Source organism: Cimex lectularius, unplaced genomic scaffold (assembly GCF_000648675.2).
Source record: "Cimex lectularius strain Harlan isolate CLEC.00 unplaced genomic scaffold, Clec_2.1 scaffold130, whole genome shotgun sequence".
Lineage (NCBI taxonomy): Eukaryota > Metazoa > Arthropoda > Insecta > Hemiptera > Cimicidae > Cimex > Cimex lectularius.
This window is the reverse complement of record NW_019392755.1, coordinates 168,155-312,333: the sequence shown is the minus strand read 5'-3', so window position 1 is coordinate 312,333 and position 144,179 is coordinate 168,155. Positions and strand designations below refer to the sequence as shown.

The 144,179-nt window shown below is 33.9% G+C and overlaps 1 protein-coding gene across 1 annotated transcript; it reads left to right on the top strand.

The window, feature by feature from the left end:
• The first annotated feature begins 40,974 nt into the window (after positions 1-40,974).
• LOC106672538 (leucine-rich repeat-containing protein 4) lies at positions 40,975-112,202 on the top strand. Its single transcript, XM_014404061.2, has 2 exons — positions 40,975-43,073; positions 111,290-112,202. The coding sequence occupies exon 1, from the start codon at positions 41,281-41,283 to the stop codon at positions 43,057-43,059; it is 1,779 nt and encodes a 592-aa protein (XP_014259547.1). The 5' UTR covers positions 40,975-41,280; the 3' UTR covers positions 43,060-43,073; positions 111,290-112,202.
• The last annotated feature ends 31,977 nt before the right edge of the window (positions 112,203-144,179 follow it).

The following is a 144,179-nucleotide window of genomic DNA, read 5'->3' as shown; positions in this document are numbered from 1 at the left end:
AACGAGGTTGCAAATTTAGTTTTTTTAAATTTTAGTTTTGAATGTTTAGTATTTGTTTTTTCCAAAAATTAAATTGAAAGTTCTGAAAGAGTGCCTTCTTAAAGGAAATTTAATGCTCTTTTCAACAATTTTTTTGGATTTCTCGTGTTCATAACCTACGTGTATATTTATGACAAAAACTGTTGATAGAAAAAAAAAACGTTTAAAATCTGTCAAAGGGTTGAGAATGGAACCATAGTTCATACAAACTATTTGGTTGGATTTGAGATGTAGTAGCACCTGATGAAATTTGTCGTACGAGTACTGTATCAGCCTATATATTATAATAATCGTTACTAATTAAATATTGCTTGTCTACGTACGAAGTGAAGTGTGATTACATTACTGTCATTACTAAAATAAAGTGTTATACTATAGAATCGAATATTGATTTACTCACGAATATTCTGGATCTCGGAATGGTTTGACTTCCCTGAAGAAAGAGCCTGGATCGGAAAAAGAATAAAGGTTTCTACAAACTAAAATATAAAATGATGATTGTAACGTAAGATCAATAGATGGATTTATGAAGGCCTTATGTATTTTAGAAAGAAGCTCTTTTTGAAAACGAGAAGGTACTTGGTTGCAATGGTGTACAGTCCTTGGGAATGTTGGGATTGAGTGTATGTTCAAAGAAATTTGGAAACATTTATTAAAAACGTATGTCAATTTGTGGACATCTTTAACATTATTTTATGTTTTATAAATAATTGTATTTATTGCTGAATTAACTATACTAAACGAAACACGTTGATTATTTGCAATATGGGTATAACTGATATTTTCTAAATCACCAAACCAATTAAATGTGTACGACCAGCTCGCAGCCCTGTAGCAACAACATTTGGCTATTCATAATTTATAATTAATATAAGCACTGGTAATGACCTTAAAATAGATCCAAATCGTGGTAAATAACAATAGAATTTTTTTTCCATCCAGACTATACCGACATCCAGATTATTCGTTACAAAAATAAACACAGTAAAAGAAGAAACTTTACGCTTTGTTAGGAAAAGTAGAGGTGATTTATTACATTCTACAACAGGAAAAAAATATATTTATTAAAAAAAGAGATTGCAAATAAAAAAGAAATGTAAAAAATAAAACAGTGCTCTTATCGGCACACAGTTCCGGTTGCTCACGCCCGATTAGTCTTGTTTTGTGGTTTTATTGTCTTTGGGGGGAAGGTAGGAATGGGGCGAATGTGTTGGTATTTGTTCAATCGTTTTCCCAGGTAGGAGTGCCTTGGGCGTGAAAATTCTTTTTCTTCCAGTTAAAATCGCTAACGTGACACTTGCAAAAGCAACGGGGCTTACCGTCTCTTCCTTTCCATTGTCCACCCTACCGAAGCCACTTAGAATGCGTTCTGAAAGAAAACAATTTATCACTCCCTTTCTTTGGAAAGGAAATTTACGTTTTCCGCGCCTTTGGCCAACAGAGTTCGATTCAATAGAACTCAATTCTTAAACGAGTACGGTTTTAAATTGATTCGGATTTAACGTTGTTTCACAGTTTGCGCAAGTGGTTCTGTATTGTTGCTTATATATTTGCATCTCTCTATACTGTTTGATCATATTTGATTCTGATAACATAGAGTTCGGTTACATTCCATCTCTGTTTATACACTGAAATAATAATAACGTAAAGAGACCAAAATACTACCAATAATGGTATGTTAGAGATAACTTTAAAAGGTATTAAAATTGTACCTAATGCCTATTCGTAACACTTGGTTGGATTTGGATTGAAGGGCAACCTCAGATATCTACAATGTTAAAAAGGACGAAATATCACCTTTTCTCATTCAACGGTCTCCCTCCCTCTCTCTCTCTCTCTCTCTCTCTCTCTCTCTCTCTCTCTCTCTCTCTCCCTCTCTCGCTCTCTGTTTTCTATCTAACTCATATATGCATTTTGGAGTTATGCCCCTCATCAGGCCTTGTAGAATTCAAACCTTACTGATCTCTCTCTCTTTCGCTCTCGTTGTTCTAACTCTCTATCTCTATATCTTTCGATTTCTCTCATTTGTTACTTACTCGATCCCAAACTTTTATACTTTATTTTCTGTTCCCTTTCTTCTTTCTCTCTTTTTTACTTTATGTTCTTAAATTAAAAAAAAACTATGAAAGAGGTCGATCTAAATTTCTATCTATCTTTCTTATGTTTCTTCTAGAAAAGTCCGAGATACTTACAGTAGTAATTAAATAAGGCAATCTCTCTCTCTCACCTTTTCTCATTCAACGGTCTCCCTCCCTCCCTCTCACTCTCTCTCTCTTTCTCTCTTTCTCTCTCTACCTATCTATTTATCTATTTATCTATTTATCTCATTCACTCCTTAAAAAATTCACAAATGAGTACATATATCTATCGTTGTAACTCTTCCTCTGGTGCTTCCCTCTTTCATTCTGTTCAATGTGTGGTGTCTAGTGACCGTTAGTTAGTTATTATTTGGAGATCATGAGATCGTTTGGTGTGACGTAGGTTTTAGAAAAATTCTGAATCGTCGCACCCAGATTTCCCAATCGAAAATCTTTCTAAAAATAATAAACGCTCCGTTCTACATATCTAACACACAATCCACAATGATCTTAAGATTTCCTTTTTGAACGATGTTATAAATCCCGATACAAAAATTCCACAACTTCCATCCTTCATTGCACGTCAATCCCTTAATTTTAAACCTGACATCAGGTTTACCCCTTACAAGTTTTTGTCTTAAAAAATTAAAAACCTGACACCCTGAACTGTCCCAAGTAATCCCTCAAGGAGTTTGAAGCGGCAGCGGCCTCGCGACCAGGTGGGCAGCGAGTCATAGGAGGTATATCCCATATACAAATTTCACGACTGAGTGATTCTTCACACCCTACTGTCAAATAGTCCCAGATTTTGTTTTAGTTTATTTTCAAATTTGTACATTTCAACAATTTTATCTGAAGTACAAATATAAATACTGTTGTAAAAAAAATGTAAACGTGGTCATTTACGACCTAAGTTTGCGAGATTTTTTAAATAATATGATACTCAATTATTCTCTTCAATTGCCTATTGTAAATGTCTGAATTTCTCTCTCTTCTCATATCATAAACAATTTTTTTTAATTTTGCGACACTGTGGGAATTCGACTAATTAATATTTTAAGAAAGGCCTGGGTTTTATTGTCTCTCTGTCGAGACAGAATAAAATTATAAGATACTAGTTCCCATAATGCTATTCTCTGAGAAAAATTCTTATTAGCCGTTATCGGAACCGGAAACAATAAAAAAAGGTGAAAATGAGGAGTCGGCAACAAACGTTTATCGCTAAAGAGTAAACCGGAAACGGGCACGTCGGACACGAGGCAATATTTCAAATAAAACCTTTCCAACTCCCAACACATCGCTCACAAGCAAATTAAAAACGGTCCTACCCCTGAATAAACCGCACGGGGAGTTGTACACCAACTTTTATTAATTTCTGGCGTAATTTCAATGTTGTTTTTTTATTTGCCAGCAATGGGCTCGGAATTTGCCATTTTAGTCCAATTCAACTTGTGTTTTGGACACGATTTCACACAAAGTGCGGAGAGAATCCAGTAATATCATACGCGAAGCATTATCGTTCAAATTCTTACAATCTCCTTTTATTCTATTATTTTTAATTAACAGATTTGTTTTTAATTTGTTAACGTATACTATTGTCTAACTAACAAAATTCGTTAAGTTAATGTTTTGCAAATATCTGTATAAATCAAATTTAAATTTGTGGCGTGGTTGCGTGTAAAATACAGTAATTAAAAAAATATTGAATTGTCAAGTAACTTATATATTTTTTACATATTATATGTATTACCTTTTTAAATATTTTATTATTTATTTCTAATTATTAACATTAAATACAATTTATTTTTATTTCGGAGCTAATATGCCCCCCTCTGATAGTCTCCTTATTACTTTGGATCTTAACGTAAGCCTTTTATCGCATCTTGCTTTCTGCTTAATATCAATTAATTAACCCGACAGATAGTTGATCAAAAAGTGCATGTTTTTTTCGTAGTAGTTCAACTTAGGGTCATAAATAGCACAACTAATTTTATGATTTATCAATGATCCATGTATAAACTTAACGCGACCATTAGGAAATAGTGTGCTACGATCAGTCAGGTATTTGTGATTATTTTCTAAGAGCGAAGACTCGGAATAATTATCGGTTAAGATGTCACTACTTTATAAATTTACAAACAGTACATTTAAATAAAAATACCAAAAACAAAACTGATATTTTCCTTTCACTTTCGCGTTTGGCCGTCAAGGGACTTTCACTCACCACAATTCTTATTTAAACGGCTATCGTATTTTTCATTGCTCACTCTTCTCTAAATCCAAAATGACCTTTCACGTATGCCTTTTAGCCAGAGAGATTTCATGTTGTGACTGAACTTGATCAGCAACATCCTAACTAATATCTTGTCCAAATTCTTGATCGTTTTTAAGTACACTTTTTTACAGTTTATCCTTCTTGAACAATCCTTTTTCTTGTCTTCCAGTTAGATAACACCACAATTGTTCTTATTTGAAATCTTGATACAACAGACTTCACGACTGAAGATGTCTGGACTCGGCTATTGCCGTAAATAAACATTGAATTGTCTGAATCTATTGCACTAATTTAAACCTAAAAATATCTTTTGCCTTTCAGTGTTCACAGGAGTAGTTAGTTTCCGGGTTTGAACGGATAAAATACAATCAATGTAGCCAATTTTCGCGGTTCAATCATCATTTTCTATCCGGATCAGAACCAAAATTTGTAATTTAATCGTTAGATATTCTTCGAACCGAACAATATAAAAATGAATTTCCAAAATGCAAGACGGGTTGAATTTGAAGCACATATTGGAACGCAGTTCCAAATTGCTCTCGAAAAGAAGCCAGTTTATTTATTCTTAAATCAAATAAGTGTCAAATTTGATGTTTTTATGTTTATTAAACATGAAAATATTAATAATACAGATTTAAATTCGGGATGCTGACTGCTTAATACTTTCCTCACTGATATTCGTTCGCTTCTATTTTCTGCTACATTAATTTTAATGTCTTTTTGTCTACTTTAACTTCCCTCTCTTTATATTACGGTTCCTCATATTTAAAATTTTGGATATCAAGAACTCTGGAGCCGAATTCTAAAATGAAATGTTTGAAAATAGATGGAACAGAACGTCCATCTTGGAAAAGAATGATATCCAATGGTGCAAAGTACACGACTCCAACATGCGGAGCGAAATCTGTATAACTGCCAGTGCGCCAGTGGAAACTGTCAGCTGTTTTGTGCTGCGTCGAGTCTTCGACGTGCATTGATCCATTCATTTCCTTGTGTAATACTCAGTCCAATTTTTAAAACTGTTCAAACATTGGTAGCTCAACGGTTTGATTGAAACTGGCTGAAATAATTGCAGGCTTGAAATATGCAAATTGACGCTTTTGGCTGATGGGAATGCCGTCGCTCTTCGAAACGATATTCAACGGGAAGTCGCGTTCATTTCTACCGTTCTGGAGCCATCCGGGACATAACCGGTATCCCGTGGGATACGCCAGCTTCTTCCTGGATGAAAACACTTTGTTTGATTAATTATCGGTAGAATGATGCATAACACTTATAAGACATGGGCCGTTGGAGGAGGGAAGGGTAGTTTTCACTGGACCGACATGCTTAATTATAAAAATTGCTTTATTTTAATGACAGGCCCTTTTATTAATTTTCCGAAATGGGTGTAAAATGCTCACAATTAACACTTTATAATTAGTATAAACCGAACATCAAGGCAGTCTTTCTCAGGGGATTTCTCACGAATGCAAAATTTCCGCACTCTTTAGAATGGTCCTATTCAATCTAGTTTAATAATTTTGGAACTAATTTTTTTAATATGAAATTTTCTTAATGATTGAATTATTATTATAATTGTTTTGGAAATTGCCGTCGAGAAAAGTGATTAAATACATTGCAGCTGAAAGAAAAGTAAGAAGAGATCAAGATATATAGTTTCACTTGCCATTGTATTTAAACAATTAATATCTTAAATCAACATTGTTGGTTAATTATTTGAACTAAACACACGATTTATTGTTATGCAATACATTTCAGTTGCTAACGCATTTCGAGCCACGTCCTTGGTCCCTCTTCAGAGCTACAATATAATATTATAATAAATAAAAACTTCTTTTTATCAATAACAGTAAGAAATCTTTTTTTATGTACATACCTCCCTATTTGGTTAAATTGAACCCATAGAATAGCAAGATTACAAAGGTTCCAAAAACAAAGAAGTCTCGATTGAGACGTGACTCGAATTATACAAATCTTTGTTGCAAAATAAATTTTAACTTGTTAAGAAGCATTTATAGCCATGTATACTTTTAATCACAGTTAGGTATATAAAATAAATACTTTGAATATATAGTTACTGTAAATAAAAACAATAAATACTTAATACTTTATAAACTGCAAGAATAGTAAATAAAAATAATATCAATAATTCTAAAAATATCAATAAAAATACATAAGTAAAAATAATTAATAAAAGTAACAATATTATTTTTGCTCAATTCAAATCATATTCCACTTACTGTCTAAGTTAGTTTTATAAATATTCAAAAAAAATGTTATATTGGTAATTCATTTTCTATGTGCCAGTTTTTCTATTCACAATGTTATCAGTTAATGTGTATAGTTAATAATAAATTTAATTGATTTTCTTTTTTTCTTTTATAAGAATTTCATTATTTTGAAGTTCATATTTATCTTTTGATTTAAAAACATATTGAGTTAATCCTGTGGTTGTTTGGTGATTTATGACACATTTTTCGTGTTGTTTTATTTTGTTTGTAAGAAATTGTATTGTTTTTGCAACATAAGTATTTATACAAACACACATTAATGAGTAAACAATTTTATTTATTCCATTAAATTTATTTTGTCTCTAGTTGTTCCACTGACAGTACTTATTTTTTAATTCAAGTAGTTATAAAACTATGTATATAAAACTTTGTAAAAATCTTTACAAATATCTTTTTTTATTACTTTAAATATTTTTTTCGTTAAACCAGTAATGAATATAAAACCAATATACAGTTTTTTTTATCCCTATTGCTGTTATTATAAAATTTATTCTTTTCATTTTTTATAGCTTGATTTATTAGTTTTTAGAGCAATTATTTTTATAGAATAAATTTTTTAAATTATGTAAACTTTTTATCATAACAAAAATCGTTCTTATCATTAGTAAATTTAGAAATTTTAGTTTTATTATGTTCTAACTCAAGTGTGAATTTAACTTTTGTGTGGACTTTATTTAATGTATAAAGGAAATCTTTAACAATTTATTAATATTTGTTCATATTTATCAGTTCAATTTGTACTTATAAAGCACGTAAATAAATAAATACGCATAGTTCATATTCGCAGCAACTTCTGGATAAATGTCTGGTCTTAAAGGGACCCGAAACCTCTTTAGGGCTTGTTAGTATAGCTTATCGGTTTTTTTCATGTTCACGTTGGCTAGGAGTAAGCCATAGAACGTAAGAGCCTTGAGCATAAGCAAAGATTTTCAATAGGGTCCCTTTTAGCCTTTTTTGGGGGTCGTCGACAAACCTAAGTAGTAGTGATCTCGTAAACTGGACCCCGCACGCATCGATACGTATCTCCACAACTTTTAAAACGTGAGAACCGGACAACTGACTGAACTGACTGAATCCACTGAATTATTCACTCTTTTTATACATTATTGTGATTGATCAACGCAAATTATTTAAAAAGCATTTGGATTTACCATCATGTGCTAAATCTCTTAGCTACAAACAATTGCGAATGGACAAAATTTGTTCTTTCAGCATGATACGTCATCAGAGATAAATTAATCCCAGTGTTAATGCCTACCTATTCAATAATTTTGGTAACTTTCAACAATTATTTTCTGCGGAATAATCGTGGAGACATGAAAGTTCACGATGAAAATGAAGAACAACATGAATTATTCACAGTTGATTTGGTAATCTTACGTTACCCATCACTGTCATTGTAATGCTTGGCACATGTGGGAAGGTTTTCTGACCAACTTCATAATTTAATTATATACATTTATTTATGAAACAAGAAACATCACTTTTCTAAAATAATTTGGTCTGTTCCAACCAAAATATTAATTGTCGGATGTACCAAGGATATAATAAGCTGTTGGTTGAGTCTTCTGCTCGAGTACCTTCACTGTATTCAAGAAAAATTGGATTTGGAAGAGGTATGTAACAGAGAGATAATTTTATTTTTCGGTAATGTTTATGTTGTTTTTTTTTTGTTAGGACGAGTTTATTACATATCATCTAACATTAGATAGAGATGTAATATTCCGTTTTATTGTTCTTGTTTTATGGTATATTTGGGTGTTCATAGCTTGCCCCGTGATTGCCGTGTAGGACGAATCAGTAAAAGTTTATTAAACTAGTTTTGTGTCCATATCTAAGGGGGGAAGCTTTTCTTATTATAGAGAGTTTGAATCTACTTGACCGGTGTTCCCAATTTACATGGGATATTTTATTTGCCTTAGACTTCCCTATAAAAATTGTTTATGGGAAGGTCCATCGTTGAGAAAGGACTGAATTATTGGTACTATTTGTCGTGGACTCTTTCCCTAATTTATGCCAGGCTCGATCAAAAGTCTTTTAGGTATCAAAAAAGAGACGTTGACTGATTTATCTTTTTTCGATACAGCCAATACTTCGTCGACGACGGTGTAATTGTTGTGAACAGGAGTTCATGCGGCGAAAGGCCGACTGAAATTTGAAAGTAACAGTCGAACTACGGTGACAGTTTAGGTAGTTATGTATATTTTGTTAAATTCAGAAAATTTTATTACACCCTAACAATAAAAAATTAATATTATTTTATTCCAAATATAGATTACCTTTAATAAGATAATAAAAACAAAGTATAATTACTATAAAGGCAAAATTGAATCAAATAGCTTTAATAAGAGAAAATTCGGGAATTAATTATTGACAAAAGAAATCCAAAGAGCAGACTATTAATATTAATTATTAATTAATAATTATTAAGCTTATTAATAAATATTAATCTAATTAATAAGCAATTATAATAGAAGAAATAAAATAGGATACTACTTTAATATTTTTTTTACAGTATTGATCATACAATGTAGCATTTTTTCTAAATTGAATTATCTAAAATCAAATATTTTGAACGATAGCTATCTTGTTCTATATCTGCTATATTACATTTTTCTTAGTTAAAACCAACCATAAAGAACTTCTACGAATATAAACTCGTTTAAAAGATGAAAACAACTTATTTGAGCATAATTGATCAACTTTTCCTAAAAAACTTTTCTTCCTCTAAATGATATATATAATTTATCTTTTAAACTTGGACATTTCCCTACCCAATTTAAGAAATGTATAGTTATCTTAGTATAAATCAAGCTCAAAAATTGATGCTAATTATTACGAGCCTATTCCCCTTACACTATCACTTAGTCAAATTTCGGAAAAACGTTTTCAAAAAGAATTGATTTTATTTCTAATAATAATATAATTGCCAACGACCAATTTCGATATCAATCAGTTAAATTAGCAGAAGGTGCACATTTTGTGGCATATCTGAATTTATATCAATATATCTTGACAATAAAAGTAAACTTAAAGAAAGATAGTTCCTACTCACAGTAAGTTGTTTTGCAACGATCAGGATTTCGAGATCTTTAGCTCATCATCAGGTTGAAGGACTTCTACAACCACGTCTCTCGACATGAATTACAAAAGTGAACCCGCTGATACCCTCGCCAACGCCACGTTCCAATTAGCAGCTGATTTTTTAATGGTGCTCGATTTTGAACGTGCGAAATTATAACACAAATAAATATTATAATAGTAGTACTGTAAGAAATTAATTATAAATTAGTGATTAAAGATAATCAATTAAAGTTCAAAGAAACAAAACATAATTTCAATTCAAATTTAAATACAACAGTGTTACATAGTTTCAACAAACGGAGAGAGCTACATTGGTTTGAGAAGTTTGAAATTAAAAAATGTAAAATTGAACATGGTGATATATGCATTAATAATATAACGGATTTTGATTCTACCGCCCATTTTAAATATGTATATAAATAATATTCAACTTCCAAATAATTAAATTAATTTAATTGTTATTATTTTTATAATAATTTAATAATGTTAAGGTACCATTCTAATTTTCTATCTTTTATCCTTAATCACTAATTTATAATTAATTTCGTACAGTATTACTATTATAATATTTATTTGTGTTATAATTTCGCACGTTCAAATCAAACGCCATTAAAAAATCAGCTGCTAATTGGAACGTGGCGTTGGCGAGGGCATCAGCGGGTTCACTTTGCAATTCATGTCGAGAGACGTGGTTGTAGAAGTCCTTCAACCTGATGATGAGCTAAAGAGCTCGAAATCCGGATCGTTGCAAAACAACTTACTGTGAGTAGGAACTATCTTTTTAAAAAGGATTGAACACCACATTCACTCCATCATTTGTCATTTCTATTAAGACAAAGAAATGTTCTTGAATATCTCAAAGGCTTTTGATTTTTGTATTATGCAGTTTTACTTGAAAAAACATATCAAATGATAAGTTTATATTTGTCTTTCCATTAGGTAGATTGGGGATGAGGCCAGGAAGATAGAAACCAAATTTATTTTCTTGTTGAGCTTTCGCCAGAATATATCACCTTCGAGTAAGTAATTAAGAAAATTTTTGAAAATTGTTTATTTGAAAATTTATTTATATTAATTTGTTAATACAGACTCCTGATAAAGGCTATCTATTCTGCCGAAATCTCGACAAGAAAATAAATGTTTCTGTCTTCCTGGCCTCATCCCCAATCTACCCAATGAAAAGAAAAATATTTAAACTGAGAAGGCTGATCAATCACCAAAGTAAATATTTGATAAGTTTATAATTTCATAGAATATTCTTTCGTATTTCTTAAATAGGACTCAAAAAAAGAAAATAAAACAAAGTTTTCGCTAATTACGATAAGTGTCAAGTTTGAACAAGAAAAAAAATAGTCAAAGTAATCTTTCATAATCGTTTACAAAGGTTGACTTACATTAGGGAAAAAATGTAATAAAAAATTCGAAACTGCTTTAAATACGATTTAAAACATTTATACATGAGATCTGCCATTCTTCACTGATGTCGTCTTTAGATCGATATTTCCACATCTTCCTGTTGTGGATAGCCTAACGTCGGTGGTACTCATGTACCTCTATGCTGAAAAAAAGAAAAGAGCTCGGAAACAGAACAACAAGGTTGAAATTAACCGAATTTTGTAGTAAAAAGTAAACGAACAGACCGATGAAGCAACAGCTCTTAAGCCATGGGCAAACGTTGTGTTCTAACCGAGTTTGAATTATCGTGTTTGCTGTTTTGAAAAATCCGACCATTTCGCGTTGGTTTGATAAATGGTCGTGCCCTAATTAGAGGGCAGAGGTCGGTTACAAATGCACTGTCAATGGCCCGGGGCCGGCGGGCCGCCCCCATACGTTACAGGGCCGCCAATATCCACAGAACCAAGCAATCAATATAAGTAATTTAACGTTTTGCCGGTCGTCACGTCGTCCGTGGATCCATTTCCCGAGGAAGTGAGTGTGATGAAGTGATTCCACTCAGTCCATCCTTCAGAAGTCACGTAGGTAATTAGTCTTCCCAAGTCCACCAGATGGGGTTTCCATCCTCTCTTAACCAGAAACTCTAAGCCTGTTGACAAATCTCATTTCTCAAAAACACCGCCCTTGTTTTTAATTAAACTTCCATTGTTTGTCTTTGCACTGGCTGACGCCAAATATAATCAAATTTTTTTTTCAAAAATGTTTGCTTTAGGAAAAAGTTACCACCTCCATTAATATTAATTCTTCTTCTTATTTTTTAAAGAATTTAATTATCGTAATTCAATTTGAAGTTTATGTCATTTATATTCTTATAAAATAATAATACCAAAACATCCTCCTCAATGAAAAATTGTCTGGAGTAAAAACAGAATTCAGCATGTTATGATATATTTAAAAACATCATAGTGTTTGTTTTTATTTATGTAATAAGTTTGAAAATAGATTTAACCAAACTTTTTGTCATTGTCGTTGGGATGGCTCATTCACAATGTTATGAATTTGAATTGTTCGTTTGTCAAAATTATCCTTTACGATAAAAAAGTCAGTCTCACAAACGGGATCGAACCCACGACCTTCGGCTAAATACGCCGCTTCTCTACCACTTGAGCTATCGTGACTTCGATCCACTCGGACACAAACTTCCTATTTCAACCTTACCTTTTGAATTTTCCCTCCTTTTTGTCATGTTTCAAATGTCGTGTAATCTATTTGATTCTCGACGACAAATGAAATGGCCATGGAGAGATTTTGTGAAGATATATTTCATTTAAACTTATTAAATTCAGTCCGCTTGACCAAATAATATTTTTCAATTAATCTGTATATATGGTATTGCTTGAGATAAAAAAGTCAGTGTCAGCAGGAAGATTCGAACCCACGACCTTCGGCTAAATACGCCGCTGCTGTACCACTTGAGCTATCGTGACTTCCCATCTCAACCTAACGAAGGAAAAAGTATTGTACAGCTGGTTGACGTTAAGCTCTTCTGTTTATAAAGTAGATAATCCTTCCATCTTTAGTATATTTGGTCTTACATTAGTTGGGATTACCTTGAGCAGCATAGGATGCTGTCTTGTACGTTTTTATAATTACAAGAGCAATACTGAATTATTTTTAATTTATATTCTTCTTGATTGTTTTTATCCAATGGTACTAATATGGCTTAGGTGATACGAGGTAGAATGGTTTCTTCATAAATAACTTGAGATTTTTGCGCATTGCATTTAACTATCTTATGACTTGTTCTTCACAAATGTGATCGTTAGGAGCAATCAATGGACCAAAAATCGTTGAAAACAAACAAGAATTTAAGTGAGATTAAACAAAAAATACTTGATAATAATTATTATTGAATATTAATCAAATCTAAAATTTGACAATTTTTTAAAGAAAATTTTCTGTCAGATTAATAAAGTAACATTAGCAAAAATATTATTATCATTAATTTAACCATTTGTAATCTATGAGATAAAAAAATAAACATTATCAAAATACTATTACGATTAATCTAACCAGTTTTATTATATGCTGTTAGCTTAAAAGATTACATCAAATCGAGGTAAAAACATGTTAGTGTTTGAAAATTATAAAAACTAAATAAAAATCATGTGAATGGGCATTGCTAAAACATTTATAGTTGACTGTACAATTGTACTAATTTTAGGAAAAATATGAACATTTGTATTAGGTTAAAAAAAATTTCCGTTAGAATCATGGATACCATAGGTGAAATGATATGACAGATTGACCTGTCAGAAGCAGTGAAACGTCTTAAGATATAAGCGGAAATAAAAACGAAAAGTTGCCTGTACATTTTGATATGATGAATTTTTGAAAACCCTGTGGGCAGGTAAGTTATGATTTTTGCAAAACGTTGAAGAGAATAACCGCATTTTTCAAGATTATAGTACGAAATGATATTGCACAATCGGCTTATTATTTATTCGTTCTTTAAATTAGGAAAATAATAAAGGGATCAATCTTTTGAGTTTTAAAGGGTGAATATGCTATGTAAAAATTGAGATAATTGAAGTTGATTCCTGGAGAAAAAAAACCGTTTTTTGGTAACAGATCGCGACGAAAGTTTGAAGCTCACGTCCGGAAACGGTACAACCGTGAACTTCTAATTCATAAAATAAGTATAACACGCTTTCCGCTAGAATTAATCCGTTAGCCATTGTTCTTTCCACTCGTTTGACGCTGGCATATTTCCGACGCAACTGTCCGATGCCCTGCGTAAGTAGGGTCCGACAGCAGCGAAGTAGGCCGTCCGAAGTACTCCGTTCCTTGAGAACGGCCGTAGCCTTTCGCCAAAGGAAATAGACCGTGATCTGCCCACTAATCGTTATGCAGTACATCTCCCGAATCTCGACCCTTCGCCTGCTTTTCCTTTTGACTTAATCGGATGGACTTCGAGAAACTTTTCTTTAATTGGATACACGGCGTAGAAAGTTTCCGAGTTTCCGGTCGAGTTTCTTTTTTGGTCGAATACTGCGATTTCTAAGTTTCTCGGATAAATTTCACCGTTTGCTTGCCATCTCTGCACTGACGTTTTGCTTAAATTATGTCAAATAAACCGTTCATTGCTTCCTATAGGTTAACCTCTTCTATTTGTCTGAAATTGCAGTGGGCTCCCTAGAGTCGTTTAAACTGACCGCGATCGGTCGAAACTGATCATCCCTGATCCGTTCTTTCCCTCTCCCAATCAATCCTACCTGTGAATATACACTTTTTGTTTCTAGAAATGAAACACCTGCCCCAGTCGATCACAAAAAGTATCTCTTCAGTTGAAATGAGTTATGAATTTTTGGAAATATTTTTTATTATTTTTCATTTCGTGCATTAATGACAATGCTAATGCTAAACTATGTTTATTAACTTATTAACTTCATATGTTATCTCGAGTTTTATTTAATTAATCGATTTATTAACTTTTATTGTAAGATCATTTATTCAATTATTGTGAAAACCAAATTGCAGATGACTCAAGCGTTAATCATCCGGTGGCGAATGCGTCTGAGACAATTTTTTCCATTCTTCAAGTGCATTCTCACATTAATTCATTAAAGAGAGCAAAAAATACCCCTCCCGGAGTTGTATTTTTCCTCGCCTCCGAGAAAGCCGGAGGACGTCGTGTACCGGATTTGTACGGTTATTAGAAGAGATCTGTCCATTATTTGGGCGGATGGTAAATGGTCGGTACGTGACAGGTAACGGAAGACAAGGGGGGACGAATCCTCAACTTCACGGACGTCAACTCTCTTTTTCTCGAATCTTCGTCGGCCTCCTTACGCCTCTATGGGGCAATAGCCTCCAGCCCTAGTTCGATTTCATTCCGTCTAGTTTTTACCCTATACTTGGAAAAGTTATCTAGCAATTCTCCTCTCGTTTTCAAAATATCAGCGACTCGTTGTTGTTATTCCGCTGGATTAAAACAAGAGAACTGAGAGAGGATAAATCCAATTATGTTTTAATCAGTGTGGAAAATGTGAACGCGGTTCAATATATCTGCCATCCAATAATTTTGACGAGTTCTATTTTTAAACTATATGACAAGCTTTACTCTGGTTCATATAATTTATTCACGCAGAATCTGGCATGTCGCTGTCATTGCAAAGGATTAAACAATCATATTTAATCTGACTACCCTCCTTTTAAGCCTAGGCTGTTTGTATTAGAATTTTCTCCATTTCTTAATTTCCATTAAGAAAGATCGACTCTTCGGCAGAAATAAATACTTATTTTACATTCCAATCGCGCACTTCGAGCGAGTACTCCCTCGGTCTGGACACGGCTATAAAATAGACAGCATACTTTGAAATATCTGTCAGATTATAATGATATACTGGTCAAAATTGGTTTAATTTAACCAATTAAATTGGTTTACAGTATAAAAACCTGGGTAAAGAATGCACGTTACAAACAAATCTTAAGTTTTATGTCAATATGCAATGTTACAATTTTATTCCGGGTCAGAATAACAACCCAAACCAGTATACAGAGTGTCCTTTTTAGATGTCATGACTGCATTTTTCTTGAAGCGATGACGCTATCAAAAAACACGACTTTAGTATTTTTAGTCCATTTTTCAAATTTTTGCCTTTTTTTGGAGAAAAATTATACAGGTTACCAGTTCAACATCACAACTTCAAAAAACTTTAATATGGCCCTCTACATCCTGACATATCATTTTAAAGGATCTTTTACGCTGAAAACAATGGTGAATTTGGATTTTAAATTGGCCAAAAATGTCAAAGTTATGGCAAAAAGTTTGAAATAAAAAAATCGGTCATTTGGTTTGGTATTTATTAATCACATTTCATGCCATTAGAGATGAACTTGGATTCCTCACTCCATAGGATGTATGGAAGAACGTTTTCTTCATCTTCCCAAATCAATATTTGTGCAAGAAACACCAATCATAATCAGAGTCCCGAATTCCCTGGACAAGATAAGAGCGATATGACTTAAAATTGTAAGTCAAGACTGATGAATCCAAGAGCACCTCTAATGGCTTACTAAACCGTTGGCATTTTTGAACTTGGGCAGAGGAAATCTGAGAATTTAGTAGTCTCGTCATCATCAGATGGTTCACATTATCAACGTTTGGTGTGGACATCTCGGAAATAAATTAATTTAGCCTTATTTTTACGAAAATAATTTAAAAGGAGCTCAGTTCCTCAATTTTTTGAGGGATGTTTTACCAACGCTATTAGATGATTTTCCTCTACAACAACGACAAAGAATGATTCTACTGCTTGACGGATGCCTCGCACACAATTCTTTGCAGGTGAGCCGTTATTTAAATCTTCACTTCCGGGATAGGTAGATAGGACCTCATGGCCCAATTCATTGACCTCCTCGGTCACTCGATTTAATTCCACCTTATTATTTTATAAAGGGCCATTTAAAAACAGTTTCTACGCAAATTACAACCCAGTAAGTTGACGAACTGTGGCTAAGCATAGACAAAACAGGCAGTTCGATTGCAACATTGTTTTCAGCGTAACAAATACTTCAAAATGATGTGACAGGATGTAAAATGACGTATTTGATATTATAAGGTTGAACGGGGCCTGGGTTACCCTGTATAACTTTTCTACAAAAAAATATAAAGTTTGAAACTAGTATAAAAAATATTAAACCCGTATTTTTTTGTTTTTTGATAATCGGGCCTTCTAAAAAGGACACCCTGTAAGTACGCACACCACAATAGTAGGTAATGACCAAATTACAGTTTCATCCCTCTGCAAGTTACTGTACGGAAAAATCTCACAGTAATAAAAATTTATTTTTTAACAGAACAGTTACGTACGAGATTTCACCAACCCAGGGAAAATAGGCAGCCCAAAATGATTAAAGACAAACAAACTACAAATGGTTACTAGAAAAATAGTCTCTGTAACTGATTTTATGGTTTGGAAGGAACCATTATTAACAATTTTTTATTTGCTTAAAATAATTCTTTATTACTATAGCAGCAATACCTTAAATCGGTAGTTTGGGAATGTATATCAGTTTACATAGATTTTAGTATTGAAGGGAATACATAATCTTTGATGACTATTCTTTCCTTCCTCAGAGCCCATTCCGCTTGAAACGCTTTCTAGGATATGGAGATCGGATCTTAGAACAAAGGGGAAAGAAAAAATCTAAAGTTTTTACAAACAGCCAGAAGCGTTGGGCTACTCTGATGATCTGTCTATTGAAATCCGTAGCGGCAGATACAGCACAATGAAAGGTGGCCATTCACGATCACTCCAAATGGAACCGCGCCAAGCCGTCCAGCTCCATTTGGAGCCTGAAATTTGAGGGGCATTCACGACCGCTCCACAGCCAGTCGCTCCGAACGTCAACCAGTGAATTACCTTCTCAAAATGGATGACGATATTTACATATTAAAAGCAAAAAATCGAAGAGAAAATGGTGTAAGAAGTGGCTCCTGAACAGAAGCCGTCATACCCACATCAATTTGATGAAAGAACTTTCCCTTGAACCCGCTGATTGGAGGAACTATTTAAGGATGGATGAAACGTCTTATTTATTCATTATATTTAGTGTTCTATTGACCAAATTACTTATTTAAATTATTTAATCTTTTTTGTAAGGTTTTGGTTGAAATGAAAAAGCTAGTGCCACGAGCGGGATCTGAATCCATGGCCCTCGGCTAAATACGCCGCTGCTCTACCACTTGAGCTATCGTGACTTCGATCCTCTCCGACACCAAAAAATGGCAAAAAGAGAGAAAATTCGAAAGTAGGTTGAGATGGGGAGTTGGTGCCCCAGTGGATCGAACTATCGAAGTCAGTATAGCTCAAGTGGTTAGCGCAGCGGCGTATTTAGCCGAATGTCTGGATTCGAATCCCCTCGTGACACTATTTTTTCATTTCAACCAAAGCCTTACAAAAAAAAGAGTAACGTCTTATTTATATTTACTCCAGCTTGTTACCCCCTTGATTAGAAAACAAAAGACAGTCATGAGAGAAATCATCACTACATGAAAGGTTGGCAACCACATTACGATTTCTCGCTACAGGGATGAACTACAAAGAACCTAAGTTTTCTACTACGATTTCTGATCATTGTTAGGGGTTGTCAATACCGCATCTCTCATTGCATTTGTATCCTTTGTTTTGAAAACGTCCGCCAACTGGTTGAGGATCGAATTTCTTCTATTTCTATCGTGGTAATATAATCATTGTCCACCACTTTCATAAACATGGTAAACTTTCATACAATTCAATCACCTCAACAATAAAATCTCGATTGGATGTCATTACCAATAAAGAATAAACGTTTTTGACTTTTTGAGAATGTACGACGGAGATGTTTGCTTAGTGACAGAAAGACGGAGACTACGCCAAAAAAAACGAGGGTTTTCCCATTCACGACCAGGCCACCGCGCCAAAATCCCCACCCTCCACGCCAAGTTTTCCCATTCACGAACGCGCCATGCCGTCGTCGCGCCGTAGATATTTGGAGTGGCGCGATGGAGTTTGGACCGGTCGAATATTCGGCACAGCCGGGCACGCCAGTTCAGTTTTGCCATTGACGTGGTTTTTGGAACGGCGTCGCTCCGTTTGGCCTGCTTGGAGTGGCCACCTTAACTCGACTAACCGTTTAACTACACAGCGAGTTTAACTTATGTCTTCCCACTTATTTTCTTTATTGGGGTGGTTAAAAAAAAAACCCGACACATGTACACTTTCTTTGGTAAGTTTTTATGAACCAAAAATTTTTTATCTATAATTTGTTGATTAATTGTGTTTATCTTTTTACAGCCGGCCAATCACGATCCCTCCAAATGAAACAGCGCCTAGCCGCATCGGGTCATCAGGCGAGCCAAAAATTTGAGGTGGCATTCACGACCGATCGACAGCCTGTCGCTCCGATCCAGCCTTCTAGTGAATTGTTCACTTCCTCTCAAAAATGTATGACGATATCTATTGTTCTATATCAAAAGCAAAAAACCAAAGTCGAAGTAATGTAATTAGCCGCTCCTGAACAGAAGCCTTAAGACAAAATTGAATTTGACGAAAGAACATGATGAGTGCTTGATGCGTAATGTCTTTTTTTTCGATTTAAGTCAGGTTTTACAAGGCCTGCATTCCTGTAACAAGGTTTGTTAGTTGTATGCAGAGTCTGGACCACTGTTCTAATGTAGTGTCAGGTTTAGTGGTCTGGGATTCTTTCATTAAAACAACACCATTTATCCAACACTTAGATGGTTAGATGACGTTTAACAATCATAAACTCACTCAAAAAAGCTTCATAATTGTACTATTTTTGCATCAAGTGAAGTAGAAAATTTTAGAATTTATGTATAAGCTACATTAATCATACTTTGTATATGTTCAGTCATGTAAAACCAATTATCCAAAGCTGCATATCGCTATATTAAAATATAACAATTAATTTTTAAAATTATATTTGTAATTAAGTTAAAGAGGATCTACTGAAGGAGGTCTCCTGAATTAGAAGATTATAGTTATAGCCAAGCTTTCAACGTATACTACGCCATCATCAGGGTTTAGTTTATTATGTAAAACAAAATAATTAAAAAATTATATTAATTTTAAATTAATAACACTTACTTTTAGGCGGTTTAGGATGTAACTCTCCATCTATCAAGGCGAGATTCGAAAAGAGGCTTAATTATTCCAAGTTGCAAGACACTCATCTATATACATTCTTTGAAAGAGGTTAGGACGCTGAATTCAGTGCTGCAAACATTTTTCATTTAGAGTTAAAAAAATATTCGAGCTAAGTTATAGTTTATCAAAGTTATTCGCAAAAATTATTTTCGAATATCGTTTTTCGAAAAAACGAAATCTTCAACAAACCACTTCAACGAGAAAAAAGATTTATTTAGATCTATTTTATTTATATTTATTGATGCTAAATTAATTGCTCATGGCACCGAACGATTTAAAAAATAACCCATTAAATTCAATATCTTGGAGAGTTAGATCAAAACCTTTTGCCTGTGGTTTTTTAAACGCCCCAATTTAAAAAAAAATTAGAGGACAAAAGTTAATCTCACCCTATATCTATACTAAAAACTATAAACTTCTCTGATGATTGAATTATAATCATCATCATCTTAGAACAAAATGTAGTATCTGCTTTTTTACCTTTTATTAAATTGTCATGTAATAAATTGATATAAATTAAAATAGTTCGTTCGTTAATGTATTAATTTAACTTCCTGATGAGTATCCGATGATGTAGAGAGTAGTCATGTAATCCTTTACTTGTTTAATTATTTCACTTATTACAAATCCTGAAAAGACAAATGCAAGAAGCAAAAATATTTAAATTGTTATTATCTTGTGTGAACAGACACGGATAATTCGCGGAATAAGGTGTTTGAGTGATCGGGCAATTTTGGTTTAAATTTTTGTAACGAAATTGGAGAAAGGTCGGTCACGAATGGGATTTTTAAGTCAATATGAATTTTATGGTTAGAGACGTAAAAGGTAGCATTAACTAACTATTGTACGAAGAATTTTAGATTATATGGTTTGTAGTATGTTAAGACTGGAACGCGTACAGTTCCGTACAGTTGAAGACCGTATGTCCACATTGTGGCTATCAGGGCAGTGCATAGCCTTTTTTTGTTTGTAACTGTAAGTTTGGATCGCTTGTGAAGTAGACTTTTTAGCAGTCTGAATGATGTATATAAACTTTTTATGCAAGGTTTTTTGGTTGAAATGAAAACGTTAGGACCACGAGTGGGATTCGAACCCACGACCTTCAGCTAAGTACGCCGCTGCTCTACCACTTGAGCTATAGTGACTGACTTCCATCCACTCGGACACCAACACCCATCCCAACCTACAACCATTCGAATTTTCCTTCCTTTTTCATTTCAACCAAAAACCATACATAAAAAGATTAATTAATTGACGGAAATAATTTGGTCAATAGACCACTAAATATAATGGATGTATATAAATGTTTACGTTTGAGACTCGTATGGGGATTCCAATTGTCGAGGATATATAAAGAAGGAAGAGTTCTTTTGTTAAGAGTGAAAACGTATTTAGATGCAGTTTCATTAACAATTGATTCTCCATTGGCGAAGCCTGGATTCGAGAATATGTAAATGATTTTGAAAATTACTTGGAGCTATAATGGGGTCTTTATCGGAGGTGAGTATAACTTCTTAGACAAATATTACCTGCAACTATTCTGAGATCGTGAGATGAGATCTGGTGTGCCATAGGTTTTAGAAAAACATTTTCTTTATCTTGCCAACGTTTCGATCTTTAACGAGATCGTCTTCAGGGCTTGGGATTTACAAACATTGTTTAAATTTTACAATTACATGTAGTAAAAATTACTAACGGTCACTAATCAACACACATTGTCTGCAACATTTGACATTTAAACATATAGAAAATGAATGGAAATATGTATAAAACCTTTGTTTTGGTAAATCAATCAAAAACAAACGTTTCATTGCTGGGCATATCAATATGGTAAAATAGTACATTTTTTATATTGCCTGCAACATTTGAACATTTAGACATATGAAAAATGAATGAAAATATTTATAAAAACCTTTGTTTTGGTAAATCAATCGAAAACGAACAGTACATTACTGCGCCCGCCATTAAAGTAAAATGGTACATTTTTTGTCATCTAGCAGGACGATTTTATTTATTTACGTTTAAATAAACGTATTGTTAGTAAATAGCCATTGTGCCATAATCATGTACAAAGGAAGTTCCTTATTAACTATAAAATATATGTAATAAGTTTTCTCCAAAAAAGTTCATTATTTAAAATTCTTTAATTTACCTTTGTTTTTAATAAGTATAATACCTAAAATCGTACTTAATTATTTTTCTGATTTTCAAACAAGTCAATCAGCCTAATTTTACCTGAATGTGAATACAGTTTGAAGCATTTTCCGCGACTGAGATAAAAAAAACCTGGCAATAAACCGGAGTCCGTAGGTCCTAAATAGATGTTAAGAGGTGCCGTGTCGTTCTCTACAGCCACAAATTGCAAGGGAATGTGCCCCCAGAGTGGCATTAGGCCTGCTTTGCCGTTTACGCTGCCACGCTCAATGCGGGCTAGTCAAAGATTTTCCCCGGGAAAAATTTATCCCCTCCCAGAAAGGTGTTCTTATCTCAGATGAGCTGAGTTACAAAAAAAAGTGAAAAAACTCTGATGACTGTGAGCATTTCACAGCTTCTTTTCTACTTCCTCTTAGGTTCACTCCTGGTAATGGCCAAAGAGATTTTCAAGAATAGAAATATTGCGAGAAGCAATCCGTTCTTGGCAACAGCCTAAGAACTAGTTATGTTGGTGATAATGTTCTCAATCTATCCATGTTTGTATCCCATTACTCACCTGACTAAATTTCCTATATTGGAATATTTTATATTGGAACATACCTCAAAATTCTAACTATGCTACTAACAAAATACCGACATTTTGAGCAAGGAACCACTATTACGTGTGAAACAAATTATCATTATTAAATATACTTTTTTTTAATTGAGTCAGTTATAATAATACATACGGTGGTCCGAAGTCGTCGAATGTGTGTACAATCTGCTGCAAGTGCCTTTAAAGAAATGACGATAGTTTGTATAAATCATGTTTTCTTTCATCATTCATTCATTAATAATACATACTTATAGTTTCAAATAAACGACAATATACTAGTGACCGGTTTGTTATTTTTGTGTGTATTATGTTATTGCCTTAAAGAGGAATTTAGCTAATGTATTATTCAAGGATTATTGCATTGCGTTATTTTTTCCCGAATTACACACGCGCATGCCCTATGCTCACACATTAAAAAAAATATTTGAATCCTGTACATGAATTATACGCATTACAAATTGTCGTTAATGCTATGATGTCCACACTTACACTATGGCTAGTAGTGCACTCGCAGGACACTTGTTATGAGAAGCCAACCAATGTGGCACTCAGTTGTTAACGGGTTATGGCGAGGAGATCTCGAGGCCATCGTCGTTTGAGGAGACGAGGAAGATTTTGGGATGGTAAATAGTGGAGAGTTAGTTAGAAATAGAGGAGCCAGAATGGTTAGGAAGGGTTGGAAGATTGGAGTGAAACTTGTGGGAGCAGGAACCGGATAGTGAGGTTGGATATATAGTAAGGAGTTTGGAGAATTCATCTGAGTACTTTTGATTGGAATGCTTGAATTCGTTGGATGTTAGATGATGGGCGGTACCCACAGTTCCGCTCCGTATGTTGAATGAGGTTAAAAGGAAGTTTTGTACATAGTTAATTTGTTCTTTACCGTTACGTCTGATTTCGGTCCTATAAGTCTTTGTAGTTGTCCAAATCGTCTACTTAGTTCTCGTCGGTTGAATCTTGCGTTAGGATTCTAGTCTACTGTCTAGGTCCAACCCTATGTATTTTATGGGCGAGACTATTTATTCAAAGTGAACTTAATTTGGGAGCATTTGCCGTCATCCAGTCTCATCATATCGGAGGTGGTTAGGGTGGAATTGGTGTTACGAGATAAAAGTGCTGTATCGCTTCTTACTTTGAAGTGTCGCTCAGATGGGATTTTAGGATTTGTAATAAGAAGTGGACAGGAATTGCTTTAATTTGAAAACAACTCGTGAATGCTGACCCGGTCAAAGCTCGGAAATGTCTATGAAGCAGAAGTCTCTGTCCTCTAAAGCAAAGAAAATAGTGTCAACGACCATGAAACATTGCCGCATCGTGAAAAGGCTAGGGCGGAAACCAAGTTAGTATGAAGGAATGACATTATGCACATCTACAACCCTATCTGCATGACACTAGAAATGGATAGTTGTCGATGACCTGATGAAAACGAAGATCATATCATAACTACATCAGCATTCCTACTGTTCCTCTCAACTCTATGTTCGAATCTTATCAGATAATTTGACTTCGATTCTGCTGTCATCTATCATTTCTTCGTTATATATTATAGTTCAGTCTTCTTCAATCAAACAAAAATTTCTTTAAAAATATTTTCTATTATATAAGCACGTTAATGATAATATTATTTTTTTAAATACTTGATTTCTTTGAAATAATTTATATAAAAATTTGCAGGGTGTCCGTTTTAGATGGCCCAACTGAATTTATCTTCAACTTATGACGCGGTCGTACATATCAATTTGCTCATGATCGTAAAAATGAGCTCTTCGGTACATTTTGAATGGAATAGTGAATGTAACTAATAGGTAATATTGTAAAATTTATTTACTTCCAGGAATTTAGTTTGCTCTCATTATGCCAGTTTGACAAACATTGATAGAAGGCAAATAATATAGGCAATTAATGTTTACTTAAGTGAAGAAGCAAATTATTGGAATTAACAACGAACATAGGAAATGCGTTTTGTCAAACTTTTTTCCATAAATTTGTCATTTTTGGACAGTTTAAAATCCGATTGCACCATTATTCTCAGAGTAAACAGTACTTCAAATGATGTGTCAGAATGTGTAGGACCGTATTCGAAATTAAGTTTGAAGTTGAACCTGATGTACCCTGTATAATTTTTCTCTAAAAAAGATAAAAATTTGAAACTAGACAACAAAATGTTAAAGGCTTTTTTTGGATAGCGTCAATAGTTCAAGAGAAATTCAGACTAGCCATCTAAAAAGGACACCCTGTATATACTTGTAACGGCACGTACCTTCAGTCTCTCATCCTTTATATTGCAGGTGAACCCCCAACGCTATCATGTCTACATCGAATTTTCAGAGAATCATCAGGTTTTCTGAACTGTAAGTTTTTTTTACCGAGGGGCAGGAATATCCCCAAATACACCCAAAATTAATATTACAGAGTATTATTATTATTTAAACAATTTAAAAATATCCGTGAGTAAGCCTTTCCCAGCATTTACAGGCCTTTTGCAAGCTCAGGGCAGGGAGGGAGATCATTTGTAGGCATTTCCTAAAAGAGGAACCTGGAGAGTATATTATTTTCATTCCGCCCAATCCCTTTCTCTGGAGTGCGCCCACTCCTGTTTTCTTTAATTAAGAAAATTTGTTATTTTATAAAACTGTCTTATATACAAAATTAGAAGAAGATTATTTTTGAATTTTATACTTATTGATAACTTCAATGTTGTTTTTTCAGAGAAAATGAATATATTTTGTTACTTTTCATTTTTATATTATGGTGCACCCCTAACACAACGTGAAAAGTGTAAGAAGCCTAGGCAAGGCCTCATTATTTCCACGAGCTTTTCCTCTGCTACTGATACTAAGTCCAAGTGGAACCGTCTGCGTAAACTTTCCTTTTGCAGCTCATCCAAGCCCTTTCCTTTTTCTAAGCGTCACCTAATAAGTAACTTTGTGTTAGCCTCAAAATAGTCCGGTAAAATAATCTTATTACTCTTCTTAGGCGACCTTCATTTGATCTTAATTGCTTCTTTTTCTCAGATATTTAATAGCTGTTGGCTGTGAGGCTGCGAGGTGAAACTGAGGCAGTTGGTTGTGATAGAACTCGAAATTTTCTAAATCATGAACACAAGTTGTTGGAAATCTCTCTATCTTAATCACACTACCATAAATGACTTCCGTCCAATTTCTATCCACTCTAACTTTGCCAACCCTCTTGATAAATTCTTTATTGGGTCTTCTAACACTTCTGAAGTCCCTCAAGGCTCAACTCCGCTTCCTTTTCTTCTTACCATCAACTTGAAGCAGATGACTACCAAATTTACCTTTCCTTCCAACCCATTGGCTTTTACTCTGCGATTATCAAAACTCAGGAGGACATAAACTCAATTAGTTACTGGAGAAAAACTGAAAATAGGCTTAATTTAGAAAATTAGAAAATAGAACTTAGAAAATAGATAAATGCAAATATATTTTGATTCCGTTCTATCTTTCCTTCTTTTTCTCTAATTTTTATCGTTTACAATTATAATTACCATTTTCTTTTATCCCTTGATTGTCCTTGTCCAAATCCTGCATCTTCCAAATATCCGCTGTTTTACCACCCTCCAAGTTCCATAGTGTTAACCCCCTTTTTTGTACGCTTAAAATCATAGTGCCCTCTCTTTTTTTTAACCCTCTCTTTCATTATAGATTTGTTGTTTACACAATACGGAGGAGTTTTTATATTCAACTTTTCAAGGAGGTCTCACGTGAGTGATGTGTACACCGATTTGAAATAGTTATATATATATATATATATATATATATATATATATATATGTTTCCTACCGTAATCAATAGTTTATTGGCTTCTTCTTCTCTGATATGTACATATTAATTTTCCATCAGCAGATCCTCTGTACACTCTCGTCAAATTAGCTCTCACTCTCTACCCGACTGTGTTCAGTTGTTCCTTCCTCATCCTTTAAGTTCTGTCTCTTCAATAACCTCTTGTCCTTACAACTTAGTATCGAATAATTGTAGTTGCCCCCTTTTGAGTCCATTTTCCTTAGTAGGATATATTAATTTTATATGTCAATATTTTTTGGAAATGGACCTCTTTCTTTAGCCTTATCAGACTTGAATCTCTGAAAATATGTGATAATATTAACTAAATGTTCAAGAGGATATTAAGTCCTAGAATAAAGTTTAATTTAATTTTAATTTTCGTAGAGTGAAATTCTAAAATCCTGATGTAGGACAGTCGCTATACTGTATCCAACAAACGTTCCTAAGCTACGTTTATATAAACTATATCATAACTGTATAATTGTGTGTACATCAGCAATACAGTTTTCACTTTAAAAAAATGGATTTTCCAAATATTTTGGTTCTATGTAAATGAATTCTATGAGGGCTGAGCAGATTCATGAAATTTATCAAAATCAACACATATTTTATTCTTCTTCTTGGGTATAGATTTATTCTGTATGTTGAAGGAGCGCCAGTTTCAAAACAATTCATAGGTTCAATCTATAATGCGAATTAGGTGTATTTTTAAAATTAAGGGCTCATTTATTCCTACACGATATGACTTATTTAGATTAATTTTCCAGGAATACCCAATCGTCTGGAGATGAGTGAATATTTAAAATGTGTTTTACCTGAAAGACATTTGTTCTCATTGTGTTTTCAGAGCATGGAATTTACCAATCGGTTTAAGGTTACTTACTGTTAACAGTTTTATTCGAAGTTAATGAGATTTAAAACTTCTGTTTTCCCATAAAGCCCGGGGTTTATTTTATTCCACTAAAAAGAATTCCCAGCTTGATACTATTTTCAAAACCTGGTCTTAACAAACCATCAATTTAAAGAAGATTAAAAACAAACGAAGGTTGCTAATTTGGGCGTCCGAAAACCACCTGGGGACCTGTTAAGCCCTTTCCAGGCAGCTGTGCAATTAAACCGTTGTAAAAAAAACAACAGTGCAAGCAACTTTCGTATTCCTTGTCCATATAATTTATTCAATTTGACATTAAAATTATTCAATCCAAACGATGTATGAATTGGGAGCAATTTTCTTTATTTACGCTATTTTCCCAGTCAGGTAGAACCATTACTCGAGTTCTCATTGAATATTTACAAGATAGCGTTTATTTTTCTAGCCATCTATATTTTTCTTTGGAAATTACGCTTTTTAAATATTTCGCTTCTACAGAAACTGGATAATAGAAAAATTGAAAAAAATGAATCAATTGTTGGACATTAAAATTTTACACAGGATTAGGATTTCGTTTATAGTTATTAAATAAGGACTTGTTTATTTTTTATCTTGAGCGGGGAGAAAGAAGTGAACCGGAAGCTCTGTGGCGATGACTGTCACCTTTCTGATATTTCTCTCCGTCTTAAGCGAAGGATTTGCAAGCGCCACCTTCATCCAAATCCCACATGACGGTGTTTCAATATAAACCCTTTACTCCGCCGAAGGATACCCCGACTGCCTTTTCGACGTGAGAGCCCACTGCTTCTGCATTTTCTTTCCCATCATTTGAACGGGGATCATGAAGTGTACAGAATTCATTTTTCCTCGCATGTGACAATCCGGTCAAAAATCAACTCTACTTTGAGCTGTGAAAACAAAGAAACCAAATGTACAGACCCTGAAGCTTGTTACGGTCAATTTGTGGTACACCAAGTGGTTAATTTGTGTGGAACCCATTTGCTCAGCTTCCACGTGCTCACAAGTCGATGCAAGCTAGAATGGTTTCATCCATTACGTTGAAAACTGGCAGGCCCCTGATTAGAATCTAGTCCGATAGCTTCCTTCAATTCGTACTCTTTAAAGACAGAAGATTTACCAGACCGTGATTCATCTTCAATTCCTTCATTCCCAAAATCAGATGTTTGCTTTTGGGAGTGCGCTTTCAATTGGTTCATCGCCAAATGCAGTGTAAATTTTAAGATCCACGGCCGCCATAGTACGGAGCGATTCATACAATAAATACCTACGCATTGAGATTTTGGAGCCACGAGGAGTTTTTTAAATAATTTACGTGAACTGATCAAGGCAGTTTTCTTTAGGCATTAACCTCTTGGAATTAAGTGATATAATCATCTAATTTTTCTGTGTAAATAGAAATTATTATTTGAAGATCGTGAGGTGCGGTCGGGTGTGACGTAGGCTTTAGAAAAATATTTTCTTTATCGTGCGAACGTTTCGATCTCTATTGAGATCAACTTCAGGGCTCAAAGTGTTTGTTTTCCGCCTAGATGTGTCATTCTTCTATGTCGTGTTGAGACACTCAATCAGGGCTCTCAGAAATTTAGCTAAATATCATTAAAATATAAGATCGATCCAAAGCCAAAAAATTATATTACTATAGTTAGTGTAAGTGAAATTGTATACTTGTTTTTTTAACATAAAGTAATGGACAACAACTTTGTTATATCTAATTCTATTTTAACAGAAACTTTAAGCCTTTATTTAATAAATTATTTTCTTCTTTATTTAGGATCATTGTTATAAACTTTATAATCCTATGGTACATTTAATTGGAGTTGTGTTTTCTTTATGGGTATTTTTATGTATTACGTACTTTATATTGGTATAACATATATGTTATATGGTATGTTGCTTTTTTATCAATAAGGATAAATTAAGCATATTCAATCAATTTATTAAAATTAAAAGCTTTTTATCAATAGGATAAATTTAACTGTCCAGTGCGTACTTTTGTGAGTAGAACTGTCTTTTCCAAAACGTGTACAATTGTTAAAAAACAAAACAATACAGGGTTAGCCAAACTTGTTACCCGTCCATAAATTTTACTCGGACTATATGAAAAAAAAGATAACGAAACAAAAATTTGTGGCTAGAGAATTAACTTGTAAAAAAAATTTAAATCTGCAGCAAGATAAATATAATATTTGTAAACATTATGAGTATATATTGGCTTTATGAGAAGTCTAGTGATTATTGGTCAAAAACATCCATCAAATATAGGCAACTAAAGAATTATTATAAAGGTAGGTGGTCTGGATTTCTTTTGAGGATTGAATAATTTTATTATAAACAAATTACTATAATTTTCATTATAATTAATAAACATTATAATTAGTATTGAAATAAAGAGATCAGAGATGAAGCCATGTAGGTGAAACAAGCCACTTCTTTTTCTGCTTTCGACTAATAAAATTATAATGATAAATCGACAACTTACTTGAAAATTTATTTAAAAAACAATAATCAATTCGGACATGTGGTCCAAATAGAAGGAGCCGGATAACTCACCAGACCACCACGTGAGATAACAACATGTTATCATTCCCACACCACAATGCTGCCAATGGCTTACAAATTGTCCTAAAGTAATTTTCTTTAGTTACAGATATATATTAACGCTAACAATTTCATATAAAACAATTACCATTTATAAATAATAACAATAAATAAGTTACAAATAAACAAATAAATAAATTAAACAATCCAACAAAACAAGTAACAATACTACACTCAACGAGATTATAGTTAGTAAAAATTTAATTTTTAATATTAACAATTACATAAATTTTAGTTTTTAAGGTAGATAATAAAAACAACGGTAGGTAACTATTAAATTAGTCTTTTTGTACATATTTTTGTATACTGAAGAAGAGGCAGTCCTGCTTAGAAATATATTCATTTTTTAAAACAATAAGTGACATATGCATATTCTACATAAAAATAAATCTACTCGATCTTTCAGAAGAAGAAACTTAAAAAATGAATTTTAAAAATAATACTAAATAAAATAAAATCTATACATTTAGTTGCCCCAAAGTAGTACCGAGCCAGTAATTGGTCAGTTTCGGTCTGTCTCCTATTCTAGCATTAAATCTTGTCGTCTTACGTTTTACTATTAGTCGACATTTTTTCTTTTTAAATTTGTGATAAAAGGGGTTATATTTTGTGTATAACGTAATTATGAATGGTATTTGAGTGCCCATAAGACAACATCCGTAACTATCCATGAATTAGGTTTTTTCATGAATTAGTATGCGTTGCGCCATTAATGCATTGTATAAAATGAGTAAAGTAAATAGTTTTGGGTGGTGTTTAGTGACCGTTAGTTAATGATTATGTGGAGATCGTGAGATGCGGTCTGGTGTGACGTAGGTTTTAGAAAATCTTCGGGACTCAAAGTGTTCAAGTGGCACTGAAGATCAATAAAGATGCTCAATAAAGATCGGAACGCTGGCACGATAAAAAATGTTTTTCTAAAACCTACTTCACACCAGACCGCATCTCACGATCTCCACATAATCATTAACTAGAGGTCACTAAACACCACACAAAACTATTTTATTTACACATTTTATACAATACATTAATGACGCAACGCATCAGTAAATAATTTGAATTAAAAAAATTCCTTTGTTCGAGAAGAAAAATAAAACAGCCGTTGATATTTCGGTAAATCTGTTGTAATTAGCCGATAATATTAACCAATTTTTCAGACACCGAAGACATAGGGCAACAGTTGAGGAAAGGAAAAAAGGAGGAACACCGAACAATACCCGAAAGACGACGAGAGTAACAAAACAAGGCCGGGCATTTTCTAAACCTCCAAGGTGAACGAACCTGGGCCGCGGATTCCGCTAATTTGTACGGGAACGATGTCGTACGTTCTTCATTCATACGTTCGCCATGATAACATAGCTTTCCCACAATCTTTTCAAAACCGGCACGAAAATCACCTGAACTGACGTTTCTGATCGAGACCTTTTCGAGACGCTTCAGCGATGTACACGGGCACGTACCCTTAATACAGTGGTGAAGGGAAGTAAAACTGGAAAAACACTTCTACTGTACTGTTTAGTTTCTTAATGTTGACCTAAAAAGATAACTTGGCAGAAATATATTTTAACGAGCTAATTACACATTTTCTGATGACGTCTTTAATAGTGTAATGTAAGCATCCCGAATTTACTTGATGAACCTAAGCGCATAAATATTAGTGACTGCTCCTTAAATGCTTAAATATCGTAAACTTTATCTTCAACTATAAAAAGCACTAATAAGAATATGCTATAATGAGTTTCAGCTTTTTATTTGTTAATGACCAGCAATGGTACTTCGAATAACAAAAATCGAGTCATATTTTTAGACAAACGGCATCAAGACTTTTAACTTTTGTTGGTGTAATTTATGGTAGACCTAACCACAATTCATAACAAGTAACATGTTCAACCTAAGTCATTTAGGCCCACCGTTCAGCTCACACCCCTTAGCTAAAATATCACATTTTCGCCCAAGTTGCTCTCTCGCTTGTTCTTGCGTAAGAATAAATTATGGAAGGGGATTTTTTCCACCTCCCTTTAAGCTCTTATAAAGTTTTATGTTGAGAAATATAGGTCGCCATTAAGGAGGAAAAGAAGGAGGGAGTCTGGCTACCGGTCGAGCCTTTAAAGGAAAACTTGTAAAAAGGTCCCTTTAACAACTTGAGGGAGGATATACTATAATTTAGAAGAATTTTTTGAGGTTTGCAACCACCCCCGAATCTTGCAATTTTTCTAGCGTACAATTATGGCTATTCACTAGTTAAGTTTAACTTAAAATTTCAAAAATATTCAGGTGTACCATAACAGCTAAAAAGCTGTAAGCATAGCAAACGTACAATATAACCCTGAGTAACCTAATTTTCTGAAACAAATGAACAACAAAAAACAATTTTTAAAAATAATATATTTTAGCTTTATTACATCATATTTAGTACAGAAAAATAAATTAAACCGTTAAATATCTGCTAATAAGAGTGAGAAGATTCCATGTGCATTATTATTCCGTTTTGAGGATAACAGTTAATAACAATGTTTCTATTAATTTTTTATTCTTTTACATACCCCCGGTCACTCTTTACATGTATAATACAAAAGAAGGTATCATAACAATATGAAAACAGTATAAATTTTTTTATACAAATGGATAACCCTTTTTTAGGAACGGGTGCTGCTGGGTAAGTAGAAAATACAGTTTATCACGCTCAAACATTGTTATAATTACACCGGGGAATTGATTGCCATACAAAAATGTCTCAGGATAATTGTTCCATCACAGATCTGATTGTATGCAAAGACACCCTGTCAACTCGTATAACTCTAAAACACAAGTTCGTTGTTAATCCTATCATTTAAGATATTGTTACGCCCTCTGCAGGCAGCACATTATAATGTGTATTTTATGTGGATCCCTGGACACCGTTGAATCGCTGGCCGCCAAACAGGCTGTGGTGGCTTGCTCGCTGGTTGCCACGGTGCAACCAGATGATATGGCTGCCATCATAAGCAGGGTAACATAACCATCTTCGCACCAAAACTGGGACAACTCAATAAATAACAAATTGAAAGAGGAAAAAAATAGTATTAAACTATGCATAAAATCTCTTAGGAAATCCAAATTAAAGGAAACTGTTTTAACAAGGTCATACATATTTCACGCATCATTTTTTCCTGGCAAGAGGCCCACTACCAAAGTACCAACATGAGAAGAAGTATTGACCATTAAATGACTATTATATTTTTTAGGTAGGCAGAAGAGCTTATAACCTCCCACACTCAATCGACCAGATGTTAGACAATCATGCAGAGGAAATCGATAGACTGTTTGAATTTTTACTAGCCGAAAACCTAAAAAATAATTCCTGTCATATGCAGCTCCAGTATGGAGCAATGCTCTTAAAAAAATTGAAAAATGTGCAATAGAGGAGCGAACTGCGTTTCATAAAAGTCTATAGACAATATCCTATGCCTATTATCGTCCTCATAATTGTTAAAAATGAACAGATAATAGATGTATTTTATGTGTTAAACGAAAACCTATATCATGCTTTCCCCACTTCCCAGCATAATCAAGTTCCCACTAAATCAATGGCCCCATGCATCAATTGATACATTAGAGACAGAAGGAGACGATGAAATGGCAATTTACCATCAATACATATATATGGATGGGAGTAAGATGGGAAATCAAGTAGGTGCCGTAGTGTGTACAGAGAAGACAATGTACCGACTTACATACTATTAGTTTACGTTAGCTGACTCGTGCTTAATTAACCAAGCCGAGCTTTTCGCCATACCGAAAGCATTGGTGGACGAATGAAGGTGGTGTCATAACATCGGCATGAATAAACACGGATAGCAGGGTAGCCATCGATTGAGGAGCCCATAAATCGAACAGTACATCGAATTCGTAAAAACTTCTGGTTACTGGTAGAACCAAAAATAAAGCTATAACAGTCCTTGAAGGCCTGTTTTTTTTTTTGTTAAATTGTAGGATACCAGAAGTTAATAAAAAAGGAAAATTAATCTACTCTTTCATTCGATATGCTATCTATGCACTCGAAAAGTACTAACAAATGACACGCTTCAATTCGTGCCGACATACCTGACTTGTATCCTAACATCTGACAGCCTACAACTTTACAGGATAGGGGATATACAATTATGAATGAGAGTATAAGGACAGTTCAGAAATTAACAAAAGAAATGTATTGATATGATTTAATTAACGCGGATTTAATAATCAAAATACGTGTAAACAAAAAACAGCTGTTAAATTCATGTCTGCCATGTTGGTTACCTACGCCCTAACGGATAGCAATGTGACTACATTTTCGACCTAACATTTAACTTTCAATTAATTAATCTTTATGTAAGTTATTGGGCGAAATGAAAAAGTAAGTGTCACGAGCGGGTGATACTTTGAGATGGGAAGTTGGTGTCCGAGTGGATCGAAGTCACGATAGCTCAAGTGGTAGATTTGTGCCGTATTTAGCCGAAGGTCATGGGTTCGAATCCCGCTCGTGAACTAACTTTTTAATTTCGACCAATACCTTACATAAAAATTAATTAATAGAAAGAAGTTATTTGGTCAATCGGACCACGAAATATAGTGAATTTAACATCTAACATTTGCCCTGGCTTGTTAGATCGAGCAATGTTAACTAGCCGATTCTTACAAGCCTACGTCATAATTTTTCTCTATCTAACAGGACCCAACAGACTTAATATGGTTAACACAAAGATCGTGAAAACCCCTTCTGTGAGAAAAATATATTAGTTTATATTACATATAAATTTCTATATGTTTACTATCTATTAAGCTGCGTTTTCTGAGTTTTAATACTTAACATTATAGCGATTATATGGCACTGAAAATGGATATTTCTGGAGCAAAAATTTATCTGTTGTGTAAAAGGCAATCATAACATTACTTTTAATTTTTATTTATCAATCACAAGATTTATGACATTATCCTTCGACTTAATAAAAATCTTCATTTATTATAATTTAGATATTAATATTATGTATGGCATGAGGAATTATTATAGATATTAAAATGATTTTTACTCTCCGACAGGATTCTTACATTTGGAGACGAATATAGAATCTTCACATCTTTATAATCAAATAAAGCTGTGATTATGTGGTCAGAGTGCTATCTATATCCTCAATTGCTTTATTTTTAATATGGTTGAATAATGTCGGACCGAAACTTTAAGTCCTTTTCCGTGTTTAGAATGAAAGTGGGAAAGGATGGGTCGGCTCAGGTATACACGGCCCATTCGTGCAGTCGATTAGATACATTTTGTTTTTTACGCATTTTCCTGCAGGTCCCCTGTCTGAAGGAGGGCTAAGTGTGCTTTTTACTAGCCGTCTTCCAGTCATGCGGTTTACGACTTCCGTCAGACTACAAATGATCACGCGACCGACAAAAACCCGACTACTTTTTGTATGGAGAAGCTGAAGAAATGTACTCTCAAGCATAACATTACCAAGGTCGACTACTTCCAACGTCCATTGCTTTCATAGAAATTGGAATTGTACTTCTGTCTTTTTAATTCATCTTTGGAATGTGAGAATGGGCTTCTATGGAAAGACACTGTCTTTTATTTTTTTTTTAAATTTATTATTTTTTGTGTGCGAATAACACAAAATAGTAAGAACATGACCAAATCCAATGAAACTGCGAAATTCAAGCAGACTACTCGTTTAGCTGTTATTAAACGTAACTTTTTATTTCCAAACAATAAGTGTTGTTTTTCTGGCTCATTCGAAAGAGCCCTCCATTCTAAAATCAACATAGGGGTCGTCGCGTAGGTGGCCGCACGAGTGCGGCTGCAAAACAAAAATAAAAATAAATAAAAGGATAACTTATTACTACAAGGCCCCGGGGAAAACACACAAAAGGCGTAATCTATGCATTTTTTAAAACCAAAATTAAAGGCATTTCAAAACATACGTCAAATTGTCTAAAAAATATACTGAACCCTTTCAACCAAACTGACGGCTGTGTCGCTGGCACAAACATACAATTCAAATTTGAAAATATCTTTGCAAAATTTCAAACAATCTCTATGCTGTTAGGAGGTCTCCCAGAGATTGGCGAATTTTACAAAAACTGTGGCATTTAAGAATTTGTCGATTGCCATGTTTAGTAAGATGCGTACATTATTTTTCTCAAAGCAATCAATCAAGTGTAGATTAACCTTCAAAAATATTTTATGAAACATCATGGTTTTAAGATAAGGGGGATTTGTAATTTGTATTATTGATAGACGTGTTGCATTAGATGAAAACTGAATGTTACAGAATTCACTAAAGACTGATTTAAAAGAGAAAACACCTCGAAAATTTGGAAGGAAACTGATTGTTATTTTTGTATCGGGAAAAGAGTTGAATTTTAATAAAATACTGACAGCCCTGCTAATAATACACAAGCAATAGAGAAATGTACCCGCTTCAAACTGAACCAAAATACAAAGGCAAAAATATAGCTATCATGTTAGACAGTCAAGCATCCATCAAAGCACTAATTGTAAATTGTTATTGAATTGAAATTGAAACTAAACTACATGGATTAGGCAAAATAATGTCACTCACTGCGGGGTCCTTCGACTTGTAGGAAGAGAGGGCAACGAGAGAATGGGCCAATGAAGGGGGCTGCCATATCTCTGATACGTCTGAAACCCTTCTATGTCATAGAGATTCACACTACCAATGAGTACCTGTAACAAAATGACACCAATAAAATGGGGAAAACAATGGAATTAACTGTTTTATACAAACAATCCAGTAACCTTCTAGCAAATTTTGGAAGAAAAGAAATAACAAAATGCATCAAACGAAGCAGGAAAAAAGTCGAATCCTGACAAGATTGTTAACAGGATTCTGCTGATAGAATGTACTTCTGAAGATTTGTGTAGCACAACTGGGCATGTGCGAATTCTGCAAAGAAGCAGAAGAGACACCAACACACTGTGGCGCCACATTTGCCCGCAGGAGGAAGTGGTTTGAGATGTACAATTTAACCGCAGAAGAAATTCAACTACTGAAACCGGGCCTACTAATAAAGTTTATTGATGTACTATGACTCGCCCGTGTGCTGTTGTACAAGTACAAAACTGGAGATACAATACCCCTTCTTAAAGGGCGCAGTATATTACCAACTCCAAACGTTACATTTACTTCTTCTAAACTAAAAGTTTATAATGTATAAATTGAATGCAGCCGAAAATCAGCGAGAATTGTTAATTTTTGTTGCGTTTTGTGACAGTAAAAGATGTGAGGAAACCGCTAGACAACCCGTGAGCAATATAATGCACTTGGAGAACTTGCTACTGTAGAGTCGAGGTTTCTATCTAACACAGTTCTCGTAAAAAGAAAGTACCGATCTTACCAAGTATATCACTCGAAAGCATATTAATAAACCCAATTTTGTTAAAATCGTAGATCTTTCGGAATTATCATAAATGTGTGGTGTTTAGTGACCGTTAGCCAATGATGATTTGGAGATCGTGAGATGCGGTTTGGTGTGACGTAGGTTTTTAGAAAATCATTTTCTTTATCGTGTCAACGTTTCGATCTTTATTGAGATCAACTTCAGGGCCTGGGATTTATAAACATTGTTTAAATTTTACAAATTTATAAATGTTTATAAATTTATTTTTCCACTTCTCTAGCATTGTATAAATTCATTTTTTTTCTTTCTTTTCCACATCCTCCATGTATTGGTAAAATTTATCTCCAAATTTATTTCTATTATTTATTTTTCATTTATCACTGTTATTCCAACTATTTGGAAACTTGATCTACAAACAATCATTATCATCAATGTACAGTAAATTTTTAAAATTATTCAAAAATCTTCCAGTGTCTATAATTTATGGGTTGGTGCCATTGAAAAGTCTACCAGTTTGAAAATTTAACGTATTTCCTAAACATGACCTCAATGTTTATTAAAATTGCATAGGTAATTGAGAAAACAGATTTTTTATGTCGCAAATCCGTTCTGCCTGAAAAAATCTTAAAAATACATCTTCTCGACGCATTGAGTTAGTAAACCACTTATGCGTCATTCAACACCATTTGCAAGCTAATGTACGCCTTCGGTGAACAACAACATTCGAATTGATGCTTGATGTGCATGAACGCTTCAAAATGATATTTGAAACCAATCAGTTTGGTATCTCCTGTAGCGTTTGATGCAACTGACCCAAATGTATTACATTATTCGATTAATCGATTAAGTGAATATTACACTCTTGAACATGTATGTAAATTTGAGTAAATCTAAAATCATTGTTTTCATGCGGGGTTTCAAGTGAGATAGATAAACATTCCAAAGATGAAATTTGGAAATTAAATGGAAAGGAAATCGAAGTGCCGATAGAATATAAGTACATAGGAGTTACTCTGATCCCTCAACTGTCCATTAGTAAACATTTTAAAGGGAAAGTAGCATCGGCTTTAGATTAGATATAGGAAAACCGCTCTTTTTAAAGATCGGATCAAAACCTTCGGCCAGTGAAATGAATCAGTTTTTTTCATGACCATTCATGCTCCCGCTTACCAATTTATCTTACCCATAATTGCGCGGAAAACATTGGCTCGTTTTTGAATTTCGGCGTACCAGCGCCAGGGCCAATTTTAAAGGTTGATTGTCTGAATTACTGAATAGTTATATGAAAGAAATGCCGAGTTGTTAATACTTGGCGGTTATTTTATTTTATTTTTTATTATTGCCAATAATAAATTTTAATAAGAAACAAGAAACATCTAACGAAAAGTTTGGGTTGTTTGGCGACCGGTTGATCAATAATTTGTTGAAGTAGTGAGGGGCGGTATTTTAGAAAAACACCTTTTTCATTCTTTTTTTCGACTTTTCGACCTTTATTCCAGTAATTTTCAGGGATTGGTTGAATTACAAAATTTATGTTGATTGGAAATAATAATTATACAATACATATGCAAATAATATAAATTTTGAAACGGGCATTTTATACTCATATAAAGTGTGGTGCTATTCTTCTGGTCTCATGTTCATTCGTGTGAAATTGTAAAACGTGAATTTGTATTCTGCTGTTTTTATGATTGTGACAGGGTTGGGAACGATTTTATCTTGGAATTTTTTTTTCTTATCATAGTCGATTTTATTTGACTAAAAGGAAATCGAGAATAGGGATTATCGGATTGGATTTGCGATTCTGGGTTTATTCAATGGGCACTATACTATGATATTTCCAAGATTTTCTCACTTTTACGATAAAGTTTAAATTTGAAGGAGGCTATAAAACCTCCCTTATAATAATCTATAAATATTAAAATTCATTATTCTTCCGAGAGTAATTTTAGGACAAATTATTATATAAAAAAAGAAAAAAGATTCTAGGAGAACCAGACAGTTTTATCTCCGATTTCAAGTTAAAGGAACAAAAAACCGAGCGCCTTTGGATTCTTAGGCTTGAACTAATTTATCTCTTTTTGGTGATTACATTATAATTAAAAGAATCGACGGGTTGAAAAACCTTTGCGCTCGAGAATTCTCACTGATTGGGTCAAATTAATGTCATTAGGATTAAAGCATAATGGATATCATTTTTTTTTTTTTTTTTTTTTTTGAGTGAGTCTTTTTAAACGAAACAAAATTGACACCTAATAGGATTCAAGGACTCATTTGACGCAGAACAAAAAATGTCTTTTTTTATAATTTAAAGAACGCTAGCTCGATCCAGATGTCGCGGATGCTGAGATAACCTAATCTATAGACAGAAATTTTTGACGCCAAAAAATAAATTCGAATAAAAATGTAATCTTCCAAAAATATTTCTAAGTAGAAATGTGTGCAATAATATAAGTACTAAAAGCCATTGGTCATTATCAGTTATGAAGGTAATAAACAATTGTTATTAATTATTATTCATTAATAAAAAAATTCATTACATATACAATACGTGTACGCGAGCTTGCTAAAACTAGTACGTTAAAAATTAAAATTCATAGATATTAACACGGTTGTAAAGTAAACTAAGCAAACTTAATTTAATATTTTTTGTGGAATGTATGTATTGTAATGTTTTTAAAATAGCAAGAAGAATTTTTAAATTTTTTATATTTAAAGTTTGGAACTTATAAGCATAAAGTATGCGCTAATACGATCAGGTCCCTATGATTACAGCTGAGGCATTCGAAGGATGATTGATAGGCCATACAAACTTCCCAAGTTGTGGAATCTAGCATTAAACTTGAATGTCGAGACGATGGTTTTTGGGGAAAAGTAGTAAAATTGACTTAATTATCAGTTGGTTAATGGTGGAAGGAAGTATTGCACGTACGGAAAGACAGACAAAAACTGTTTCAATACCTCATTTAGGTGCCCTATTTTCGGAGTAGGTAAACACATCAAATTGGCTCTTGTTTGCATCTATAATATGTTCAAGCAACATTCGATTTATTCATTACCTTGTCATTTAAAAAAACCAAAAAACATATTGGTATGTTATGCACAAATAGTGAGAATATGAATAGCACCTGTATTTGAAAGTAATCGTGCAGTTAATAATTTTAGTTTTAAAAAGGAACCATGTTTTTCTTACGTCAATATTGATGAGCAGGAGAACAAAGATGTTCGTTCGAGCCAAACTTTGGTATTTTAAAGTTGAAATCTGAGGCAAGTATCTAATTATTTATATCCACCTGGATTAGTGGAATACCCCGCTCTTCTTGCCGGAAAACGGAAAGAATTTTGAAATTATTCCAGTCCAAGTTGAACCTATGTGCACTAGAGAATAATATAGATTGCATTTGGGGTCAGCTAACGCGACTCATCCGGATAAATCCAGATCAGTGCCACATTCGAAGGGCGAGATTAAGAGACGTACGAAGAAAAGCCGGGAGGAGCCATGGATTGTGAAATTAATGGTGTAAAAAAGTGGAGATCCATTGATCTGAGTCGGGCTCACTTGTCCGTGAAAAATTGACAGAGATCGAAGGAAGAGAAGGGAGCGGAGCCGGTTCAGAGTGAAGCCGCTTGGAGCGCCGGCCGGCGAGAAGCAAGACGTGCCTCTGCTCGGTCCCCCCTCGCCAGTCTGCTTTTGGTTGGTGTGCGGGACGTTTCTTTCCATCTGCTATTTACCCACGTCATTGTTTCAAAAAATTTCAAGTGATGTGCGATTTCTACGCGAGCTTACCCTCGCCCCTCTTCGCGACCGAACAGTTCAGTGTTCCTAGTGGTTAATATCTGTGATTTTTATTTGAAGGGGTTTTTGTATGATTTTGACGTCGGATATGTGGAAAATGAGTAGTGATTTGTGAGGATGATCAGTGGGACATATTGATATACGCTCCGAGATTCGACCACCGGAGTTAAAACACATGAAACAATGATTATATTCTTATTCGTATTGGTTTCTTCTTTCTTCGGAGCCAGCTTGTCCGGGTCCGGTAACTGTCCGCCGGTTTGCGTCTGTAAGTGGAAAGGGGGAAAGCAGACGGTGGAATGCACGGACCGCGCGTTAATCATGATTCCAGAGGGGGTGGATTCGGAGACGCAAGTGTTGGATATGTCCGGGAACAATCTTCAGATTCTCCCGAGAGAGGTTTTTGTGAGGACGGGTCTTTTGAACCTCCAGAGACTGTATCTGAGAAACTGCCGTTTAGGCCAGATCGACGATCAAGCCCTTGCGGGTCTCACAAATCTAGTCGAATTGGACCTGACGAACAACCTCTTGACGACCATACCGTCTGCGACGTTTAAAGACGTCCCATTTTTGAGGGATTTGGTCATGGCGAGGAACCCAATACAAAAAATCGAGTCTCATGCCTTTAAAACCGTGCCCGGATTGGTGAAACTAGATCTTTCGAACTGCGCTTTGCAAATGATATCGCCCAAGGCTTTTGAGGGTGTCGAGTTGCTGGAGGCACTGAAATTGAACGGAAACCAACTCCATGAAATCCGACCCAGGACGGTAGAGACTCTTTCCAGGCTACATGGGGTCGAACTCCATGATAATCCCTGGTATTGCGACTGTCATCTGAGAGCGGCTAAAATCTGGTTGATGGATAACAACATCCCTTATCCGATAGCTCCGATGTGCAAAGGAGGTCCCGAAAGGATTGTCCATCGCACTTTCGCTGAATTGGACCTAGACGATTTCGCCTGCAAACCGGAAATACGCTTGGACAGCCGACATGTGGAGGCGACTACCGGAGATAACGCGACTATTGTCTGCAGGGTCGCCTCAGTCCCTGAAGCGACTATCAGTTGGTATTGGAACGGAAGGCTTCTCGTTAACAACTCCGCATTCAGTTCGTACCAAAGAGTGCATATCATCGAAAACGGGACGTTCGACAAGAAAAGCACATTGATCGTAACCAACGCCCAAGAAGCGGATTCGGGGGATTTCTACTGCATAGCTGAAAACAGAGCCGGCAACGCGGAGGCAAATTACACGGTACACGTATCTTATAGGATGGCAGGTATGGCGAGTCTCGGTAGCGGCCAAATCGCTGGTCTTAGCGCTGCACTCGTCATTTTAATCCTATTCATACTCCTGGTCATTCTGGTGCTGCTTGTGAGGCTGCGTCGTGTACCGTTTTCGGAATCGAAAACCCCTGGACAACTTGAAGTCGTTGCGAACGGCAACGTTACTCAGAAGGCGACAACGCCTGTCACGGTGGAGACGTCGACGTTCGTCGAAAGGAAAGAGACGGCCAACCCGGTGCAGAAACCGCCGAGAGTGCCGGAAAGCCCCGTCGACTACGACGGACTTGGCGGCGTCTCGAATCCGGTTCAGTTCGCCGCGCCCATCTCCAATCCGGACCTCATTAACGACACGAGGGAAGACGGAAGACCCGGAAGCGGCGAGTACAGCCGGATGAACGACGGTCTCTACCCGGCCAGCGTCTGGGAAGAAGGATATCTCGGGAGGACGCCGAGCATGGACGCCTGCGACAGGACGCCGATCGTCGAACACGTAGAAGACTACCCTCCGGACTATGGTCTTCCGATCCCAGGGGGTGCGCCACCCCCAAGCGCCAAAACTCTCCGCGTTTGGCAAAGGGGAGTGCCCGTTCTTCCGCCCGTCAACGCGCTCAAGAGGGTCCTCACAAGAAATTCGCCGGATGAAGGATACCAAGAGGGATGCGGAACAGACGTCTAACCCTTCCGAAAAAAGTATGTTTAGTGTTCTACGGTCACACCATGTTTATCCTTTCATTTCACCTCACTTTAAACATTTACTTTGCATTTTTTTTGTTAACCCTAAGAATGCATTTTAGTTTATCCCGTATTCATTCTTATTTTATATGTTAGTTTTCTACACTTTATTTAAATTATCTCGACTAATTCGTGTTACCAAAGTCTCTATTTTGCAAAGTCGGAAAAACGAATTGTTAGTACTTATGGCGAGGTACTAGTTTTATCTAATACGTAAGGGTTTTTGAATGAAAAAGTGATAATGAAATTGTACATAACGAAAATCCTATGATAAGTTAATAATATACAGGCATTGCCAAAGATTATCCCAAAGATGGGAATAAATTATATTCGGCGGTATATAAAGTTTATTTCTTTTATTATAAATAAGACATAATAATTTTCAACTGATTTACTTTCGGAGAATCTGTATGTGATTCATGTTTTTTTACTGTGACTTCTTTTGTCATCCCAAAGCCAAAGCTGTAAGCTACTACCCCTCGATCTAGTGCATTTATATGTCTAATTTACTTTGTGATCTCCTTTACTCATATAATGTCTAACTTTAAAGAAACTTCAACCAAATTAATAAGTGCAAGTCCTATTATTTTTAATTGATAATTCCAACAATGTGAATTTGTTTATAGTTCTGTACATAATATTGAATCAAATTAAATTATTTTGTACGCCCTGTATATATTAAATAATAATTGTTGATGTATGTTTTTACAATATAATGAAAAGGCAAACACTATTTATGATTTTTTTTTATTTTCATACCTCTGCATGCTACATAAAGTATATATAAATATGCTTTATTCTTATTATACACTAACCTAGTTATTACAAACTAACCGTACACAATATTGAAGGTTTTAGTCGTGACTTATACATTATTTCTTTTAATATTTAAGTAAGCCCTATTTACGTCCTTTGACTGACTCTCAACATTGATTGTGAATCGGCCCTGACCTTAATATTAAAATTAAATGTGAATCGGATATTATGTACCTTCTTATATGTATATATTGGGTAAACAATATTTTAGTACACCCTTTTTCTTTACTCTTACAAATTTTATTTACACAAGGGACACTTGAGCAATGAGAGTTCATTCTATCCACTCTTCGTTTGAACGATGATTGAACTTATAAGCTATTTTCAAATAAACATTTTATTTTCCCATAATAAGTGCAATATTTGAATTTTATGGGCTTAATAAACGTTTGTTGTTTTGTGTTGATATCGTTTATTTGAAAAACGAAAGTAAATAGTTTATAACTTGAATTTTCTAAACTATCCATGATTGCACTACTATGATATTAGATTATAGATGAGATCTATATAGTTATTATTATTGATAAGGTTTAAAAAAAAAAATTCCAGACCTAAGGGAGGGGTTCACTTCCAACTTCCCGTTGTGTTCCGCAGACGAAGGGGCAAACCACTCGTAAATACATTTTTCGAGTTATTCCATGGGATTCGAACACAGAACCGCTAGCGCAAAAACGCGAATCGGACGATCTATCGACTTGCTTTCGCGGTTAGCTTGATTAATGGATAGATTAAACAATAATCTAAAATTAGATCAACTTCTTTTTTTGCAAAAAAATGAAATGATTAATAACGCTGGATTTGTTTGAAATTTATTTTTATTTTGTGTGGTGATTAGTGACCGTTAATCGATAATTATTCACAAATCGTGAGATGCGGTCTGGTGTGATGTAGGTTTCAGAAAAACATTTTCTTTATCGTGCCAACGTTTCGATCTTACACAGAAGACAAACACTTTGAGCTCTCAAGATGATCTCAATAAAGATCGAAACGTTGGCACGATAAAGAAAATGTTTTTCTGAAACTTACATCACACCAGACCGCATCTCACGATTTCTGAATAATTTATTTTTATTATGGAAGTTTTGTTACCAATATGCATTCACATCTCATTAACTAACATCGGGTAATATAATATATAATTATTATTTATACAAATATATTAATATAATTATTATTTAATTATTATTATTGTTTTAAAGAAAATCCACCAAAAGACCGGAAAATCATTTATTGATAGATTAAAATTTAATTTACAATTTATTTTAACTTGTTTGTTTTACTCTTAATGCATTATTTATTGTAAGCAAAACTAGGTAATAAATTGTTACTTAAAATCATTCTATCATAAAATTCTGGTTAACTTTCTGGCGTTTTGGTAAATTTTTTTCAAACTACCATAATTAAATTATTTGTATTAAAAAACATGACTTTTTGATCTCTTCAGTTCGGTTTAAATTAAAATAAATATATTGACATAGTACGATAAAAATACATATAGTTAAAAATTAGCAACAAAATAGGAGTCTCCGCTTATTTAAATCTTTGAGTATATTTGCAACAAAATTACATTAACGTAAAGAATTTAAAATTAATGGCTCCTCTCAAAATAAGCAAAATTAAAATATTCCAGGAAAACCAACTAAAGTGCAGTCTTTCCATTAGTAGGTTTGTTCACCAGCTTTTGTTGCAAGTTGAAGTAACACTAAAAAGTTTGAGCAATAAATACTTTTAATCGTGTCGACGGATCTTGAAATTACGTCGGTAAAAATATTAACCTCTATTTTAATTTTATAATTTACTTTTCCTCTGGTATGTGCAATTGGGGCGAAGTTCGACAAAATAATTCTGCCATGAAATAATTCTCATACGTCACTGTGAATTATCGCATTGCCTGAAATTTAACCGCTATATTCTATTGATTCTGTGCTTTACTAAAAGTCTCTCTACAAATTAAATAAAAGTTGCAGAAGTGGCAGCAACGGTAGGTGCTCATCACTGTTAGGTAAAGTTCCCGGGTTCGAATGCAGGGCCGCTGGATACTTACAAATGGGCTTGTTTTTTTATCAATATGTTTGTAATATGGGCAGGGTTCATTTACATTTTAGTAATTGCAATAGTACACACAACGGCTCGAAGGGATTATAACAGTTTTTCGTTCACCATATGTCGCAATTGGTTGTTGTTCAGTTTACATCTTTACTTGAATAAAGGTTGTTAAGGTTTTTTTTGCTATGTTTATTACACTGAACCTTTAACCATTTCAGTTAATATTGAAATATTGGATTGGTGAAATTTAATAAAACGTATGAATTTGAATAGTTTTATTACTTCAATTCTTGCCAATTGACGCATTGATTGAAATTGACGCAAACATCAGTGATAGTTCTTTAGCTTGATCTTCTTGAACAAATCTAACATAATGATATAGAAATAGATCGTATTATAATATTAATCGAATTAAAAAAAATCATTGGTAATTATATGTATATTGTCAGTCAAATTTCCTTTCCAGATTTTAAATAAACAAGTGTTGAAAAATAAAATAAATCCACTGCAAATCAACAGAAGTACTTTTAAAGTTCACAAAAATAAAGATTTATTCATATTCAACCGATATTTAAAAAGATTTGAAAAAAATGATATCGCCACGTCGAAGAGTGATTATAATTCTCCAAATTTTGTAATTTTCGGTTATCAAAGTTTTATATAAAAATATAGCTGACTGCTCTAACGAAAATATTACACGAGGATCACATTATTTTCCAAGTTTATTCGGCCAAATGCCTTCCTCGTTTACCAAAAGTACTAATTGCCCAAGAGGAAAACCGGCATTTCTCATCCCTTTATTATGTCATATGGACGACATAATAATAGTATTGCCGGGCATGATGCACGGCCGGTGCCCCCTCGCGGAAATAATTTAACTGCAACCCGGGCTCGTTCCCTTCGGCCTGATAGTCAAAACCTAGGTCCGTTTAGGTGCATAATTAAATTATTTGTAGATAATTACACATTTTTTCTCTCCCGTTTGGGGTTAACGGAACTGTGTGTTCGGCCCCGGAATAAAAAGCCTCAAAATTAATTCTGCTGTCTGAATAATTTAGGAAATGACGTACACCATGGCTGTATAATTAGTAGTGAAGAGGAATCGTGTGCGAGAGTAAGGGTTTTTGTCAAGTTACTTAACGTAATTAAATCCCATGGGAAGGGGGACTTTTCCAGAGGAATTATCGGCTTTTCATTAATATTAACTCTTAAACTGTACGGTCAGAATTGGCGAAAAACTTATAGTTGTAGTGCCATGAAAACATAGATTACATGTTATCTCAACATATCATATATTGTTGGAGTTACTAAGAACTTAGAAGCGGTAGGGTTCTATCTTCTTATCTTCTCTAGAAATTTGGCCAGATTTATACTATAGAACATTATACTATTTCCTAACTTTGTCGTTACTTATTTATGTTTAACATAGGAATTACAATTTAATGTATGTTTATTTCGCTACATTAATGGGGTATCGATTCGTGTATTGTGCATAATACGACAACAAACGCAATATTTTTACAGAATAACACTAGAGAGATCGAATAATTTTTCCTCTATTTCAAGGTCGGCGTTATATTTAACGTTTTTTAAATAACGTTGTTGCTATTTGAAGACTTTTTGCATAGTGGATTTTACCGCGAACGCTTAGTTTCTGGGGAGTTTGTGGTAGTTCAGATTATACTCTTATCTTGTAAGATTGAAAAGAAAGGAATCGCTCACGGATGTTATGGATTTTCTCTGTGGAAAAGGATGTGGACCAGATAGTTCTAGAAGCCATAACGCACAAATAAATATTAATTACTGGCCAATTTTGGGTACGTTCCGTTTAAATGAAATTGAAGACGAAAAGTGTCAACAACTCTTAAGAATATAAAGCTTTCAACTTAGATTAGCACATTTAGGTAAACTAAAATATTACCGCGCATTTAGTTAACCACACTACATACTCATTATAACAACATTCTATATTTTTAACAATATTTTTAAAAAGGACATTGCTGCCTGTCTCTTAGAATTTTAGATTTAAATTGTATCTAGTTGGTTCAGCCAATGGGTCTTGTTTTGCTGTTGCTTTATTGAAGGAAAGGTTGCTATATTTCTAGCTGTATTTCTGTTTTTATCTAAATCAAGGAGCTAAATATTTTAATCTGGAACACCAAATGCACATAGTTAGGATTTGGATTCATGAAAAATTGTACGATTAGTGAATTATATTTGTACATGTTCGTGTAATATTGTTTTCTTAAATTGGAGAATATAACCATAAAAAAACTACTTTGTTGACTTTACCGTCACCCGTTAAGAAGCACGCTATTCTAAGACATAACGTTTTCTAACGTCTATTTCAGTTAGAGTATTTTTAAATCTGTGCTTGAGCCCTTTAGTCAATTTAGGGTTACCGTTTACGCTAAAGTTATGCAAAATTCTGCATTGCATAAAATTTTTGTTAGACTAATATTTTATTTATACTCAATAGTTAATTTTAAAAAAATTTTATTCTCAAACCGATTAATTGTGCTGTATATCTACTAATTTGGGATTATAACTGAAAACATCATTCATAAAGTTTTTTTTTATAGTTTTGTTTCACCAATTACCAAAAATATATGTAAATGTCTGCTGAACAATGTACTGTTGGAATAATGTTGATTATTGGAAAAGAGTGAAAGACGTGAACGTCGTAACAATAAATATATGTTCCAATGTTTCGATTCACTCCCCTCGGCCTACTTTTTTTTTATTACCTTACTGCTAAATCGGAGGTTTTTGAGCAATTGCACAATGTTGAACGGACGTTCCTTGCGAAACTGTATTTTATTTATTTCCTTAAAATATTTGTTAGTTTAATAATTAAATTGCTAAGGAAAATACTATTTGATGTCTGACGTAAAGAAACTCTCTCAAATGTTTTATTTCTCATTTACCATAATTTCATTTACACCCTCGCTGTTACATTCAATTACATCCAATGGCAGGAATGCTAATGATTCCGATAAGGCGCAAAGGAACGTTCTTATTTACAACTACAACTCGCACATTTGTGTTTATTCTAGTTTTTATATATTTAAAAATAGTGCTACGCTTAAGAGGAAAAGACTTGCTTCCGCCAAACGTAATTAAAATGGGGTCCGCACTCGGTTAAAAACCCAAGGCAAACGCCTGACTTTGTAGTAAAATGCGATCCTCCGTGGATTGACCTACAAACAAAAGTTTCAACTTTTTTAACTCCTGAGGAAAACACCTCGAATATTGACCAGAATGTTGCCGCATATCCGTTGCAACACGTCTTCCATATAATAAAAATCACCGGGGTAGTCGAAAATGTACTCGAATGCTCAAGACAATTGACTTTACATCAAGACAAGTTTGTATGTTCAAGTCAACTACCGAAATTGAGGCACGGGAATTATTGACTGCGTTGTACATAATATAATCGACTATGATGAGCAGTTTAATATTTGTATATTATAGTATGATTGTAAAATCCAATACCTATTAAACTTTGTAATGGTATATTTGAATAAATTATGAATGAAAGGTCGTCTTGGATAATGATTTTTTATGTAAGGCAAAATGCAAAAATTAAGAAAATTTAAATATTAAATTTCGCAGTTCAACACAATTTTTTTCTCGTATTTATTATCATTTTTGACAATTGGCATTTCAGGCGCAACAGGCAATTGAGATTCAACATAGGCTAGCTTGTAACATACGATAGAAATTATATTAGTTTCAAAAGTAATACTGAATACGATAAAATGAGTAGTCCGGTATATTTATCTTTCGAGCAATTTGGTCATCCTTAATAAATCTCAAAGAAGATACCGAAATATCTGGCAGACCAAAATATTGATTAGATTTGGTCGCAAATTTCTCCGCTTCAAGCTCGGATAAGAAGGCAAAAATGATCGGCAGCGGCACGTTACAAGTTAATCACACTGCAGTCTTCAACAATAAAATTAACAGTGTGTGGTGTTTAGTGGCCGTTAGCCAATGATTATTTGGAGATCGTGAGATGCGCTCTGGTGTGACGTCGGGTTTATAAAAACATTTTCTTTATCGTGCCACATTTCTACTTTATTGAGATCATCTTCAAGGCCTGGGCATTATAAACATTGTTTAAATTTTACAAATACATGTACGATGTGGTAAAAAACAAATGTATACAAAGCTAGAAATTTTAAATTCAATCAAAGTATTTACAAGTACACAGAAAACAAACACTTTGAGTCAGTACAAATACTTTGTTTGAATTTAAAATTTCTAGAATCGTATAAATTCATTTTTTTAACCACATCCTACATGTATTTGTAAAATTTAAACAGTGTTTATAAATCCCAGTCTCTGAAGATGATCTCAATAAAGATCGAAACATTGGCACGATAAAGAAAATGTTTTTCTGAAACCTACGTCATACCATACCGCATCTCACGATCTACAAATAAAAATGAACAGTATAGAATGTTTAAAATAATATATATTGTATTTTATGTACAAAATTTATTTTCGTAAATTACAATAAGAGTAACAATCTGTTTATAATTCGAATTGACTTATCATGTCAATGTTTATCGGCTGTAATCGTCAGAGGGGAAATGACCATTTCATCTTTCGCTATGTCTGGAATTTCTTCAGCAGATTTCACCATCGTTCTTCCCATCATTTGTCTTCATCGCTTAGGCTTCCCACAGCAGTTTCCCCCCTCATTCCCACTTCTGCTCTTGCCTCTCGCGCTTTTATTTCTCAATTTTCCGACCGCTCTGATTTCAATTTATATCCCTCTGCCAAGGAGAAAGAACAGCAACAAAAACTTCGAATTCTCACTTCATAGACGCTGAAATTAAATGTTCATTACTTTGGAAGATTAACGAGGTGTTGGGAAGTTCGGGAGCGCGGAGGAAGCAAAGGGTGCGCCCTGGGAAAGGGGGCTGGGGTCAGCCCAAACGGTACTCCTTTCATTTTGCAATTTGCTGCGAAATTGATGCTTCCTCTAAAACCTATGAAGACGCACTTCGCCATTTGTTCTGAATTTCTGAACATGCCAAATTTTATCCTCTTCCTTTACACCAAGGACCTAAAAACCGTTTAGTTTATCGGTACTTTAATTTGTTTTAACTAATTGAACAAACCAAACAGTAATTTACTGAGAAACTGGTTCATACATAAAGAAAACGAGTCAAACAAAAAGTTAGAGTGATAGGTAAAATTGGTATGGAGAGTGTTCTTCAATAAAACTGGAAAGGAGTAGAATGCATAATGGCCATATAATATTAAAATATATTATATTTTTTAATTAGGCGTACTTGAAACATTCTATTATACACGGATAACGACATTGGTATTAACATATACAATCAGTCAAATATTGGTAGTATTAGTTTATTAATACGATAAATCGTTAGTTTTCAATAATCGAGAAAAAAGAAATTATGTCGATAAAAATAAAGATTTCCTTCCCTCTGGAGAGCTTAGTGACAAAAAAATGGTTTAATTTATTTCCACCGACCACCCTTTTTCAATATCTTTTGTTGCGTGTTTTAATAAAACTTGAAATTGGATTTTGCCGTCAGTCATCCTCCTGGAATATACCGATTTACCGAACCTCGCCCGATGGCGTTAATTTCCCGGTCCTGCGATGGATTTCGGCTGATTGGGAAGGCCGTCGTCGCTGATGCAATATTTACAATCGTCGGCGACAGGGGCCTACCGTAATTTGCCTACCTTCAAAAATACCGAAGAACATTTTATTTACACAAAGGAATTCATGTTTTATTCCCAACCACGTTCTGGGACGTTTCCATCCTAAGTAGTTATTATGGATTCTGATTCGCAACGAACGAACGTTGTTCGAAACGGAAAACACTGTTTAAATAACTGCCTTTATACAGTGTATACTTCTTCAACTGTTGTATATTTAACTACCGTGAACAAACAACTGACGTGATCGGTAGCGGCAAACCTTTATTTTTTACTTGCCCGGAAGTTTACTTCTTCCGGGAATACTTAATTTCAAACTTTATAGTTTCGTTTATTATATTGGTTTTGTTTTAATTGTCTCCTTTTATAGTCAGTATGAATTAACTCACACTAACTGTATTAGGAACTTGTTTCACCAACGTACTTCCAAGTATTTTTTTTTCTCTCTTTGAATCTCTCCTTTTATTTATTTAACATTCATTTGCTTATTTAAGGGAAAATTTGTCATAATATAGATATATAAAATATTTACTAAACATTAAATAGATTTATTCAGTGTGCAATTGAACCAATAAATATCCTGCAAATATTCTTCTGCCATCATCCATCATTCCATTAAATGACCCAGTTTTATATAACTGCATGTATACATGTTTGTATAAAACGCTTAATCATTCCTCATGTTAACTCCAGAGACATTAAAATTTATGCACCTACATCAACGTGTTAGTGTTCGAACTTTCTATTTAGTCCTTTATACAGAAATAACAAATCTAGATGGATTCCCCTATTTTTTAACTAAAGAAAATCTATTTCTTTAAGTATATTCGTACAATAATGTGCTTGTCTAGGAAGTCACATTTTAAAAGTTACATACCTAAGACATTTAGTCTATACTTTTTTAACTTTCTAGACTGTACTATTGAAAACGTTGAAAATGTTGAACGAACAAGATTTCAATATAGTGATTTAGATACTTGTTTTTACAATAAAGTTCATGTATTTTCTCAAAATAATCGAATGTGTACATAGTTTTTCATTCTGAGTAGTGCATGCTATTTAAAACCGTTTGTCTGACGAAGAATACACCGGTCTAGTAATTTAAATTAATATCACTGTGTTTATTTTGCGTTAATTGCAATTTTACAATTTGAAATATTTAATTACGTATTTAAAAGGCACCATTGGATAATAAAGTTTAGGACACGTCTAGCTTATTACTATCAAATAATGTGTTTATTATCCTATCAATTTTAAGGCCATCGGTTAAGATTTTGATATAGCTAAACTTCAGTACTTGCAGGGCATAAGTAAATTATATGTCAGAGTCCGTTAAGGATCAGTCTACTCCGACTATTGTCCTCCGGGAGTACCCCAGAGCAGCGTGCTTGGATCGATCAGTTACCTCCTCTTCATCGCAGTTGTCACAACTTGGAGTCGTGCTGTCCAAAGTCCGATGTAGTCGAGTGGAGCAAAGTTTAATGAAAGCAACATTACCCATGTATCATTCTCCCATCGAAGCAAAATCCCTTACACAATACTCCTCAATAATACTTCCATCCCAAAATCTGGATCTAAAATGTTTGTTTTCTTCTTTTAACCTGGTTAGTAGTATTAGAGGACTTCAGCTCATCCCTACGTACCCTTTCACTGTATATCCTACTTTTATGCGGCTTATACCTTTATGCCTTTGCTCATTACAACTATGACTACCCGCGAGGTGCGTGAATCAGTTATTTTGTTATATTTCAGTTGCAGGACCAGGGTGTAGCAGTACTGAGCACCCAATATATAAAACACACAAAAATTAAATACCCCCCCCCCCGCGAACCGTAACATCCTACAGTCTACTTTTTTTGTGGTGGAATCTTCATATTATTACTTTGCGCTACAAACTATTAACCGTCTACTTAGCGCTGCTGGCCTTCTATCTACAGTGATGCTTCATCTTAAAGGACGTAGTGAAGTTGCCAACAATATATTTTTAGAAGTTCACACATTTTACTCTTTCCTACTTGAAAGAACGGTCGTTATCTTTTTAAAAAAAAACTAAACTATTAGCTTACTTTATTATATTAAAATACTGGATTTATCAGAAGTTGGAGTGTATTTGTAGAGCAAAAAAAAGATAACATTCTTCATTATTGATTTTGGATCCAACTCTTTGTTTAATAATTAGCACAAAGTGCCGGCCATTAATATGCTGAATACTATTTTAATTACGTGAATTAATCCAGTGTTGTTTTACATTGTTCTGCTTGTTCACTAGGCCATCCTTTAGGAGAAGTACTTGTGTTGTTAACTAAATCTTTTAAGTACTTAACATTTTATGAACACGGTGGCGTGTTGCGTTGTTACACTATGAATAAATCATGCAGGGTGCGGTGTCCGTGATCGTTAAGGCGTCCTTTCCTCTTGTTCACGTACCAGGTTCCAATCTAGATCACGGAGTTTGGCATGCTTCTTTTTACGAAAAACCTAAATTATAACCTGATTTTACGCATGTAAAAAAAATATCAAAAATATTAAATGAATTATTGCAGGTTGCCTCAAATTTGCAATAAAAGATAGCAATCCTCACCACCGATTGTAAGGAATCAAGTAATACAAATGGAAATTCATAAGCATACAGTTTTCTTGTTATACGCTCTTATTTACTCGTCCTGTTTTTATTTTTTAATAGCAGATGGTTTACTCTGTGTGCAAATTTTATTTTAAAATACGTATCAGTATGACTTATAGGTTTGTTCACTTAATTTATTTGAGTTGAATGGCATGCTCGCTATATAATATACATTAAAGCAATAATACGTCCAGGACACTTTTCTCTTGAAAATTAATGAAAACTATTACTTTTGATATGTTTTGTATCTCTACAGTTTTAGTTCACGGCAAGCCATTGAAACAATGAAACATGATTTTAGGTTGTCCACATCCGCTTAAGGATATTTTGACACACGTACTTTTGGTCCAAAGCCCGCGTATGTGTCCGGCATGTAGAGAAAGTTTGATCGATGTGTCCCATTGAACAGTGCAACATCTTGGTTCCTTATAGAGAGCACATAAGAATACCAAACTATGTGAGAATTGTTCTTGAGCACGTCAGCGAGTATCTGGGTACCCTGTTTCGGTTCTTGGAGGAAACATTGGTGTTTTATGGCACATAATTCAAATATTGTTGAGTACCTAGAGTGTCTTCTTAAGCGTGAATGCGTTGATTAGCGTGAATGAGCGTTGATGACGGAATATTGAGTACCCATTAACCCTTAATTAGGAATGTTATATAACAGGTGAAAAGGGTGATAAAGGAATATTGAGTACTCGACGACACTAACGGATTTTTAGTATGTAAATAAGAAAGAATGTATTTAAGATTGAGCGGGAGTGTGGGTTTGGTTTTATGAACTGATTGCTGGGCGCTGAAATGACCTAGATGTTGATAGCCCCTCAACCTCGGCGGCCGGCTCCTAAGGCTCCGGACAGCTTACAGCCCCGGGTGGATGATTCTCGTGGCCTACCGGCAATTTATTGTAAATTACAAAAGCTTGAATTACTGAACTGCGAGAAGTGATAGGCCCAACTCTGTGCATGCGAGTGCAGATATGAGCTTTTGTAAATCATGAATCATTTATTAAAGTAATAAAATAATATTACGAATATGTTGAAATTTTATTTCTACTTCTATTTTATATTAAATACTATTCATGGCATTTTTGCAGAAGGTTCACGTTTTGGAATATAATATTACGTAAGTTTTGTTAAAAATAAAAAACTGGCAAAAATTATAATCAAATTTGCTCCAAGAATTCAAGAATAAAATAGTATTACAAATATTCTAGATGACGGCTTTTGCTTTTCCTGAAAATAAATATTATTATTGCTATTATAAACTTGTATTTGTGTGGGGTCGAAACCAACCATGGGTATTAACATTTGCAATTACCAACCCTTCCCACGAACCTGGCAGTGTCCAAAAGCACAGATTGTTGGGCCTTTTTGATTATATCGTTAGTGAGAGCTCCAGCTTGTCCCTGGCTGTACAGTGGTTTAGGAATGAGACCATTTCATGATATGTTATGTTGGGCGTCACACTCAACGTCTTTCCACCATAAATTTCAATTCAGCTAACTATTCACTGATTTTTTTAATATTTGTAGAGGCTGTGTATCCTTTTTCTACTTTATTAATAAATATAACACACAAAACATATAAGACTACATGAAAAAATCATTACAATCCACACGACAAACAATTCTACCTAGAGGAATTCTTCAATAATTTATCTCTCCTTCCCCTAATAATCCGTCTATAATAAACCTGAAAGGCTAACCAGGCCCGAACGACAAGCCATTACTTCCTTTTCCCCATTGTCGGCCCCTTTCACTTCAAAGAAGCAGACTCCTCATAAAAAAAAAAATTCTATCCCCACTCCTTGGGATAGAATACACATCTCGCTAACACCTTTAACACGACACACAACAATGACACATCTACACAGAAAACACACACTTTGAGTGAGTGGAAATACTTTGATCAAACCTAACATTTCTACTTTGTGTAAATCATTGTATAAATTCATTTTCACATCATACATGTATTTGTATAATTTAAACAATGTTTATAAATCCCAGGCCCTGAAGATGAACTCAATAAAAATTGAAAGGTTGACACGATAAAGTAAATGTTTTTCTAAACCTACATCGAACCAGACCACATCTCACGATCTCTAAATAATCATTTATTAATTACTTCGCTTTAAGGGTTTGTCGTGACTAACGGCAGATCTGTCGGAATAACCTGACCTTAGTCGTTACACACACACTTTTGGCTTACATTTGTTGTAAGCATAAGGGACGTTCTCCATCAAGTGTACAAATTCATAGTGGTGCCTTATGGTACATCTTGGCCACATTATTTTTCGGGTAAATATTTATTTGCACCAATGGCTCCACATCCGTTGTGCTGAATAGGTTCACATGTAGTAAAGATACAATTTCTTCCAACATTTATGGTGAGTAAGATCGCATCGGTACAATTTGATCTTAGATAGTAAATAGTAAGCTCAGTTTCTGCCACTGAATGGAAAGTGGTTCTTCTACATGCAGGTCGTCGATGCGATTGTAGAATCTCATTTGTTTTCCATTAATTGATGCCATAACGAATGGGTTATGAAGATTATTGAGACGCAGTATCCTCCTTACCGAATTCGACCACAGTATAAAGAATTTTAACGTACTCAATTGGTAATCTTGAACAATATGATAAAATCCTCGACTTCCACCTTGACAGGTAGGTACAACCCGGCAACCCCTCGATGCAGGATCCCCCATCAATTTTTTCTGATCATCGTGCCTTTAGAATGCTGAAGCACGACAATTTATAGCTTTAATTCATAGTTTTCCTAATTATGTGTGGCCAGCAACAAATTCTGTTTTTTTTTCGATTTAACATACAGCTGCATTCCTAATATCCGTACAGCTCGCCTAGTTTCATCATTATGTGACTGTACGTGCCAGGATTTAACACGTCGCCCTTTAATAATAGTAATAGTAGTAACAGTTTATTTACAATATTTTACATGCGTATGTATAATACAATAGTTATAACAGCAGTGACCCCAGGTCTATTCGTTTTTTCTCTCCCAAAAACGATTGATATACTTAATTATTTACAAGATTATTACTGTAAACAAAGGAAAATAAATTTTTAAAAAAAATTGCCGCTAAAATTACTTTACATTAATCCTTTAGGCCTTTGAACCTCTCAACGAGACCCAAAGTGTTTATGCTTGGCTCTGGTTATTAGTGCTGCCCGATGTCTTTTATAATGGTTTTGGTACAACATCTAGCAACAAAGTTTTGACAATTTGCGTCTACGAAACTTCGCAAGCATTGAAACCCGGAATTTAGGTGAAGTACATAGATTTTGGTTGATAGAGAGCTGTTTTTGTTGTTAGTACCTTTTAAATTTAATTCTCGGACAACCGGACGAATATGATGAGTACAATTTTTTCAAAACCAAAATAAAACATGTCGATCGATTCGCGACGGATTTCACCAATCCAATCCACACTGCAGTTTTTCCTTATTTCCGACAATTATTATTTTGTGTTATTAGATTATCTATTTGGGTGTTGCATTTGTTGTGTCTTTCACAGTGAGGATAGTAAAAATCACACACAATTTGGAACATGATATGGAAAATGAAAAATATTATCATTGTACATCTTTACTAAAATATATAGTTTTTCCCTTCATCTATAAAGGTTTTAGTTAAAAAATAAATAGTTTAATTATTTATTCGTGTAAAAAAGTCTCAAGAAAGAGTCGGAGTTTGCTGAAACGAGCATTGACTTTAAAATCAATAACTACAATGTTAAGAATCTTTGAAAGGATTTGTTGATTTAGCTAATGCACATGACCAAACTAATAATATTTGAGTAATTGCAGTTTTTTCTTTTTGCTTTACCAACATAACCGTTTTGTAATTGTTTAGTAAATTATAAAGGAAAAACTTCGTATGCAATATTTAACTTAAAAAATAAATAAATAAAAAATGTATTTTGGCTTATCTAAAGCCAAATTACGCTTTAAACGCAGGAGAAACTGGGCTAATCGTGTCTTAAAGCAATAAACAGGGGAGGATAGCTCATTCGAGCCGCGTTATGAAACCAGATCGGAGATAGCCGATCCGAACAAAGCGAAACCACCCCACCAGTGGAGAATCAGCTATCATTTGCATTACCGTCCTCATTAGGAACAACGGGATAAAATATGAAGGATACGCGAGAAAGAGGGTTAACTACGTGCAAAAGAAAAGATAATTAGTAGAGCTTTGTATTAACGGCATGGGTCGTGAATCAGTTCTCGCCTTCCTCGCTCCCATGGCCATTAAAAAGGGAAGTGAAATATTTCCTAGCTTTTATAAAATATTAAATACCCGCACTTCTTCTGAATGTTATACCCCATTGTTTCTTACCTGTAAAATGTAAAGAGTGTTAATTATAGTTACAAAAAGAGAACAGGACAAGTATAGACAGTTGGTAGAAAAGAAGAGTGTTTGTGTGTAATCGGGAAATCTCGTATTTTAAATATTTATTGTTAATACAAACAACATTAATTTATGCGTATGTGATTGATTCATATATAAACAATGGAAGTTTAATTGAAAAGAAATCCTACTTAACATGACATATATTAACTTCGCTTTATTGGGGTTCAATAATTTATAACAACTTTCATTTGAACCCATTGTTGTACAGTAATCGTTAATCAAAATTTAAATGTAGAATGTGCTGTTCTATCCGCTAAGTGAAGTAGGTGTGCTGAGTAAATCAGCGGCTAAAGCCATTTTTCGAGACGATCATACTTTGACTAAAATAAATTTCCTGTTCAGTTGTCAATGCTATCTATTATTATATCATATGCTTGTCGTTGGTCAAGTATTAAATTTGGTTTACTTACAATGGTATAATGTTGTCTTAGGGTCAATTGGAATGCTTGAAATAATTGCTACTCCGATTTGGCGAAGGAAGATGCTGAAATACCTTATTAATTATTATTTGGAGATCGTGAGATGCGGTCTGGTGTGACGTAGGTTTAGAATACATTTTCTTTATCGTGCCAACGTTTCGATCTTTATTGAGATCATCTTCAGGGCCTGGGATTTATAAACAGTGTTTTAACAGCCCGCGTATGTGTCCGGCATGTAGAGAAAGTTTGATCGATGTGTCCCATTGAACAGTGCAACATCTTGGTTCCTTATAGAGAGCGCATAGGAATACCAAACTATGTGAGAATTGTTCTTGAGCACGTCAGCGAGTATCTGGGTACTCTGTTTCGGTTCTTGGAGGAAACATTGGTGTTTTATGGCACATAATTCAAATATTGTTGAGTACCTAGAATGTCTTCTTAAGCGTGAATGCGTTGATTAGCGTGAATGAGCGTTGATGGCGGAATATTGAGTACCCATTAACCCTTAATTAGGAATGTTATATAACAGGTGAAAAGGGTGATAAAGGAATATTACGACACTAACGGATTTTTAGTATGTAAATAAGAAAGAATGTATTTAAGATTGAGCGGGAGTGTGGGTTTGGTTTTATGAACTGATTGCTGGGCGATTCGATCCCACGACCTTAGGCTCAATACATCTAGAAGAAACGATAGCTCAAGAGCAGCGGCGTATTGAGCCTTCTTGTGGGTTCGAATCCGTGGCACAAACTTTTTCATTTCAACTGAGACGTTTCATAAAAGAATGATTAATTAAACTAAAATTATAATTTTAAATATTTCCATCGACTGAAAACTTCCATTTGGAGATTAAGTAAGCTGAGTTGTACACATCTTTTGGGCGAAAGGACGACAAACGATCCAAGGGCTATAAAGAATGCTAATCGGAGATAAAAAACACTAAAGGAAAATAGGGACATAATTCCTCCGTCGGTCCTTACAATGGTTAGTTAAGACGGAAGATGTTGAGTCAGTGTCTGCTTTGAAATGTTCGCATTTGGATCGGGGGGGAGGGTTGGACGTAGGGTGGCTCCCCTCTGTCCGCTGTAATGCCGATGATGATTCGAGAGTTTCTTCGGAAAAGTTAGAAAGATTGCTGATTAGATCGTGCCGATCCAAGCAGTATAGTTGAAACGGGCGTCTCACACCTTGGAAAACACATTGGGTTCCCACCGATCCCGTTTACAAACATTTCCACCAAAGAGGTTTAACTCAAGACAAAGTTGGGAAAACGAAACTTTGTTTTGACCAATTAAAGTTTAAAGTTAAAGAAATTAATGTTTTATTTTACAGGTTACTATTTTAACAATGATAAATTTCAGTCATCCACGGCGTGTTAAAAAAGTAACCGATGTATTCTTGATTCTACTGATTATTTTCAGTAAGAGGTATGGTGATAATCAGAGGATTTAGAAAGTCTATACATTTATACCCTTTAACAATTTATATATAATTTTTAGTAATTTTTTTAACTTATTTTATATAAAACATTTAACAACAGAATTTGTAAGACTATTTCCATGTTGGTTTTTAATGAAAAAATAAATATATGACTTATTTACATTTATTTGGATGTATGTATTTGGAATGGGGAAGAATTATTTATACACTCGTATTATGCATATATTTGTTTTCGGGGACTACTGGTTTATGATGACCTATACTCGTTAACGATGTTTTTTCTTCTTTTTTTACATCGACGTTATTATTCAAGCATATCGAACATTACATTTGAATCAACATCATTTTATCTGTAGACAAAAGCTAATTCATTTGAATACGTATTGTGTATTGTGACGTATCATCACCGGCCAGTTGAACAAACCAAACAAAACAATATAACTAGCGTTGTAACAAAATATATAAAAATAAGTGCAAATATAATATATGGCACTACAAATAAGTATTATAAATAAATTTTATAAATATTGGATGTGACATACGATTGAATTAACTTCATGCGAGTAAGTCATGGGGTTTCAATCTGCGTTGCGAGCGATCTAGTGGTGCGTGGTTGATTGACTCGGTCATCAGGGAGTGTGGGTATTTGCTCAACTTACAGCATAGCCTTTTGTAAGGAGACCCTTGCGAAGTGTGTAAGTGCGGAAACTTAACCGAGACGTTCTGTACCTAGTCAGAAGTTGTGGACCAATGGCTGGCCTTCTCCTCCTGCTTAATCCAGCTTCTGAATGTCTTCGCCTTACAATGCTTAAACCGACGTTAACATTTACGTTACTTGTTGAAGTCGGATATTGTTTTCAACATCGGTAGAATATTGATTACGTGTACATTCGAAACAACAAAAGATGTGACACGAAGGCGATCTGACCCATGCCTTCTTGAGTAACCTCCAGGTATCTTAGTAGCGAAGGAAGACCCTTCGGTCAGTTGTTCTGGGAATGTTAAGCTCCCCGGTCATATACGTTACTTCTTCCATCTTCCAACAATGCTATGATTATAGAAGAAACTATACCTCTTAAAACACTCATTCACACAAATTTTAAACTTTGGTGGTACAACTTAAAAAAATTCAAATTTGATTGTCAGTTCAAAAATGTATTTACAAACTCCAATTGTAAATGTAATTGTTAGATTTTATCTGTGTTTTATTTACTTCTAATCCTTTAAAACGATCCAAATATTGTTGTAAGATAATCAATGTTGAATTCTCTAAGAAATTGTTAAAAACATTAAGGTTGGCCAATTTTTGGCCTTTTAATAATGTAATATCAAATTTACATTATGTACAGATTTTTGGATAGTTTGATAAAAATTCAATTACGATTTGACAAATTGGGCTTTTTCCGTTAAGGAGGTAGTACCCGTTTTTCGGACCAACGGTTTTGTTCCAAATTTCTTATTTACTTAATTCCACGTATACCTGATGAATTTTAGTAGTGATACACATTCCTTTTTCGGTAATTTCTGAACATTCAGTTTCAGCATAAAACTCTAAAATATTACTGTTTTAACGCAATTTTCGAAGTCATTTATTTGTTCAAACTGAGACCAAAAAGTTGCCACATTTTGGTGCTGTTACAAAACCATCGCAAACGCTTTATTTTTATATCTCCACATCAATCTTATTTAAGGAGGGTATGTTTGTCATTACATGTAGACATGAAGTTTATAGCGTTCTAAATCCATGTAAAATTTGATCGGATAAGTCGCTCGTCAGATATTATCTATTTCAATATCTACTATAGCATAACTATTAAAAACAATTTTGACGGGAGCGGCTTAGGAAAGTCAGTAAAAATATTTTTTTAGTAAGAGACAAAACTGACATTTACCATGCTTTACCAGGCAAATTGTAATTAATTTTTTCCTGAACATTTTTGCTTTCATATATATACAAAAAATAAATAAAATAAATACAAATAAAAAGTTTTAAAAAATATACATCCTATTTTTTTTGAAACTCACAAAAATAATGATACATTTTGAAAGTATACAACTGATCTGCGGGAACTTTTAAGACGTTTAGAACCTTTTCAATGATAAACAATAGCAAAAACACCTCGTTTCTGTAAATAAACTAAAACTGAACATATAAAATAAAACATTTGCCGCATTATTGTTGGATTCAACCTCATTTTCTCACTGCAATGACCCAAATTGTAAACACAGTTAACATAAGATGAAAGGAATACAATCCGGATTTCCAACAGTTCATAACGTTGAATTTGAATAAAATCCAGAGAATTGATACATTTTTAAAGAGAGAAAAGAACTGCCCCAAGCTAATCCATCCCCAAAATATCAATTTTTTCCAGCGGTGAAAATTCGTATTTAATAGTTTTCTAGAAAACGAAACAAATCCGATTTTTATCGATTCGTTGTTGCACATTTTTAGGTATCTGACCTCATCTATTAGAATGTTACATATAGTTTGTGTTAGTTTTTAAACTAATTACTCGCTACTTTTTTTTTGCATATTATTGCTTCAAAAAGGGATTTGATTAAAGGAATTTTTTTTCAATATGATGAAGAGCGTATATACAAAATGGTGAAAAAATACAATTTTTCAGAAGAAGAATTTTCTGATCGAGCTCGGATTTTTCACGTTGTCACCAAATATACACAACAAAAACGTTAAACACTTATTTGTCTCATTGGGTTAGTTGATAGACGATGGTTTAAACTGGAAGGTTGATTTTTGCACAGAATACTTCTTTCAGACTCTTCATAAAGAATACTTCCTACAGCATACGAAATGCCGAGTTTCACGTTCATAAAGGAAGATACACGAAAATACTCGGGTCGCAACTTTCAAAAAATGATTCGAAGCACTTGTAACTCCGAATCTCATACAACCAGTTTCATTCTGTGAAAAATAAGGTTATAGTTTAATAGACTAAAATATTTAAAAAATGGAGTGTTTTGTTCCAAAAAATGTTCACGCTTTAAGTTTGGACAAACGTGATTCAGCATTTAGCCTACATCAGAGGCTGAATACGTCAAGTCCGTTTTTATATTTTAAATATCTGCATGCTAGTCAATATCACAGCATATGCTGGTGCTAATATAAAATGTAGTAATAAACTGACTATGTTTGAAAATGATATATTTTTTAATGTTTGATTTAGGCTTTGTAAAATTGCAATCTACACAGAAGTTAAATTGTTTTGTGCTAATCGATGACCGAACGTGACATTCTTGTTGATATTAGTGGTATTTGAACGTAGTGTTTACCCTGTTTACCAAGTGGGAGTGAGCCTATTATTGGAACCTGACCAGTCTAAAATTGCCAATCGTAGGATAATTATGCAAAATTGCACTACAAATAATAATAGGAATTTCAATTGTGGGTTTAAATTGACACTGTATCGTAACATCGTGGGCTATATCTTGTTAATGAAACACTATGATAAATATTTCTTAATGGAATTTGCATCAATTTTGAACTGTCCTGTAAACCATGATGAATGATGGCTTCTTAAATTAAATATTTGAAGAAAAGAAATATATTAAATATTAAAATTAATACAAGAATAATTGTTATAGAAAAGACGATGAAATCGTATATGTCAGTGTTTCGTACTCATTTGTCCCTACTATTTGTACAATTTCTGTATTGTACAATTTGTCGATACTATCAAAATTTAACGTAAGGAATTTTAAATGAATAATTCAGTAAAATGTAGTTTTGGGAAGGTTATAAGTAATTACTAAGTTGGTTGTCAGTTAATTTTGACAACGTTAGGTTGTTTATTGTCATAAAATCACTGAAACTTTTCCATTTGTTAAAATCACAAATTTATCGTTTATGTCGTTGGTTATATCCTCAATGTAAGGTTAAAGTTATTGAAGTCAACATATATATTTATTTTCCTAGTAGTGCTTTCGAAGCTCTGCCTGGTTTCCTCTTTACTAAAATTGAGTTATTCCATTTGGTAGAAAGTATTTCCATTCATCATAACAGGCTGTAATATTATGTCGCAATGTCCGCCGTAATGCTTCACGTTTTCACTTATAAAACCTTACGTTGTCGTAAATAGAACTGACAAAATTTTTATTAATTCAATAAATTATTTTATAAATTATTATTTTTTTAAATCTAAAATTTTATATTTTTCACATCTTACATGTATTTGTAAAATTTAAACAATGCTTATAAATCCCAGGCCCTGAAGGTGATCTCAATAAAGATCGAAACGTTGGCACGATAAAGAAAAATTTTTTCTAAACACTACGTCACACCAGACCGCATCTCACGTCCTCCAAATAATAATAAATTATTGTTAAAAGCAAGCTTGCTTTCAGTGGCATTATATAAAAAAGTCGATATTTTTTATTCTAACGTTCATCTGCCTACTACACCATACGGATTCAATAATAGTAATAAAATAACAAATATCTTAATTCACCTATTTTTAAAAACATCACATTGATAGATTTCAGTAGAAAATAACAAAAATTAAAGAATACTAAACTGTATTTATGCAATTTGGATGAATAGGTTTTTTTTATTGAACATAAAAGGCTAGCTTAGAGCAGTTGAATGCTGAGTGTGTTAACTGGTTACATATTTTTATAGATAATTAATTTTTCAAGATTATCACATTTAAGTATATTAAATTAAAAATTAACTAATATTTATAACAGTATTTATTATTTTGTATATGAAAAATTCCCATTTATGACCCAGCTCCGTATTCACATTCTGAGCTTGGTGGAATGTGAACTTGATTCACCCATTCCTGTAATCCTCATTATCGATTAACGAGGGTCGCTCGGATTGAGACGCCCTTGATGGCTACTGTATTTAATTTTCAACTTGCAAATCGATAAAAGACATTTTTTTAATAAAAATTACTTTTAAAATCTAGTGAAATTTCTTCTCTATGATGAATTTGAAATTATGGATAAAAAGTCAAGTATTCATGTGAAAAATTGATTAATTCCTGTTTAAAAAAATTACATTGAAATAAAATACAAACTTGCCTAAAAAAATACATTTACGACGTACTAAAAATATTTCTAGATTTTCCAACGACCAATAATAAATATTACTCAATTTATAGGTTTTTTTTGTAGTGAATGTGAAGTGAGATTAAGTTTATTCATTGACGTGAATGTGTGTGTGTGTGTAATTAGATATTGGGTTGTCCGGAAAATAATGCAGGATTTTGGTATTAAACAAAAAAAAAGAAACTAGTTACTTTAAAGCAATGTTCTTTAATCAAAATAATTTCCCNAATGAGTAATCCTGTAAACGTAAACAGAATATTTTATATAGATTTTTTTTAATGAAAACTTAAAATCCTGCATTATTTTCCGGACAACCCAATAGTTTGATTATAGTCGTAGATTGTATGGAAATCAGGGAAAATGCTCATTTGAAAGAAAACCATCATTCATTCGTTATGTATTCGAGGTATATGTCCCTGCCATCAGGATTTTAAAGCTTTTATTAATGGGCAATATAGATTGGACGTGGTCCTCAGTAAACGAAACGCTCAAAAATGAATGTGGATATTTGTAATTTATTCTTATTCTATTAACTTTAAGTAAATAAACCGATATATTCTTGTTAGTTGGATAAAACAGAATATTAAATACAAACCAAAAACAAACTAACGTTAATCCTTATTTTTAATAATGGATTTACTTAAAATAGTAACCATGAAACTTACTCGTAGTAAACAAACACTTTTTCTCGTCTTTTCTCTGTTTTAATCCAGTTGTATTCTCTTTAACCATAGAAAGACATCATCCTTTCACCTCAACCCAGTCCGTTATGTCAAAGAAGAAATACATCCCTCAAACCAGGGATCTCATTTTCGATATCTGGCTGAAACTGATAGAAATGTCAATGTTTAGAAATCCTGAGAATTTCCCATCAGCCACTTCCCACATTGTCTCCAGTCTTCAATCCCATTGAGCACATGTGGGATGCATTGCAGAGAGGGCTTTTCGATCACTATCTGCAGGCAGTTAACCTGCAACAACTGAATACAGTTTTCAACATCTATGGAGTAAAATTCTTAATGAAATTAGTGGCAATCTTATTAACAGTATGCTTAACAGGTGCAAACAGGACCTAACGAAGGACATTAAACACGGTATTAATTGTTTAAAAAAATTATTGTGTCCGATAAACCTTAAACCTTTAAACCTAAAACCTTAAAACCTTTTATTTTGATCTTTTGTTTTTCAAAATCCCTTAACCACATTTCCCTCAGTAAAAACATAATAATATCTAATAAACTCTAAAGCCATTTATAATAAAAACAAAATGTAAATTCTAGGGAAAGTAAATACTACAAAGTAGGCAATATCTCTATTCATTTTTGAGCAGTTTAGAAAGCTTGATGAAGGAAGTGAGGGTTTTCCTTTATTTTTATTAGGGTTCGTGGTCCGCTTGACGAAATAAATTCATTTCAAATAATTAAGGTTTTGGTCGAGATAAAAAAATCAGTGTTACAAGCGGGATTCGAACCCACGACCTTTGGCTTAATACGCCAATACTCTACCACTTGAGCTATCGTGACTTCGACCCATTCGGACACTAACAACCCATCTCAACCCCACCTTTTGAATTTTCCCTCCTTGAAAAATGGCAAAAAGGAGAGAAAATTCAAAAGGTGGGATTGAGGTAGGAAGTTAGTGTCAGAGTGGATCGAAGTCACGATAGCTCATGTGGAAGAGCAGCGGCGCATTTAGCCGAAGGTCGTGGGTTAGAAATCCCGCTTGTGGCACTGACGTTTTCCTTTATATTATTAAGTTTTAATATTGATGTCTGGTAATAATTATATCGAGAATAGTTGTAAAAATCAATTAAACATTTACACAATAAGCTATAGATGCAAGATTTTAAAAACTAATTTATTTATCTTGACCTGATAACAAAAACAAATTAACCGACTTTTAAAAGTTTGTTTCCAATTAAAAAAAAAAAAAGTGAAAACCGAGATTTTTTTATAACAGGATGGGGGTTTTATCTGCCGGAAGTTATAACAATCTGAGCTGAGCGCATTACTTATTCTAACCACACAGGAAGTTATAAAACGCGATCAGGAAAGCTCGTAGATCAAGGGCTTCATCAGTTTTTGCCCCTTTATTCACCTTTTGAAAGTTATATTTCAATTGATGAAACATTGCACAAAACCAATGTTTATTAATTAAACTTTCTTTACTTAACTAAATACTAAATTGAAACAAAAAGCTGAATGGTGTAATTTAAAGGTTTAAGTCCTATATAACAATTTTTTGTCATCGGCGAAGCTCAACATGAATTTTATTTTATTAAAACTATGAATCATTTGGTAACGATTTTTCTTACAGATAGTGAAGTACCTGAAAACATGACCTAATATTCTTGTCTTTTGAATCCTACCACAACAAAACAACTATCGGCTGTATTTCACCGTCCGTTTAGCTTCCTGTTAGTCATGTTGAGTTTGTCAAAAGGACCTGCTGACCATGTTCTATTCTCATTCTAACACTTAATTTCACGACTAACGCACTAATATATTTTATATATATATTTGATTGTAGGTAATTAAAAGACAGAGAGAGAGAGAGAGAGAGAGAGAGAGAGAGAGAGAGAGAGCGAGAGTGAGCGAGAGAGAGAGATAGAGAGTGAGAGTGTTCGTTTTTCCCATCATACTCATTTTTGTAAACTCTACAATAACACACTAACACAATCTTTAAAACGTGTTATAATATCAACAGGGCCATTAATTTTTGAGAAAACCTATTAGGGAAAGAATTGTTTTTCTATCCAATCATGGTTTTGAGTGTGTTTTATAAAACATATTTCCTAATGTTTTCTGACCAACCGTCGTCGTAAAGGAAAACTGACAAACATGGTGTTACAAATCATAATTATTTTTGAACACCCAAAATAGTTGGTGATTTATAATTTTTTAACGTCGACGTTCTTTGGGATACAAATTGTTACCTATAATGTTGTGTAACAATTTTTTGTCTTCATTTGTAAGTCTTATGAATTATGGTTGAACACTTCTAAGCCAGCAGCCACATCGATTTTTTGTGACCGATGAGGGTGGGCCGATAAGTAATTTATATGTAATAAATCCTCGAAATGTTGGCATGAAATAAAGTGTTTTTCTCACTTCACCTTACCCGTAGACCCATCCACCCACCGTCAAATATATTTTTTTCAAGAACATATAGTTTTATTTTTTGTTATTGGCTAACATGGAAAATTGTTATACGTGTGCAGTAGACAAAAATTTTTGAAAACGGATCGCACAATTCAAAAACAGGATAATGATAATTATTTTTAAAACATTGATTAGATCTATAGATATTTAACTAAATAAAATGATTATAAATGTATAAAACTTTACGTCCGCTGAATAATAATGATGAAATGATATATTAACCCATCTGTTATTTTATTTTTATATGTCAAATGATGTTTATATGTTTGTATATATTAAAACCCAAAGGAATAACGAGTTCTCTGGGGTTGTGGTGAGAAATCATTCATTAGCGGGAATGAAGGGACTTATCCCGAGTACAGTCGAGTATTCTGCGGTAACCGAATGAATTCTGGTGTGTGAATTTAATATATTAGCACGCATGAAAGGCTTATCTAGAAGTAGTCCGAGGAATATCGTGTACTCTGGGGAAATGTGAATGCTTAGCATTCTATCATGCTTTATCATGTTTCTGTTCTTATGTGTATTTGTGTTTGTTATTTGTGTTATTTATACACACAATTGCTGAGGCCAATTGAGAGGCTATCAATGAAAAAAAAATCGTACCTGGCTGGAGAAACATGAAAATAAATTAGTATTATTAAAACGCGAGAAAGACAGCAAAAAGTATACTTCCAATTTTATTTGCCTAATTTATTTAAAAAAAGAATATAATAATTTAACTTAATGAACTCTGTATTGTAGAGTGGTTAGTTAATTATTATTTTACGGTTTACCAATCACACATGTTTACAAATAAGAATATAAAAGGATAACCATGGTATAAACCTGCAAATGATAAATAAAACAAAAAATAAATAAACGAATAAACGATTACAAATGTAATTCAATATAGTAAAATAATAAGGATGGTTTGCAATTTGTTTAAATTTGCTAACATTAAATATAAAGTTTTCCATAGAAATGTACATGTTGTACTACGGCAATCACTGGAGGTTGATATTTATATCTGGAATAAAATGAAGAAACATGAAAAATTATTTTCATAACCAATGACGGGCAATAAACTACGGATATCACGGACAGTCGATCATTCGTCAAGATTGGCTTTATTCCGAATCCGTCATCAGGGAGATAAAAAAAGAAACCAGGTCTTTACATTTCAAAAACAAGGTTCATTATCTGTTTAAAATCGAAATATGAGCCGTCGGCAAAGCTCGCTCACTCCATAAAATTAAAACAAAGGTCTTTACAACCAACAACTGTAGCATTCACTCTAACCCAACCCCACTAGTTCCGTCCTCACACCAACCACTTTCTGACCAGTGACTACTTTTTTTGTAGCACCGGCTGTTGGCAAAATCTTCCAAGAGGGCTCTACATGGGGCTTTCTTCCTCGTGGTAGCAACTACCCCCTGGCTTTACTTTTTTGCATGTTTTGAGCTTTCCTTTGGAAGAGATCGAGCGTCCAAAGAAGAAAGAAGACAAAATGTATTGCTTAGACTTTTACACATCATTATTTGTAGATCGTGAGATGCGGTCTGGTGTGACGTAGGTTTTAGAAAAACATTTATTTTTATCGTGCCAACGTTTCGATCTTTATTGAGATCATCTTCAGAGCCTGGGATTTATAAACATTGTTTAAATTTTACAAATACATGTAGGATGTGAAAAAAAGAAAAAATGAATTTATGCAGTGCTAGAAGTTTTAGACTCAATTAGTTTATTCAAGTATTTCTACTCACTCGAAGTGTTAGTTTTATATCATCACGTACGTTTATATGAGTAGTCGACGTCATTGAGGTGAAAGGAGCCGTGAATGGGAAAAAATGGGTAATGGTTCGCCCCTAAGAAGCCGAGTACTCATGTAAAAATCTCGTTCTATCCCGACTTCTTTCCCCACTCCTTCAAAAAATCAACGTATAAAGACATAAAACATCAATATCTCACTATCACTCTCAAAACGACACACAAGAATGACACATCTATACAGAAAACCAACACTTCGAGTGAGTACAAATACTTTGATTGAATCTAAAATTTCGAGCATTGTATAAACTCACATCCTATATGAATTGTAAAATTTAAACAATGTTTATAAATCCCAGGCCCTGAAGATGATCTCAATAAAGATCGAAACTTTGTCGCGATAAAGAAAATAGTTTTCTAAAACCTACGTCACACCTGACAGCATCTCACGTTCTCCAAATAATCATTAACTAACGGTCACTAAACACCACGCACTTTTACATATCCTCATTCTATTTATTAAATACAGTAATCATTACACAATTAATTAACAATTAGTTACAGAACTAATAGGCTATATGAAAAACTAGTCTTCTCATGGCCTAGATAAAAGAGTACACACTACAAAAATTTACTTCTTGAAGAACTGTAGTCAATGTTAGATCCGAGTTTAACTGTGAGTAAAGTGGTAGTAATGTCCCATTGTTCGGTAATGTATCAGTAAAAATATTTTCTGAACAGCTGGTAGTACAATTTTAAATGACCCTACACAAAGACCATTGGTCAGCGACTAACTTTGGCCCTGACTGCCTCCGAGGCACGCACTGCTGAGAGACCCGCCGCCGCCAACCAGGAGACACCCAAAGGCTTAACTATTATTTTCCTTACATAAATAGCATATTGACCGACCCCTTTTGAATAGTGTGGTTGAAACCGATTTACCAGCGATTTATGGAAAGGAACAAATTCTCCTGGGGAGTCAAAAGTACAACTTTAAGCCGAGTTAAAACAAGTAATCAGTAATCTAATATTGGTCAGTATATCAAATTTTAATTATTTCTGAATATGTTTATTTACATTAATATTAATTACTTCGATATATAATTATTTTGAAAATGTAATTAGATCAAATTATATACATAATTATTCGGAGATCGTGAGATGCGGTCTGGTGTGACGTAGGTTGTAGACAAACATTTTCTTTATCGTGCCAACGTTTCGATCTTTATTGAGATCATCTTCAGGGCTCAAAATGTTTGTTTTCTGCGTAATTGTGTCATTCTTGTGTGTCGTTTTGAGAGTGCCCAACACGACTAGAAGAGCGCGGCACTCTTAACATGACACACAACAATGGCACAGTTCACAGAAAACAATCACTTTGAGCTCTGAAGATGATCTCAATAATGATCGAAACGTTGGCACGATATATAAAATGTTTTTCTAAAACCTACGTCACACAAGACCGCACCTCATGATCTCCAAATAATAGTTCGAAGAATTAATGTCTCTATATAGAAAATTAGCCAATTGTAAATTTTGCCAATCTTATGGATCGCTAAATATTTCAATATTCAAAGATTACAAAGTTTTACAAAAAGATCTCACGATCTCCAAATAATCATCGACTAACGGACACTAATCACCACACATTATATACACAAATTATTATATCTTATCAACATACATTCAAATAGTATAAAATTGATTAATAAAGAAAATAATTATTGTATAATGAGCCTCTTCTTGTTTAATTGTCTTACATTATTAAATCGTTCTATTCGTTTCAATAATCTATTCATATCGTCAACGCTGTAAATTTCTAAATATTATCGCTCGCCCGTACAAACTTGTTTGTTTGGAATGAAACATTTCTATCCATGCTTTATCTGAGGAAGTAACTGGGGGCACAGTCAACTCACTTCTGTCGTTACAAAAAAACAATAAAACCTTATCAGCAAGAACGGAAATAACGTTTTCCTTTTGTGCGAGGTCATATTTTAATTGTGACAGCCACGTGGAAAAGCATGACTGGCGTTTAATTTAGTTTTAAGCGAAAATTAAATAAAGTGTTTATGTTCATTAATTTTAGGGCAAATTTTTTCCATCGGCAATCCCCGTCGCGTGTTTTCCGCTGATAAGTTTGACGAATCAATAATTTGTCGGGGGCAAGGGTTCGAGGAATGTGCGAGGAAGCCTTTTATTCAAATAATTTCCATGCCCGAAAATTAACAAGCTCCACTTTATTTCTCGTTTCCTTCCTAAGGCCAGCAGCGATAAAATTCTTCCACTCGCTGGTTCCGAATTGAGAAATAACTGTAATTAACGGTTCTCCGGGCAGGGGGAAATAAATCATGGGGTTAGAGTTCGTTTTTAAAGGATTCGGTAGGCTCCGATCGGGGTGACCAATAATTCAGGGGCTGTATCGGACTTAATGTCAGTCTGATGCCTACTCCCCCGTCGAGAAAGCCCTATAGGAAATCTTTATATCAAGCTTGCTGATAATACGGAAGGTAGGAAAGTATCCTGCTTGGCACTCGCCCTTGTTTATACCCCCGGCCAGATCCTGATATCGAACGTTTGAATTTATTGCCAGGACCCGACCGATTAGGGTCTTAATTCAAAATCGATGGTAAACGGGACTAATAGGATGAAATATTGCTGTTTTCAGGTGGGGCAATTAGCTTCCGAACATTTGACGCGGCTGGTGATGTATATTCTCCCTTGAACTTGGTTATCACAGTTAAATCCTTTATATAAAACAAAATGACACTGTATCAACCTTCCTTTTATGTTGTGATCAATAAGCTCGTTTCCTTTTTGAAACGCTAATACCACATTCGAGATTTTTCCACCAGTTTGGTTCTTTTCAGACCCAAGAGATGACGGTTGCGCCACATCTGCGTCAAAATATTATAGCGTTATCATAAAATTTAAATATCAAATCAGAATCTACTCAATTTTTAAGATATTGTTGGAGCAAGTACTGCGTTAGAATTCACGGTAGATTATGGTCTTATGCTGAACCTCTTTCCGATTTCAACACATCTACTCGAGAAATTCCCAATGGTCTTGTCCTCCTTCTCAAAATGGATTATTCTGAGGAATGTGGAAAAGCTAGGAAACATAACGGGCGGCAAGAAACAGCAAACTGCTTTAAAATCAAAGACTTTCAACCGGTCTGGAAAAATAGATCGGCTGTAATGACTCCAGTGTGCCAACCATTGAATCAGTTAAACTGATTCGTTTTAGAAATAAGGACAAGAATTATTTCTAGACAAAACACTAATCTTAACAAAACCCCTTTTCTAATTTTGGTTCCGATTTTAATTTTATAAGTTTGTTATACTTTATTTTATATTTATACTTCATCATTTTTTAAATTTACATGTATTTATAAAAATTTATTACGGCTTATTAAACTATCCATTAATTTTATGACATATATACAATAATTAAATATATGCATTTTTATAAATCCGTTGGTACGATAAGATTTACAATTCAGTATTCACAAATTTATTACTAGAAGAAGAAATGAATTCTGGGACAGGAGTGAAAATTATTAACATTTCGACACAAACATTGACCTGTGATCAATGTAATCATAAAGGACCCTATATAAAACAAAACGCAAAGTAGTTACAACTAAATGAGTTACTCTGAAAATTAACAGTAAAAGTGTAAAACTAAAATGTGGTTAAATCAACATTGTTTGGAGGGAGTGGAGGTGCATGTACAGGAGAAGTTTAAAAGACGTGAGGGAAGTGGCATTGTGGCTAGTTAGAGGGAGGGAGTCGAGAATTTTTGTGCTAGGACAAAGAAAGACCATTTAAAGATGCATGTTTTATGCCGAGGAAGGATTAGGTAACAAGGAAATACGCGGAATTTGTAGGAGTTCAAAGAGAATTTGAATCGGATGGACTGGATAACATAACGAGGACGATGGGTGTTAATGGCCTGGTAAAGGAAGGAACCAAGGTAATATAGACTTCGGGAAGAGGGGTACAACCAGGATAGGTCCGAATAAGCTCTGATACCGACCCTCGGGGAATGTCGAATATAAAGCTGACACAAGTTCATTAATCTTTTTAGGTAATTATTTTGTTCCTCCGAAACCCCTACATTAGTTGGTATGACTTTGTTCTTGCCAACCTTTTAACGGTGCTTCGATTTTGTTTAGTTGCTTCCATATTCTCATGCGGGCTGAGGAGAAACTTTTATTGTGCAGTAAATCTTTTTATTTCCACTCTGACCTCAGGGAGCTTGAGATTCCCGCCCCATTTCCATCCTCTCAAACCTATCCAAGCCACTGGAAAAATTAGTCCAAGCACAAGTCTCCAGACGCCTTGAACAGTCCTATCTTCTCAACTCCCACCAATCTGGCTTCCGCCAAGGTTATTCCACCCAATCAGCACTAACAAAAATTACCAGTGACCTCCACCTAGCAATGGACCAACGGAAAGTTACTATACTTATCCTTCTTGATTTTTCCAAAGCCTTCGATTCTGTCCCTCACTCTTCTCTCCTCTCTAAACTCGAATTTTGTCCTTCTCCGCCAGCACCATCGGTTGTTTTCACTCCTACCTTACCAATCGCCACTAAGCTGTCTCCCTTCCCAATGGCCTTACCTCCTCCTTCCTCCCTCTAAAATCAGGGGTGTCCCAAGGCTCTAGCATCTCTCCTATCCTTTTTTCCATTTATATCAATAACCTGCCCTACTCCATTCAGTCCTGTAACTATCATCTATAAGCCGATGACTCCCAAGTATACATACCTTTCTACCCTTCCGATCTTTACTCGGCCATTCTCAAGATCCAAAAAGACCTAAACTCCATCAACGAATGGGCGCATAAAAATTCCCTCGTCCTCAATCCGTCCAAATCCACCGCCATAATTATCGGGTCCAGGGAACTCCTCAATTCCCTCCGCAGCATCCCACCTCATGCTAAATAACCATCCCATTCCCTTCTGCTCCTCGGTTGAAAACCTAGGAGTAGTCTTTGACCAAAACCTTTCCTGGCATTCTCACATTTCCCAAATTTCCCGCCATTACATTGACTCCCTCAGCCTGTTTCGTCAGTCCTGGCTTCTCTTACCTTATTAAGTTATTTTTGTTTAATGTTCTTGTAATTTTCTCTTCTGGTCTGCCTTACTGGTATACATTGTGCCAAGATTTCTATATTTATTTTCTTTTAATTTCATAGAAGGAACTTTCTTTATTTATTTCCTGTAAATTATTTTTATGGGACACCAGTCCCAGAATAAAGTTATTTTTCTTCTTCTTCTTCTTATATAAACCTTAAACCTATTTTTGTGTGGTGGTTAGTGACCGTTAATCGATAATCATTCAGAAATCGTGAGATGCGGTCGGGTGTGATGTAGGTTTCAGAAAAACATTTTCTTTATCGTGCCAGCGTTTCGATCTTTTATTGAGGTCATCTTCAGGGCTCAAAGTGTTTGTCTTCGGTGTAATTGTGCCATCCTTGCGTGTCGTGTTGGGCATCTCACGATATCTGAATAACGACCTTTCGATAGTGTCCGCCAAATCTTAAATGAAGTACAAAATGTTTTGGCAAGGTCTTTATCATCAGCTGGCCTCCTTATGCCCCTTTGAGACGACAGCAACAGCGCGCCACTAGTATCTCAGGAGAATATGATGCATCAGGGGCGTCGGTGGCCGCAACGGTTTAGGCGTTGACACGGCGCTCATTACTGTAAGGTAAAGGTCCTGGGTTCGAATCCAGCGGCCCTGCATTGGAACCCGACATACTTACAAATGGGCTTTTTTTCAAAAACACCGGCACCCCGAGGGTTGATATAACCTCTGCTGTTGCGAACCCTCGTAAAATAAAATAAAAAATAAATAAATATGATGCATCGAGCGCTTATAAAGAGATCACCAATTTGAATGATATTATGTTTACTATATGTCTGTTCGTAGTGATTGCAGGTGCCGTTGAGTCTACCGACAATAGGTACAATGCCCTAGTTCAGTGCAGTTTAGAGGAGGTGTTGTAATGGCCTGGGTTTACACTGGAGGATGAACTGTAGTACATATAGGTGAAGGCAACCTCACCGCAGTCCCTTATGTCCAAGAAATTATCGAGGAATACATCCCTCAAACCAGGGATATCATTGACAGCGATTTTCGATTTCTGGATGACAATGCCAGACCTCATAGAGGCAGGTTATTAATGTCCATTTGCCCCTTCCCACATTGTCTTCCCCAATCCCATTGAGCACTTGTGGGATCCGTTGCAGAGAAGGCTTTTCGATCATCATCCGTAGCCCGTTGACCTACAACAACAAAATGCAGCGTTGCAACATGTAGGGAGTGAAATTCCTGATGGAATTAGTGACAACCTTATTAATAGTATGCCTAACAGTTGCCCAAAGGTTTTAGGGAGCAGAGGACATTATACGCGGTATTGTTTCAAAAAATTATTGTGTCCAATAAACAAAATTATGGAATTAAAACCTTTAGTTTTGTTATTTTTCAAAATCCTTTCATTAAATTTTCCTTTTGTAAAAATCATAATCGTTTTTAATAAATTTCAATGGAATTTATAATAAAAATAAAATAAAAATGCTAGGGATACTAGAAAATCGGCAATATCCCTATTTAATTTCTAGCAATTTAGTATTAAAATTAATTTAGTAAAAAATCCTGTTAAAGGACAGTAATGAGCTGAGAGCTCATGTGTGTGTGTGTGTGTGTGTGTGTGTGTGTGTGTGTGTGTGTGTGTGTGTGTGTGTGTGTGTGTGTGTGTGTGTGTGTTTGTGAGAGTGAGAGAGAGAGAGAGAGTGAGCCACACAGAGAGGAAAATCAGTGGAGTATAGAGTAAAATAGTAGACCTACTGTGCTACCTTCTGGCAATCCTTGGTAATTGATCGTATTATCAATTTGATTTCAAGTATTATTATTTTATGATATGAATTATATCATTGTATATTGATCTTCTTGATTGATTATAAGATGTCAATTAGGAACTGATAATATCTACTAACTGTTTTGGTAAAACCTTTTTTACCTTACTGATGAGTCCTTCATGCCAGACCATCTCAAAAGCTTGTGATACCAATAATGAAGGAATAAATGGGAAATAAATGGACAGGGGTTTGTAGGAAGTTTTTTGTTGCATATAGTGAGTAGAAACACGTTAAATTTTCGACACTTATCGTCAGTCAGCTTGTATAATAGGTGCAACAAATGTTGGAGAAACCACCCTGAGTGAATGATATATAAAAGAAAGGATGTATTTAAGAATGAGTGTAATTTTAAACGTGTTTGGATTCGAGGTCTGACTACGGACTGCCAACACCCGAGGTGGGTGATTCCCGGAGGTCTGCCGGTAATGTATTGTACATTACAAAAGCTGAAATTGCCCGTGGACATCAAGAAGTGATATGCTCAGCTCTGTACGTGCTTGTATTTATGTACATGCTTGCGCAGATTTGAGCTTATTCAATTATGTAATCAATTAAAGTAATAAAAAATTATTATGAATATATATTGAAATTTTATTCCTTCTTGTTTTCTATATTAAATACTATTATACTATTCATGGATATCTTTTAGAATACATATGTACATACACGTGCAGATTTGAGCTTGTATAAATCCGTTCAATGAGGGTTGCAGTGAATAGTCAATAACAACAAAAAATGTATTTGAATGCATCCAGTAATAAATATTTAACTTCCCTGGAATCAAATATGAACATAAAAAATGAGTTTTCAGACTTTCATTTCGCGCAGTAAATAATGCTTTTTATTGAAAAATCGTAAAACATATTACCTTTTTTATTGAAAATTTTAATATGTTTGGGATAAAGCAATAAATTGACAGCAAGGTTTGTATGCATGGATACGGCTCGACAAATTATATTTAATTTTGGAAATACAATATCTTTCTTCGTATTGATTAAAGTTTGATCAGTTTTGTTTATGCTAACATATTATACATTTTTATTAGCTTGAAACAGGTTTCGAAAAAACTATTTAAAAATTAGATACCAATACTCTGAATCAACGTATGGTTTTGAAGAAAAAATCAAATGTAGTTGTCACTGGCAAGCTTTCGACCTATTTTAAGATGATATCAGGGCAAACAATCTTAAATAAGTCAAAATATATATTTTTATAGGCGATCTCAAATTTCTTTGAAGACCGACTCAGTCCTAACATTGCCATACTTACTGACTCTGTTACTTGATCCAATGTTCATAAGTTAAAAAGTGGTCGATACTTCTAATACTGAAAAAAGTATTTACAGTAACGAACGGGGAATTATCAATTGATTTTCCGTATTATTGCATATTATAACATATTATATAATATATGCATTATTGTTTATTTGGCTGTGCTATAGAAAAAAGGATGACACCGAAGTAAGAGCGCAGGTCTTAAAATATTGTATTCCGGTGGTTCGTTTATCAGCCTTAGTTTTAGCACCTATGTGCAGGGTATTTCCTTAATCTTCTATCTATTCTATTTAAAGTCAATGACTTTATAAAAAGTTAAGTGGATGTTAATAATACATTATTAAATATATGTAATATTCATCATTCTGGTTAGGTAACGAAGGTAAGTGTCATTGTTAGTTTCTCATTAATACTATGTACAATCAAAGACATCAGTGTATAATTATACACTCGTATTTTGTGTTTTGTTTCAAACTATATGTATCGGGTTGTCCGGAAAATAATGCAGGATTTTAAGTTTTCATTAAAAAAAATCTATATAAAATATTCTGTTTACGTTTACAGGATTACTCATTTGTATGNCAACACGTTGGGAGAAATGTATTGAGAGTATGGGAAATTATTTTGATTAAAGAACATTGCTTTAAAGTAACTAGTTTCTTTTTTTTTGTTTAACACCAAAATCCTGCATTATTTTCCGGACAACCCAATATATAGATCGATATATTAATTACAAGATACTTATTTTTTACAAATAAGATCAGAAATTCACGAGATTAAAAAAATTGTTACAATGGTTTGAACAGAAATTCACACCGGAAAATCATTTAGCAATGGATTGAAATTTAACTAGTAATTCATTCTATCATTAAATGATTTTCCGATGTTTTCCTGAATTTTCTTTCAAAACATCATAACCACATACTTTGTTTAGATTAAAATAAGTATGTTGTAATTAATAAAACTACATAAATACGTATTGTTTGAAATAAACGACAAAATACGAGTGTCCAGTTTTTGTCTTTGAGAGTATGTTAATTTTTTTTGTGGTTTTCAAAATTTTTATTTATTTTGTTTGTGTTATTAGTCTATAAGCAAGTCCTTGTACATTTAAATTACCGTGTAAATTTAACGATGGACGAATTTGCCACGCTAGCGTTGTTAAAACATCTCATAATGTCCATCATTTGATCATCCCCTTTCCAATTAGTGATATTCCTCCGGTTTTTCATTTATTAAATACGCTACCGTCGGTAGTTGTGCCGACCGTTATGCCAGAGTTTTACGTTATCTCTCCACAATGATAGCTGAGTTCTACGATTGGAAAACGTTTCTGCCGAGGGCTGTTGAACTTAACGGTGCCATATAGACGGGATGCACCATTTTGCCGAGAACGTTCCCTTATCGATTTGAGGGGTGTCAAGAAGGTGTAAAAATTATCTACGAACGATGTTTGCACCACGATGGCTATGATTTATCCATGAGACAACTTTTTTATAGTTTATATTGTTTCTTACAATAAAATTGTCAAACATGTGCTAAATTATGTATAAAAATAACTATTTTTTGTAGAATGGAAATCACTTTCATAGATAGGATAGGTAGTGTACAATTAAGAGGGTAGGTATAATCTTACGGACAAACTGGCAATTTTAATTTTTTTTATTAACTCTCATCCCACTGGATGTATAGTATTTTTGTTACACATATTCTTTTCAGAAGAGGATATTGTTCTCTATAGGTATGAAACTGTAAGGCTGTACCGTATTTCAGCAAATTTTCAATGTAATTTAGTGGTCGAAACAGAGGTCTAAAAGTTGCCATGTTTCAATACCACTTTTTAAAAATCTATTTGGTTTATATCACTCAATATTTTTTGTTTTCTTTTTATTAGTATCATGCAAATTAAATTAGTAGGCAAGAGTTTTTTATACAATAGTTACACGTTGACTTTCGACAACAACCTAACCTACACTCCTGGGTGTTATTTAAAAAATAATAATTTGATACAAGACTGTTTAAATTTAAGAAATAATCATTTCAATACGATGAAGATGTTTTGAAAAAAAGAGATAAGGAATTTTCCGATCGAGGCTGAATTGTCCTCGTTGTCGCCCAATTCACTCCATCAAAAGTTACACACCGATTCCTCTTCCAGTAAGGAGTTGGAGTTGGTAGAAAATGTTTTAGTTTGTAAGTTAGTTTTTGATACAGAACAGACATAAAAGATGAGAGACTTCAAACGGCGTAAGGGTTGAGTTGCTACTTCATCTAGTCCAGGTAAAACATTTTATTCGCAACTTTCAAAAAGATATTTGAAGCTCTACTTATCTAAACCTCGGAATCTCATGCGACCAGTTTTATAGTGTGCAAAAAAAAGGGTTGAAGTGTAATTAAATAAAATATTTAAAAATTGCATTTTGGACCAGAAAAACTTTTCTGCCCCTATAAACGTATAGGTTGTGTTTGCAGTATTATTTAAGTCAAAACATAAATTTAATGTCTGTAACTTACGTTAATAACAAAAACATCTATGATGTCTGAAAAAATTTCATTCTTGAGTGATATAAAGTTGTATATTAAATTGTTTTACTCCACTACATACTCGCGACAATATTTAATGCAAGTCTTCCAACATATAAAATAAAACCATTAGATTTCGTTGTCCAATTGACCAAACACCCTCTTTCAATTAATTAATCTTTATGTAAATATTGCTTGAGTTAAAAAATATCAAAAAGGAAGAAAATTCAAAAGGTGGTTTGAGATGGGAAGTTGGGGTCCGAATGGATCGAAGTCACGATAGCTCAAGTGGTAAGAGCAGCGACGCATTTAGCCGAAGGGCGTGGGTTCGAAATCCCGCTTGTGGCACTGCCGTTTTCCTTTATATTATTAAGTTTTAATATTGAAGTCTGTTAATAATTATATCGAGAATAGTTGTAAAATCAATTAAACATTTACACAATAAGCTATAGATGCAAGNTATACACATATATATCAGTATCATTACGAACGAAACGTAAGGTTTTCTGATATATTTGGGTATACGAAACATTTCTGTTTGGAATGACAAGAAGTCGGGGTCGGTCCTTGAGTGCGCTTAACGTTCATAATTTTTGTCTACTAAATTGGTTCTGTGCGACGTCACGCTCATATCATTGATGATCTAATATCTAGAGTTTACCAGGTTTGTTAAACTTAATATTTTTAACTCTTGCTTCTGATCTAAAAGGCGCGCGATTTAATTGTCACAGTGGAAAATGGAAACAGTGGATGGGTAATCTATTTTTCACGTCAATAGAAACTGTAGGAAACTAAATTACTCAGGCTATCCACCTTCAGTCGCGAAACTCTTCTCCCAGATTTATCCTCTGCTGAATTATTCCACGTTCTAAAGGTGTAAATCCCATAAAATGGAATTCTAGGCTATTGCTTTATTAAGCCGCCCGTTAGTTTCTCCTCAAATTGATAAATCGAATTATTTCAGTGCCACTCGGATACGCGATAAATTATTAACAAAAGCTGAATGCATGGAGGAAAGAAAGAGCAATCTCCAACCTTTTCGCCTAATCCCCTTTTTATTTTTTCATCCCCTTCTTCGCCGACCGCTCTTCAGTATACTTATAATTGATTACTCTTCACATTTTTTAATGCCTTTAATGGCAATATATATACATTATTGAATGAAGAATAAAAAGATTCAGCGATGGCGTTTAATCTATGTGCATGAAAGAAGAATATTTTACATTTGGAATTTTAAAAACATCATGAGAAATAATTAAGCGCCTGAGTGACTAATTTAAAATCATTTTTATATTAAAGAAATTTATAATTGTATTGTGTATTGAAGCTTAAGGGCGGTTTTACACTTGAAATGGTATAGAAAGGGGTTGTCATTGACTTTTCATTGATTAGCGTGCGACCTGTTTACCCTGCGAGCTGAGCCGCGCAATGTCGTGCCATTTCGCACGATAATTTTTCTGTAATCGCAAATCACTTTAAGTTTAATGCAAACTGGACGAGCTTTTTTGATCTTTTCTGTATAAAATTAACGCTGAAACACTAATTATTAATATTCGTGACGACCCAGATTGAGAAATTTGCAAATTCTTTTTTACTTTGATTACGAAGAAACAAATTTAATAATGTATTAAAAATAAAATTAGTTTCTTATATATTATGCTGTATATTTATTACCAAGAACTTACATAATCATGAGCGATTATCTCTAGTAGGTTTTGGCGAGAATTTCTTGGCTGAGTCTTTTGCGGGCCTCTGTGCTGAGCAATTTATGCCCTATAATGGGGCTTTGAGTTATTATAGTACTGCTTATAAATACCAGTAATAATGTCCCAGTGCGTGGAAGGAAATGCCACTTGATTGGGATTAAAAGAACCTAGATTTTTGGGAAACCACAAAATACGATTACGGGGAGATCTTTATTGTATATTGCAAGATAAAACAAAAAAATTTGAATTTTTACTTTTCTTCTGAACAATAGAATACCTTTCTGATATATAAACAAAAATATCAATTCTAATTGTCTTAAGGTCTAAACGCAATTAATAAACATGGAAATATCAAGGATAAAACAAGAAGGAGGGAAAATTCGAAAGGTGGGGTTGAGATGGGAAGTTAGTGTCCGAGCACCGTACATAAAGATTAATTAATTGAAAAAAGTTATTCGTTCAATCGGAACACGAACTCTGAAGTTAAAAAAAACTATATTAATACAGATACAACTTTAAGCTCAAGCATTCATGCTGGATTTTGATCTAACTTAGGTTCGTCTGAACGATTAATTCTAGGTTTTGTTGTTATAGACCATAATTTTTTTGTCAAATTCATAAAACCTATAGTCATAAATAATATTAACGATTACTCGGAGATCGTGAGATGCGGTCTGGTGTGTCTTAGGTTTTAGAGAAACATTTTCTTTATCTTTGCAACGTTTTGATCTTTATTGAGATCATCTTCAGGACCTGAGATTTATAAACATTGTTTAAATTATACAAATACATGTAGGATGTAAAAAAATGAATTTGTACAATGCTAGAAACTTTAGACTCAATCAAAGTATAACAAATAACATATAAATCCCAGACCCATACCTCGTCTCACGATCTCCAAATAATCATTAACTAACGGTCACTAAACACCACACATATAATCAACTCTGAATTCAATTTAAACTACCAAAATTAAAGGCCGTATTTGAAATTGTATGGACCTTAATGAATCGATCACTTTTAAGAACTTATTTTTGCGTTCAACGTGATCATAAAGCTTAAAAATGTAAAATCTTTTATAGAGAACTATAGTGATTTAACTAACTTTATTGTCTTTCATTCAAACAATCAAACAATATGTGTATCCAATGTTCCAGAATTCCGTATTTTCGACCCTCAATATCTGTATTATCCAAGCGTTAGTATCACGAAAGCTGTGATTCTAGGCTTGATTATATTTATACATCCTTTAAAGTATTGTTGGATATTTCTTTGTGAAAATGAAGGCAAAGCAGCGACGGATAGTGCCAAGTTAGATGTAATTCATCATCCACAAAAGCCAATCCAACGTATGAAGTTCAAAGTTCTCTTTTCTTGAAGTTTTATATGAAATTCACCTTCTTCTCGGAATTCGCCGATGGTTATCTTATTCTTGTCCTTTTCTCCTTACTTCCTCGGTCATAGGGGGAAAGTCAGTACTACCAGCAGAAGTTGAAACACGTGAAACATGTTTCCATCATTCGGCGAATGCTCCTTTTGTTGTTACCGTTATAAATTTTACAGAAGGATTCCTGGTCGTATGGATGTTGGAAACTACCCGTATTTTTCAATCGCATATACATAAACGCTTCGCTATAAAATCTGCAAAAAAGCATCCTAACTGAGGAAACGGAAAAAAAGAAAATGCGTACGATTCAACTAATTGTAATTTAGAAGATTACAGGCATATATTCACGTTGTTGAGTATTAATAAAAAATGAAATGAATGAGCATCAATCATAAGGCTTATATAAAAAATCAAACAGTTTTGAAAGTTGATTTTAACCTTTATTGATTACGGTCTACGAAAAACGATTTCGTCAGGAATTGAGTGATTGAGATATTGTGAATGAGTGATAGTAATTGAGAGGAGGATATCCTTATATTTAAGTATTATTCAAGTATGTATATATAAAACATATATACCAAATATATACTACTATGCTTGGGTTTATGTAAAAAATTAATTATTTGTACAATGCTATTTCACTGTGACTTTTATTACACATTTTTTCAAAGGTTATGCAAAACAATATTTACAAACTGTGATTATTGTTATCATACAGGTCGAATGAACCATAATCCTGACCATATTCTGATACTGTTGATTGCCCCTTTTCACTGAAAAATTGGAACTAAACATCTGAGATCTACATATGCAAAGCGTTGTAGAAATGTGGGCACAGTTAATGAGAAATGCGAATATGATTATTTCCCCACCTGAAATATGCCTTTGATGTTAAAATGCCACTGAAATATGCATACAGGCCCAGGACAATGGCTTATGTTGCCATTTGCCCCTCGTTTACACCTGGCCCTTTCAGAATTATGATCTTCATTTCGCCACTGATTGTGGAAATATCAGCCGGACAGATACCGGCATGATATATCATTCATTATCCTATTGGGAATTCCTGCTTCGCCAGAACCCCCTTATGCAGATCTGCCCGACACTATCTAAATTCTAGAATAACGGAGCCAATGCAAACAGAGTTGGAATTATTCCACCCAGCCCATTTTATTTCTCACTTCATTAGCTTAGACGGTATTAGATTTAAATTTATTGCTTTTCTAACAATAGGAGTATTGTTGATTTCATTATAATCAATTGTATTTTATCATTAACGCCATTCAAAAAATAGTACAGAATAAAACATATAATCTTACATTAGAATGTTATCTTATTACTTTTTATATTTTATTAGAAATTTGACGTTTACAGGACATATTTAGATACATCGTCGAACCTGTGTGTAGTCCTGGGCTATAGATCACTATTCCGATACCTCAGAGCTATAGGGATTTTTAAGTTTATGTATTTGTTTTATTTTTATTGTTATTTGTTTTTGTATTTATTGTGAAATATTTTTTATTGTGTCTGTGCTGTGTTTATATTAATTCGTTGGAATGAATATAATTTATGACCGAGAAAGAAAGCATATTTATCCCCGCTCCGAGGAATATCGAGAAATTTGGGGTGAGTGTGAGATGCTTGGAGAGTAAATGGAAGTTATTAGCAAAAATATATTGGGTTCCAACCCGCTTCGAGGAATACAGAGTACTCTGGGGGAGTGCATATGATCAGTCTTCTATGTCGGGTGTTGTGTTTATGCTAACTTATTGGAATGAATGTAATTAATTGGAGAGAAGGAAGGGGTTGTTTACACCACCCCAAGGCTTATCGAGTATTCTGGGGTGAGTGTATGACGTGTGAAGAATGAAAGAAAATTGTGAGATTTCTTCCTGTGGTCTGCGGGGTGATAGAAGTTATTGATTGATAGTTACCTCTCATCTTGATATGACTGTTTGTTTGTGATAAAAATCAGCGAGGATAAGCAAACCAAGATGATAGGTAACTATCAAATAAAAGTAAGTTATTAGCGAGAATGGAGTTTAACCATGCCCTCAAGAATATTGAGTATTCTGAGGAATAAATGTGCCCAGACTTTTATATTAGTATAGGGTGGTGATGTATATGTCTAGTGTTTATTCCGTAGTTGACAACCTGAGAATCAAATAAGCGGCTAGCATTTTAGAATATCGACATATTTTTTACGGTTTTTATACAAAAGCAGAGTTTCAGTAATACACCGAGACTCTCAAATGGTTGCAGGTTGAAAAATACGCGTAAAAACCACGAAAAGACGTACAAACAGAAAGAGGGGGATATGTTAATTTTTGCACTCTTTACAAAAAATTCAACTTGTGCTTAGAGCCAGGAAATCCTCCAAAACCGGCGCCCTATAGCAAATTGATAGTATTTCAATTATTCACCTTCCACTTTGCCCAATTTCTCAATCGTTTTCGAGTTATTCAAGATTTCTAGATAAAAACGTTTTTATGTGATCATGGAAAAACCGATCACTCTCCCCCTCTGCCTCTCGCACCCGCTCACCCAATTTCAACATAAATAAATCTATTACTTTAATTCGTTATTCGATTATTTGAAGCTAAACTGCCTCAACACCTGTGAAGTGGAAAGTAAAAGTAAATTTCCGTAATGAGGTAAATAAATGATTATCGACAGCAGAAGCATTCCATAGAAAGATCAAAGGAAGAAAAAGTAAAAATTGTCGCTTCCATGATCACTTTTTTGAAAAAGTCCTCGGAACAAATGTATGCATTTTAAAATGGGCCATATAAAACCAGCTGGTCGGTTTTTTTGATGGGCAGTACATAAAAGGGGCATCGGTGGCCGCAATGGTTTAGGCGTTGACACGGCGCTCATCGCTATAAGGTCCATGGTTCGAATCCAGCGGCCCTGCATTCGAACCTGGATTCGAACCCCACATACTTACAAATGGGCTTATTCTCAAAAACACCAGCACCCTGAGGGTTTATATGACCTCTGCTGTTGCAACCCTTGAACCCTATTAAAAAATAGTAAAAAAAGTAATTTCTAATCGTTCTGAAGCATGAATAATCCTATTCCTAACCGGGTTGCTACATTTTTATACAGACAGCAATGATTCCTATTCCTTTACCTTGAGGAAAATAACTCTATATTGATTTCACAAATACAGACCACTTTTCCTTGATTACTGCGTTTAATATGCTACAAATTATATTGATTGGTTGAAACTGAATTGCAAAACAAAACCATTTCCATGATCAACAAATAGACACAAAAAACCTTACAAGGTGATTTTTTGCGAGAACACGTTTATTACTCTAGTAAAATTTTCAATTATTATTTTAAAATCTAAAATGTTCTATGTTAAAATAAACATGTTTGCTGAGTTGAAATTAGAAAATAAAAATCGAGTTATAACCATATCAAGTTTTAATCGTTAAAAGTAATTCATTCCATGTGCTAAACACATAAGGTCAAAAAGACGTTTCTGGGATGTATAAAATTATCAGATATATAGTGTATGAAAAGCAGGCGGAATTGAATTTGTGAACGCCACACCGTCATTTCTCACACAGTAGGTTGTTTTCTTCTTTTTTGCTTCTATTTATCAATATTTTATCCATCCCGTCCATGCGAGACCAAGTTTTCATTCCCTGCATATTTTTTTTATCTATTTTTTATATATTCAGTATACATTTTTTTAAACCACAAAATAAGTTCGAGCCGTTTATAAACCGTTAATTATGAATCTTTGTTTTAAAGGTATTTTGCCAATACAAATTAATTCCTTTTCTATCAAATAATTCAGTTATGTTAAAAAATTTATAACACATATTACGGTAGTAACTTATTAATTCATAACAATTTGGAAAGAATCAACATTATTGACACAATGACAATTTTTCAAATTACTATGGACGGTCCAATTTATCAACATAAATTGGCAGAATGACTGTGAGGATGTAAGAAAATCTTTTAGTAGATAACGGTCGGGGCATTCGAGAAGTTTCATGGACCTTGTGACCAGATAAGTAATGTGAAATGTCCAAAGGCTCTCATGATGGCAAACGGCTGTAGAGAGGTTTGGAATGGCCATTCCATATGTCTATGTCTATTAGACCAATTGATTCTAAACTAGCGTAATGAAGAGAAAACTTAACAAGCTAAAATGTAATCATTATACAATTATAAGTATAATTTCTTTGAATTAATTAATCTTTATGTAAGGTATTGGTTGAAATGAAAAATTTAGTGTCAGGAGAGGGATTCGAACCCACGACCTTCGTCTAAATACGCCGCTGCTCTACCACTTAAGCTATCGTGACTTCGATCCACTCGGATATCAACCTCCCATATCAACCACCTACTGAATTTTCGAACTGGTCAATCGGACCACGAAATATAATGGATTTAATAAGTAAAACAAAGTATATCATCAGTAAAGCTCTACATGGCCATTTCATTTGTCGCGATATTTATAGTTTAATAAAGGCTCGTACTGTAAATTATTATATATGCAATCTTGTAAATTATGTATACGAACGTGTATATAAATGTACATTTGTTTTATATTTGTTTGATTATTAATCTTTTAATTTATTAATGTATCTAGCTTATTTATTTTTTATTTATTTATTTATTTAATTGGATAAAACTTAAATTGATAATCCTGTTTAAGTTATTGTTATACTTTATTATTTTATGTTGTTTTATATTTGCACATATCATTTACCTCTGTGACCTCGCTAAAGCTACTCAATTCAATATGTACCTGATTTCATTTTGCTTATATACTATTTTTGTGTTGTTGTTTTAGGATTAGATCTATTTGATTAATTTTAACCGATGAGCTAGACAGTATCAGTATTTGTTTTCACACGTGCTATTGCATGATTAACACCACGACCCCAGCACATTTTCAATGGCTAAAGTTGATTAGGTGAGATGCCAAATTTATAATATCGTAGTTCTAAAGCAACTGAAATTACGATGATTGGTACCCTAGTAGTTTATAGTTTAATAAAGACTCGTATTGTAGATTATTATTAAACGATTTAAAAACTTGTAAAAGTTGTAAATCACACAATTTATTAAAAATGATTTATGTTTTTTGCTGTCAAAGTTTCATCATTATACAAATATGTTAATAGGCTTTAAAAAAATTATAGGGGGATGTCAGCTGATTAACATTTTCAGCAGTCCCTGTTCTAAAATGACATGATTCGTCCTAATCGTCCGTATTTCTTTCGCCTGCCATTTGATCGTAGCATAGTTCGCTTAAATGCAACTACCAGATTGAAATTAATGGATTCATTATGGTTGTCAGATGAATTACGATTATCTGTACGCAATTAAAGTCCGTCACGGTTGCGTAGTTGCGGGCACTAGCGGATATTTGCTGCCAGTTCGTCCTTCTCAGCGGCATATGCAATGAAAATCGAAGACTGATGCATTAATAAACTGCTCACTATGCATTGAAAAATTGACTGATCGTGGTTTTAGGTTCATAAATAATGAAAACAATTTCTTGGCAGGATTGAATACGTATAATTATTGTTTACTTAAATTATATGCGTGGGAAAACATTACACTTACTTATTCGTGCTACGTTACACTATTCATTGATTTTTGTACAGCTTGCTTTTCTAATTAATAAATTATTATTAAAACCTGGCAGTTTGTGTCCAGAAAAAGCAACAAAACCACGCTGAATGGTTTTGTTTGGCCTGTATTAAGTCCGAGGCTCGTCCAAGGAATTGGCCCTCTCGTAAAGGGCGGCTATAACGTAAAGTGGGTTATTGCATTCCCTGGCCGGGTATGTATCTGTAGAGTCTCGCCTTTTGTGCGTTAGGGACAGCCAGTAGCCAGCCGGTTCTTTTACGCCCCCGCACCACAAGGAACAAAACGGCCAATATTGGGCAAGGTTATAGATTTAACTCGCTTTTGCAATTGGACATTCTCTCGTAATTGTCTTCCATTTCCTGCTGTGTTATTTGGAAATTTCCAATCCCGGCGAGGCGTTTTAATCTTGATTTGTTTATTCCAGCCGGGGAAAAAAGAAAATACTTCATTCGTTCATACGTGATTCCTGTTAGTAGAGTTTAATTAGGATAAAACATGGAAATTATACTGACTTTTGCCCTAAGAGAGTAAAGATTTCAATCAAATTCTGTCGAGCCGCCGCACTAAAATTATCCTCCCCCATGAGAGAACAAACATGAGATTGATATACGACGAAGCTAAACGGCTCACTGAAAACATTTTAAATAAACTGATTGAGCACAGAAATATTACATGCCAAGAAATTGGAAGGTACCCTACAAATATCATTTAGAGAATAACACATATATTAAACTAACAATCAGGCTAATATATGGGTAAAGATGTGTATGTGTGTGCATGTATGCACTCTGCAATCTTGTAAATTATGTATACGGACGTGTATATAAATGTATATGTTGCATATTTGTTTGATTATTAATCTTTTAATTTATTAATGTATCTAGCTTATTTATTTTTTATTTATTTATTCATTTATTTAGTTATTTATTTAATTGGATAAAACTTAAATTGATAATCCTGTTTATTATGTTAAGTTACTATTATACTTTATTAATTTATGTTGTTTTATATTTGCACATATCATTTACCTCTGTGACCTTACTAAAGCTACTCAATTCAATATGTACCTGATTTCATTTTGCTTATATCCTATTTTTGTGTTGTTGTTATTTTGTAATTTTCCACGAGTCCAATATTGTTCAAACCTCTATATTTAGACTAGAGATGAAATACATTACAATCAATTATTGTAACGGGTTGAAATAGTGCCCCGCCACTTCCCATGAAACTTAAAGGAATGTGTTTTATGTAGATTTATTACAAATAAATCGAATCTCTCTCTCTCAATCTCAATCAAACCCTTATGAAAGAAAATTGTATTTGTAAAAAAATACCATCAGATTCAACTTAGGATAATGACTTAATGAGTCACTGGTAGATGTGCATGTTCAGAAGAATCATGCCAAAGCCAATTTTTAAATTCTTACTTCCTGTGTTTACAAGTGTAGAAGGATTAAAACTAAAACACCCCTCTAAAAAATCAAAGTATTAGGTCCAATGGGAAGTAAAATAGAAGACCACAATGTTCATGTCATATTAAATTATTGAGCAGGAATATGGACACTTTTGTAACTAGGATTATTATTCTAATTATTTCATTCTTTTTATCTAGGTTTTTGGTTGAAATTAAAAAATAGGGTCACGAGCGGGATTCGAACTCACGATCTTCGGTTGGCTTATCTGCTCTAACCACTTGACGATATCGTTAGATAAATAGATAAATATGATAATAATAATTATGACCAATAAGCAAATATGGATGTTATAACTTTAACCAATTAAGAATTATCAAATTTTTGAACATAATGTTCAGTTTTAACAATTATCAATTAAGTATATAGAGTGGTGAATTTTTTGACGAATTATAGAAAAACAATTGTTCCCTGCTTAAATGGAATATGCTGCAATAGTCTAATTAAACTGGATTTCTTAGTAAACTCTGAAGAATTCAATTTTGGAATTTAGAAGTTTTAATAAATGAATTTTGTCAGTCAAAAGATAATTATGCATTTAAATGAATAAATTGCCTTACAAAACCGAATGACGAGGAATAAAAATATATTAGGTACATTCCTAAATGAATAATTTTATAACAATTTATTTGTTGATTAAAGTGTATAACGTATAACGTGTGTGACAACACTGATAAATGTACAAAAGTCCTCTGTAAAGTGTGGAAAAATACTTTTCCTAGAAATTTCAGTTGCACTGGTGTGATATGTTCACGACACCTTTATATAACATGTTGCAATTGTTTTGTGCTTCGAAAGCGGGTGGGATTCGTATAAAAATTTATAGAAAATTTTAGAAATTTAAATTTTCTATAAATTGACTGATATCTAATATGTTTCAATAAATTTGTCTTCAAATACTTCCTCACCCCATTTAATAACGGTCTGTAATTACGTGCCTGGTCACCCATCGTAAAGGAAATTAATAGAAGAAAAAAAACATTTAACTTCGAGTTCATCATTAATAATAACATCACGTATTGTATTGTTTTTGCAAACTTTAACAATGTTTTATTTACTACCCAATATATTAATATATTCCTTATCGGTAAACACAGAAGTATTTTCTAGCGTGACTCATTTGTTAACATCTTTGCATTGCAAAATTAATTGGATCAATGCAAAGTCAAAATGAACCAAAGTCATTTAAGCAAGTGATGCATTTTTGTTCTTATGGTGGGTCGAAAAATGCTCCACTAAAGGACGTTCTGGAATCGACTTACAGACTTAGGTAAAGCTTTGTGTTGCTAGCTGTAAAATGTGAAAGATTTATCCGTTATGAAGGTAAGCCAGAGTTCCCGGAAATCATAGCAATCTTGGACACATCCTCGTATTATTTATACTACTGAACTACCTATACACCGTAATATCATCATCACTACCTACGCAACGATTTGTCCAAAGTTTGTTTTCTGACTCGATTCCTTTTCATGTTCCCTCCGACATCCAAGCAATCTTTATCTTATTGACCAAAAAAGAATGATCTCTTCAGATAATAGAAAGTAATGACTACACTCAAATTGTGGCAAAATACAATATAGAACGTGGGGTCATTTATACGCAAAATATATATGCTATAAAAAAATAAAAGCTTCGCTCACTAAAGGCAGTAGCACCTCACTAACATCTGATTGATATGATGATGGGAAGATTTTAATGTTTAATTGAATGATTAATTCGGTTGTTAAAGATTTATTGATGAGGTTAAATTACCAGGTTAGGTTTTAGAAACAACTGACACATTTAATAATTAATAATAAAAAAATATTGGCTAGTTAATAGCTCGATGGCGAGTGGTAAGAGCATACAATGCGTATTTGCCACGCTAGCAAATCTGGGCTCATAACACGGCATGCCCATGAGTAAATTTGAGAGTAATTTTGAAATAATGCAATATAAAGTGGTTCTGACACTGTCAACCGCGACACCCAACGTTTAGTTGGACGTTCGTTATACCTTTCTATATGATTGGAATTACTTAATGTAAATTTAATGATTAATTAAACAGATAACATAAAACCAAATAGATGTAGAATGGTGGTACAATCTTTCATCCTTTTAATAACATGAATTCTTATAAATTGACATAACTTAGGATAATAGCACTAGTTTAATTGATTTATAAGAGTAATAAACCTATTCAAACTACCAAAACAAACCAAATAGCACTGTAAAAACTTCTTATTTAATGTTTTATTATGTATTTATTTAAGTATATAATATAATTTTTATTTAATATAAAACATATTGAGCAATATAAAATTAGTTTTATATATATATCGATGGGAATTATTTTAATATGTTTAGCTTTTTATATATTCGTGATGGCAGATATGTTGTGTGAATCATTTATACAAGAAAAGCCTAGATGTCTGAATAAATGTCTTTTCCGTTTTCCTTTCCATCAACGGAAAGGTAAGAGCTGAGAGCGATGGGAAGTAACGCCTCGAACAATTGTAGCAGAAGTCAATCCATGTTTTGAAGTTGTTCCAAACAACATTCCAGTGCAAACAAGGGGGGTGCATATACAATTCGGCAGGTACCCCTGTCTCCGGGTCTGCTTGCATATTTTATCCGGATAAAAGGCGTTTGAATATAAAAGGTCGGAAGGGAATTGTAAATTCCATTTTGACACGCTTTTACCCATGCTATCTTAATTACGCCTCACGACTATTTTCCTTTCTATCCGAGGAAGAAAGAAATGAAAGAAACGCGGTTTGTGCAGGGGTAAACGTACGTACACAGTTCACCCCGTTCACAAACACGACCCGACATGCGCACGCGCTCACCTAAATGAATTATGTGTCGGGCATCACAGACAAGCTTGACAGGAATCAATTAACCACAAATAGCATAATAAGTAACTGCAAGTTGATCCATTTTGGGTAGTAACCGACAAGTATAATTTATAATTAATTAATTATCATAATTGTAAAGAATTTAAAATTTACATAAAAATTATATTTTATCTGCAAAATGTGTACCATATATGAATAAAATACATTACTGTTATTTATCAAAATTTGTGAGGTTTGTTACAATTATTCTCTGGCTATTCTATGTTTATTTCTAGAAAATATATAGCAGAAGCTTAATTTAGAGGATACTGCCCTCAAGTAAGCCTAAAAAACCAAATCCCCATTTTAATCAAATAAGGTATATACTGACTAAAAAAGAAATCTGTTAAAATTAAGTGTATTGTGTCAATGTAGAACATTGCACAGGTAAACAGAACGTGGTCTCATGTTGAACAGAGGTGTTGTCACAAGGGCAAACATTACTTTGTATTATGTGTGGTGTTTAGTGACCGTTACTTGACGATTATTTGAAGCTCGTTGGCTTGGCCCAAGGCACTCTCAACACGACTGACAAGATGACACATCTACACGGAAAACAAACACTTTTAGCCCTGTAGATGATCTCAATGAAGATCGAAACGTTGCCACGGTAAACAAAACGTTTTTCTAAAACCTACGTCACACGATCTCCAAATAATCACTTTGTATTATATGAAATCTGTGGAGATATGCTCTGTTCTTCCCATAAGCTGATATGACCTGTGTTGTTTTATAAGTGACATTAATGTGGGACAATGATCCATAATAATTGGCAAGAAGTCTTTTGTGTGAGCTCCATTTTAAGAAGGTCTTTCCATTTTAGAAGTCTCGGTGGCCAATTTTCTGGTGCTGCGAGTAGGATTCTGAAAGGATCGAGATGCTTGCTTAGCTGTCCTGTACCCACTTTTGTTACCCAAAAACTCTACCTTTGCTCTAACTCAAGATATTAAAATTTTGAGTTTGTATAGTTCATGTTAATCAACCAGAATTTTTCTCACCACCAAGAAAAATTGGTGGTGAATAGAAAAAAAAAATCAATGCAAGCAACAGACATATTTTTTATGCAATGTAGTGCAACCTGACTGACCTGTGTGATCTCCGTCCTGATAATGCCTTTTGTCGACAACTTTTTTCATATAGGCTATTTTGACCTTGGTGCACTAGCCATTCGATAACTTTTAATATTGCCAGCTGTTGTGCCTGATTGTTGCTGACTTTCTTTCCCAGTCTGTACAATCCTTCTGCCATGATTATTACTTGAAAATACATAATAAAAGCAAAAGCAAGCATAGCAAGCCTGAAAGCACTAACAAAAGCACAACTCACCTGACTGTTCATACGGCTACCGTCTTTGATGTACAGTACCAATGACTCGGCGAAATCCTAAGGTTGTACAGGAAGGAAAATTCAAAAGGTGCGGTTGAGATCGGAAGTTGGTGTCCGAGTGGATCGAGGTCACGATAGCTTAAGTGGTAGAGCAGCGGCGTATCAAGCCGAAAATCGGGGGTTCGAATTCCGCTTGTGCCATTGACTTTTTTATCTCAACTAAAAAACCTTAATTAATTGTGTTGTACAGGATTGTTCTTCAAGTCCATAATTCCACCGGGATGCGTCCATCTTGAAAGAATCTAGTGATATTTTATTGTAGTGATTGTATGTATAGAAAGGTGAGACATCAGATCAAAATCACTGAAATCTCCCTACTTTTTAGGTTTGGATTTCTCTATCTATAAAAATGTATTTAATTGCATGAGTATTGATGGATGGATAGACCTGTGGTGGAATATAGAGTACTCCGCAGACCTGTGAATCTAGTTACGTTTATTTGGAACAGGTTTTTTATTAATTTCTTATGCATGGGTGCGCGCGGGCACGTTTAGATATAATATTTATTGAATTAAGCCCCCCCCCCCTAGGTGTGGTTTATTGAGGAAGACGCTGCATGTCTGATGTAAAATGTCTATAAATATGTATGACGAGGCGCAACAAAAGGGAAAATGTATATACTCATTAAAATAAAAAAACAGAGGTGATATACTTACTTTTGTACCACATTAATATACAAATAAAGAGAAAATCCAAACTTATGGTGTTTTACGACTAAAGCGCGTAGCGGGCAAAAAATTAAAAACTTATTATTTTATTATTCTTTCAGCGATTAAGATACTAAACTTACTGCCCAACCTTCGAAAAGTTTAATAAAATTGAAAACTGTCATGAAATTTGTTTTCAAAGTTGCGAATCATTACACCACCCTTCAAGAAATTACGAAATAAGTTTAATTAACTTGTTATAAGTTTATATCAAGAACTTAACTTACTTATTGAATTATGGCTTAAAAGGACGCGTTTTTACTTAATTTTTCTAAATTTTTAATTAACGTTATTATAAAGTTTACTGCATTTTGTGACGCACGGAAGGAATTCAGAGACTTGCCGGAGTGATTTTCCGCGTCAGATTGGCAGACTGAGAATGGACAGGATCGAATACCAAGTGAGAATTCCATCACCCACAGTCCTCAAAAATAAATTTCACAGTTCGAAGATGTTAAAAAAAACTACAATTATATTCCTCGATCAAAATGAATCTTCATTAAAGGTTTATATATTCCTGATATTCATTGAATTTTACCGTGTTTCATTTTTATCTTGACTATGGTGTTGGTGATGCATGCATATTCATCGCGCTCCGTTTTTTTGTTTCTATTCATTTTACTTCGCTTATCTTGTTTTTATATTCATTTATGCAAATACCGTCTTGGACTTTCAACCTGGCTGAAATTGCCTAAGATTTTGCAATAGTGAATCCGATGAACTGACATTTCGATTATCTTATACAAACCAGGAATTTCATAAAACGACTGCCTCTAGGAAACTAATAACTGTTAATATCATTTATAGAAAAAAACATTTAAAAATTAATACCTTAATTTGACACATAATAAATTAATAATCTAAAGCGTATTTTATATGGTGCTAAAAACAAAATTATCAAAAATAACTTAGCGTTCATCTTCCGTCGATGAACAAACTTTTACCTGAGATTTAACTTGTCCAATTGAAATGATGCATTTGAAATTGGAATTATTCCTCTCACGGTAAACCGTGACAAACGTATTTATGGGTTTTCCGGTCTTGTTCGTCCTGCGGAACCAAGCTAGGTTCCATTGATAACGACAACTATTTCAGCCCTCATCACATGCAGTTGTTTAACCAAATAACAGTCACCCTTACATATCTTTCTTATTTACATAACTTTCACTCAATTAGAGTGATGGTTACTAGATATTCCTTCGTCACCATTTACTCATAATATACGCCTAATCTATTGAAGGGTCGATGGGTACTCGAAAATCCACTAACCGCCCTCTAGCACTACTCATCAATATCATTCTTGCGAAACGATTTAATTGTATTTAAATGTATTTTTTACAAAAAAAAACAACAACTACATATAGACTGGCTGCTATACTCAAGCACAATTCTTTTAGTTTTCATCCGGTGGCATATTTCGTGCCTTTTACATTGAGCAAACTTGCTTAGTGCTTAGCCAAGTGGGACATATCACCCAGTTTTTTTCTACATACCACCCACCTACGGAAGTTAAACCAAAAAATGACTGTCAGTTTGACATCCATGTAAGGCATATATTTTATTGTCTGAGTATTATCCTCCTTCTACTATTCAGATTCACTGAGACCTTCGATCGTACTTTGGTAATTTAGCGCTTTTTGGCTGATTAGGGCCGGGGACGATGTAATTTCCTGGCAATTGTGTTTTTATTGTATTTTTAGCGTCATAGGACCGGAATAGGATGGGTAGGTTTGGAGGATGAGTCGGTCCGGTATTTCCACCTCCTCCACTTATGCATTACCCTCCAGACCTGTGTCATGTACCTGATGCTGGACAATCGACCAGGGGATTTGCGCAGGGAAAGGATATCTGCCTGAAGCTCGTGGGCAGGTTTGGATACCAAGGAACAACAATGGCCTAACATGAAAAATCTAGATAACTGCTTTATATCAACTATTGTTGAAAAAATTCAAGTCGCAACAGTACGTCCTGCATAATGTATTTTTTTAAATAACAATGAACCCATTGAATTTTTCCAATCGTCAACCCAATGGACTTGAATCGTACCTCATGGTCTATTCTGTGACGATTTTCTATGTAAGAAAATTGCCGCGAAACTAGAAAAAGCTGCAAAAAGTCACCTCCCCACCACCAGTCACGTTCCCGCACCTCGAACTCAATATTGGCAACAACGGAGGTATAGTTCGGTAAGAGCCCAGATCCTCGCAGGCTTCCCCGAGTAGATTCCTGCCACATACTTGCTTCGAGAAGCTTGAACTGGAGAATGCCAACCAGATATAGGGAAAGTAGTTCGGGCAAACTTCATCTCTGTTTTTTATGCCGAAACAAAATAGTAAAAAATGCCGACAATACTGTCGTTTTACGAATAATGGCTGCATTTATATAAATAATTGAACATTTTATAAATAATAAGAATATAGCTAATAAATGTTTTCACGTTAATTTGTAAACATATCTGCAAGAGATGTCTAAAGGAATCATGTTTTATTGAATATCAGTCAGAACTAGTTGAATAATAGACTTACTGTATAGATATTGAGAAATTATCATGAACAATTCCTGTATTCAATAGATGTTAACTAAAAAACTATCAAACGCATTGACGGTTTCAATGGATACCTAAGAAATTTCCTGGAAAATTTACAGACTTATAATGGATATTGCCATAGGTTGATTATTAATTGCAAATTTTCATAAATAGCACTACAAAAGTTGTTCGAATGTTGAACGATATATTTAAAGGATATTCCAAAAAATAAATAAATAAAAACCTTTTTTCGATATCTGTACATCAACCCCTTCTGCGAATGTCAACAGTCATAACGTCCACAGCGACTGCAGAGTACGAGCATCCCCGCAGGTGTCCAGATTCGTCTTTCCCTGTTCTCACTTCGTTTCCATACTGTCTTTGTTAATATAGTTGTTTACACAACAATTTCGTTTGCAGTTTTTACGTTCGTTATTAACACGTTGTCAGGGCTGCAACCTATTTATGCAGACGGTCGCGAAGCCAGTGACCCTTCAAACACCAAGGGGGTTTAGGAAGGGTTAGAGTGGAATGGTCATCAGTTTACAGATTTGACTAGGTAAATAACACAGAATTTGGAAGTCTGAGTTAAAGAGTATCATTGTTAAAAAAATAAAAGTAATCACCACCGTAAGGTTAAGATTACCCAACATACATAGGAATGTTTTTTTTTTCTCGAAAAAACCATCCCGGGATCATATAACTTTATAGTTGAAAATACCCCATTAAAAAGAAGACAAAACGTGTCTTGCAGTAGAAGAGGTTACCTGATATTGGATGTTCTTACGTGTGCAGTTGGTCACCTAGGCCAGTGACCCTCACAAACACCAAGAGGGAAGGAATAGTGTGTAAATTGTCGTGACATTAAAGATATCGGGATTTGACTTGGTTAATAACGAAGAATTTGGAGGTCTGAGTGGAGAGTACGATTGTTAAAAAATAATAATAAAAATCTTCGGCGATCGTGTGTAAGATTTTAGAGAAATCGAATCTATGCTCCCAACTTTGTTGCTATGCTCCCACATAGATCATTGTCGATAATTTTGAATTTATGCAGGAATTCCTTATTTTTACTATGTCCTGACAAAACTAGCCGCGTTTAGCAGGCGGTAGGAACTCTACATTACTTTACGACTTTACAGCTGGAGAGACTTTTTTTGTAAGAGATGCACTTGTATTATTTATCCACTCCGCTTCCCATTTCATGAATAATTATTGTTGAAAAATGTCTTTCTGTACGAAATGGGCACCGTGTCGAACTAAACCTTTTAGTAAGGATCCCTCTTTTCCAGGCTGGTATGCGCTCTATTTCCCTATAGATATATGCTATAGGTATATGCGCTTTTGTTCATCCGATTCCGAAACACAATTCAAGTTTTCTTAATAGTTTCAGTTAATTCTGTCACTTCATAATCATCGATAAATAATGTGCTCGTCCATGAACTTTTTTTATTATGACGTACCTATAGGTGTAAATACATATTTATGTGTGTGTGGTTTGTTGCGTTATAATGTGTAGAACAAATCTATTGATTATTATTAATTAGTAAAGAATAATAAAGAATAATTCACAATTTGATCAGGTTTTGTTGAACATAATGGTTTTAACTGATTCAATTCGAGTTGTGACTGCTTCATTAAAAAAGATTTTTATTTTGAATAATGAGATTGTCCCTTATATGGTTTATATTATGTTGCGGTTCAAATTTTTTTGTTATTTATCTTCTTTGATTGTTACTGTTCATGATTTGTCATAAAAAAATCTTAATTCTAAGATTAAATTTAAATGTAAATTTATTTAATTTAGTTGGCATAAACTTCACACTTGTGTAATGCGCTATTTTCTTTTAAAAAAATTTCTATTGCATTTTGATACTTTATTATTACTTGAAGTGCTATTTCAAGTTTCCCCTTTCTTTTACTAACATGGGCAGACATCTCTTTTATTACTTTCGCTTGTCAATCGAATAGACAAAGGGAAGAAGGTTTGTCTTTGAGCTTTGGGTCCTGTGCAAAAGAAGAAAAAAACCGGCGTGGATATTTCACCCTACCTCCGCTCGCTATCTAAAAGGTAGTAAAAGTTTCTTTGGAAAGAAAACGTTTCTCCCCGTATCATGCATGTTCTCTTGTCTTAAAATGACAAAAAAAGACGGTCACGACCTCAGTCCTTCACAGGAGGCTAACGACTCACGCGAGATGAGCAAAGTTGGAAAACTGATACGAGTCATTTTAACATTATAAATTTATTCTTAAAAATTATAGTATTTTTATTTTTTCTAAAATTAAAATGTAATGAAATTATTTGAATTTAATCTCGAAAATTCGTAATAGACATGTTGAACTTATGTTCAACAGTGTTTTTTAATTAGTAATTAATTTAATTTTGTAGACTTAATGTTGGTGAGCCAGTCAGAAGCTTAAAAGGATTACTTCGTTGTACTATTTGCAGTTCTCAATCATAGTCATACATACTCGTTTTTATTTTAGAAGAATATTTATTTTTTGGGAACAAATGCATTAACTACTAAATTAATCACTTTTTGTACGGTGGTTTGCCGTGAGTTGCAAACAACGGGCAGTAGTAGGTTCTAAATGAAGTAGAATCTCCAATTAATGGGTTTCGCTGGCACAAAGTTATAAAATTTAATGATTAGTGATTAGATTTTTGAAGGATTTCAAAAATCTAATGCCCTGTGACAAAACCGCCTTGCGATTGGAGGATTTCACAAAAACTGCTGTATCTATTTACTTTAAATGACATGCTTGTTGATCAAACCACAAAAAATCGTCTATCATGGAAATATCATTGTTTTGAGCAAAAGGGAAAATTCAATTTAAATTGATAACGTTAAGATTGCCCTGATGATAACAAAATAGTACATCAACGCAAGTAAATAATGTAAAGCAAACAAAATCGGCAGTTGACATAATTACGCAGAAAACAAACACTTTGCCCTGAAGATGATCTCAATAAAGATCGAAACGTTGGCACGATAAAGAAAATGTTTTTCTAAAACGTCACACCAAACCACATCTCACGATCTTCAAATAATCGCTAATAGGTATGATGAAGGTGGGGTGAGTATGCGTATAAATCTTTCCAAAAAATAGTTTTTCTTCACGATTTGTTTACAACGATAAGAATTTTGAGCATTAGACGCTCATCATCAGGTTGAAGGTGATACAAACGCAAGACGCAAGGTGATACAAATGACAAACTGGTTTTAATGCCACTCAATTTTGAACGGATGAAAACGTGAAATTACAACAATTACAACTAAATATTACTAAATACAACTAAATATTATCCTAATTTAATTTTTTAATTTTCTAATAAATGCTGTAATAAAATAATTTTAAATTAGTGATAAATTTGTATGTCTAATATTATTTAAGTTCACGTTTAAAATAGGATCTAAATCAAAATTTATTATATTATTTATGCATTTATCTCATGTTGGAATTTAAATTTTTTATTTCATATTTCTTCATTCAAACCCATCAAGTTCCCTCCCTTTATTGTAACTATGTAACGATGATGTATTTAAATTTAAATTGAATCTGTTTTGATTCATTTAGTTGGTCCTTAAATTCAGACAAATTGTTCGATTTATGCAAGTGTTTTTTTATTCACGTTTAATTTTCTCTGCCTCTTTAGCATATATATTTAATATCGCAATCATTACAATTAAATTTGTAAACGCCACTTTTTGACGAGTTTTCAACCGTGGTTTTAGGGTGTGAGAAGTTGTTTGTACACCTGAAAGCTTTTCTAAAACCTTCTCCTTTAAGAATTTTACCAGCTTTTTCTGATAGCAACGAAAATCTAATAAATCATTTTTGGTGTTGTGGCTGAGTACGATTTTTGCTCTTTTAAACTTAAATTATACTTTTTAGTAGCAACCTATCGATAAATATATCTTGTTATCCATTGTTTGTAGCCAAGGTTTTAATTGTTTGTAATTCTTTTTATAATTAGTAGGTGTTAATGGGTCAATATACGTCCTATGGGCCAAGTAAATCCAGGAGCATTTTCGGATCTGAACTGAAATATACAAAACTAGTTGCTTTTGATCGCTTGTCGTATTTCTCGCATAATACCTGACGCTAGTCAATGACAATTCAATATTGAATGAATATGTTTGCTGTGCCATAAACGTAAGAAATGAGACGAGCCACCGTCACGGAGACAACCAGGCGCATCAGTTATATGTATATCTGGATAGGTGGGTGAGATGAAGAAGATTAATGAGAAAACACGTCACGGAATAAAACCTGGTGAGATCAGGGTTAATCCGTAGAATTATTTTTTATGTAATAAAAAGTTTGAACATCAATATGTACAAGAATTTTCCCGTCACTTAAAACATTACTTTTCCCCTACACATCTTTTTTCCTTTTTGCGGGGACATACCATCCTATTGAAAAAGAATGCATCCATCCTACCAAGCATTGCACTGAAAAGCTTATTAAATGAAGCAATTTTGTGAAATTAGGTAGACTTGTTTTGAGTGATTTATTGAAGTTATTCAAAGCATTGTTTTTAAATGTTATGGGTTTGCCCCGCGATACGGCTATCAGTTGAACTGAGAGGTTTCAGTAGATGGCGCATCTGGTTGATAATTTAACCTACATTTTAAAACCAACAGAGAAAATAAGTTTTCCCGAATTTTTAAATTGTATCTTCTTGTAAAAAAAACAACGGTTTTTACAAAACTCTACTCCATTTGCAGACTCCTATCACCCAATGATTTTTTGATATCATAGCAAAACTACCCCCTGTATTAAAACTGGTATTTACACCAAAACAAATACAATTTTAATTGTGCATTATCTAAATATGTATTTTTTTCACCAACGTTTTAAAGCATAATTTTAATAAAATACATAAAAATATATAACGCAAAGTTGGAGTATAGATAAACTTGAGAATATAATATGTAGAAGGGCTAGCATCACTACATGAAACATTTTCTACATGGAGTTGACGGTGAAGAGGAGCTACTTTACATATTTATATACGCGTACATAGTGGAGTTAAAATATAATGGAAAAAGACAAAATACATTATTACAAAAATGAAAAGTATAAATACAATTTGAGATTGTGTTATGGTTATAAATTCATTACCACTCGAAATCTCCTTAAAACCCAAGGCTTTATAATTTTCTTAAAGATGCTTTTGGTGTACGACAGCTTTGGTGGCAGTGGGTGTTTTGGTAAATCATTTCGGACAGGTATATAAAAACCAGTTTTTCATTATGGTGGAATTAGAGAGAGAGAGAGTTTAGCATTAACAGGATTTCAAAAATTGAAACATTTTTTTATGTATATATATATAATTTCCTTTTTATGTATATATATATAAGTTTTATTTGGCGTGATGTTCCTAATAATTTTGTCTTTTATTAAAATACTGTTTTTGCATAATACAAATAATTATCAAAATAATCTACTTTCTTACTTTTGGACTAATATATTTGTATAACATAATTCATTACAAACAAATCGGATTTTTCCCTATAGACGGTAAATTTGATTAATTATATGGAACGTGCAAGAAATTATGAAGGAATATCGAGTGGTTCTTCATTTAAGAATGAATGAGAAAATTAGAATGCGAATTAGGTTAATAACAATTGTACGCGTGCAGCTGGAATGACCTAGTTGTTGAATGCCCTGGAGCCTACGGACGGATAAGATTGAGGTCGAACCCTGGACAGCCCAAACACCGGAATGGCAATATGTAAGAAGTCATATTTCCTATACCTGTGTACGTATGCACATATCTCTGCAGGGTCCAGGTTAGAAAATCTATCATTGCAACCAGATTATATTTCTGTTTTTGAAAATCATTGAACCTTTATTAAAAATAAATGTAATTTAAATGCAGAGGAAATATACATGTCTATGTCCTAATCGGCAGTTTAATATTTTAAAATAAAAATAATTTAAATTGTTTCACATCTATTATAAAAGATTAATTTAAAATAATCATTAAATTTAATCATAACGAATAATGATTAATTGAATTTTTATAGTGTTCATATTCACTTCAGATATTTCGAATTACAAATTATTTCTTATTCCAATTCTTTCAATAAACTCAATCTTTATTTATAAATATTTTAAACATATTTCAACTAAACTAATTATCAGACCAACCATTATATAATATGTTGGTTAAAAGGTTTTATTTTATTTAATTGAGGTGTTACATATCTCATAACCGGATTTTTATACAGTAAAAATTGAAATATTAATACGTTAAAATATGCAATGGTATGCAGTAAACCAGTTTTTTTGCTATCATAGTAACATTAAACAGAAATGTAGATAATTAAACGAAATTGACATTAAAACTCTTTAAAACTAAAAATAATCAAAATTGACAAGTATTTATTTATTTAGTTTATTTTTTTTTTAATGAGGGTATTTCAACGACGAAGTTATTTGAACCCTCCGGGTGTGTCGGTGTTTTCAAAAGAAGCCCATTTGTAAATATGTCGGGTTCGAATGCAGGGCAGCTGGATTCGAACCCGGGATTTTTACGTTACAGTGATAAGCGCCGTGTCAACACCTAAACCTTTCCGGTCACTGACGCCCCCTAGAGTTTATTTACATTTAACAAAAATATTTTTTCACTTACATAATTAAATTATATATTTTATACTAATACTATAATTAATGTTAATAAACAAATACTTATCTAAATTGTCTTCCGTGAAATAGTGCCTACGATAACTTGAAATTTGGGAGAATACTGAATATTGAAAAAAGACCTAAGAAGGGGTTTTATATTCTTTTGTCGGTGTTTATTGTATCTTCTCTTCCTGTCGTTGCGGCCAGTTTCAGTTTTCTTCGAATTACACCAACTTTTGGTCAACTTGTTATTTTTTTACAGTTGTTATTTATGCTTTTCCCAAAGATCAATATAATATTTGAAATATTTTTGGGCGATACTTGCCATTTTACGTAAAAATCCTTCAAATATACGATTTTGTTCGAATATGCAATTTTATGCTCTATGAAATTTAACCTACAGCTTCTTAAATAGATGATTCGGATAGATGATTGATTTCCTCGGTCGTATGTGGTGGCAAACAACATATGCAAGCATAGAAATCTGATCTTTATTCATAACGTTTTAATTTACTTTTGAACAGAATATACAAATTATTCAATTTAGAAAAAAGTAAAGTAAATGAATTCCTAGCTTACAGGAGTGCAAAATGGCCACTACCCATTGGGTCAAACACCACATACCAATAGACTTTTCATGCTATTTTCAAATTTAAAAAAATTCCATGAACTATGCTGTGATTGGAACTCAGGCCAGCTAGCGTGTCAAATACCAGTCGGACACTATACTACTCGGCCACCGGTGCCCTCCAATTATTTTTACCATCTTCTGAAATTCTCCACACGAAAAATGGTAATATTAAAATAATATTCAGGTAATTTCTCTCTCATTATATATCGTATTGTATTCATTCTTTAAGTGATTAGATCCTTTACAAACTTAAAAACTAGATATTAAATGAATTTGCCTTTTCAGACTGTAACACACAGTTAGTTAATTGGGAGTCCCATTTATGAACAATTGTTGAGAAAGAAAAAAAAACAACTACGATTAATAAAGTGAGAGGAAGTTTTTCAAGTTGTATTTAATAACTCTTCGTCTTTTTTCTTACAATCTTCCGTCGGCTAACGACTGTCTTCCGGGTTGCGTGTTAGGCAATAACGAGTATCACTGTAAATTGCCTTAAGTAATTCAGGAACTGGGCTCGACAGGGGATGTGGTAATAGAAAATTGTTCCACTTCGTAACAATTCACGTTTTCCAGGACCGGGGCGATCTTGATTAAGGAGTGTTTTCATCCTTTATTTTGCGTCAAGGACGCGCCTTTTATAATTTCCGGCCTGGAAAGGTATTGTGTCGCATCGGAACCAATGGGCAAAAGATGTCAAATGCTAAAGATAACAATTGAAAATAGCCCTGTAAGGAAATGTCCCAGTTAGACTTCCGGTCAGATTGAACGCAGTACGATTAAATAAATATTTTACAAACATCAATTCAGTCAGAGATTTATTTTTAATTTCTTTGATATTAACTTTAAAAAACTATTGTGCTAAAATCTGAACTTTTTTCACTCTTTCATTTCACGATGAGCAAAATCAACATTCTGCCCGCGGAGGGTGACGCTCAGCATTTATAGTTCCCGAGTTTGATCCGCAGCGGCCGTGAACTCGTATCAAAAACTTACTACCACTTTAGCGAAAAGCCCCGGGTGTTTATACATCTTCTGTTGGAAACCGTACAAAGGATTAGGCAGTAAAGCCTGGATAGGATACTCTTTAACAGGAGGCTGGGATATCAAACCCTGTTAAATGTTTGAGCGATACAACTCTGTTTCTTCATAAAAGAAGATAACTTTTTTATTCTTGGGATTCGATGATGGGGTCACGGCGTTTTTATCGTCAATCCTATGGGGTTTTAATCATTTTAAGAAAGAGACTGATAATGTTGTAGCGCGAAGTTAAGAAGACAGATTTTTAAGGGTTGTTTGGTTTATGTAGAACAATTAAAATGAAAAATTGCTAAAGGGAATACCCCTCCCAGGACACGACGGCATTTAACACTAAATATAAGAAAAACTAGGGCATTTGATAGATGGAGAGCGATAAATTTAATACGTAATTAATTAAATCCGGGATTTCATTGGGTTGAAAAGGCTGGAGAAAAAGGCAAAGGAATATTCATGTTCTGTCTACCTTCAGCCATGTATTGAGTTTTGTGCATCACTCTGTTGTTATGCAATGTGAATATGATAGTATGAGTTATGCCAAGAGACAGAATTTTTCATCGTCGGACATGGCCCAAGAACCATCATCACGAAGAAGATGGGATAATATGAGTAGTGGTCGCTCATACAATGGGTCATCGAATGGTCATGATCTGAGTCGATTGTGGGTTTGACTGATGTGTTACCTTGATCCAACTGTACACTTTTTCTCTGCAATTAATTTAGTACTTGTATAAGAAAATTGTAGATACTGATGGGAATTTTTGTCGGATGGGTCATGAAATCGTCGTGATCTGAGTTGGCTGATTTGGTACTTTCATCCAACTGTACCTGTTTCTCTGCAATTAATGCCAGTATTTGTATTAGAAAATTGTGCTGGTGTATTTGTGTCGAGTTTGTTTCTTTGCGTTCCCGATAGTATTTTTACAAAGGCATTCAATATTTTTACTGTTCTACATGTTCAGGTTTCTTCTGCGGTGCATTTGAACTGAAATGACTCAAGTCATGTCTGAAACGATTATCAGTTGATGGAGGGCCGAGTGATTAGAGTGTCCGACTCGTATTCCTAGTGGTCCTGGTTTGAATCCCTGCTGAGCCGATGGCTTTTTATTTGATGATATTGTATAAAATGTGTTGTAAATTGGTATCACCCCATCGTTTGCGAACCCAACGTGTTGTTGGACATAAAGTGAACTAGTTTGTTGCTGCTCTACTAACAGTCCTACATTGCTTTACCATACGCAATAAATTGACGTAATTATTAGAAAAGAATAGAAAATCATGAAGGAATGGAAATATAAACTGTGGTAATTTGTCAGCGGAAGGATCAATATTTAAGGAAAATGAATGTTGCATCAAGGATAACGATGAGTTCAGAAGTAATAAGATGATGGTTTACAGAATGAATTGCTGATATTTTGCATGTGCCTCCAGAGTCTGCATCGTTTAGTTGTTTTGTCCTATATGGTCAGTGATATAATCTAATGGTCTACTAGTGCATGTTAATCATTAAAATCCTAATTTCATAGTTAATGATAAAATATGAAAAGTGTGAAATTAGACATACCTTGGATGGAGCAGTTTTCTGATAAAAAATAATTTTAACTAAACCGTTTGATACCCAAAGGACATATTTTCCAAAAGTACCGCACTATCCGAGGTTATAAAATTAATAGCACCGTTACCCAGTTAATGTACGCTCATCGAGAAGAACAGCCAGATTAAGCAACTGGCTATAATTTATTGTGGAATAAAACAGAACAAAAGCATAACCTGTCTTAAAGAGAATAATCTAGTTCGTCGTTATTTTTTACAGATTCTGTTGTCATTTTAAACGTTTTATTTCCACAATTGTTTATTTCACTTTTCTGGCTTTTCACAGCCTAAGATGTTTCCGTACACACTTTTTGTAATCCTTTATAAATGTTTCTTCAAAGCTAATAATTAATAATTAACAAGAAATGCTATCATAAAACTATCTTCTGACATAATTTTATTTTGTACTACCTGTAGTGCATTATGAATCAGAAAACCAAATATTTCTCCTTCAATACTTTTTCACTACATTTGGAAAATCCGGTAAATAATAAATAGATTTGTTGATATTCTTGATCAATACATTCTTCTTCAATTTTATGGTTAAAAAGAACATATTTTCTATGTGTTAATACTTGATGTTTATTCATTTTGGTTTTATTATTTAGCAATTCATTAAAATTATTATATAATAAATTTTGAATATTACGTAGAGGGATGCGACGATTTCGCCAAATTTTGAAATTGGATTTTCCCTATGGCGGTGTTATTATCCATTTTTTGGGAATCGTCTTGCCCTGAGAATGAGTTTGAGGCGTGATAATGGCCGGAGGGGGTGTGGAAGAAAGAGGGCATGTATAGGGCCAACAAACTCCTCAGCCGATGTAGTGAGGCGTTTTCGATATATATTCCAATCAGAGGTCCAGCTAATAAGTGGTAACAACTGTCCATCAAGAAGACACTTTGCGGCCATCTTGCAATGGCAAACCTGGGATGCCGGAAATTCAAGTCTACACGAGGTGCCTTTTGAGCGATGCATTTGCAACCTTGATTTTTGTCAAAGACAGTAATTTCAAAATTATAATTTTTCGCCGAAGTTAAAAACTTTTGTTTTAAATAATAAATACATTTTTTGCTTTTACTTAAAGGAGTACATTTTTAATTTTTAATTTTGTTTTCTAATTTCGTTATTACGTTTTATTTTATGATACATTCCATTTTCTTTTAGTTTGATTTCATAAACCATTGTTTTAACAAGCCTAGATAGTTGGGCGCATATGTGAAGGCAGTTTTTAGTGGATAGTTTTCTCTATATATTTCAAAAAGAAAAATCAATGTATAATGGAAACTGACCATCACAGGGAGTAATGTAGCTTTATACATAATCATTTACAGAATTTTTTACTCAAATTCCAAAGATAATTGTAATACTACAATCAGTAATCTTACAAAACAGATAACGCTTTTTAACATATACACTTCAACATTTTTTTCATAATTTATATTTCTATTTGCTTTACATTCAATTTATTATACACGATTTTTGAAATTTAGCATTTGGTAGATCATCGGAGTTATTAGGGAAAATTATGTTAGAATTGAAATGGAAAGTTTCTGTTATTGTAAGGTATTTATTGATATAAGTAAAGTACATATAATGTATCGATACCAGGTATTTTTGTTATCGACATTTTAATAGCGATCGAGTAGATATTACAAGTATCGTTTCAAATTTCAACAATGTTTTTAGCTGCAGTAATCGATCGATAAGTACACGTACATAATTAACTAGTAGGCAGTAGGTATGGGTAATCAATGTCAGCCACTGGATCATTTTTGGCATTGAAAAATTGGACTAGTTTTTTCAAAAATTTAAGTTGGTAGAAACGGTGAAAACTGGTTGATTTTATTCAGAAGAGTTGATGATGGGTGTTGTTCTGCGAGTCGTTGAATTCATACTGAACCGGCATACGGGTCACTTTTTGGGTCCGTCTTGACTCACTGCTTTGTCGGATTACTGAAACGCGTTTCGGCATTGCGCCATCTTCAGTGACGAGTAAATCACTTGAAAGACATTTCCTACACGAAGTAAAGTCAGTTTAAGTTTCACCATATTTTTATTATTGTTAGTTTATTTTTAAATTTGAGCATTTTTACAATGCTTCGCCCTATCACGAAAGTTTAAAAAAAGATTTAAAGATAGCTTAGCTACTGTGAAATGCATTTTAAAGAAGTGAATTGTTGTTTTAACAAATGATGAATCAACTTATACGATCCAGCTATGGTATACATACTCTATTTTTCACTTTCAAACATGTATCACCATCAAAATATGAATATGTTATAATACCTTATTGTCTTTTCAATTTTAAAAATATTTGTCGTACAATAACTAGTTCATTCATTGTAATTTTTTAAATTATTAAAAATTATTAATTTGATTTTTTTCGTGTGTTTCAGGTCAAGGACGTGAATCGATAAAGCTGTACTGCTTTCATTCAAGCTCCAAGAACTGTTTGTTGTAAATATAACGCCAGAAGTATAACAAAATATTTCGAACTGTACATAAATAATTAGCAACAATTATTTTTATGCATTATTTCATATAAATAATAGAAAGTTGGAATGAAATTATAGTAAGATTTTATAATGCTCTGAAGACTGATTTGAAAATTTTTCTCTTAGGAAATGTAATTTATTGTGAAATTCGAAGGAGGAGATAAAGTAGTTTCTAATTGTTGACATATAATAAAATGAAGAGATTGTGAAACCCGATGGTTATACATTGTTACGAAATACCATAATTATGCTATTCCATAGGGGCAAGGCAACTCTATCCGACAATTGATATCATTAATGACGAACAGGTATAACCAATTTATATGTCGTCAGATCGGAAAATCTATGTGTAATGTCCATCTTTCGAGATTCGTATTTCCTATTTATGTAAACGATTCTCGATTGTATTAGCGTTATATGCGAAATTTTGATGTCCTGTCATGGTTCGTCAGTACGATCGACCAGCAATCTGGCAGAGTTCGACGGCAAACGAAGTTCAGTTTTGCAGAGCAAGTGTTTTTTTTCAGATCATCACTGTGACGTGCTCTCTCTCGCGATTTCTATTTCCGCCTACAGGATTTCATTCCGATCAATGGATAATGGCCGGATCAAGATGAGTTTTCGATTTTGGCCCTGCCGTAATCGAACATATGCTAATATTGATAAATCTATTTAGGATTACCTGACCCTACGATCCTTTAGTAATAAGGAAATTTATAAAAGAAAAGACCAATTATGGAATTTATAAATTCATATTTTACTAGCATAAAAGCCAACGGGGGAAATATATAAAAAAAGTTGTTGTTCTTATTTAAAAATTGACTATGTTACATGTGATTTGAGTTTTAATATAATAAATAAATATGCATGTAATAATTGTTAATAATAATAATAATATGTGTATATTATAATATATTTACTTATGCATATTCCTGTATAAAATTGAAAGAAAACTAAATAAAAGGGTTGGTTTAATAAAATTGTTTTTGTTTTATTTACATTCTTCCTACTTCAGGTGCGTCGATGTAGGTTTGTCGGAAAAAGGTAAAAAAACCTCTTTAGCCGAACAAACGTGGGTTGTTTGAACGTTCCGAAGAAGAAAAGTAAATAATCCTTAACCGTCGGCATTACGCTTCCCGAGTCACGGTTTTATGCGCCAATCCCTACGCTGTCACATAAGATTTATGCATTTTTACCCCCTTCATAAAATCCAAGGGGGCGTCTTCGGTTTTATTACATTTTGAAAATGGCCTGGAATCGCGCCAACGATCTGTTAGTTTTGATTTCATAGAAATAAAATTTTTCCTAGTAATTCCGTTTTATTGCTACATTCTTGACACTCGTAAACCTTGTTCCTATTTCTTAATATACCTTAAGTTTTTCTATGCACTCATAAAACGTTTAATACAAGGCCTGCGACACACAGACCATAAACAAAGATTGCTTCGGTGCCTAGGATAGGATTGGGTTGTGAAAAGAGGATTGCGGTGAGGTCCGTTGTGTGTTGGATTGGGTTGTGTTTGGATGTGTAGGTAATCAGCAGTGTAGATGATACAGAGGATTGGACTAAGGAAACTTCCTTGTGGAACGCAAGCTTTAATTTGCATGATGGGTGAGAAATCGGCTACGACCATTCATTCGAGAGGAAGGACTTCAAGAAGAGATAGTAAATGTGAGGGACTGCACATTGCAATTTTTAAACGAAGCTGGATTGCCACATCGAATGCTTCAGTATAGATAAATTAACTTACAAAAATGACTTATACATATAAATAAATAAACATATATATATATATATATATATATATATATATATATATGGATATAAAGGATCTAAAGGGCTAAAATATCGACAGTGCATTCCTATAATCACATGGATTATTTACACGCTAAAAAAGGATTTTTTGAAATTCCATACCTATCTTCTGTATAAAAACAGTTCCGTGACTTATTCACAAAAAACGCACAGACCAAACCCCTGGTTCTACTGGGCTGAAATTTCGACTGTGCATTCCTATAATGATATGGATAGCCTCTAAGAAAGGATTTGTTGAAATTCCATCCCTATCTTCTGTATAAAAACAGTTCCGTGGCTTATTGACAGAAAACGCACAGCCCAAACCCCTGGTTCTAAAGAGCTATTTCTCTAAGAAGGATTATTTGAAATTACATCCCTAAAGGGTTCGGATACACAATTTTTTGCCATATAATAATATGGAGACCGAAGTGAACTGAACAAGAAAAGAATTTGAGAAACGAGGTATATTAGAAAGCCATACTAGCCTCTGCGTCGCGTGGACGAAGTCAAGGGTAAAAGCCTGTATATATATTTTATGCGGTAAACAGAAACGATAAATTCACTCTATTTCACAGATGTCTGAAATTGTATGTACTAGTGTTTAACCAGTTCATATAGGCTGCAGAAACATCAAGCAGAAAGCAATGCTGGTTTTAATTTTAATCTTTATTTTAGCACAAAATTTCTTAACAATGCAATTAATTTTCCTTTTCATCATCGCCTTCCACCTGCCTGTTGTCTAAAGCTGTAGGGGAAACTTACCCCATTTGTCAAGGGTTATAGGTACAAAAAGTAATTTCCTCTTGACAATAAGATTTGCTTGTGCGCAGGACCCACGTGCTGAGTACTCTGGGATCGTGTCCCCCCTGACTCAACGTAACGTTTTCATTTCCTGTTATCCCGAATGTTAATCCGAGTCGGCTTTTGATGTGCCTCAGGACGCTTTTAGCATTTCAGTCTTCTTTGAGCGACTTGATGACTTAAGCAAATTACGGTGGATTGATTCCCTTTTCCTCAACACCCACCCATACTTCCACTAGGTGGAAGTATCTCCAGTAAAAACAAAAAATGTGAAGTTTTTAAAGATTGGACAGCTGTACTATTCCAGAAGAACATCTATCAAAAAGACGAAAAAGCAGAATGTATTTGGTCAAAGAGTAATTGCCAGGTAAAATAATACATATGTCTTTTTTAATAAATCTTTCTAATATAACGTCGCATATCGTCTTCATACCCGTAAAAACACTAATTGAATTTTTAATATTCTTGTATTTGAAACAAAAATCTTCTAACAGTCCCAAATTTACTAGTGTTGGACGAAATTTATAAATAATTAAAATATATTACTATGATTATACTTTAAATATTAGGATTTGGTGAAACAAAAATGCAATGTTTTCCACGAAGCCGTTAATCGTAAATTGAAATTCTAGAAATTCAGTTTAATTTACACAGATTCAATTAATAAAAGGTAAAGTACTGCACCTTCCATCGCATCCTAATAGTACATCTAATACATATTACTGACGTAAAAAAGGTTTCCAATGTAAATTAATTCACTCTGAACTCCTAGTACTTTTACAGCCGAAAGAATTAAATTTGGAAATTTAATCAATCAAAACGTCATAATCAGACTAATCGATTCTCGTTCAACATAGTTCTAATATAGTCAAATACACATGAATAGGTCTATGTGAAATATTCCTAACATTGGATTATTATTAAAAAAATGTTTTTGTTTTTTTGTTAAAATGGACTATATTCTAGTTATATATTGATATAGTTAATATGAGCCTTCAGTATTATAATTTTGTGTTTGAAAATCCAGGTTAAAATTAATAGGCTAATGAATAAAAGAAAATCGGGACGTTAACCCTATTTTTATAGTGCAAAAGTTGCATATATCAATTTTTTATGTGTCATAAATTACAGATTAAGCTGAAATTTACACTTAGTACATGTAACATTGTGTTGACATCAAATTCACATTTTTCATGCGATAAAGTAATACCAGAACAAAACATAGAATTAATTTTATATGTTCATGAAGGTAAGTTGAGTGTAAAAAACACGAAATAGTCATTGTACATGAATGGGCGGCCTAGGTGCACAGCAGCTTACACAGATACTTCAGCTTACACTGTTCTAATACTTCATGACCGTAAATATTTTTGAGCTTTATCTTGTTTGTTTTGTTTGTCCATTTATCGGAACGAATGTATTTACTAGGGAGAATGAAGAGGCCAGATTTTTCGATCCCAGAGGATTTTAAGTAATCTGGAGTTGCCTGTATTTGTTGACTTGCATGAAAAGGGGAATGAGAAACTTTTATTATTTGTAACAACTGAGTGAATGGTATTTATTGATGATCAACTAGAGATCCCGAGGAATATCGTGCACTCTGGAGCAGTGTGAACGTAATTTATTAGCGTGAATCCTTTGGTTTCTTTCCAATTAAGCTCGAGCAATTTCGGGTACTCTGGGGCAGTGTGAATAATTTATTAGCGGGAATGCTGTGGCCCTTTGCAAATTAGCCGAAGGAAAATCGAGTACTCTGCAATATACGTAACCTGACTAAATTGTTTCGAAACGTATATATTTTTGAATTTGTACATTTTTATCCTCGACTAACAATGCTTGCAGTTGGCAATCTGATAGAGGTACGAGAAAGTCTATTAATTCACATCCTAAGCCTACTAAGCGAAAAAAATTAATTATAAGAAAGAATCGGATTGTATGAAATGCGAGAACAAAAAGAAAAGAAAAGATCAGACAATGACCATTAAAGTTTGAATATTCGATTATATATTATAATTGTTTTGAATTTAAAAAATACTGTATGTTCCTTTCGGAGATCAAGGCGATAATAATGTTGATAATAATTTACACACACACAAGTAATCCTCTTTCGGATTTTAAAAAGTATTCTTTNTGCTTACTTTCAGAATTACTTTGCCATGAAAGAAAGACCAATATAGAGAGAGAGAGAGAGAGAGAGAGAGAGAGAGAATAAGGGAAAAAGGTAGAGAAAGAAAGAGAAAGAGAGTGGGTGAGAGAGATAGGCAGAGACAGAGAGAGAACAAATTGAGGAATTAGAAAGTTGAAAGGGGGGAAATGTTTCTTAGCTTATTTTATTAATTGCATTTCCTGAGCAAAATGCAACGTCATCATTGCATGCTTTCATCCTAAATTTATTTTGTAAGTACGGCTTAATTACCCTAGCATCCCATTACGCCTTGAAGACGACCTTACAAGAGTCAGTTACTTATTTTTTCAAACGGTTCCAGACCGTTTAGTTTGTACGGCGACCTTCCCAAAACTTCAGTTCCTTAAAAAACACACCTTGGGATATTTTATGCTACGAAATATGTTTTTATTTTTTTACAATTAATTCCTTGTAATTTAATGCAGGTAATTTTCTATGATTTTTTAAACATTTTTAACAAATTATTGTAATATCTAGTGTGTCATTTGTTTGACATAAGTATAAAGTAATGCTTTTTAAACGTTCAGAGCCACAATTTATTTAATAATGCTATTAATTTATGTAATGACTTATCCAATCTTGAGCGACTTTCTACCACAAATGCATTCGTATCATGTTATTTAGTGTTGAACTTATTGATATTATTTTCATCATTTAACAAACTCTCTAAATACACTGGTTTGGTCGAGAAATGGTATTGCTTGTCACATTTTGTTTTGTGGTCCGCAGCGTGATAAACCTGCAATTTGATTGTTAAGGATTATTATAATCTGCCTTCATTGCGTCATTTTAAGTGTGGAGTTACAGTAAAATAACTATATTCATATTTGCTAATCAATTGACCAAACAGCATAATATTGAAAAAAAATTAATTTTACAACTCACGTAGATATTAAAGCGTTGTACCACCACCAACCTCCTGCGAACTGCCGCCGTTTACTACCACCCAGTTCACATTTTTTATTATTTTTTGTTTATTTAATTTAATTTTTTTAAAGAGTAAACGTACATTTATTAAGAAAAGTTAGATCTCTACTCCAGTAGGCAATGTAGGACTTAAAAAAAGTGAAATATGTCAACCTGTAGAGAGATGGTTTATCCTTGACGATGGCGTTAAAATAAATCGAAAACTTGGTAGTAACACTTGAATTTGCTTTTCATGAATAGTAGCAGTAACACCTTGATCTGTAGTGTTCGTGAGAAAAATTAAAAGCTGTTGGTGGTTAATATTGGAATGTGAAACTGTAAAAACATGTCAAACCGATCGCTACTCAACCGTCTGTCTTACACTCTTGCTGGTTTCTCAAAGAAGAAGCGTAAGCCGAAACGTTGAATAACGTTCAATCTTTCCAGAGAGTAGACAGGCCCGGATGAATAGCCGTGAAATTGATTTATTTCGCTAATGAAGAAACAAAGATTTGAGAAACTATATATATTTTGAGGAAATCTCCAGGTCATGCTTGCTGTTCGCTCTTTTATCAACAACTAGAATTTGCATAGCATGTAGATATAGTTTGGTGTTAAACAACTTATGAAAAAAATATATACGAATATATTTATAAACTGTTGTGCATGTATAATTTCTTTCACATGCACATCTTTTCTTTTAATATTCCTTATATTCGGTACAAATATGACATAAATCATATTGGTTGCGCGTATGCATTTAATATGTATTGATTTATGCTGCAATATTTCAAGGGAGAAGAGTAAGTGTGGTAACGAGAAAGCGTTATATGAATAGCAGTTTGCGGGCGAAGAGCGTTGTTTGGTATTAATAAACGTGCTCTGTCGTCTATTGCTTTGCTGCAATAGAAGCACGAATGTAAATCTATTTGCGGTGTATAGAATATGTAATGCTTCGGTGGTTCTTAGGACGGGTTTACAGTTAAATTCCATATTCTGTTTCTCTTCAGTCAAAAAGGTTTTAATTTTTCAATAAATCCAGAATCTCTTTTATAATAAATTGCATATTTATTTATATTATTATAGTAAGAAACGTTGTATTTATATTGTTAAATTGTGCAAAAAAATGAATTTTCAGTAAGTAAAACGTTAGTTAAAATTATTAAAATTACATTTAAATAATTAAGTTAAATTAAATTAATTTAATTTTTTACTTAAACTTAATTTCAGTTTTGAGAAAGCTTCACTTCTAACTACAAAGAAACCTTGCATAAAAGTGGCATATTAGAATGTTTTAATTAGGTTTTAATAAGGTTAAAATTGGTTTAATTAATTTTTAATTTTTTAAACCCGAGATAAATGGTTAATAAAGTGATAATTGACGGTCCAGCTTGATCGAACACCGTACAAATGTTTAACAAGCGCATGAATACAACTTTAAAATTGATTTTCCTGATATTTACTTTCGTGATGAGAGGATACAAAAAATTATGGTACAAAATATATATGAGATTCTTTGATATGCGATGTTATCCGACCAAAAAAAAGGCAATTTCTTTATAGGCTGTGTGAGAAATAATTAATTGAAAGGCAAATTTTGTCTTTTGTGTAATTTTGATTTCAGGCAGTAGTAATTAACAGACAAATTTCATAAATAAAACTCATAAAATCTATTATGATGTTCAACCTCGTTACCTTGTACACTTCCAATCTATAACTGTTAAATGTCTTATTCTCTATCTCCTGTTTTTCATTTCCAGAATCCTCATGAGTCAAACTTGCTTGCTTCGTATATAACATAAATTGACTGTAGTACAAAAAGTTTCATCCCCCAAATGCTTTTCATGGCATCTCGGAGATTTCCTCCTGGTTTAAAATAAAAATTTAAAAATACTAGACGGTAGAACACTAAAAACATATTAACAGCAATATAATAAATCCAAAACGTTTCGTTTGGGTTTTGTTTGTCCTTCCACGATTTGTTAAAAATGTAATTTTAACGGAAACTTCTTTTTTTGGTACCTATATACATCAGTGCTACTTAATTACAAATCATACTTACATACAAACTAAAACAAAAAAGAACTATTTGACTGTATTGCACATCATCAAATACTTCAAAAATAAATTCGTAACTCACTGCGAACATTTGTATGGGAAAAATTGATTGCCTGCCCATGCGAATGGCAACGCACGAACAAATACTGCCACCATGTAACGCCATTTTAGAAAAAAACGAAAATAATTATAAGCTTCCGAATAAATAAATATTTTGTTGTAAATTAAACTAAAAGAATAATTCAAAAATGAACAAACTATGCTATTGGGTTGTCCGGAAAATAATGCAGGATTTTGGTATTAAACAAAAAAAAAGAAACTAGTTACTTTAAAGCAATGTTCTTTAATCAAAATAATTTCCCATACTCTCAATACATTTCTCCCAACGTGTTGGTAACTTATTAATTCCGTCTGAGTAGAATTCAGAATTTTTAGAATTGATAAAGTCAATAAATGCATTTTCCAGTTCCGTTTGATTTTTGAATATTATGTGTTGTAAGTAGTGGTCCAGGTGTCTAAAAAAATGGTAGTCAGTAGGCGAGAGGTCCGGAGAGTAGGGTGGGTGAGGCAAAGTTTCATAGCCAAGCTCCAATAATTTTTGTGACGTTACACGTGACACATGTGGTCGAGCGTTGTCATGCAACAAAATGGGCCCTTTCCGATTGACCAAAGAGGGCTTCATTACTGCCAATTTCTGATGCATGGTATTAATTTGGTTACAGTATGATTCAGCATTGATGGTTTCGCCAGGATTTAAGAAGCTGTAGTGTATTAAACCAAATGAAGCCCACCATACCGTAACCATTACCTTTTTTTGATGAGTTGGGGGCTTTGGAGCTTCTCCTTTGTCGAGCCACTGTCCAGAACGTCTAGTGTTATCGTAGAGAATCCACTTTTCGTCACATGTAACAATTCTGGCCAGAAATGGGTCATTTTTGTTTCGACAAAGAAGTGATGCACAAACATCAAAGCGCTGATTTTTTTGGCGATCGTTTAATGAGTGTGGAACCCAATTTTCGAGTTTTTTCACTTTTCCATCGCCTTGAGGTGGTCAGCGACGGTCGTTTTACTGACTTTGAGTTGCTCTGCAAGTTCTCGAACAGTTGTTTTGGGGTTTTCTTCCACCACTGATCGCAGAACATCATCATTAAGAGAGGAAGGCCTTCCACGACCTTCTTCATCTTCAAGGCTGAAATCTCCCTCCCGAAATTTTTTAAACCACCTTTGCACAGTGCACTCATTAACACAACCCTCGCCCCAGACTTGGTTAATGTTTCTAGCCGTTTGGGCTCCGCTTCGGCCGAGTTTAAACTCGTAAAAGAAAATCGTACGAAATTCTCGCTTTGACATTATAAGGATGACTGAATTATTTCCAAGTAGCGGAATGCTACAGAGGTAAACAAACAATATCATTTGGAAGAGGATTAATAAGTGTTGACATTCATACAAATGAGTAATCCTGTAAACGTAAACAGAATATTTTATATAGATTTTTTTTAATGAAAACTTAAAATCCTGCATTATTTTCCGGACAACCCAATAGTAAATCCTGCAAGTAGTGAGCATAGACGAAATCATATATTTTCAAAAAACAGTTACATGTTTGCACAGAAGATAGGAACCACCTAACATTTCAAACGTGAGAGAAAAAAATTTTGAAACGAAAATATGGCGTTTGCAGAATAGCAATATCTCCAAATGCGAAGATTAATTTGAAATAACGACCATTTCCAGTATAGCTTCACTAGGATGTAATGGGTTTAACTTTTCTTAAAAGAAGTGATATATTTTTACAGCTCATACAGAAAAGTTATAATATAAGCGGCACAAATTGGCTGTTTAGCTAGAAAAATAAGTACTAAAATTTAAGTAATACAATCTTAACACCTGTTATTAAAGTCATTCAGCCGGGGTTTTTAAGTCAAATTTGTCAAATTGTGTTGTAATAATTATTGGACTTTGGGTATTTTGTTATTTCACTATATCTGCAGTCCCAAACAAGAAGCAGTCTTAAATGGTTAATTTTTCATTTTTTCTTATGCGGCTGTTTATTTTTCGAGGCAGTTCAAGAGCCTCATTATCCATTCTAAACACTGCAAAATAAACATTGTTTTAAATGGTTTATGAACCAGAATTACTAGACAGTGTAATCCAGGATTCAGACGCTAACTATCTTATCTTTCTGGCCAGAATAGGGTTTCAAATGCTACATTGGAAAACTAATCTGCCCAAGTGGTGGTGTTTACAACTCGACTTGGTCCAAATGACAAAGCCTATTGAGGGTCTGGGTTCAAAAAACGCAATGGAAAAACTGCACACTACAAAACCGAAGGCGAAATATAATCACGAAATAATAAACAACATTGGCGTAAAACAATGATGCATAGTTTGTTGGAAAATATTATAAATGTGTTAGATTATTCATTTTTCTGTAATTTGTAAATATATAAATATGAAAACGGGTTATTTTATTAGGTTGGTTAGTTACCAATAAATCATGTCATTAGCGGACGAATTTTGCTGAAAAACCGCTGTCAACATTAACACTTACAGTTCAAGGAAATTAAAAAATTTAATAAAATAATTAGATGATGAGTTACGTAATTTAAGTTAAAATAGTAAAAGAAAATAAGCATTCGTGATTCAACACTACATTTGAGACATTTAGAAATAAATGGCCACCATAAGGCGATCATCTGGAAATATATTAACTTTTTCAACCCAGAGCCTGCATATAATTATACATATTGATAAAGTTGTAGAATGTTTGATCTCCAAATTATCGGCACTACTCCTAAAATATACTTTATGTAGCCTAATATGGAATGTTTTATGTCATTATCATTATTTACAAAAGATTACTTTACGCGTCACAAAGTTTATACTAATCAATCGCCAAAATTGAGTGGTTTACAGTGTAGCAGCGACAACTATTTAATCAAACAGCTACAATTATTAATGGATTTTGCTGATGCCCCGTTAACTTCTTCATTTGTCTATCATGTAAAATAAAATACAACATGCCTATTAAAAGTTTATCTATAGAAATTCCGAGGCAATTGGATTCAGAGAAAAAGTTATTAATTTACAACAATAAATTAAGGTTTTTAGTTGAGATAAAAAGGTCAATGGCACGAGTGGGATTCGAACCCACGATCTTCGGCTTGATACGCCGCTGCTCTACCACTTGAGCTATCGTGACCTCTATCCACTCGGACAACAACTTCCGATCTCAACATCTGAAAAATAGCAAAAAGGAGGGAAAATTCAAAAGATGCGGTTGAGATGGGAAGTTGGTGTCCGAGTGTATCGAGGTCACGATAGCTCAAGTGGTAGAGCAGCGGCGTATCAAGACAAAGATCGTGGGCTCGAATCCCGCTGGTGCCATTGACTTTTTTATCTCAACTAAAAACCTTAATTAATTGTATATTAATTGGTCAAGCGGACCAGGAAATTAATGAATTTATTAATATACGTTTGAATAGACGTTATCTTGCAAAACAAAAACATCAAAATCAGGCCCTATATTGCACGACCGCTGAGCTCAGTCTGAAAAGTTTTATTCTTGACAAAGTATAAATTATGTGTCATTAATATGGTTAAAAACAAATCGTTTTAAATTAGTTTTTCTCGTCCAGAAATTACCAACAATTTAACAAAATAATATTCAACGGAGTGTCAACACAACACGTTATTGATTTTATACCTGTATGATAATTTGGTTCAGCATATCTGGTACGTATGTATCACTTGTTCCCCACGACTATTATTTATTTCCAAGTTTTATTAGATCGACTTTTTATACTAAAAGAAAAAAATAGTCTCTTATTTTTGTTATAAACGAGTTGGTTTAACACATTTTTTTGGACAGGTTCTATTTCAGTCAGTGATACACCCAATTCTGATCCTGTTTGATATTCCCGTCTTGTGTGAATACGCATTCCTCTCTGTTTTGTCGTAAACGATGCTCGCATGTTAATTATGCTCCGGTATCATGGTGCATGACAAATTTATTTAATTTCAATGAAATTGCTTGACTGTAGGAATGGTTGGTAATTGTGCTTGTTTAAATTAAAACTATTGGGTAAAATTTAATGAGCAAATATCAAAATTGATCTAATACAATGACAAACTTTTTATTTTTTTTTTATCAATATATTGTGAAGAAATTCTTCCATTTTCATCAGACACTATTAAAAAAATTAATGCTCGTATTTGATGTAAATTTTAAGTGATATTATATTTTTGTTATTGCTTGAAAGTGAATAATTGCACTTTAAATCTCATAGACAGCGATTTTGTGCTAAAACGCTGCTACCCAAAATAAAAAATATTTGTAATTTATTTTTTCCCAAGTATTGAGTTGCGATAAATTAAAGATTTTAAGGACTACAGTAACAGAAATGCTGAAAACAGAAGAGGAAAAGGGAAGTGTTAGTTATTCAGCATTTCGGGTCGTGTGAACTCTGGATTAGGGCATCTCACTACTGATGTATAAATAAAAGGTCTCAAGATTCCCTCGCTGATGTCTCATTCACGTGTGCCGCCTATACCAGATCGTACGAGTGTCTTAAAAATTTACACTTATCAATCAATAGAATATTTATTTTCGTCGCACCTACGGGTATTGAGTCGTACGCGTATTTAACATTAGTGATGTGTCATCATTTCAAAACAAATTGTGGTGTTTACGACTTTAGTGAAATTTTATTATGTAAAAAGGAGGAAAAATGATTGATCTAAGCTTACTAGAGGATGTGACTCAACGTGCAGCCTTGTGTAGCTAATGATTTCTCCTGGCGCGACGTAGGTCTGCCTGTTTTCCAAGAAAGCCAGCCTTTCGGGATTTATATTTGCCTTCATTAGCTATTCTGAAATTCCCTACTTTTTTTAAACTAACGATGGTTTTTATTATTCCATCTACAAAAACTAGAAGGTCACAAAATACATAAATAACCGGGGCATATATACATATGCATATAGTCAGTAATTGGTGCACAAAGTATGCAAATGTAGTAGTTTAGTTTACAATTACAATGTATATGGGTATCGACAAAATAATATTATTTTTTAAGTCGTATCAGGAATGAGGTAATAATAATTTTCTTCATTATGTACCTGTTAAGCGTTTAACTTTTTATTTGGCCATCTTTATGATTTTTTATATAAAAACAGTTTAAGCGTTGACATGGCGCTCATCACTGTAAGGTAAAGGTCCCGTTTTGATTACATCAGACTGAATTCAAACTCAACGTACTTAAAAATGGAATTTTCTTGGTTTGATATGACCTCTGTCATTGAAAACAAAACATAGTACTAATGTGACTAGAAAATGAGGTTTAGCCTCATGTCTAGCACTATCATCTCGATGGGCGCCACTTGGCGTTCGGTAGTGCAAGCCTAATAATCCGGCAGCCGCCATCTGGCTCTGACCTTCTCTTAATTTTTGTTTGGTCGTGGTTTTTACGAATTCCCTGCGTTTTCAACATTTAGATCTACTTGAGTGCCTGCTTCGACCTGTGCTCATCGTTATCAGATTCACTCACCACCGGCTTCATTGTAGTGCAGGAGGTCGACAGGTGACAATCACTTCACAGATTGTTAAAAATAAGGTAAGTTTAAAAAAAAATAAAGCAAAATTTTTTCGTAATCCAGCGTTTTTCTAAATACTAACTTAAATAAAAGCCCAGATAATTTTAAAAATTTAGTTCAAAATAACTTATAATAATAAATCTTTTACTGTTTCTATTATCTATTTTATCCTAAATTATCTTCTGTTTTTTGTTAAAGTATATCATGGAAATAAACAATTGTTGCCAAGATTTTCATTTGTGACAAATCACACATTTATAATTATGTATGTAAAAATATTTTTTATCCCAACAGAAGACTGAAGCGTCGGTGGCCCCGCGACAACCTTAACAATTGACATCGGTCTCCTACGATGGAGTACATCTCGCTCATCGTATTGATTAACTAACGGCTACCATCACTGGATGGTAATTGTTCAAGCTTTCACGCTACCGTTAATAATTTTATATGTAAATACTATCCGTTTTACTTGTTGCGTCGAAGAATGCAGTTGTAAAAAACAAATTAAAAAAAAAAAAAATGTAAAAATATTGAAAAAAAAATATATAACACCATGGTAAATACTTTGTTAAATAACTGGTTTAATCGGTTTATGTAAGTTATGGTTTTAAACTTTCAACTATTTTAAATGTTTTATCTAATTTTACTAGAAAGTAGGTTTTGTCATTTCTTGTTTCTTCTTTATGTCCTTTGCTTTTTAGAATGAAGAAACTTCATGGAGCCAAAAACATTAAAAATGGTATAAATTTGAAAAATATGACCTATCAAAAAATTCGTTTTATGGTAGAATTTGACAACGATTTTGAACTCGATAGTTACCATGAAGAGAAAGATGATGCTCATAACACTAAAACTGTTTCAACATTTAGTAACTACAAAAATTTATAATCTTATTTTTTCCAGTTAGATAAGTTTTATACGTTGAAAAATATGTTATATTTTTTTGACATTCCTAATTTTTCATGTTTGTTAAATCGTATAAATGTAGTGCTGTATGTGTAATGTACTTTAAAAAAAATTGTTTATTGGACACACTAATTTTTAAACAATTAATACCGTGTATAATGTCTTCTGTTATGCATACTATTAATAAGGTTGACCTTAATTTCATAAGGAATTTCATTCCCTAGATGTTGCAACGCATCCCAAATCACAATGGGGATCTAGAGACAATGGGGGAAGGGGCAGATGGAACATTAATAAACAAGTCTGCATCTATGAGGTCTGGCATTGTCATCCAGAAATCAAAAATCGCTGTCAATGAGATCTCTGTTTTGAGGGGTGTATTCCTCGATAATTTCTTTGGCATAACGTACTGCGGTGAGGTTGCCTTCAACAACATGGAGTCCAGTTTATCCTCCTGTGTAAATCCCAGCTCGGACCATTACACCGTCTCCTCCAAACTGCACTGAAGGGAGCACAAACTGGAGGATTTTACGCATCCCCTGTTTTCGGTAGACTCTTCGGCGACAGCTATTACTATACAAACAGAAACGCGAATAATCAGTAAACTTAACAGCATTCCAATTGTTCACCTCGCCTTGGTGCTCGCTGCACCATATTCTTGGTCGTTGGGTCTTCGTTGGGCGCAAAATAACGATGCACCCCTGAGGGCGTGGCAACCTCTCTAAAGGTGGCCATTCACGATCGCTCCAAGCAGTCCAAACGGAGCGATGCCGTTCCTAAAACCAATGGCATAACTGAACTGGCGTGCCCGGCTGTGCCGAATATTCGACCGGTCCAAACTCCATCGCGCCACTCCAAATATCTACGGCGCGACGACGGCATGGCGCGTTCGTGAATGGGAAAACCTGGCGTGGAGGGTGGGGATTTTGGCGCGGTGGCCTGGTCGTGAATGGGTAAACCCTCTTTTTTTTGGCGCAGTCTCCGTCTTTCTGTCACTGAGCAAACATCTCCGTCGTACATTCTCAAAAAGTCAAAAACGTTTATTCTTTATTGCTAATGACATCCAATCAGAATTTTATTGTTGAGGTGATTGAATTATATGAAAGTTTACCATGTTTATGAAAGTGGTGTTCAATGATTACCACGATAGAAATAAAAGAAATTCGAACCTCAATCAGTTGGTCGACGTTTTAAAAACAAAGGATACAAATGCAATGAGAGATGCATTGATAACCCCTAACAATGATCAGAAATCGTAGTAGAGAACTTAAGTTCTTTGTAGTTCATCCCTGTAGCGAGAAATCGTAATGTGGTTGCCAACCTTTCATGTAGTGATGATTTCTCTCATGACTGTCTTTTGTTTTCTAATCAAGGGGGTAACAAGCTGGAGTAAATATAAATAAGACGTTAATCTTTTTTTTGTAAGGTTTTGGTTGAAATGAAAAAATAGTGTCACGAGGGGATTCGAATCCAGGACATTCGGCTAAATACGCCGCTGCGCTAACCACTTGAGCTATACTGACTTCGATAGTTCGATCCACTCGTGCACCAACTCCCCATCTCAACCTACTATCGAATTTTCTCTCTTTTTGCCATTTTTTGGTGTCGGAGAGGATCGAAGTCACGATAGCTCAATTGGTAGAGCAGTGGCGTATTTAGCCGATGGCCATGGATTCAGATCCCGCTCGTGGCACTAGCTTTTTCATTTCGACCGAAACCTTACAAAAAAGATTAAATAAGTAATTTGGTCAATAGAACACTAAATATAATGAATAAATAAGACGTTTCATCCATCCTTAAATAGTTCCTCCAATCAGCGGGTTCAAGGGAAAGTTCTTTCATCAAATTGAAGTGGGTATTACGGCTTCTGTTCAGGAGCCACTTCTTACACCATTTTCTCTTCGATTTTTTACTTTTAATATGTAAATAAACAGAAGAGTAGCACAAGAGATCGTCATCCATTTTGAGAAGGTAATTCACTGGATTACGTTCGGAGCGACTGGCTGTGGAGCGGTCGTGAATGCCCCTCAAATTTTAGGCACTCCAAATGGGGCTGTACTGCTTGGCGCGGTTCCATTTGGAGTGATCGTGAATGGCCACCTTAGAGCATAAGCTGTACTCGTGTCGGCTTCGGGTCGGATGGGGCGGCGGGTGCCTAATAATGAATAAGAATAAGAATAAATTACAAGTATCCCTATTCATTTTTGAGCAGTTTACATGCAAAAGAAAAAAAACATATTTTAACAAGTAATTAAATTTTTTACAATAAGAATAAATTACAAATATCCCTATTCATTGTTGAGCAGTTTAGTAAATGTTATGTTAAATTTAGTCATTGTCCCTAAAAAAATTATATACATGATATTCACAGAAATGTCTTCCTTTCAGCAATTCAACACTTGATTAACATGACCCATTTTTAATTGCAATATAGTCGGCCATAAGAAGGCTGTCAACATTAATGTCATATAAAAAGATTAAGTCGATCAGGTGTGGCCAACAAGCTGAGAAATTTTTGTCCGTCATTTATCTGATCGTTGTTGAACTCAACGATAGAAATATTTATCGGACCCCATTGTCGCCATCCTACATTTTCACCCATTATTTCTTCGAATGCCATTGCGTTGACGACACCATCTCTAACGCTTTTGAGTGAAAGGTGCTTCACATGTTTCTCCGGTTTGTTTCTAGATTCTAGATTGGGTGTGGCGCTCGAGGCTGCTGGATAAACTTAAGTCCTTACTTTTCCTAAATACTTGATACGATACTTTCAAAAAGTGGCTTATCTCTATTAGATGGTATCGAAAATGCAAGTGTACCCCAAGTAAGTTTTTGAATAATATCCCTCGCCCAACAACTAATCTTGCCAGCCTTGGGCTGTATTGTATATTTGAAAAATGACTTACAAGGAACCCACACAGCACAAGAAAAAAGAACAAAAACGGAACAGAGGCTTCACACTTCTTAAAAGGTTGCTGAGCAAACTGGCGTCTACAAAGCCAACTACTTATTAATATCACAAAACAATCAGATCCATTTGGACGTACGTCATCTAAATTTGGTGTCCAACCAAAACACCATCCTTCCAATGTATTCAATTCTTTCAGTTCTCCGAATCATCGTTATTGTTCCTTCTATTTACCAATCTTACTATTCTTAATGATCTTAATATCAAATATATCTAATATCCAAAAACTGCTACAAGCATTTTCACAATAATTATTCTTCACACAATCCCTAAAGTCATGAACCTTTCAACTCGCATCCTTCCAGATAATCCCCACGTCAATTGAGGCGTTGCGTAGTATAATTGCAGTAAACCAATTATGCTAGAGGAAAGCTTATTTTCACCGGAGAGATGCTACAAATTCATATTGAATTACATCGTTTTAAAACGGCTAGCATGCGGCGAAATGTTTTAATTGCGGGAGGGGGATTTTCAATGTTGCGGGCGTCAGTGGCCGAAGTGCGGTTTAATGCGGTTTGACGGTGCACTCCGCCTGCCTTGTAAGAGTTCACGCTCGACGAGAGAAACACCGCGCAAGTTGTAAGTGAAAAGCTTAGGAGATTGCACGCGAAAGCGGAAAAGCGTAATTGATTCGGCCGAGTCGACGGGTTGCTGAAGGAGCTTGGGGTGAACTTTGAAAATATCAGCAACTGTCTGCCAGCCGAGCCTTTAGGCATGTCTTAAGTGCAAATATTTGGCGGGTCAGAATTAAGACCGTAATTGATTATATCTATGACGGAGAGCGTTCGGATTCTGAATAAAACGGCATATTAACTAGCAACGCTGTGGTAATTTTGGTTGTGCCAGGTGAATAAATCCTTCTAAAACACAACACGAAGTATGCAAATGAAAAAGAAATATTCTCTGATAAAACCTCACTGTTTTTTTAGTGTATCGAAGGTCGCAGTTTTAATGCAAAATGGCATGTTTGGACTACATTGAAAAAATGTCCTTTCTCGAAACTCATTGGTAACGAACAATGAAATTTAATAAGCCAAACGTGAACGACAAAACTGAAACAATAGACGGTGATTTTTTATTGAATGAGCTGATTAAACCAAAATAAAACGTAACAAAATATAACAAAGAGACCATCAGAGGTCAGTTCTATTAAACTGGCCTTTTATTATACAGTTATTTCCATTATAAGCAATTTTTTTTACCTGGGGCCACTAGTGCCTACAGTCCTCTTTCCTTTCACTGCGATTGTGCAATAGACCGTATTTTTTATTTCCATGCCGTGCAAAGTGCAATATGTAGTATGAATCTTAAAGATAGTTCGTCCTTCCTTATCCCTAGGCGTCAGTGTCTTTCCAAAGTTTCTGTACCGATTCTCATATAATGCTGTGTAGTCACATAATTTGTTACAATGTCACCGCTATTTCATAACCCAACCAGTTTCTGTGTCAATTTTTCTTATTTATTTTTACTTAGAAAGAGAGAGACAGAGCGAGAGGGTGTGGGACGAGCGGGATGATCAACTACGATCAAAGCAATGCTATATGTATATGAAAACGCAAGTAATTTTTCTATACTCTGCAATCCGACGTTAGATTTTTGGATTAAAGCACGCGCTAAAGCGCTAAACTAAAACATAAATATTTAAATACTTAAATGGTTAGGTAGAAGATAGAAAAGCGTAAGAGATGTATGATTAGAGCGAGAATGATTGATACTAAGGAGAGAAAGGCAGATTTTTGTTTTTCTGGTTGACTTGTTGAGAAACCTCATTGATTGTTTTGCACAAGGTGAATATGTTCCCTTTCCCTATCCATTCGTTCAATTGCGCTTTTAATATGCTTTTGATTGTGTCAATTTGCCTTCAATGACTTGACGAGGCATCCATATCATTGGCATCTGATTCATATTTATCAAGAGTTAAACATATGCCAAGCATTTCCATACCAGCTTTAAGTTTAAGATGTAGGAGTCTGAAGCGATCCATAGGGCATAGAAGGGCAATATTATTCCCCAATGATCGGGTTTGTGCAATAAAATCGATCTGGATATGAAGTGTTGTGCAATATATTGTGAGAATAAGCATTGATATTTATTACGCAAGATGGAAAATATTGTAACTTTTGTGGTGATTGATTGAGCAATATCATGACAGTTGCTGGCTTCGATGGACCACTTTTCTCACCACAGTCCGACTTTTCACCATATGTGGACAAGATGGTCATGACGTTATCATTTGGAAGTTGTAAAAATTATTTTGCTCACATACTCTCGTTGAAATCTATGTTTCACCCGTTTCACGTCACCTTTTATAAGTTATTCCTCAATTGAAATGCAATAAAGTAAACCTCTCAAAACATAACCAATAGCTGAATTATTCAGCAATAATATTGTGCCGTTTTTAGAAGGTCTTGATTACCTGCAATATACTGCGCAATGACTATTGGCCATTTAAAGGTTGACTATTGGTTCTCCACTGTTTGAGAATATCTATGTTCCTTATAATCCCTTTTAAGTGCATTTTACACCGAGTTCTATTGTAAAAATCTCAGATTATAAAGAGAAGGTCTGAGCTCATCACAATGAGCTTCAACGTTGGGACACCGCCCGATTTAAATGAAGACTGTTGTACTGAAAGTAAAAGCTTTCGGTTTTGTGGTTTTGCAACTACAGTGTTCTAACCATTATTCAATTTTCGTTTCCTCAGTGAAGAATTTATTTCATGTCTTGCTTCGCCCAACTGTTACAAATCTTTACCATAACCTATTTTCAACCAGAACTGTTTTTAAAAACAGAAACTATATAAATACAAAACGAAATAATTCCCTTCAAATATAAACTGATTTAGTCACACCAATTTTTATTGAACTAAACTTTATGTTTCAAAAGTTTTACTGTGTCGACATTGCAAAAGATTTTGAGCTACCATATTGATAGATTACACAATTATTTTGCACATTAATTACTCTTTTGAGGAATACTTTGGATTTATTTTTGTTGCAGGATGGATATTTTATACCAAAATCAAGAAGATTTGAATTAAAATAGCTTCAATTAACGATGGAGTAATCAAATTAAATTATGTATTTCTTTACTTAAAGGCTGGTCTGAATGATGCTTTTAGTATATAAAAATACTTCTATTATATACTAGTATGTAAAAATACTACGTTGTTTCAATGGCCCTTATAAGTCATAATGCTATACATCAATTTTTTTATCGCTCCAATTTTCACGACTTTTCTCAATTTGCATTATAAAAGTTAACTTTAACTTTCTCTAAGATGATATACGTTTGTAATCAAACTGGAATTCTTGGGTCGGAATAAAAAATTACCAAATCGCTCTTCGATAAAACTTGTTGCCCACCTGAGCCATCTTCATCTGGTATGAAGTCAAATTGAATTTCCAACATTTTATTCAGCATTGCCAATGAAGCCGTCCCTGTCAGTAAAACGGCGTTTAGAAATGAAACGTTGACGGCTGATAATTTATCCCAACGATGCTAAAAAATTATATTCCTATTAATTCTGGTGGGCGATAGTTTTAATTTTGAAGGGACCTGGTAATTATTTCATAGAGTAAATAGTTTATCCCCGTTATATAATATTGCAATTATTTTTATACACCCTTGAAGGATAAATTTATGTGAATGAACTTATGAGCAATTTAAAAGAAAATATATATTCCCTTCGATTTTTTTTTAATAAACTCTCAGGGTGCCGGTGTTTTTGAAAAAAGCCCATTTGTAAGTATGTCGGGTTCGAATGCAGGGCCGCTGGATTCGAACCCGGGACCTTTACCTTACACTGATGAGCGCCGTATCAAAGAATAAACCTTGCGGCCACCGACCCCCCTCTTGTCAATGTTGTTGACTTCATTATTTAGGAAAAATGATGTGTTTTGAAAATATACCAAAAATAAACTTAAAGAAATAAATAATAACAAATAAGGCAGAAATGACAGAGCAAAAATAGCTTAACTTCAAACGACAAATATCCACTGATGGGGAAAAAATTCTACACAATTGATTTTTTTCATTTTCTCGATAAAAGAAAATTCTGCCCTTAATTGCTTTTATCAATAAATATTTATGTAAGCTATGTTTTAAATTAGGAATATCGTTTAGATGTAAACACATTTAATTCTTAATCTAAACAAGCATAAATGATTTTTGAAGGTTTACTTTTTACGGAATTTAAAATGTTTGTTCAGCCTCATTTGCATTCTGAACCAATAAACTGATTAGTTTTCATCGTTGTTTTCTTAATGTCAATTTTTGAAATTTAAAAATGTTACTCAGTGATGAGGATGTTGCGCGTGGTATGGCACTTATTGATGATGGTCGTTCCATCAAGTGTGCGGTATGCCATCGGAGTTCCCTTTGAAACTCTCCTAGACGTCGTTAGACGTTTTTAAGAAACTGGGTCATACCATACAAGGCCTGGCTCTGGACGCCCTAGGTAAAAGAATCGCAGGATGACCTTTTTTTGACTTTGAGAATTTTGCAAAACCGGCACCTTACTGTTGTTCAAGTAATTCATCAGCTCCTGGAAGTTCGAGGTGTCCAAATTTCTGGCCGAAATGCTCGAAAAAAGATTATTAGATCAGTATGGACTGATGGCTTTTCGCCCTGTAAAAGGACCAGAATTGACAATATATTTGGATTCAGATAAAGACCAAATCAATTAGTCAAAAAAATGATCGCTTTTAAAAGTCCTTTATCTTTATTTGTTGAGTACTTCATATTATAAACTCTTACACTCTTTTCTATAATATTCATACTTTATGTCGTTCCCTGTCTCTGCCTCTACGGTATCGTAAACGCGGCACTACAATTGGGCCTGTCTCACACGTCGCGATCATAACAACGGAACTGGGTTACATATCCACATCGGCTAAATGTTTGTATAAAAAAGAGAAAAAGAGAGAGAGAAAGAGAGAGAGAGAGAGAGAGAGAGAGAGAGAGAGAGAGAGAGAGAGAGTGAGAGAGAGAGAGAGGGAGAGATAGAGAGAGGGAGAGAGAGAGAGAGAGATGTGATAACATTCTCCTGAAATAATAGCAACACACAACATCACACACATAATACGTTGACAATATTGATGATATATTCGCCCTAATAGACGTCTAGATCAACAAAAACTACTTTCTGATAGATCCTTTCACAAAAACATACCATTTAGAACACGTGCAAGAAAGAAAAAAAATGTATAGAGATCTTACATCCAAGAAACACTAAAACTGGCAACAAACGAAAATTATACATATACAAGCTGACATAAATTTCGCCAACCGAGACAAAATGGCTGCTTTTGAATATATGACAGGTCGACTAAAAACAGTATAACTGATGCAAGAGAAACATGACACGGAACCAAAAACAATAAATATCATTGCTCACTTTAACTGCTATTACAAAAATACGATCAGCAAAATAATAACAACAAAACCCGATACGAAAAGTACCACATTCACGTACATAGTATTAGCAATGTCCAAATGAAAAAAAAAAATGTTTAACAAATTAGGAAATAAATCAGCACTGGATACCACGAAAACAATTGATAAATTATTAAGACAATATTGAAAAAAACCAACCCACCTGACACTAATATTCGTACAACATACCATGTGAATACGGAGACAAAAATATCGCACAGGGTGGACAGAAAAAAGTGAGTTAAACTTTGTCTCCCCCCCCCCGTAATTTATTTTGTGAAATGCGCCGAGGCACGTAAACTTTTACTTTTTGTCTAGTTCCTCATGTGCTACAGGGGCTTGAGACGGTGAATTGGCATTGTTTTTAAGAAAAAAAGAAATTTTTCTACTTCTTTAACCAAGAGCCAGTTTATTTATTTGTCATGTTAATTGATATTTAATTATTTCCCAACAATTTTTTACAATAACCTTGACTAATAGGACGCTCTGGAAGTAGCTCATTAAACCTCGATTCAGGTTAATGCAATTTCCGTCCACAAAACCAAATTTAAAGGACTTAATGTTTGAAAAACAAAATGTAAATAAAATGTGTTTTGTTGACGTATGAGGCTTTTGAATAAACATAAAATGTGATTGAAATGTTTTAACCAATTAATTAGGGTTTTTAGTTGAGATAAAAAAGTCAATGGCATGAGCGGGATTCGAACCCACGATCTTCGGCTAGATACGCCGCTGCTCTACCATTTGATCTATCGTGACCTCGATACACTCGGACACCAACTTCCTATCTCAACCCCACCTTTTGAGTTTTCCCTTCTTTTTGCCATTTTTCAAATGTCGTGAAATCGGATTGGATTTTCGGCGACAAGTGAAATGGCCACGGAGAGCTTTAGTGAAGTATACTAAACTCATTAAATTCACTATTTTCGTGTTCCGCTTGACCAATTGATATATTTCAATTAATTAAGGTTTTATTTTTATCTAACTAAAAACCTTAATTAATTGTAATATATTTGACGACATTTGACAATGGCAAACAGGAGGGAAAATTCAAAAGGTGCGGTTGAGATGGGAAGTTGGTGTCTAGTGGATCGAGGTCACGATATCTAAAGTGGTTGAGCAGCGGCGTATCTAGCCGAAGATCGTGGGTTCGAATCCCGCTCATGCCATTGACTTTTTTATCTCAACTAAAAACCTTAATCAATTGTAATATATTAATTGGTCAAGCGGACCACGAAATTAGTGAATTTAATGAGTTCTAACCAATAGTTAACATTTATCTCAAAAGTTACAGTAAAATTTACGTTTTACGTTTTTCGATTTACTATGCAAAAAAATTGAAAAAAAAGTTTTGTACAAGACAAGAAAATTGAAGATAATTTTGCACTTTGGGAAAGTGCAATAGTTAAAGAATTTAGAGAAAATTTTGTTTTTCCGAAGACAATGTTCGTAAACACTTTTTTGAGAATAACATAATTTAAAAACAGTTTGCCCCATCGGATTCAGCGTCAAATTTTTTTCATAAATATACATTGACATATACTGCACGTCTACATATATTTAGACATATATAGTCAGTTTGAATATGCACGGATATTCAAATTGCTGTATGAAATTTTTAAGCCCATATCCGTGTCTCGCCTTCCTGGAGAGTTAGATCCAAACTGTTTGGCTCATGAGAAACTACACAAAAATATATGTTTACGTGACGCGTTTTCTACCAACATCTGAATAAAAAAATAAGAAGGGCAGAACTTACACTCACTCTGCATAAGTTTTTTAGGAATTTACGGAAAATCGAACTATGCGACTCCTTCACAGAAAATCATCACGAATCCTCAACAATACGAACAAGCTTGAAAATAATATCCAACTCACAGAAAAGACGAAAAATTAATATACGTTACAAACATATTTACCTCTAAAAAACTCATAAACCAATTAACAGCAGCTCAAATACTAAATTCTGTTCTTCTATACTATGGAAAACACTACCAATTACAAAAACAAACGGACGGTTCACAAAGATAGACATCCACCACAAGCACCGACAAGCCAATAAACACAAACAAACACACTCCATCTCCACTTGCTTATAACAGAGACTTGACTTACAAGGATCACACAAACACCCTGAAAATGGTGAATGCCGAAAATTGGCTGTTAGCCAGCAAAAATAGGCAGAATACGATGATTGGTGAGTTCGAGTTACATAATATATGATAGGTACATTTTACACTGTATGTTGGAAACTATTTAAACAAAAACCCAAATAAAAAGTAATAGTTGTATATTGTACATATTTCGCCAGAATATTATACTATGGTTTTGTCTCTTGTGTCGTCAGGTTACACTTAACGGAGACACAAGAGGCGCATGATTTTGTTTGTAGCTGATTCACTTATCAAAAATATCACATCTTTTTCGAAATCGGTAGCAAGTATAAGCATGTTGAACTCAAGCAACAGTTGTACAGTAATTTGGCGTTGTAGTTTGTGGTTAAGTTTAAAGTTAGTGAGTTCGAAGAGTCGTAAGAAGCATCACCAATAGATTTTTGAAATATGTATCTCTTCTAAAGTTTCGTATCAAATAGTTTGGTCCTGAGTTTTCCGAACCGTACCGTCGGTTTCTTCTCCTTGAGCAAGGGCAATCACCGTGTCCATCCAGGTGAGCTTCCTCTTTAACAAGACGGCACCATGCTACAGTTGGTTGCCTTTTTTTGCTTCCAGCCATTACTCATGCCCTCACCTGTGAAGAAACCGTCCTGGGGGACGTCCGTTTTACTTCTTGGAACGCATCCTGATTTTCTATGGACACTTTAGAATTAACACCATCAAAAGGTTTTATATTGTGAATAGGGGGGACAGTATGTAACCGGAAATTATACTTTTTATCTCGGAGACCACGGACAAGGAAATTAACAATTTAACAAGCGTACACAGTGGTTTCTCGACTCTTTCTCATACGACTGTACCATCTCCGAGATATTTCGTATTTTTTATCTAAATATACGAGGCTTTTCTCGTGTATTACTACCACTGACTTTGTAAAATTATTCTTTCTTTATATGAGTGATGAATTAGATTATGAGACGAAGAGAAGAATTATTGGAAGAGAATCCAATAATATGAAAGTCTTCTGGGGAAAGAAACTCTCAAATCCAATGTACGTCGACCAACAAAAAAGAAAGATTAGCATTTAATAATGGAATAACCAGAAAGAGAAAACTTGAAAAGTATTCACTTAGTTTTAGAATTGCCGAAAAACTTAATTCTTATTCCAATCGAACCGGGAGGTCGTTTTACATCGAAAACCACAGTGAATTGTTTTTTCGCTTTTTTCTTTTCTCAAAAACTACGTGGTGTACGAGCTTACTTTTATTTCATCCTAGCCAGCAAGTCGATATACACCGGAATAGGCAATAAAAAAATTCGATTTTTTCTAAGTTTTTCGTTTTTCTAGAAAATTATTCGGTTTATGAGCTTAATTCTTATTCCAAACGACCCAGCAGGTCGTTGTACATCGAAAAAAACAATAAAATGGTTTTTGATTATTTTAGGTTATTAGTTTTTCTCAAAAACTACGTGGTTTATGAGCTTACTTCTTATTTTATTCTACCCAGCAAGTCGTTTTACCCAGAAAACGACAATTAAAAAAATTCGATTTTTTCCTCGGTTTTTGCGATTTTTTCAAAAATTACGCGGTTTATGAGCTTAATTCTATTCCAATCGACCCAGCAGGTCGTTTTTCACCGAAAAAGACAATTTAAAAAATTCGTTTTTTTCTTTCGTTTTATGCGTGTATCACGAAATTTACGCGGTTTATGAGCGTAATTGTATTCCAACTACCCAGAAGGTCGTTTTACATCGTAAACGACAATTAAATTGTTTTGAATTATTTTTGTTTTTCTCAAAAACTACGTGGTTTAGGAGCTTACCTCTTATTTCATTCTACCCAGCAAGTCGTTTTACATCGAAAAAGACAATAAAAAAATTCTATTTTTTCTCCGTTTTTATCGAAAATTACGCGGTTTATGAGCTTAATTCTTATTCCAATCGACTCAGCAGGTATTTTTACATCGAAAAAGACAATCTAATTATTTCTATTCTAATAATAGAATTCTAATAATATAATCTAATTATATTCTAGTCAATTATTCTTTGTATCCAAGGTTTTTCTCATCTCAACAAAAAACCTTTTAACCACTAAGCAAATATGGACTAATTGTACCTTTACTGCTTCTAGAATATCTAGTGACTGCCTGAATAGATTATTAACTGTTCTAAATTATAGTAGATAATACCTACATAATAAATCCCATTGTTTAATCATAATTGTGTTGTCCAACTTTTGTTAAATATAAAACTTTTTCGTTAAATTAATGCTAATTCATAATTTATAACAACTAAAAAAACAGCTTTTTTTAAAGATGGATCAAAACGGCTGACTCAGTGAAATGGTGATGTGAATCAGCTCTTTTTACGGCTGACCGCTCGCGCTCACCAAATTTATCTTACTTTTAATTCCTTGGGTAGACTAGCGGGTTTTTTGAATTTCGTAGTGTCAGTGCCAAAGCCAATGGTAAAGATTGATTGTTTGAATTACAGGGTTGTAAAATGAAAGAAATTTCGAACTCTTCAACCTTTCTTTATTGTTGCTAAGAATTTTCCTTGAAAACATAATGCTGAGAAATTTTCATAAAAAAACGAAGAGTTAAGCGAAGAAAGTTAAACAGGTCATTATTGAGTTTCAACGCTCGCTCAGTACAGTTAATTCTTTTGATCAGCATGTGAGCAACCACTAAACTTCTTAAATTATTTCCTTATTTACTCAAACATACAATTTCTAATTTAAAAAAAACATTATGTTGTACTTTGATTAGAGAAACAACAGTATACTTATAATAAAATTGAATAGTTTTGTTATGAACGAACGGTAATATTGAAAGGGTAATTGTAAAATCTTGAAGCAGGTTGATTTCAAACGATGAATTTTGGCCAGGAAGTTTAGCTGACATTTTGCACCACTCTGTATTACATACTTGAGCTCCGCTTGCCTGAAAATGACAGTTTACGTAACCAAAATTCATTATTTGAAATCAACCCATTTCAAGAATTTACAATTCCATTTATACATTTCACATTAGGTTTGCGGACAAATCGTTACATGGGTTGACAACTGGCAAATTGTTGTTCAGATTTTTTATAAGTGACTTTGTCCGTTATATTTTGCATGGGAAAATACTTAAAAGTTGGTTAAGATTTAAAAATAACGTGTTTTGTAGTAGAAATTAAAATTGGTATTTTTTTTTTATGAAAGGTTATCTTGGCCTATATTTTATTAATTTTTAAGTATGAATGAATATAATATCAACCGAAGTTCCAATTACCGTTAAAATAATTTGATTTGAAAAATTATTATTTTTTAATTACTAGCATAAGTTAATCATCCACGTCTATTGAAAATAATATGAATCTGTGAACAATGAAATATACGTGTAATTTTTTAAATTCGTTATAAATGGCATAAGATAGACAGTTTTTACGATTTTTGGCCGTTTTCTTTTCTACCGCTCCTCTGCTAGCCTGTGTATGGTGAACCTTCTTCCATCCTGCTTTGTCCAGCGCAACTTCTTACAATTAGCTCCTCCATAGCAGTTTGCATTCTCTTGGTAGCATTTTATCTTTGGTCTGCTCCGCTCTTTTTATATCTATTCGGCATCAGAACACAATTTTTTTGCCCAACTTTATTTTTTGTCCTTACAGTATGTCTAGCCCACTGCCATTTTCTTTCGATTATCAGGTCTACAATATTTAGGATATATACATACTAGTTTTAGTAGATTCAATCAAATCTTTTCCAAATTTTTCTTAGTTTATTGATATTTTTGTGTATTAAACTCCAGATTTCGCAGATGACGGGTAACACTGGTTTTACCACATATTTATATAGTTTGTCTTCAATTCAATGCTAGTGTATGATTTAACATAATTTCCCATTCCTATCCTAGATTCCACAGCTTAAACCCACTCTTCCTGTGATCCCTTTATTTGTTTTTATTTTATTTTATTTTTATTTTTATTTTTTATTTATTATCTGCCCTAAATATATGAATTCTTTGATTTCATCAACCGGTTTTTCATGTACTTGAAACTTTAGATTGTAGAGGATTCTTTTCTTGGGCGGAAAATGTACACTGTTCAGGCACTTTCTTTAGAGTGTCTCAAGGGTTTGCCATCCATATTTGCTAGGTAAGCTGAACATGCTTCCTTTCACCTTATCTTATTATACTTTCATCATATCTTATCATCTGGCATCAGGTCGACCAGGGAACGTCTTTTTCTCATACCATCCTGGTTAGGGCGGAATCCCAGGTTAGTAGTTTGTATTCAACGTCTACAGTTGATATCCCTACCCATCCAGACTCATTCATTCATTCTTTTGCACTGCTGTCCTATCATCCAATAAAGATTTATCTTGTCTCATCGCTCTTTACAGACCACATATTCGTATATATTCTTGGCTGAAAAAGTAACCAGCAAAGTAAGTAATTTACAAAAGCTAACACATAACCCTTATCCGTACGTGGAATAATGGATTCTCTATGAGCACAGCGAATAATGGATTTTGGTTACGTAAACTGTCATTTCCAGGCAAGCGGAGCTCGTGTGTAATACAGAATGGTGCAAAATGTCAGCTAAATTTCCTCGCCAAAATTCATCGTTTGAAACTGCGGTATGAAACAATTCCTTAAGGAGTGGAATCTATCTCCCGTACACAGGCAAAGTGTCGAAAGAGTTTGTTAAGGTGATTAAATCAGCAAAATCGAAATGGCTATTCTCTAACTCAAGGAAGGGAATTAGGAGGCTGATAGGTACGCTGACGGGTCACTGCCCAACGAGAAGACACCTCTCCGTAATGGGATCTACCAGATCCTTTTTGCCGTTTTTGCGAAATAAAAGAAGAAACGGCAAGGCACTACCTCGCGGAGTGTGATAGGAATGGACATCACCAAATCACTCCCAGAGATAAAATGGTCCAAAATCGTGGGGTTTGTGAACAAGTTCAAAAGATTTATGCAGGACACGTAAGCCGACCAAGTCCCGGACCTTTTAGGGATGGGGTACGAGTCTACCTAGGCATTTAACCCCTCGGGTCTTGGACGCCCAACCTTCGTAATAAAAGGTAGGGATGTCAACCGTATACGTTGAATATAAACTATTAACCTGGGATTCCGCACCACCAGGATAGTTTGAGAAAAAGACGTTCCCTGGTTGACCTGAAGCCAGATGATATATATATATTCAGGCTTCAGGTCAACCAGGGAACGTCTTTTTCTCAAACTATCCTGGTGGTGCTGAATCCCAGGTTAATAGTTACCCCTACCCATCCAGACTCATTCATTCACTCTTTTGCAGATGGTACTGTAATCCTATCCTCCAATAAAGATTTATCTTTTCAAATTTCTATTTACAGTCCATATATCGTATTCTTGGCTGAAAAAGTAACCTGAAAAGTAAGTAGTTTACAAAAGCTAACACATAACCCTTATCTGTACGTGGAATAATGGATTCCATTATACCTTTATCATATCTCCCATCCTATTGTTAATCCCGTCCGATACAGTGGATTGTACATGGACAAAACATGGAATGTACATATTGGACTAAAAATCAGGAATTGACTAGATGTAACAAAGCATCTGCAGGACTTGTAGGCAAATGCTAAAAATTGTCGCTTTACAACAAATAATTGATATTGAAGACGACATTAAAACCAATTTGGCCATAAAGCATCGAACTTTAGGATTTAACCAAACATTCTAATTTTATGTGTAGTGTATGTGACCGTTAGTTAATGATTATTTAGAGATCGTGAAATGCGATTTGGTTTGATGTAGGTTTATAGAAAAACATTTTCTTTTTTGTGCCAACGTTTCGATCTTGAGATAATCTTCAGGGCCTGGGATTCATAAACATTGATTAAGTTATAAAAATACATATAAGAAATGAGTTATGATATCAATCCTAGGCTCAAAGGATCATCTCAATAACGATCTCAAAAAACCACATCAGACCGCATCACACGGTTTCTAAATAATCATTGCAAATATATTTTCATCCATATTTTCCCGTCCGAAATCCTTCGAAAAATAATAAACTCTCCCTTCTGCATATAAAATTACTCATTCTACAATGACGACAATATTATTATTTTTTAAGTTTTCATAAAATCCCGGCACACAAAATTCAGCAAAACCATTTCATTACACCCTACGTTCGCAGTTTAAAGCTTAACAACCCCTGGTATATCCCAATAATACTTCCAGAAGGCTAAAGTTGCTGTGATCTCGTGCCCTAGTGGGCAGTGAGATGTGGTAGAAGTAGACACTAGAAGTGTCACAAGAGGATTATTGGCACCGTAGTGCCAGGTTATTTTCATTGCACATTGCTAGAATTTTACTTTATTTTTTATTTTATATTGCTAAATATTTGTTTTGTTTTATGTTTCAAATATGTACAACATTTTCCTTGTTGTAGTAGATACATAAAAATAAATATTATTGTAAAAAGTTTTTATTGCATTTCATTATCATTATCTTGGTTTTCTTAACATTTTTATTTTTAAACATGTTGTTAATCGAATTAGGTTCTTTAACATAGTCCATATTTATTCTGAGATTTTCGCTGCGTTAACGTTCAATTTTAACTGTTTCATGAGAATCTATTTATAAGCGTATGGAGTAGCAATGAATGAATTCATTTAGAATCGGCGAGCACTATATTTATAGAACTAATTACACCATTTTTGTCGAGTAGCGTCAGAACAGGACACCCATATTTTTTGTAGTTTATTTCAAACTATGTACATGTAATTTTGTCGTTAAATTAATTACAACATTTTTATTTTAATATAACCCAAATTAAACGGGATTAAAAATTCATGAGTTTTTATAAAAATTATTTAATTATGATGGTTGTGCTCATAATATTTACCTAACAATTTATTACATGGTTTTACTCAAAATAATGCATTAAGAACAAAAGAGGCGTTGCGTTTGTGATACTGATTTGTGAGACACGCTGTGGACTGTACGTGGCTTGCGCTTGACGTCGGATAGATGTGCACACCGTACCAAAACGTGGCAAGGAGTCGGGTAGCAACGGGTAGCGTCGCATAGAGTTGCATCGGGTAATTGTGTTCCTGGCTTTAACATCATACAAACATCGTGAATACCCCTGATGTCTTCCCATGGTTAAAGAGACCACAACTGAAATAAGATAGAGAAAAATGAGAAATGGTGTTTGTTTACCAAATTAGTAATGTTTATGTTTACTATTACTAAGTGACTAGTAAAAATGAGGATTTTATATTTAATTATGAGGATTTTAAATTTAATTTAATGAGGATTAATATTTGTTTCTTTTTGTTTTTGCACTAGTTGCTTTGCAACTAACAAGAATATATTGTTTTCAGCATTGACTATCGACCTCTTTTTCACTTACGAACACTCTGGATCAAGGTATGGTCTTGAAGCAGAAAAAATTAAATTTAGTTGTTAATGCCAAGCTTTGACATGGCTTGACATATTTAAGTGGTTTTTTTTACAGGCGACTTTGAAACAACAGATTTTGGCAATCTTGGGATTGAATCGGTCTTCAAGGAAATTTGAGATTGCCATAAAAAAATCTTAAATTTGTCAATCTGTAGACGTACTTAAGGTTGTTCTGTTGGTGATCTTAAAATACGTCGAAAGCTTGGCATTAGCAACTAAATTTGATTTCTTATTCTTCAAGACCTTACCTTGATTCAGAGTGTTCGTAAGGATATATCGGTTAATTTAATTAAAAATTAATAGAAGAAGAATAAATTACAAATATCCGTATTTGTTTTTGAGCAATCTATTTAAGCATTTTGAGTATTAAATGGATCTTTGATCATCTGTGATAGAAACATTGTATCTCCATGTTCAATGTTTTATTATAATTTTTTATATATTTTTTTGCATGATTGTGGAAATAAAATGACGTTATCATTTTATGATTATTATATGTATAAGTTGGATGTAAAATGTTTATCATATCCCCAAAAACCATGTTCCTAGCGTACACCTAAATATGTATTTACCAGAAAGTAGCCA

Bases quoted from the DNA above. Each gene is read 5' to 3' on its own strand.
- LOC106672538 (XM_014404061.2), top strand. From the start codon at position 41,281: ATGATTATATTCTTATTCGTATTGGTTTCTTCTTTCTTCGGAGCCAGC.